The 144,179-nt window shown below is 41.7% G+C and overlaps 3 protein-coding genes and 1 non-coding gene across 6 annotated transcripts; 2 read left to right on the top strand and 2 right to left on the bottom strand.

Annotated features, from left to right (window-relative positions):
* Positions 1–6,536: 6,536 nt before the first annotated feature.
* RPLP2 (ribosomal protein lateral stalk subunit P2) lies at positions 6,537–14,562 on the bottom strand. Its single transcript, XM_075187836.1, has 5 exons — positions 14,418–14,562; positions 12,711–12,834; positions 11,030–11,078; positions 8,467–8,565; positions 6,537–6,651 (listed from the first exon to the last, which is right to left on the bottom strand). Exons 2-5 carry the CDS (start codon positions 12,831–12,833, stop codon positions 6,575–6,577), a joined length of 348 nt encoding a protein of 115 aa, XP_075043937.1. The 5' UTR covers position 12,834; positions 14,418–14,562; the 3' UTR covers positions 6,537–6,574.
* LOC142104717 (small nucleolar RNA SNORA52) lies at positions 10,456–10,593 on the bottom strand. Its single transcript, XR_012679658.1, has one exon. It is a non-coding gene; the product is annotated as a small nucleolar RNA SNORA52 (small nucleolar RNA).
* A 418-nt stretch (positions 14,563–14,980) lies between the features above and the next one.
* On the top strand, positions 14,981–51,646 carry PIDD1 (p53-induced death domain protein 1). 3 transcript variants are annotated; one of them, XM_075187833.1, is made up of 17 exons: positions 14,981–15,093; positions 19,525–19,601; positions 20,628–20,961; positions 21,850–22,263; positions 23,085–23,291; positions 23,872–23,926; positions 26,067–26,268; positions 26,506–26,640; positions 27,065–27,244; positions 27,391–27,538; positions 27,630–27,765; positions 28,320–28,470; positions 46,810–46,933; positions 47,721–47,836; positions 47,924–48,031; positions 48,136–48,341; positions 50,495–51,646. In XM_075187833.1, exons 3-17 carry the CDS (start codon positions 20,703–20,705, stop codon positions 50,736–50,738), a joined length of 2,685 nt encoding a protein of 894 aa, XP_075043934.1. In that variant the 5' UTR covers positions 14,981–15,093; positions 19,525–19,601; positions 20,628–20,702; the 3' UTR covers positions 50,739–51,646. The 3 variants fall into 3 exon arrangements, with proteins under 3 accessions (XP_075043934.1, XP_075043936.1, XP_075043935.1); XM_075187834.1 differs by lacking the exon at positions 14,981–15,093 and having other exon boundaries at positions 19,365–19,601; positions 27,068–27,244; XM_075187835.1 differs by lacking the exons at positions 14,981–15,093; positions 50,495–51,646 and having other exon boundaries at positions 19,363–19,601; positions 48,206–48,313.
* Positions 51,647–65,360: 13,714 nt separating this feature from the next.
* On the top strand, positions 65,361–117,851 carry SLC25A22 (solute carrier family 25 member 22). Its single transcript, XM_075187831.1, has 10 exons — positions 65,361–65,673; positions 83,268–83,362; positions 85,426–85,551; positions 89,373–89,428; positions 89,604–89,694; positions 101,534–101,652; positions 112,845–113,001; positions 113,497–113,651; positions 116,596–116,671; positions 117,698–117,851. Exons 2-10 carry the CDS (start codon positions 83,343–83,345, stop codon positions 117,849–117,851), a joined length of 954 nt encoding a protein of 317 aa, XP_075043932.1. The 5' UTR covers positions 65,361–65,673; positions 83,268–83,342.
* The last annotated feature ends 26,328 nt before the right edge of the window (positions 117,852–144,179 follow it).

Here is a 144,179-nt window from a genome sequence, read left to right as displayed (position 1 = left end):
ATCCAGTGTATGCTACACCTGGACTTGCTACAGAGAATCCCGCCCTGAGATCTCTGCTTTGTTAGCATGTGCTTGGGGTCTGTGTAACAAATTCATTAACTCTCCTGCTACATCTCAGAAGAGGATGGACTTCTTACCAGCTGAATATTGTACTAGACATAGGAACCAGTCTATGTGTGGTGAACCTGGCACTTTGTGTAGAGATTATTATTATTCCTCTGCCACAGTCACCATCACCACTAGAGTGTTAGGAAGCGACAGTCAGAGTCTGAGAGTTTCTCTTGCCCTTTATGGAACAAAGCATGATGTCATGTACACACTGGTTGTTACATCTGTGGAATACTTATCCGAATGTAAACAAGATCAGGATTTGCACCACTCTTATAGAAGCTTTTGTGCCACACTCCTCCAGTTAAAGTCGCAGGTGGTCACCCAAATTTCTCTACACTTGCTTTTCTGTTCTGTTATTCCTGTAACTGAATCTTCATCCTATAGAGATTCACCATGGATGACTTTAGTGTCTGCCTCTATTTAAAATCTTTTTTTTTTTAACTTTCCTTCCTGTTCCCATTGTCACTGGTCGGCTGTCAGGAGTTCTCAACATCCTGCCACAGCCCCATTCTCTGTTCATGTCTCCCCTTCTCCTGTACTCACTTTAATGGCAGATCTGTCTCTAATATACTGCCCCCCATTCACAATCTCTTCTTATCAATCTCACTTAACCTTTTTGCCATCACAGAAACGTGGCTCTTCTCCTCTGACACCACTTCTCTAGCACATCTCTCCTTCTCTCACACCCCTGGACCCAAGGACTGACAAGTTGGTGGCATGGTCATTCTACTCTCTACCTCCTCGGTTATTCCCCTTGAGCCCTCTCTCTCTACTCCTTTGAAGTCCACTCCATTCTCTCTTCTATCCAATCCATCTTTATGTTGCTGTTATCTACCGTCCCCTGGGCCACTCACCTAATTCTTTGATAACATTGCTAACTAGTTCGCCCAGTTCTTATCCTCTGATCTTCCCTTCCTCGTCCTGAGTGATTCCAACATCCTATTGATAAACTTCTCTCTCCTTTTGGCCTTTTTCACCCACTGTAACAGTCACTCCCTTTATTTCATCTTCTCCCACGCCTGTGCTCTTACTGACTTTTCCAATTTACCCTTCCCTCTCTTTGACCACATCCTCCTTTATTTCAGCCTCTCCTTGCCTCCTGCACCGCTCCTATCACCCAAATCCGCACACACAACGAGATCTTCATGTTCTTCCTCCACACTTCAACCACTCCTTTCTCTTATCAATACTCTCCCATGTGCCAATCTGACTGTCCTGCTGTATATCCGCACTCTCACATCAGCCTATGACTCAGCTGCCCCTGCCACCACTCGCAGCCTCCAGCTATCTAAACCCCAGCTGTAGCACTCTAAGCAGACCAGTTAGTTGGTAAAGTGCTCCCACCCCACCGAGCACCGCTGAAGGAAATCTCACGGGCTTCCTCTACAAATTCATTATTTCCTCTCATAGCTCCATCGTCTTTCTCACTAAACAAATCTACTTTAAGTCATTTATTTCAACCCAGTTTTTGCCACCCTTTTCACCACCAAAAGTTTACACTATTCATCAAGATATCTCCTCATACCAGGCCCCACCACCCTACCCACACCCACCCCCTCTACTCAAACACCTATTCTTTTCCCCAGTCTATGGGGTCAAGATCCACGGTCTTCTGTCATCTTCTCCTCCCTATATCTGTATCCCTAACCCTATGCTCCTTCTCTCTCAAAAGACCTGTCAGCACATTGCACACCTCTTCAACTTGTTTCTCTCCACAGGCTACTTCCCCTCATCTTCAAAAATCCATGTTTTGACCCTACTGTCCAATTTGTCTCCTCCTATTTGCCTCCTAATTACTTGAGGGAATTGTCTACAACTGCTTCACAAGCTTCCTCTCCTCTCATTCCCTCCTCGATCCACTCCAATCTGGTTTCCGTCCCCTTCAGTCCAGAGAGTGCCCTCACCAAAGTCACCAATGAACTTCTCTCTGCCAAGTCTAAGGGTCACTTTTTCTTTCTCATCCTGCTAGACCTCTCTGCCTCTTTGAACATCATGGGCCACCCTCTCATCCTGCTCAAATTTTACTCCCATGGCTTTCGTTGCAACGTTCTCTCCTGGTTCACTACTTACCTCTCCAACGGCTCCTTATTTGTTTTTACCTCAACTCTTTACCCTATTCTTGTTGGGGTCCCACATGTCTCTGCCTTCAGCCTTCCACTCATCTCACTGTACACCTGCTCACTTGGTGAAATAATCAACTCCATTGGTCTCCAGTACCACCTATATACTAAGGAATTCAAAACCATCCTCTTCTTCCCCAACCTCTGCCCTTCCCTCCTTTCTCCAGCTATGCAAAACTCTCTATCATCTCCTTTTGGATGACCTGTTACCTGAAGTTCACCATGACTAAAACTGAGCTGACCATTTTCCTTCACCCTAGAGTCACTAAAGTTCCCCATATCTCTCTCTTCAAGTTCACCCCTCTCCTGTCTCTCTTATCCGCTGCCCATTTGTCAGCCTTGACTCCACCCTCTCTTTCACTTCTCCACATCCAGTCCCTCTTCCAGGCCCATCGCTTCCACCTTTGAAACATTGCCAGGATTAGACCATTGTTCATGGCACTACCAAAACTCTTATTCACTCTCTAATTATCTCTCACCTTGGCAACTGAAACATCCTCCCTCATACCCATCTCTCCCAAATCCAGCCTTAACTCTGCAGCAAGACTGACTTTCTTCTTCCACCGCTCTGCTTCTGCCTCCCAGCTGTTGAACAACTCAACTCCACACTGCCGCTCATGTCCATTCAGGCTCTACACCAGCCTTCAATGCTCCTTAGAAACCCACCTGTTCATCAAAACCCACCAGTCTACTACTAAGCTCCACCCTTGCTGACCCAGCCTACCTATGCCCGCATTCTTACTTCGGGGTGAATTTATCAATCAGTGGTTATGTAAAACAGCTATTTTCATAACCGCCAATACCTCTTAGGGGGGGGTATTCAATTGTTCGGCTTGACGCGCTCTAAAACTATTACGTTAATATGGTAAAATTGCGCTTAAAAACCGTTCATACGGTAATTTATTCGCTGAATTTCAGCTCGCAGCTCAGGGAGCTGCGAGCTGAAATTCAGCGAGTGATTACCGTATTAACGGTAAAAGTTTTAGAGCGCAAGTTTTTCGGCCGTCAAGCCGAACAATTGAATACCCCCGTTAGTGTCAATCCCCTGCATGCTTTTTACAACACTTGTTACATACTTTGCCTATTATGCTTTTTGAATGTTCAGTACTTTGCTTGTTGGTCCCCTACATCCTTGTAATATGTTCTACTTCCCCCCCCGTTGATGCATTGTGTAAATAATAATAAAATAATAATTCAGCCTGGAATGCTCAAGTGACATAGACATCAATGGCTTCTTGTTGCTTATTAAGTCACACAACCAAGCATATTGAAAGTGCAATTCCGTCCAATTAGTAACTCAATTTTCATTTATTATAAAAAAAATTATCATTGTGCTATGTACGGAGGGGATCATGACACCAAAATAATTACATACAATGACATGAAACAGAAGGTAAAGATGGCCCCACCTAAATGACCTTATCTAAGAGATGTGGGGACACTTGAACCCCTACAGCTAGTGGAATAACAACTGTCGTTGTTGTTAGGGAAAGTGTGTGTGTGTGTGTGTGTGTGTGTGTGTGTGTGTGTGTGTGGCTATTGTCAGGCAAACACTGAACATGAACCAGCAATGTAGAAATCTTGACACATTGAGCAGCTGGCTTAACGGTCTTTCACTATTTATCTCAACCGAGTGCACCTCTACTGGTTCTAGAGGAAACTGCTGTGGTCAGGCTGCATGGACACTTGTGGTTATCTGTCAGTTTGCTGTTGTTCTTTAGTGTGATGCTTGCTGCTGGGAAAAAGAGCCAGGACAGTTTTTCCCAATGTTTGGTAGAAGCTGCTGTCACCAAATATGCAATACAGATCACCAAAGGATGATTAGAGATGGCAACGGGAATGGCAAACTGGGTGCAGCAGCTGAACGGAGATGGCATTCAGTAGAGTATTTCTAAACTAGGTCCTCAGGACCCCTAACAGTGCATGTTTTCCATATCTCCTAGCTTTAGCACAGGTGTATTCATTACTGACTGACACATTGTAACAGATCCACAGGGGGTGTAATTAATTCCCTTGTCACCTGGAAAACATGTACTGTTAAGGGTCCAGAGGACTGGGTTTGAGAAACACTGCTCTAAAGAAGCTTGTCCTTGGTGTGATGACACTTCTAATATTTCCCTAATACGAAGCATGTTACATGCTACTTGTTAGATAAACAGATTAAAATGAGAATACATTTCATTTGCTGACATAATGGACGGTTGATTTATTATTCTGCCACCCTCCTCCAGCACTTATTAATGAAGTTTTTGGTTTTTTTTGGTCGACTGGTGTTGCTTTGCCAAACTAGCCACTCCCTGCCTCCATGCCCACTGTGCATCAATGCAGTCCCTCTAGTTTTAGGCAGCTATTCACTGCCACAAGTCTCCTTCAATGGCACCTGTCACTTGCAAGAGCCATTATATTAAATGGTTACACACATTACTTGAAGGTAGAGATATGCATTCAGGACTCATTGATCAGGCAGTACTAGGTCTCTGGCATGTGGCTACAGCAAGGCGGAAGTATTATCAGCGACCAGTCCTAAAGCAACGACAGTGTGCCGGCTATTGGCGAGTGGTAAGGTTGAAATGAGGAGCAACACATCAGTAGGTGAAGCCATGAACAGCGTTCCTGTCATGAAAGATGATCAATGAGCACAAATCTCCCAGGTCACTCTTACATTCTGGTAAGAGCGTGGATATTCTTAAGAGGTTCCCCACTGCCAAAAGCAATATACAAGATTGTGTGGCCTTTGTCCTCAACGTTCCACAGTGCTGTAGGCGCTTTAGGATAGACTTGTAAAACACCCTTGAGGCGGAATGGTCACTAACAGACCTCTCTTGACATAACCTTCCAATCTTATCCAGCTACCAACCAAGATACATTCAGATCCTGGCAATCAGATTCATGGCTGGGAGGATCAATATCATAAAGACTAATATTTTTACCAAAGGACTGTCACTTCTGCAGACCTTGCAAAAATTTAGTGATGTCTAGATCCTGCTGCATGGCTTTATATGGGGAGGCTGCCGCTGTACTTTAAAGACTTGCTTCATAGAAGGAAATCTCAAAAAGGACTACAAATGCCCCTACTCTACGGACATCACAATGACCTAGTGGTTAGCACTTCTGCCTTACAGCACTGGGGTCATGAGTTACATTCCCAATCATGACTTTATCTGTGAGGAGTTTGTATGTTCTCCCTGTGTTTGCGTGGGTTTCCTCCGGGTACTCCGGTTTCCTCCCACAGTCCAAAAACATACTAGTAGGTAATTTGGCTGTATGTGCATCTGTCTATGTGTTAGGGAATTTAGACTAAGCCCCAATGGGACAGGGACTGATGTGAGTGAGTTCTCTGTACAGCGCTGCAGAATTAGTGGCGCTATATAAATAAATGGTAATAATACTACTACTCTCTGGTCACAATCAAGCAGGTATTGTTTTCTTGCATGCCAGACTGTGTATATTAAACCATGACAGACAATGGGTCTCAATAGAACAGAATTTGATTGTGTCAACCTGGGCAGTCCTCTGATCTTCTTTCATACACTCTACGATTGAACCCAGTTTGCTGCTGGAAAGGCCTGAAGAGCCTGAAATAAATCTCTTCTGAAAGATCAATCACCCCTCTGGTCATGAATCAAGGATTTCTTCATGAATATATACATTTTTTTCCTATCTATTTCCACCTATATCATTGATTTAAGTTCACTGAAACTTTTGCAGTTTATGGACAATGTATATTTCTACACAATTTCTTTGTGGACTGCAACTATGTATCTATTGTATAAAAAGCTTTCCTATTAGCGATTTATTTATTTATTTTAGACAGCCCGATTCATGTTTTGAAAGAATAGTAAATATTTTGTTCTAGCTTAAGGATGCTACAAACTGCTTTCTAAGAATGGGAGGCATAAGGGTAATACATACCATAGCAAATAAATGTGTCCATTAATGTGACAAACAACGATTTCAGTTTTGCGTGTAGCTTGGTTCTCATTGAAGTAGAGGTTCCTATACAATATGCTCCACATCTAGGCAGTATGAACCTTGTAATTTTTGTTATATAATTATATAACCCCTGAATTTATTATGCTTGGAAGGAGCGATATTAAAAAGCATGTGGTCTGTGTGTCAGACTGCTATCTTATGAATTCATCTGTACCTCACCTTTAATAAAGGAACCTCTAATTACGCAGTCTAAATGTCTCAAGTAACTAATTTCCATGACAATATGAAATCAAAGGGATCCTTCGAATAATCATCAGTATGTATTGGTTTTCATATATCATAACAAGTTTGGATTTAAGAGGAGGAACAATGTTAAATAAAGATATTTTATTATTTTTATCTGACAGGTTCTAATCAAACAGACCAAATCCCATATCCTCATCGGATTCTTCAGACTCTTCTTTCTTCTCTTCCTTCTTCTCTTCAACTGAAAGACAGGTGTTACATTAAGACCTTGGGTGACCCTCAAAGCAATCACATGTATCAAGAGTGGTATCTATACATGGCTAAGTATCACGTTGGACTCAACAGGTCTTATCAACATAAGTGGAACACTTGGATTGTGTTGCAAAAAGGAACGGAACACATATTTCAGTGGTACAGAACCATTGCCAGCTTGTTTATAGAAAAGTATAACTGACTATATAGCAGAGCCCTACCAATTACCATGGTGCTTAAAATTTAATAGTACTTTATAAATAAACTAACTAACGAGGTCTGCAGCTCACAGCGATGTAGTCTCCCCCAAAAAATTTAAACTAAACAAGAGAAAACAAAACTCTATAGTGCGCTATGCCTCAAGATGAAGACAGATATGTTAGGAATCACACCATGTAACGCAGATCCATAAAATGTACCATTTTATTAAAACAAATCTATATAGCACATAAAAAAATCTATAATACATGTATTACTATGCCTATATGCAAACTTGAAGTTTCTATCTAATCATTAGAGATATATTGTTGCTATAAGGTCCATATACATACATACAATACATTGAATATTACAGGCCTTGGACAATACGTGCTTAGTGAAAATGAAACCTTGGATAGGCAGATAGATGGTAGTCCTTGATTGGACCAGCCATTACTAACTTCAAGCCGCATCGGAACTTGAGATAACCTTCTGAAGAGTACAACCAGGACTGCAACGTGTCAAGGGAGTATTCTGTAATATCTGACAATTGCTCTAACAGCTGGCCAGATCCATACTAAGAGCATAGTAACTGGAGCTATCAAAACAGCTTGGTGGGCAGACCATTACCGATACTTGGAGCAAGCTGTGGAAGCATTTAGAGCTCTGGAAATGTTGAGACATTGGGCTATTGTGTTCTGTATTCTACAAACAGAGGTGCAGTGTCACACCTTCTTAATATGCCTATATGCGAATTTGAAGTCTAACTATTGATGAGATTTATTGCTACTATAAAGGGCAATATACTACACATATATATTACTGATTTGATTATATATGCTTTATAGATTTGTTTTATGAATGCGATAGTGTGATTTTTTTTAACGATATATAATGTAATTGAAATCTGTCTGAACCTTGACACAGAATGTTCTTTTATTCTCTTTTCTGTGATAGAGACACAAGAATAGGCTCTACCTACCACTGTGGAACTGTGAGCGCGGATAATCTGGGTTTTACTAGATGCTTTTATTATAATATTACGTAGTTCTAATACATATCACTGAATACCAGGGGAGGGTTGGCAAATTTCAACCCGGGAGGGCAAAACTCGACTCAGCAGCCTATTAGAAACATTTTAAGGGGGAAAAAATGCAGGCGGCCCTATGGGACAGGCGCCCCCCTGCCGCCAAGCCTACCCCTGTTGAATACCCTCATGCTACCAGTTGATTAGAATGGAAGCGATATCCCAGATATTACATGGGTCATCAACAAAGTGGATCCTAATGTATATAGAACGAAGATTGCTTTGAAGACTACCAAATTTAAATATTAAATGTCTCCACATAGCAAATCCCCCCTTTTTTTTAGGCGGAACAGAACTTTCAGTTCTGGAGATGCGGCTGCCCTAGCTATTCAAGTAGCTGGCATGGGAGGTGTGTACTGAATTTGACACCTGACTTGTCCAATGTCACAGTGAATACACATTTGTCATCCTGGCAGCTATGAGTCTCCCTGCCCAATAAGGTAACCTCTCCTCTGTCCTCTCTACAAGAGTCACTTATTCCTTTGTTATTTCTCATACATCTGCCTATAGATAAGATACCTTTAGCAGCAGTTCCTCCAGTTGCAGGAGCAGCTGAACTAGTGGAGACAGCAACAGCAACGGCACCTCCGGAGGGCATGCTTGCCAGCTTGGTGTTACCTGTCAAGATAAACAGATTTAGTTCTCAATACTATGACAAGAAAACACAGAAAGCTCACTACCTTCAATTTGTACACAGAATTGTGAGGCTCTGGTTCATACACCTTAAAATATATTTTATACTGATGTAGCATTTGTAACGCTCTCCTTTCTAGACCAGGAAGCATAGTGTATATGAAGGTTTGTCATATTTATGACTCCTGTTTGTTCAGTATTACAAAAACATTTTGCTGTGTGTGCCGATTGGTCTATGCAGTGCTCACCCCTATGCACATGCTTAGCACAAGTCCCTCACCTTGGACACCCCTCTGTATTGAGGGACTATTAAAGAAATGGGTCTTCCATAAAACCCCAATGTGCAGCGCTTGTTGCAGTGACATTGAGATTTTATCTGTCTCCCAAGCAGAAACATCCCTGGAGAAGTACCCACAAATCTAAATTAGAGGTTGAATTTTTAAAACATAGTGTTCAAAAGTGGACATGTCCTTTGCCATTGTACAGGAAAGTCTCTGCTTTCCTACGCTGTAAATACTCAAGGAACAGCATCTACAGCTCCCAGAACATTACTCCCCTGAGAGAGTTCTCAGAAACGCTATCAAGGGGTGAACTGGAAGATTCTGTTCCCTTGTCCTAGAAATTGGTTATAGGGGTGAACATCAAGCTGTACAAATAATAATAATCGTGGTTCACACATGCAATTAGCTCAGAACTTGAAGCAAAACTTATTATACAATGACTTGAATCAGATGAACTCCAATTACCATATTTTCAAACACATGTTGTGACAGCTTCAGCAGAGTGCCAGTACAGTATCCATTATCATTACTACTTCTGCCATATGTTATAAACCATATTGTCATACTATTAAAAAGCAGCTCTATGTTTGAGAGAAATAACCTTACATGACCACTTTATTGCAAGTGAACACTGAACCCATATTACCAAAACAAAATAAATATAGATTACAAACTTAGGAGCTTAAAGGGATTTTTTTCCAGTTCTGAAAATCTCTGCCTTCATTATCACCTGCTTCCAAATGTAGACAACACATGTACCTTTAGGCTTTTATTGATGTATAAACCAACAGCACTACAGCTTAACGCTGGAAAGAGATGTGCTCTGAACCCTTCCAAACCCGTTGGCTACAAGGAGGAAAGATTTGAATGGTCAAAAGTGGACAACATTCCAAAAGGAGATCTACTTTACTTATACTTTAAATATACTTCAAGAGCAACCTACAACATGGTATCTTTAATAGTACTAGTGATCAGCTCATTTAGAACGGCTCCATCAGCAACATTTGTAAATGACTTTGTATTAACCGCAGTAAGGACACAGTCCTCAAAAAAGGGTCACATTCACTTATGTCCTTGGATGAACAATCATGTCAATAAAAACCGCACATACCACTTATTTCCACAGAAAGCTTAAAGACATTCACCCCCTCTTGTTTCCTAGTGTCAAATGCCCAAAGGAAATGTGGTACACTGTACAACAGTGCCAATACCTCCCATAACTAAACTGAACTGTACTGTGTACACTGTACATACTAAAAACACAATGATCACCCACACAGGAACATAAAATATAAAGTGGAATGGATTGTTAGTATGGCACCTTTCCCGTAGCTGTTCCACCAACTCTGTACACCCAAAGTATTAGTCCCTCAGTGTATGTAGCATAAGAGTCCATTACATTCAAGTCATTGTGGTCATGAACACCAGCTCAACCTATGTTACATATGCATTATTTACCGGTTTCCTTCCTTCTAGCCATATGGGAAAAGCAAGCATTTGACATACAATCTTAGATAGCAAAGCTGTGCTGCTTCAATAAAAATAATGGTTGTGTTTAGTATTACTCTGAACACAGCATTACTGCAACACAGGGAGCTGTCTAGAGAAGACCGTAACATGAGCAAGAGTAACAAAACCCAGGTCATTCATTATAAGGCTTCTCTAATTTAATCTAGTCCACAAGCGAAACCTAGCAGGTACAAAACAAACCTGTAGGTATTAGGATGGACCTTTATCCATAACATGACAAGAACCCATAGATATTGGAACTTTGTGTTAAGCACAACCTGATTTAGACATTCTCCATAAGGACAGCCTAGCTGTGGTTTTCACATGCACCTTTTTGTAGCTGTAACCGTATCTGGAAGCGAATACAGCACATGGATTTGTTCGGTACCTGGTAATAATACGGGCACTGTAGTTGACATGGAAGATTAGCTGTGCATCTATAGAGAGACCCACACTTTGTGCCCCCCCATTAATCTGTTTTGTTTTCTCCCTGCAGACAGTATCATTAAGTTCATAACCGAATCCCTGAAACAAGGTGGGAGGACTCATTTGTTTCTAGTGAGGTGCCCGTATAATTAACAAGTACCTTTTTTTTGTTTACCATTTTTGCATTCATTTGTGCATCAGTTATCAGAAAGAGTTCATCTGCATCATCTTACCCTGAGCGATCACATCCTCTATTTTCTTGTCCTTCAGTTCACTGACAATCTGCAAAGCAGAGTATTAGTCATACAAGGTCAATATGACATGGCGATTCTACAAGGAAGCAATTTACAGGTCCCTATTCACCATCTGCTGTCTTAGACTTACATTCTACACAACAGACTATTGTGACACTTATGGGGTGGCTCATTCATATTATTGGAGAGCGGAATTATATTTTCTAATAATCACATTAAAGGAGAACTAAAGTAAAAAAATAACCATTGTTAACAATATTGAAGAACTTCATAAACTTTGCAGTATGGGCTCATAACAATGGGAGCGTGTAACAGCCAATGGTTATGGACACACATGTAGAAGTAGGGGATGTCAGCACAAGAGAAGGGAAACAGAAGAATAATAAGATTTACAGATGGAAGAGTATACTACGTTTTCTACTCTAGTTCAGCACAAATGTTACAGTTATGGAATCATCATTGCAGCACAGAACATTAACTTAATTCTAAGAACCTTAACTGACACCTTAAATAGCCTAGTAGAATCAGTGTTGATCTTCACAAAATTATACATTAATTCCCTATACATAGGCATGCGCAGGTATGATAGCTTGTGGAGGCATTTTGGGATGGGATGCAGAGGTAGTTTTGGGACCGTTTTTAATTATTGAAATTAAAGGTAATGCTTGACCCTTCTGAAGGTTGGAGGGTCACAAATGCAGACCTTGAAGTATGTCAGGTTGCCAATCACTAGTTTAAGTGGTACACATTATTTAGTTTTTTTCATATAAAAACATGAACTGTGTAACCCAAAATTTCCAATTGAACTTAACCAAAGGACTCCCTTTTACAGCGATTTATCAGAGGTTACCATTGACAGGCTGGTGTAGGCACTACTGCCCTCTTAATTTTCATTGAAATTTTAGGATATTTGATGGAACTGACAATTCCTGTGGATTCAGCACATGGCTGAGGGGTTTTTGTCAATTATAAAGAGAAAAGGAGGGAACATAATCATGTTGCAAAACTCAACACACATGCATTCCCTACTACTCTCTCGTTTGGACTATTGCAAACTTCCGTTACCTGGCCTACCTTCTTCTCACTTCTCCCCTCTTAAATGGGAAGTTCAATTTCAGAGTAGTCTATTTTCCAGGCAGATTTGTATATTTTGAGGACCTTCCATACAACAAACCCATAAGCTGAGATCAACTGCATTAGTTCTAGCAACAGGTGAGAACAATCAGTTTATAGGAATTTAAATAAAGAGCAAATTGCAAATCTTTGTAGTGGGGCCCTATAATAGTACAAACATTTGGAACCCCAAAATTTTTATTTAACTATTCTTTTCTCAATGTGATGCAACTAAAATAGAGACCCGAGTATTCTATTATGTCAACTAAAGAAAGCCATATCTGTCTCGGAAAAACAAACAGTCGTATGCCGCTCTGTCAATGTTTTTACTAAGTACAATTATGAAGTGAAGCATGCAACGCTGTGATATTAGTTTTCCGATTGCCTATTCCACAACCGCCTGGTCTATCTTGAGGGATTATTACAAAATATGTTTTCGTTGTCAATTTTTATTGTATGACCTGGAGGCATGTTAGCAGATTAAAACAAATTTTATGTATTTTTCAGGGGAAAAAGATACAAAAAATGTGACATCAAATGCATATACCTTATCAGCACGGTCCTTGTCCATCTCAATGCCAACACTGTCCATGATCTTCTTCAGATCTGCAGCGCTAGGGTTATCATTTCCGCCTAGAACGGCTAAGAGATATGCAGCTACGTGACGCATCCTGTACGGAAGAGAAGAGAGGACAGACATGAATAAGTATTATTAATTCGAAACTTCCAAATCCAATACCCCTAGTAATGTGGATTCATTTTCCCTACCAATATAGCTGCAATGTGATAGGGATCTAATATATATATATATATATATATATATATATATATATATACACACACATACACACAATGGGCATTTACAATTAGGCTCATACTTGTACAGCTACTGTAACATCATCATCAATTACTTATGTAGCGCCACCAATTCCGCAGTGCTGTACAGAGAACTCATTCATATCAGTCCCTGCCCCATTGGAGCTTACAGTCTGAATTCCGTAACATACACACACAGACAGACTAGGGTCAATTTGATAGCAGCCAATTAACCTACCAGTCTGTTTTTTGGAGTGTGGGATGACATCGGAGCGCCCGAGGGAAACCCACTCAAACACGGGGAAAACATACAAACTCCACACAGATAAGGCCATGGTCGGAAGTCATAATCCCAGTGCTGTGAGGCAGAAGTGCTAACCACTAAACTATCAGTTTAATCACTATGTTAATATATATATTAAACTTGAACAGACAGCTCATGTGCATCTGCATTAAAACTATACCAATTTTGGCTAAACCTCCAATTTTAACAAAGACAAACAACATCAACCAGCTTGCATACAGAGGCGTGCCACATACACGCACATTATACAGGCACAGCAAATATACTAAAAATACTCAACATCTTGTTAGCCATTGTACAGCACATATCTATAGATATGTAGAGTGTAAATAGAAAGTTTATTTGACAATACATGTACAACAAAAGCTGGTTTTAAACCACTGGTTAAGTTAGGGCTCATACATACTAGGTAAATTAAGGACTCTGCTACAACACTGGTCACAGTAAATACATTTTCCCTGGGTGCACAGAAATTTTTTTTAAAGAAAAATCAAGAAATTTTTGTAAAACTGGGGTAAGGGAAAAATGTAATATAGGCCATAGCTACAGAAGTCTTTCATTTTCTACCATATTAAAAACACTACACAGAATTTGGATTACTTTTCAGTGGGTAATAAATAGTTCCTATTTCCTAGGAACGAGTTTTAATAAATATCCCTCAATGATAGAAATAATGGCAGACTTACACCCATGGGGTGGGTGCAAATACGTTCACATGGGGATGGGATAGTCTAATTGTTTTGGTAAATGTGCATCAGCCCTTTTATGTATTATTTACACACTAGTGTTAAAAAACAATAATGTTAATTAATATATAGAGCAAATTGGTCAACCACCCAATGTAAGAGGTGTCACACGATGCCAGTGGCTCAGATTGGAGACTTAGTGGGGACAATAGTGTATAATAGGAAGGGGACGCTGTGTGTACTCAGGATCACACTTACACCACGTGTAACCATAGTGTAACATAACCACGTACTCATGTGGCGGGGGAGAATGGAGACCGGCCGGACATTAATACACGGGGAAGCTCCTATATCACAGCACTGAGCCCCGGGGCCTCCGCTATGACGCAGCGCACCTCCCCCGGCTCCCAGACATTTCCATCCGGGTATTTACCAAGCTCTAACTTACTTTATACAGTACTTTATACCGCTCCGACAGGGAGAGTTTGCTGAACGCGTGTTTCCTCTACAGAGGGCCGGTGGGAAAGGGAGAAGCGGGCGTGAGAGGGAGGAGCTATAGGGAGGAAGAGCCTCCTGGGGGTTTGCACAGCATTATGGGTTTAAGGCGCCATCTTGCTACACCTGATAGATAAGCAGCAAGGCCGGAGGCCCCGCCCAGTCTGGGCTACTGCCTGCAATTGTCTTCAAAAGGGGGGGGGGGGGGGCTTTGATAAATAGGCAGAAGACCTAAATCCTAGTCTAATGCTTAAGATCAGACATAATAGCCCTATATCTTTATCATACTTGCCTACATTGGCAAGTACTCCTCCAGGAGATCAGGAGGAGGTGGGCCCGACAGGGGGAGGAGGTGGGCCCGACAGGGGCGGGGCCCCACAGGGTACGTCATTTGGCCCTGCCTGTAAGACATCAATCGCAATTTCCAGCCAATTATAGCCGGGGGCGGGGCCATGATGACGCACAATTCGCGTCCTAAGCCCCGCCCCCACCACTTTACAATTCTGCCTATTAAGAACCTGGAGGTTGTTTTGCTCTCTTGGGAGTTAGAACTCCCAGAAATTCGTGGTCCTCCTGGACATTCCGGGAGAGTAGGCGACTATGATTCTTGATCCTCCTAAACAGTTGTGGTACGGTTCTGTGGAAATCTTGTGGCATCCTGTAAATAAAGGCTAATAATAATAACTGGCAGCCTTGAAGCCTTCACCAGGGCCCTCTTAACAACATTTTGGGCCCCCGGGCAAAGCAGTGCTCCGGGGCCCCTATATATATATATATATATATATATATAAGTGGTTATATATAGGCCCTGCAGCCCAAGGGGCCCGTCAGAGGCAGCGAAAAAAAAAAAAAAACCCTGAAAAAGAAAATACCTTGCGGTCAGCTGGCGATCCGGCTCCCTCCCTGGTCTCCTCCTCCATCGCGCTCCGCAATGGTTGTTGGGCGGGCATGATGATGTCACGCCCGACATGCACTGCAAGCGCCGCACGGAGGAGGAGACCAGGGAGGGAGCAGGATCGAAAAGATATAGCACTGCATATACAATGAAAAATTTGTAAAACTAAATCTGCTGACCCCCTTCCCAAAATGTTTTTCCAACAAACAACGTAAAATAACGCAAACATTATGGGCATAACATCCATACGAGTGAGATGCATTACTGTGACCTTCAGTAATAAAATCAATATCTAGCAGGTCTGACTGAAACTATCTTAACTATACTTTAAATTGGCTGCCTAATGGTACAGAGTTCATAGTGGGTCCAGCATCCCAGCTGATCCCTCCAACCCAGACACGAGGGCAGTTTGTGGTCTAGCTACGCGGCCAGGGCCTTGCAGAGGAGAGGCATCCTGCAGTGACTGTCTCCTCTGCTACTGCAATAATTGCATTTAGCCATGTAAGATAAAGCACAATGCAACAAGACAGGTTACCTGTGTGAATGTGGCCACAATTTTGAGCAGCTTCCAACGTTTGGGCATTTCTGTATGTGTCCTGTTTAATATTAGCAACAATTTGTTCCCTGGGGGAGACTACAAATGACCGTTATACTTACAATGGTAAGCCAGATCAGGGCCGTGACTCAGAATTACCAACAAACAGAGCTCAGGCCTTCAAGCGGACCCAAAGTCCTACCTCCCAACGATGAGGCCAGGAGCACACCGTTAACTGATATAGGACCGCAAGGATCCTTGACCACACGGAGGGCTAGTAGAAAAGATCCACCTCAGCTTTTGCACCATCACCAGGAAACCAACACAATAGCGATGGGACCAAAGGATCTCTCAATAGGTCCTGTGTATGCTTTTATTAGTTATATTACCACCATTGCTGTTTCCTGGATGCAAATTTTCATGGAACAACAAAATCAGTGTTCCATTGTGCTGCAAAGCTAATTTTTCATCAGTTTCAGTCTTGCTAATGAATGTTCTCCTGCACAGTTGGTTACCGCCATGCACATGAACACTTTGAGTGCAATTTCCTGAATAATATACTAAAAAGTAGGTAAGCCTATGGGGCTCATGGGCAACTGCCCAACGTGCCTATCTGTTAAGACAGCCCTAAGTGACCTCTTCTTTGTCAATTCATGAGTCCAATTTTGCTTGAGAGGATTCCCGTGATTTATAGTTCATGGGGTGCAATTTACAAAGAAACTTAGCTCTAGAGAAGCAATAGGCTTCTTTCCTTTAGGCATTATTAAAAAAAGAAATAATAGAATAATATCTGTTCTTGTAGAGATATCTGATTAATACAGACCGTTTTTTTAGTCATTAAAAAGAGTTGGTTTCAGTTATTGCAGCAGAATTAAAAAGGTTACAATCTGCAATGAGGAAAAATAAAAGTTGTATGGAACTTCTATTTGCATACATAAACGTATGCATTCTAATATAGAAAGATATGTTTCAGAGATAGTGACCTCTCTCCAAGGGGTATATTTACTAAACTGCGGGCTTGAAAACGTGGAGATGTTGCCTATAGCAACCAATCAGAGTCTAGCTATCATTTATTTAGTGCATTCTACAAAATGACAGCTAGAATCTGATTGGTTGCATCTCCACTTTTTCAACCCCGCCGTTTAGTAAATATACCCCCAAGAGTAAATAAAATGCAATTGGGACTGATCTTAATGTGCCTTAAGACAATTAACACCCACCATAAAATGATTGTAAGCTATAATCACCGCCAATAACACGTGCAGTCCTTCTCATTTAAATTGGGGTGAAAGTGTGAGGTCTTTAGTGACTCAACACTATTGTGATTTAGGTGATCCAATCCAGTGAACTCTTCACACAAGATCAGGATAAACATAATGATGGAGTAGTCTCTGACCACAGCAGTAATATAGAGACAGCCATCAGACCGAAAGCTGCCCTGGCCCAACCCGTGGGCTGCTGCGTTCGGGAGGAGAGGTAGTGAAATGGTCGGCTGCTCAGTATGCGGTAATAGGGAGGTGCAGAGCTGGATACATGCTATTGGGGGGCCTGGGGCACTTAAGGGGGGGGGACTATGGTCTAAAATTAAGACAGTAATTACATTATTCAGTGATAGAGTTATCTAGATATATCACAGATATTATGTTACAGGCAAAATGTTCTGTGGGCAGATGAAATGAAAGTTGAGTTGTTTGGAAGGAACAGACAACACTATGGGGTATATTTACTAAACTGCGGGTTTGAAGAAGTGGAGATGTTGCAACCAAACAGATTCTAGATATCATTTATTTAGTACATTCTACAAAATGACAGTTAGAATCTGATTGGTTGCTATAGGCAACATCTCCACTTTTTCAAATCCGCAGTTTAGTAAATATAGTCCTATGTGTGGAGGAGAAAAAAAGGCACAGCACATCTGCATCAAAACCTTATCCCAACTGTAAAGTATGGTGGAGGGATCATCATGGTTTGGGGCTGCTTTGCTGGAAAAGTGAACTCCAAAGTTTATCAAAACATTTTGCAGTAGAATGTAAGGCTAGCTGCCCAACAACTGAAGCTCAACAGAAGTTGGGTGATGCAACAGGACAACGACCCTAAACACAGAAGTAAATCAACAACTGGATGGCTTCAACTGAAGAAAATTAGACTTCTAGAGTGACATAGTCAGATTCCTGACCTCAACCCAATTGAGATGCTGTGACATGACCTGAAGAAAGTGGTTCACATCAGACATTTAAGAGTATTGCTGAGCTGAAACAGTTTTGTAAGGATTAATGGTCCAAAGTTCCTCCTGACTATCGGGTAGGACTGACCCGCTGCTATAGGAAACGTCTGGTTGAAGTTATTGCCAGGGCCGTAACGAGGGCTGTGCAAAAGAAACAACCCTAGTTAGGGGGTGTCAATTTTCCTTCTTGCCACAGGTGCTAAAATTTCTACTTACAGCTCTGGTTATTGCTGCAAAATGTAAGTCAACCAGTTATTAAATACAAGAGTTCACATATTTTTTCCACCCTGCATGTTCAATAAAGACATCAAAACGTATAATTGTTTGTGTGTTATGAGCTGAAGCAGACGGTGTTTGTTTATTCTTGTGACTTAGATGAAGATCAAATGACAAAGTAAAAATCATTCTGACACCTTAAGGCACATTATGATGGGAAATGTTTTGTATTATATATGTGCTTTTAAATAAATAAGTGCAATATAATAAAGGCAATTAGTTGGTGAATGAGCCCATAGCCTGATAAATCATATTTTTTAATAATAATTTATTTATTATTTGTGTATTTATGTAATTTCATTATAATAATAGTATATGGGTGATAATGATTTACTAATTTTTGAAAACACTAGTTTTCTCAAATAAAGGTTTCACAAAATAGTCAAATATTGTTTTATATTTGTAGTATTGGTAATATTTGGATTGTATTTGGTTATGACAAGGTACAAAACATATGCTCAGTCACACTTCCATACACACCTTTTAATAGATGTTACTGTAACCCACTGAGACCTAAGTTACACCTGCTATCACTTATTATTTTCATGACTGCAATCTCAGGGGATTTCATCAGACAATTTAGTAGTTGACTTCTAATTTAATAACAATTGGAAGAGTATCCATTATAAAAATCTGAATGACATGTAAGATGAAGAGACCTAAGTAGTATTGTTAGTTTGCAATTGAATTGTGATCAGTCAGCCAATAAAGGGTGTCACTCCAAATACAAGGTGATTTCTGTCACTTGTGCAATGATGCTGTGAACAGGTTCTATAGTCTGTATATGGCTAATTTTATGTTTCTGTCATCTGTCAGTCACATGACTGACATAGAACGGGGCTACTATAAGGTCGGGAGTACAATAGACTCCCATGTCCTACTGTGATGTGAAGAGAGCAGAAAAGGGAGGGGTGAGAGTGTGCACCCGCTCCTTTAACAAAAAAAAAAAAAAAAAAAAAAAGCCTTGCCCCCTCCTCGTCACTGAAGACTCATGTAACCAGGAAGTTTAAAAAACTGCTGCACACAGTCCTAGACAGAAGTCATCAACATTCAACATATCAGCAAGATACTTAATGCAACATTTACTTTTTAGAGTAAAAACATGTAAGCCCGGGATTATTTATTTGCAGGGGGTGAAATTCTCTCTCATTTGAGAACAAAGGAATTTTTGAGTGAACAACCTGATTATCAACACTGACATCATTTTGTAAGTATTAAAACAGTTGCTGTTAGTTTACTGCATAGGCCTTAGAATAGGTCAGTGCTGTATTAACTCTATGGGGCCTATTCATTTGCGCACTATTACTGTTAGTACGGTAAAAGTGCACAGTATTAATGTTAGTACGGTAAAAGTGCGCAGTATTACTGTTGGTACGGTAAAAGTGCACGGTATTACTGTTAGTACGGTTATTTTAATGCTGATTTTTGCTCACACCTCTCACGGCCAAAAGCCAAAATCCTGGTTAAAATTACCGTATTAAAGGTAATAGTACTAGCGTGCGTTAATCCTAGACTAACGTGGCCGAATTGAATTGGCCCCTGTATGTTATACACAAAATAAACATGCTTAAATCCTGTTATGCATGTGAGTACATAAGTGACATTTCCTGAGGGTTATGTCACACAGTAACGTTACTGTGCATGCAATAGTTTCGTATTTGCAAATCTTGGATTGTGGGTGAAATCTGCTCACTAAAATGACCAAATATTTGTCTCAATAAGACACCGTTTAGCCCCATAGCAATGCACAGCGCTGGAAAGACAAGAGCATGGTCTGCAACTGCCAGTTTCAACACCTCTGAGCTCTGCACTGCTCATTGCTGAATGACCCACATTATACCAATATTTGCTATGGACAACAAAATCATATATTTGCAGATGTTTATTGCGATGTATGTTTTGTTGTTTAATACACAATATTTGATTAAGTATTGAAAATAATGTCTCAATAAATAAATACTGCACACGGTATTAAGATGGCTTAATCTGTGTATTTGGAGTTTACATATTAAGTAATGTGCAATAGAAATATACATTTAAATATATTCTTTTAGAAAGGCAATGAACACGTATAACTGATCTATTATCTGTTAGTGTTTTTATTATAGTGTAATATTTGATTTGTATAATTCAGACCACCATAAATTGACAATCACTGATGTTGTTTGACAAATGTTAGTCTTTTGCATTTTCATTTAGTAATTTTATCTATTTTGTTCGCTTTTCTTGACAGCCTACAGTAACCGGCATCTCCTCCGTGCCGGGCGAGCCGTGACATGCCCGTGTTGCCACGCTCAGACAATGAGAGATGGAGCATCTTCTGGACTCCCAGAGGGAGGGAACCAGTGCAGAGGAACCAGCCTCTTCCACTCCATGTATCGCAGGCAACAGGCTCATCCTGGATGTTTACTTGGATGGATGCAAGAGGTTCCTGCAGGTGACAGCGGAACAGAGAAGTGACCTTGCGGAGGTGGAATTTCTCCGACTTAGCAGCAATGATGCCATGATAACGTCAGCGGTGACTTATCTGCCCATGTTCACCGGGCTCAAATCATTGGTGTTGAAAGGTAAGCATGTAAAGCATATGCATTGTTTCTAGCACAGCAAATGAGGGTTATGAGGTGTTTAATGTGCTAATTTCCAGAGTAAGGTGTTGTGGTCTAAAACTGAAGATTTTCACCATTGTCTTTTGTCATGTGGCTGCAGCAGGACAATAACTTAATAATACTATTATTATTATTATTATTATTATTATTATTATTTAACATCCATAAATAGAATTGAGCCAGGCAAAGCTTTGAAAACCACTTTCATTGTCCGCGTCAGATAAGTGCGTATTAGTGTACAGGAGACTGACAAGGGACTAGGCTTCAGGGGCCCTGGCTTATGGGACAAATTGTGCTAAAATACTGGATTTAATGTGAACATAGTAAAGTTTTGGGTGGCGTTTCAGTGTGAAGGGCAGGTGTATTCATCATCACCATTATCACCATTTATTTATATAGTGCCACAGAGAACTCATTCACATCTGTCCCTGCCCCTTTGGAGCTTAAATTACCTTATATACACACAGACAGAGAGACACTAGGCTCAATTTTGATAGCAGCCAATTAACCTACCAGTATGTTTTTGGAGTATGGGAGGAAACCGGAGCACCCGGAGGAAACCCACGCAAACAAGGAGAGAACATACAAACGCCACACAGATAAGGCCATGGTTGGGAATTGAACTCATGACCCCGTTGCTGTGAGGCAGAAGTGCTAACCACTTACCCACCGTGCTGCCCAATGTAATGCTTTTGTATTGAAGTTACATCATTCCAAGAAAGTGTGGCAGAATCTGTTCAATTGGAATCCTATTTTCTTAATTGTTTTGTGAACAAATATGTGATGTCATGAACATATTTTTATAAATAGCAAATGTTACAGCTATATCTGTTATATTGAACTTCACAGGAGGACATTTAAGGGATGAAATTGGGAGGTGTCAGAATGGTTTACTGACCACTCTACCCCCAGATATCAGCAAGGTTTCTTCTCTGCGCCACTTGGATCTCAGCTTCAATAGCTTTACGGAGCTGCCGTTTTATGTCACTTCCCTCCGTTTTCTTTCCACTCTTCACCTTGGCTACAACCAGCTCATGACACTCCCAGATGCCATCGGTGAGCTGAAAACCTTGAGAATCCTCTCACTGATGTCCAACCAGTTGACAGAGCTTCCTGCTAGTATTGGGCAGCTAAGAAACCTGGAAAAAGTGGACCTGTCTGAGAACAAGTTGGTGTCTCTCCCAGAGGAGGTTGGAAATTTGCAGCAGTGCTTTGATCTAAATTTGTCTGGGAACAACCTCACCGATCTTCCAGAGACAATGTGTGAGTAACACCATAACTGTTTTGTCATAATTTATTCCAGATGCTGAAGAATTATGCAATGCAACATTCTATTTATATAGATTTACACTATCCTCATTACTGATATAACTCCTTTTATTCTATTCTTGTGAAATGTATATTTACTCCACAGTTTCCATTGCATGCACTCTTTTTTTTTTTTATAGATATCGCTGACAATGAGAGGTCACGTTTCAAGGTTAAGATGTTTTAAAATGTTAGAACAAAATATGATTGTTTTGCTCAAGTGATTGTTTGATCTATGATCAGTATACAAGGGTATTTATGAGTTCAGGTAAAGAAATAAGACTTTATCAGATCTGGTCCTTTCGTATCGCAGGTCATAATTTGAGGATATCCCTCTTTGGAATGTGTAGGATATTATGCAGCATATTACGCAGTTTGGCATATTGAGGAGATAATGATACAGACAAATCGCACACAATGACATTACATAGAAGGGAAAGGTGACCCAGTCCAAACTCAGTCTAAGGGAGGTATTCAATTGTAAGCGAGATCGGTGAAATACTCGCGCTCAAAAAATATTACCGTTAATACGGTAATTACTCGCTGAATTTCAGCTCGCAGCTCCCTGAGCTGCGAGCTGAAATCCAGCGAGTAAATTACCGTATTAACGGTATTTACGCGCAATATTACCGTATTACCGGTAGTATTTCACCGATCTCGCTCACAATTGAATACCCCCCTAAGAGGTGTGAAGAACACTTTATTTCTCAGTGTGATGAGAATGTGAGCTGGTAAGATCGTGTAGACAGTAGATAACACTCTTCTTCTCTGTATAGGTAATCTGAAGTCGCTACAGAAGCTCTATCTCCACAGCAATTGGCTAGTCACTGTGCCAGCAGGTCTGGCAAGTCTTCCTCACCTGTCCCGCCTGGACTTACAGAACAACCGGCTACGCTCAGTGCCGATAGAAATCACACAGTGCTCCTGTGTACATCTCCAAGGAAACCCCATAGGGGAGCCTGAGCCCCCACCTCCAGATGAAGGTAAAGTAGTATGTCCACATATAGGGGTAAATGTATCAAGCTGAGAGTTTTCCAGCGGGTTTGAAAAACAATCGGATTCTAGCTATCATTTATTTAGTACATTCTACAAAATGACAGCTAGAATCTGATTGGTTGCTGTAGGCAACCTCTCCACTTTACAAACCCACTTGAAAACTCTCAGTGTGATACATTTACCCCATAGGCTATAAAAGTAGTGAAATAATAATGCCAATTTCATATGACGCTAGTTTGATATTGTCAAATTAAAAGTTTTCTACTAAGTTCACTCTAGTTTTCCAGTTCTCTTCTAAAGACACAAATCCCCTCTTGTGTTTGCCCGATCCTCTCCCTCCTTGTGTAAAAAGACCATGGGCACTCTGTGTACGTTAGTCACTTTACAGGCGTCTTAAAGTGGAACACAGAATAATCTGCCAAATCCACCCATAAATTCCAGGACTGTCACAAACTTGTTCTTGTTGAGTCCTTGTATCAAATATTTGTGTATTGATGAAATAATCATTGGATGTAGGTTTGTTTCTGTGTGTGAATCTGTTATAACTTTATCTTGTCTTTTCTGCAGACGAAAATCAGAGTATAGATATAAAAAGCATCTATGTGAAGCCCGAAGAGAAGAGGTATGTTCTTCTACTCCTCAGTGCTATTAGCTTTTTTTTTTTTTTAACAAGTATTAACATAGAAATGAGTATTGGACCTGGGTTGATTGCTAATAGCATCTGTTGCTAACATCAGTTAGACAATCATAGCACCCCTTAGATTGTACGCTCCTTTGAGCAGGGTCATCTCTCCTCCTGTCTTCACCACTTTTAACTCTGCTCTCCAGCTACCTTGCCCTCCTCCTCCCAGTTCCCTCTTGCTCCCTCCTCTCCACTCTGGGGGTTTCCCTGCCTTCCGTGCCCTCTTTGGCTCCGCCATATGCGGGACCTTCCCCTCTCCCCTCCCCCCGCCCCTCTAGCTGTGCTTTGAGATCTCGGAGTTACTGTGCGTTTTGTTTACTGTATCGTGCTGTCTCACCTTTGTATTGTAACTTTGTTTGTCCCTGTACGGCGCTACGGATACCTAGTGGCGCCCTAAAAATAAAAATTTATAATAATAATAATAATAATAATAATAGCAGTTATCCTGTTTAAAGAGAATATCACCCCTGGGTTTCTACCTTCCAATTTTCCAGTATTTCCGAATCTCTGAATGAGACTGCAACCTACCAAATATGAAGATTCCTCCCGTGGTTGAGGTTATTGCAGGTGGCTGTACCAGTGCCATGGGTATCACATGCCACCATTCTGGTAATGATTGCATATAATGGCAATGCTTTGAAGACTCACCATCTACCAGGCTCTGTCTCCATAATAAGGGGATATTAAACAAGTAGTCCTGCATACTCTTACATATAACCCACCACTGGTTGCTAGAAGGAAGCAGGTTTACACACCTGGGGGTAAATATCAGGCTGAGAGTTTTGAAAAGTGGAGATGTTGTCTATAGCAACCAATCGGATACTAGCTATCATTTTGTAGAATGCACTAAATAAACGATCGTTAGAATCTGATTGGTGATTCAAACCCACCGGAAAACTCTCAGCTTGATACATTTACCCCCTGATCTACACATATAAGTGCAATGTCTACTGCATACTGAACCTGAAGATTCTAGGGAAACTTTATTAAACATTTTAAAACAGCAAAGAACTCCTATGCAATGCACTTTTACAATGACCTAGGGATGGCCATTACCCTCTTGATCCCTTAGCTGTAGATCAAGTATTCAATTGGCCATGTTACTGTGAAAAGTAACGGTGCCTGCACATTATTATCGTTATTACGGGAGTTCTAACATTGGCTTTTTGCTTGCAGCTCCCTGAACTGAAAGCCGGGCTAAAACTACCGTAATAATGGTAATAGTTTTAGCACGGCGGTACTTCGGGTGGAATTGAATTCCCTCCATGAATGCAAAGAGTCCCTCTTGTCCTGTGTATTTTTGAATGAAGTCGAAATGGTGTTGTCCTGTGAACTTGGTCTTGCCAGTGTCTACCTAATACCATTTTTTCCTGAGTAACTCTTGTTGCAGCAAAATGTGTTATATTTTACTTTTAGGGGGGTATTCAATTGACGGCGGGATCGCCGCAAAGCCCGCACTCGAAAAATATTACCGTTAAAACGGTAATATCTCGCTGGATTTCAGCTCGCGGCTCCCTGAGAGAGTAAATTACCGTATTAACGGTATTTACGAGCAATATTACCGTATTAATGGTAATATTTGTCCAGCGCGGGATTTTCGGCGATCCCGCCGTCAATTGAATACCTCCCTTAGTGTTTCAATACTTGATAGTATGTTTATGTATGTAGATATATAAATATAATCTCACAAATGGATATGTATATTATTTTTTTCACATGTGGATATTTGTTCTGGAAGTTCTTTTCTCTATGTTTAAAATGCATAATGTGAGTCATTAAAAAATATTGTAGCTTGGATGGGCTAAATACACACAATGGGTCCCCAGCTTGACAACGCTAGTAAGGATTATTATGTAGTATTGACAATTCTGGCTGCTGTTTCTTTAGTTAAACTTTTGACCACTTGTAAAACATCATGAACGTAGACAGGGCAAAGTGAGATGGATTTCTGGACCAGATAGTAGTAGATTATTAAGCAGAAGTAAACTGCAGCTAACATTCATGAAGATTACACAACCCAAGCAATGTCTTCTGCTTTGCAAATGCCAATAATAACCATTTGTTTCTCAACTGTCCCCAGCTTTTGTGTCACATCAGAGGGATTCTGGGTATTCCTGCCACATGGCTTTCACCTTTTTTTCCCTCCTGGAGCTGTCCATTCATCCACCAAAATCCATTACCAAATCCTGCCACTAGAGCGGCAGCACGTGAGACTTGGTCACCATGACGTACTCCTCAGTAGAACGTTGGAGCTAGGACCTCATGGTCTTCACTTTCATCAGGTGAGCCAGTAACCGATACTGCCATATTAATTAATTCCTACTAATAAATCAAGGCCTAAAGGGGGTTACTGGTTTCAGATTGTTTCCAAACAGCGAGAAGTTGTGTTTGGAGGTTGTGAATAATTGAGGTGGCTTCATGCATTACTGTAATAATGGTTGGCGTTTGTGTGACTCACAATTTTGGAGCAGGTATTGTACACTTTAAACATGTGAGCTGTCTTTTCTGTTATACAACAGGATGTGGAGATCACCATTCCCTTCGCTTTCCAGAAGTCTATGCGAAAGCGTCAGGTGGTAACACGGACTTTCAGCGACGCCTCAGGAACATGGACAGATCTGAACACCACAACAAAGGAAAAGTCAGTGCATGAGGTGAGACATGTACATTGGTCTGGTCTCCCTAATGTTGATACCATTATATCACAACAGCCAATGGGGATAAGCGGGTAGTCTCATATGCTGTTTGGCACATTATGCAGCCTGATAATGACCACCATACCTCATAATTATCCTGTCAAAATTGATGGGGTCATTATCGGGTCTATTAGTAAAGGCTAAACACCATTAGCGTGTGTGTGTCCCACAAGACTCAGTGACTCCAGAAGTGATCTGGCCACTTGGCTCAAGTGCCAAAACAGCAGGGTCTCCTACAGTATAGCCACGAACATGTCTGGCTAAATTCAGCAGTGATCCCGTTGCTTAACTTTCAGCAGACGGCCTATTAGGATACAGATTATGACTCCTTTAACATATTCATAGGATTATTTACTTTAAGCTGTGTTTGCCTTTCTGAAAGCAGATGCTGGCCACTTGTCAGACTCCTCACTTCTCCTGGTTCCTTGTGGTCTCACGTCTAGTGGAAGATTGCTGTGAAGTCCCAGAAGAAGGAGAGCTCCTTTTCTCCAGTGTGGACCAGAACATTCGTGTTGAGTTTCCGGCTGGTGCAACAGTGGGGACTCGTACAATACGCATGAAGGTCAGTGACCTTAACTGACCAAACTCTTGCCCGACGTGTTCCTATAACTCTATCCTGGTCTATAGATGGTCTTCCTTAGCTGTTTTAATTCTCTTAATTCTGTCAATGTCAGTTTTATGTGAGGACAGTTCTCTCTTATCATTTAGGTTTTACCAGTCAGCACTAAATTGCTTGAGAAGATCATAGGAGACTCTGAGTCCACCGCCAGCCCCCTCCTGCGTCTCTCACAGAGTTCAACAGACAACTTCTTGAGACCTGTTAAAATCCAATTGCCCCTCCCTCCAGGGGTAACAGGTCAGACATTAGGCTGGCTGTGCTGTGTCTGTCACACGTTGGATGTTGTCTCTATGTGTGCTGACAGTAATGGGCTCTGTGCTCTTTGCAGGTGACACTTTAGATTCTTCCCAGTTGTTCCTCTTGCATGGTGACCCACAAGCACAAACCTGGACAGACATCACACATCAGGTTGTTTTGCAGATAACACATATTTATGCCCAGTTCCAGGTGGATCACTTTTCCTGGTAAGTCTCTTCTATGAATCTTTGTCCTGCTCTGTTTCTTCCTTTCTCCACTTTTCTGCTCCTTGGCATCATTTGCCACACACACAGGCCACTCAATACATTTACCTTTGCATTCTAGCTGGTCCATTGTGCAATATAACATAGCACATGCCCTTGTATTTCAAACTCCCATTGTCCCATAGATTGTTAGCTTGCGAGCAGGGTTCTCTTACCTCTCTGTCTGTATATATTACCCAGTATTGTCTTATTAATGTTTGTTCCCAATTGTAAAGCGCTACGGAATTTGCTGGCACTATATAAATAAATGTTGATGATGATGATTTGCAAAATAAGAGTAAAGTTGGCAAGTAGTGCAGTATTAGTGCTGTCTATGTAATATGGCCCTACTTGTGCATTGGGGCTCAGATTTATTGTGCAGTCTTGCATATCCCAGATGTATTTCTGACTGTAAAAAAATATTTTTTATGTAAATCTTTTGTGTTCTAACATAGGGTTTCTGTGCTGTTATACCGCTTAATTGTCCTTTTTTTTTTTTTTTTTTTTTTTATCTTAAGGTATTGGCTATGGTACACCACAAAATCCTATGTGGGTGAACTAGCCCAAAATGTATATAAGCGGCTGCGCATGTACCAGGTCAACTTTGTTGCTCTGCAGAGGAAGCGGGAGCCGGAGCAGGTACTGCTGCAGTGCATCCCCAAACACAAGGTACAATCCATCAGATTCATAGAAAGAATCGCTTTTATAACATTCCACCTAAATGTCATTTATTTATTTTTCTTAATAATACACTTGCCATTGAGGGGTGTATGCAGTAATTGCCCCTAATGTTCCTCATTGGTTTTGGTGACCTTGCCAATATTTGAGAATCCTACAGGATAGAAAAATGTAGTTAACATATTTTGAAACTGCTAATAAAACAGAAAAGGAATAAGGTTTTGAGTCCCATGAGTGTATGGACGGGAGTTGTAGAAGTTTGTATATCAGAGAGTTGCTCAGTCTTTTAAAACATTTAAAAAAACCAGTATTATTCCATAGTGATAAATCAATGGATTCCGGGCTGACATTTGTGTTTATAAAAAGTATTTTGTTCCCCGCCATCTGTATTGCAGGAAGTAGCTGGAACCTGGACCAGTCAGGTGGCAGTATTGTCATCACATGACCTCTGTTGCCAGGCTACAATGATAACAACATGTCACTTCTATTTCAAACAATGTGTTAATGATAAAATCATCTTTTCGCTAATCTTGTAAAAACCCATTCCAGATTACAGGTTGGTGACAAATCTAATGAGAAACTGTGATGACAGTACAGCCTTCAACAAGTTCAGTACTAGTTGTTGCACTGGATATAATGTGGCAGCACACGTGTTTAAAATGCTATTTCTTTTAATTATACTAAATTACATTTTGGTGTCATCAGGCGAGGGTTGAAAATGCACAACAATAGTCTTGTGATATCACCGAAAAAGTAGCTACATAATATTCCATGTACGTTAATTGTCCATAAAGTCTTGGGTTTTTTTTAAGTTTAGTTCATTGAAATATATATATATATATATATATATATATCAGTTTTTGCAAGTCAAAGCCCTTCAGTTCTTGCAAATTGTGATTCGAACTGAATTTGAGCAGGACATCCTTATTTATTTTAGAGCGTTTCAGAACCACTGAAGTGAAAATCCCGTGTTCCAGCTAAGTAATAGCCTGCATGCTAGATTGCCTGCATGCTTCTCCTGTATGAGTTTGTGGTGGTGTTAACTAGTGTTGAAATAGATAACATTGAAGAGGCAGAAAGGTATCTGGACAGTTACAGCGGATAAACCAGTTAATTTACTAATGCTTATGTGCCTGGATTAACCAGTCGGGTACGTGGCAGAAGCAAAATCATCTTAATTGTTGTTTTTTGAGACATAAGGAAGGACATGTGTTTCTTATTTTTAGCCTAAAGGACTATATAGCTATTTTCTGTTTACAGAGTATAAAGTAAAAAAAGAAAAGTTTACTATGCATAGTGAGCATCCATTTGTATGTAACTGATGCAGATATGTTTAGTGACAAGCACTGGATTGTAGGAGAGGCCTCAGGAAGTGTTGATTGAATAGCAATGAATATGTTTTCGTTTAATCTTTTTTTTTTTTTGGCCTGGTAGAGGGCTAAGAATAGCAAGGTGTACCATACATTAAATTAATCTATCTATCATGAGGTGAACATAGGAGGGCTCATTTACAAAATATAATAATGTAATGAATTGTCATATACACAAGAGAGAATAGTGATTTGACAGTTATTAGTAAAGGTAAGTCGCATATCCCATATAAAATGTAATTAAATACAAACACCTCCATGTCTGCTGTTTTCCACTTAAAAAAAAAAAAAAGAATTTGGAATCCTCTTTCCTATAGTAGTCTGAATGGAAATGTCACAGAAGTAATGTGAATAAACAGCGCAACTTGATACAATAGTCACACCCCTAATGATTTAAGTACAACTGGAGGGGTCCGTATGAAGTCGACAGAAGCGCAGAGACAGTTCTGTTGATGGTCATCCTTATCATTGTGTATTGGTGTACCTGTAAGAGATACGACTCCTGAGATAAGGAGCTGTTTTGGTTGGAGATGTTACATTTCCTTAGTGCTTTGGATGGTGAATCAGGACTTTTGGTACAGAGGAGAATAAAAGGTTCTGCATGGGAGGAAACCTCTAATGTACCATAGACCTGGGTGGTCCCTTCTTCAGGGACTATTATAGATTATTATTTTGTTACAAGAAGTTTCTCCACTAATGAAATAGTCAAGAAATACTTTTACTTTTTGTCTTTTAAGTGCTAACACCCATTGTGAAAGGGGGAATGTGAATAGAAAAGGGTCCTTTAGCCGTTATATTGGCTATAAAATATATAAGCTGCAAGTCTAAACAAACAAAAAACAATGCATCTTCTATACATTATTACGAGCCGCGGGGGTCCGTGGCTCGTTCTCCCTGCTAACATCCCAACTGCCGTGTTAACAGCCAGGACATCACTTCCTCCTTCCTCGTCCCGCTCTGTGCTACAGCGCCGCGCCCTGGCATTAGGGGACAGTCAGGTGGACATGCAAATGTTAATTAAGAAAAGTAATTAATTACCATTAGCCTCCTGTGGCTAGTCTCTCTCCCCCTCTGATTGGTCACTTTAAGTATTTAAGGCAGGGGTAGCTTAGCCTCCCTGCCGGTTATAGCGTCCTGTGTTCTGCACATTTTGCTGACCTGCTCTGTTCCTGTGTATACTTTGCTGCTTGACCTGAATCTCCGTTGTGACCCTTGGCTCTGTTTCTGGACCCTCCTTGTACTCTGCTTTAACCTTTGGCTTTGTTATTGGTAGTCCCTGCTTGCTGTCAGCACCTGACCCTTTGGCTTGTCCCCAACTACTTTGCCTGCTACAGACCCCTCTCCCCGGCCCACTTCTGACCACCTGCTCCAGTCTTAGCAACCGCCTCCTATATCAACTGCGCTGCGACCGACATAGATAAACTTTTACTATGCAAGAGCTTAAGACCTGGGAAAGGCGGCTGCTTAAGGTGAAGACCTCTTTACCATCTGTTCTAAAAGTTTATCTTGGTAGCCGCGAGCCATAACATACATAAGTAGAGTCGCTGTGTAATACACCAGTGCTGGATGCCGCGAATAGGGAGTGGGGAACATCATGGGAATAGCTAACTAACACTGTAACAGGACAGAATGAGTAGCAGGGAAATTCAGGGAGCGTGTTTCTGAAGGCTGAGGAAGAAGGTGGTAGGCTGACTGTAGGGAAGAAGACAATGATGCTGGAAAATAAAGAGGGAGGTGTGAAGTGGATAGAGAGGAGGGGGCTGGACTGACCTCAAGCAGGAATATGAGAGCACACAAGGTTTACAGTCGTTGACTAGGAAGAGCATGAGCAGAGGTGGGGAAGAGAGAGGAAAACCCCAGGCCAAGACTTATCTTGTCTCTTTCATTTGTGTTTACAATTCATTTTGTATCAATTACACATTTGCAGCTATTGCACCAGCACTTTATGCTATTGTTGTTGACATATACCGTAACTTAATTTAATCCAGTGTTGATACAATGTCTTTTGCATGTAACAGCCTACTTTCTGAATGTACACGCATGTCTCTCAAATACGGACAGATATTGAATAAGACAACTGTACTCAGTAACGAAAAATATATGTATATTCTGGCAAATTCTTTATATGCCATTATTTCACATCTCTGAGACCTAAAGAACTGTAACAATTAGGCAATGTCTTAAACCACTTTTAGTGATCACAATTCCAAAAGTAACCCTGTAATTGTTCTATTAATCACTGCATTTCAGTATTGATAGCTGTCTGAACACTTTTGTCCTTTGTTTGAAGGGACGACTAGAGACTCCTTTGTGAAAGCAGATAAAATTGAGCGGTTCATCCTTTTATTTTTAATTTATTTTTTTAGTAGATATTGTTATTAAATGGTCTGCAAAATATTGTAGTGACATGGTCAGAAACTTGGAAATTTTACAAAATAAGGCTGAGTACATGGTACAAAAAAATTCTCCTGATCTCCATATCACTAACGATTTTACCAACAACTGAAAAAAGAAAAAAAAAAGTCCCAATCAGTATGCCAATTCATGTGTACACACTATACATGTTTTAAAAGATATATACCTTCAGATCTGTGCTCTTCATCTGTCATAACCATCAGCTGAAAATATTGCTTCTCTGCACACTCTATAGAGATCTATGGACACTGCCAGTCTTGAATGCATACACACTGCAGAACTGGAACAACATTGTTCCATCGTTGAACAAGATTTTTAGTCCGGTTTAAAAATCAAATGAAAAGATACCATGTGCTTTGGAACGACCATCGTTCATTGTTGCAGCATACATATTGATGCGATATTGGGCCAAACGCTCATTTATTGTGTGATTGGCCCGATAATCGGCTGAAAACACTGTAGTGCGTACGCAGCCTAAGAGTGTAGCTCTTAAGGAAATAAGTTGTGTATTCCATCTTGTACACATGCCATATTTTATCAAGACTGGCTGACATGAGGCCGACTACGGATACTTTCAGTCCGTAGCTAGCGACATGTGGCAGCAAAGATTATATAGGTTTATTTGGATATTGGGTGGCTTTTTGTATTGAAAGGGGAATATGGAACTAGTTAGGAATGAAGGGATTGTCAACAAGGATGACTGACAAAATAAGATTTGATTTTAGATTGCAGAAATTTTGTTTAGGTCCCTTTCATCAGATATATAAACAAGAGCAGGATTCCAGCAGCTATCTCATTGAAGGAGGGAATCATATTATGAATTGTAATGTGCGTACTGTCGCTAACCAATAACGATTGTCGAACCTCGATTTGTGTTTCCAACGCACAAAGATTTATTCGCAATAAGTGGAAAAAAATATGCTCAAGCGATGTAATAGTAAATACAGCCGTTACTTAACGCAGGCGCTCTGGATCCAGTGCAGTCATTCAATCCTGAAGTCTGGGGACAAGAAGTCTGCACTCTGGATCACAAGCTGCTGCTTATATACACAATCAAGTACAGTAATACAATGAAGATGGTATGGCTTGCATCTATTGGTCCGGGTCTCAGGAATGTCCAAGGGGTCGTCAATCATTGGCTGGTTCATCCTAAGGAATCCAAAGGAGGGGGTCATCTCTGCAGGGGGTATGCTCTGATCTTCCCGCCAGAATTCCTTACTCTTAAGTAGTTCATAATTCCCTATCATTCATAACTTGCGTATGCACTCTGCGATTCCCTCGCAGAGCGCACCAAACAGTAGGATATGTAACAAGGTTCATTATGATACCACTCATGATGTTATTCCTTTAACCCGTTCCGTGTATTTCACTAATATGCATGTAACTCTGATATAACATATAAATACTACTATATTTCGACATAACTGACTATGTGTTGCAACTACCAATAATGTGTACTATTTTATAAGTATGCGTGTTTGTGCAAATGTATGGTAAAAGACCAATTACTGTTGCTGCCACGTGTAGTGGATGCGTACGCCCTTTCACGCCGTAGCGTGCCCTTGTACGTCATAGCGTACCGTACGCATCTTTTCAGACAAAGACAACCAAGTTTGCTAGACTTTAATTGAAATGACTTTATCCAATTTGCTGACTTCGACAGTTCCACCCTTTGATAGTGTAATAAACTATCACCCAATCACCGTTTCAAGTTCAGGATTATACAATACTTCTTCACAGACCATGATCTCGGTATCTGGTACCACCCTTTCAGTCTCTTTCTCAGTGTTACTCTTATGGGACCGTTTTCCACACTTCAACACAGTAGGAACACATTTGACAACTAAACCAATTGCTAAGATGACACCCAGTATAAGGAGAAGGAGCTTACCTACACTCGCAATCATTTCCTGTACCCACTCCCCCAGACCGGAGAACCATTTTGCTGGGTTCAACCATGAGAACCAACCCGCCACCTTTTCCCCGACCTCATATAACGAAAAATTATGGCTCTTTCGAAATTCCCATTTCAGCTGCAAAATTTCATCCATCTTCCGGTCTATAACCTCTTTAGGGTCTTCCGTATTATTAGTAATGTACGTGCAACATTTGACACCGAACTGGGTGGCCAGTGTCACACAGTACCCACCAGTAATAGAGGTGAGATAATTTAGTACCAGTCTATGTTGCACCAACTCCTTCTTGTACGCTTGTAGCTCCCTTCCAGTATACCTGAAAGTGTCATCATACATCTCAGTGATATTATCTATTAATTTAGCTAGGTCTTGGATATACTTAAAGTTTAATGTTCCCCGAGCGGTCCTGGTGAGATCTAGAGCAACCATAACTTGGAAACCAGCAGTTTCACTAATCAATTTTGTAGCTATGGGTTCCTCACCAGGAATCATATTTCTCTTGCCACGGTGTTCATACTGTGTGTGTATGTATGGTGGTGATGTAGTCTTGTGAATATCTACCATTTCTTCATGAGTAATAGTCATGATTTCAGGAACCAGTTTAGCTAAGAAACACAAGCCCTTGGAACTCGGAGTCACCCAGGAATAAGCTTTCCTCCCACAAACAAAATACACATCATCAGGGAGAACATAAGGAACAGTATGCCCATGAATTATATCACACAGAGTTTTGATAAAACTACCCATGCCTAGTGTCTCCATCTGCTCTAGACACGTGTCGGCATTAATGATATTTTCACATTTATCTGTAGAGACTTTTCCAATAGATACCTTCTTATGTTTGGTTATACGCCCTAACTTGTGACTTCCATCAGCATTCCTGCCTAGTAGTGACCTTGTGGGTCTCTCTCTAAAATGAGTGTGGCGAGCCATTGTCTGATCTGATAGGTCAGCCTCCCAATTCTCCAGGCGCTTTGCATGAGATATGTTTAGGCACAGCAACGATCTGCCTATGGAGTATTGTCGAAGCGTCAGACTAGGGGACCTAGTGTTATTGTACCTCCCTTCTATGGGCCTCCCACCCCTTAATTCGAGTACTTCGGATATGTTTAGCGGGAATGGCACTAGTCCTATGTTATGCTGCCCTTGAGGCACGTGAGAGCACACCCAACACTCAGTTTGGTTTAGCACCTTACCTACCAGGGAGTGATAATCCTCCAATGGATGCCCGCCTATATTCAGAGTACTGGGGGACTGGCATCGTTGGATGCATCTCTCGTCAACTAGGGAGTTGCAGAACTTGCAGATACAATACTCATCAGACAATAGCCCCTCACACTGCCTCCGAGTTCCTGAGCTAGCAGACCTTTTCATAACCCCTGGACCAAGTTTGATAATGGGCTGCTCAGGATATCCTATTAACTTTTCTTCGGCCTCCATTTCATCCGTATCACTCCCAGAACTCTCCTCCATCCTCCATTCTCCTTCACAAAAATAGAATGTCCTAGAAAAAGTAAAAACAAGGAAAATCCTGGAACAAAAGAAAAACAAAAACCGCCACTCCATCGCTGGAAAGATAGTTCTTGAGGCAACGTCTCTGGTTCAGGTGTCTTAGCTGCAGGCTTTAGGTCTCCCGGAACAGGCTCACAAGTGACAGCTCTATGTCGTCGGTCTGAGTCTTGTCTTGCACTTTCTCCGGATTATGGACTCTCCTGCAGTGGGTGGAATGGACCCAAGTGTCTCTCTCTGCAACCTTCAGTGATGTAGTACTGGTCAGCAGCACTTGGTACGGGCCTTCCCAACGGTCTGTTAAACAACCTGAACGTAAGAAATTGCGGATCATAACATAGTCTCCAGGTTCAACATCATGACAGTTCGTTTCTGGCATACCAGGTGACAGCATTTTTAGTTTTTGTTGTTGTTGTTTCAGCTGTCTACTCATTCTTATAAGATATTGTACAGTCACTTCATTATTACACTTTAAGTCGTCTTGTGGACTCACGATCAAATGAGGTTGTCGTCCGAACAGTATCTCAAAGGGGGACAGATTAAGAGGAGGTCTAGGAGTGGTTCGAATGCTGTGGAGGACCAACGGCAAAGCCTCAGGCCATGCCAACCCAGTTTCAGCCATTATCTTACCTAGTTTGTTCTTGATAGTACCGTTTACTCTCTCCACCTTACCACTGGCTTGTGGTCGGTAAGGGGTGTGAAGTCTGCTACTGATTCCAATGAGTTTACACATATTTTGGAAGATATCACCAGTAAAATGGATACCCCTATCACTTTCAATGATTCTAGGGATACCGAACCTACACACAAAGTCTTGTACGATTTTCTTTGCAGTGAACACAGCAGTATTAGTGGCTGCCGGATATGCTTCTACCCAACCGGAAAACACATCAATACACACTAACACATACTTTAGATTCCTGCACGGTGGTAATTGGATATAGTCAATTTGTATTACCTGAAAAGGTCCGTCTGTAGGAGGGATGTGGGATGGCTCAGTTGGAATAGTTTTCCCAACATTTTTCCTCAAACAAGTAAGACATGACATTGCTTTCTTACCAGCTTGAGAGGAAAATCCGGGAGCACACCAGTATGCTCTCACCAGTTTGCACATACCTTCTTTACCCAGGTGAGTCAGGCCGTGTGCTGCTTCAGCCAGGCTTGGATAGTATGTTCGGGGAGCTACAGGCTTACCTTGTCCATCCCTCCAGAGTCCTGAGGACTCTTGACCACATCCCTTCGCCTTCCAGACCGCCTTCTCCTGCAGGGAACACAAATCTTGCATTTCAATTAATTTCTGCGTGTCTAATGTCTGAAAAACCATCATAGTATCGGTCGATACAGTCATAGGTTGCCCTGCTGCCCATTTAGCAGCTTCGTCTGCCCTGTTGTTGCCCAATGACACTGGGTCTTCTTCAAAGGTATGGGCTTTGCATTTTATGACGGCTACTGTTCTGGGTAACTGTATCGCTGTCAGAAGTCCTTTTATGTGTTGTGAGTGTGCCACTGGTGTACCTGCTGCTGTCGTAAAGTTTCTAAGACGCCAAAGGGCCCCAAAATCATGCACTACCCCGAAGGCGTACCTAGAGTCAGTATATATGTTGGCTGATTTACCCTCTGCCAATTCACACGCTCTCCTTAGTGCTACTAGTTCCGCCACCTGGGCTGAGTGAGGTGGGCCAAGGGGTTCAGCTTCTACCACATCCTGATCGTCTACAACAGCGTAACCAGTACATAGCTCTCCTGTCTCTGTCTGTCTATGGCAACTTCCGTCTGTATAAAACGTAAAATCTACATTTTCTAAGGGGGTGTCACGTATGTCGGGCCTTGCAGTAAAGGTCTGATTCAGGTGTTCCATACAGTCATGCGTGTCAGTATTCTTGCCTAACTCATCATCAACCAGGGTCTCCTCACCTCCCACCCTTTGTGTCTCTTGAGACACATACGGAAGGTATGTAGCTGGATTTAGGGTGCTACATCGTTTGATGGTGATGTTTGAGGGTGCCATCAGGGCTAGTTCCCACTTTGTGAATCTAGCTGAAGAAACATGCCTGGTTTGGGCTGAATTTAACAGAGCTGATACAGCATGGGGTGTATAGATGGTTGAATTATGTCCTAATACTACATCCTCGCTCTTACTTACTAGAAGGGCCGTTGCTGCTACACTTCTGAGACATGTTGGGAATGATCTTGCCACATTGTCTAATTGTGCACTGTAGTATGCTACCGGTCTGCTAGCGTCACCATGTTTCTGTGCGAGGACACCTGCTGCACAGCCATCAGCTTCTGTACAATATAGCTCAAAAGGCTTTTCATAATCAGGTATTCCCAATGCAGGTGCTCTTGTCAGACTATCTTTAAGGTTAAAGAACGCTTGCTCTGACTCTTCTGTGTGTACGACACGTTCTGGTTTTGAGGAAGAGACTAGCTCCTGCAATGGTAATGCCAGAATAGAAAAACCTGGGATCCATGACCTACAGTATCCACACATCCCCAAGAAAGTACGAATCTGCTTCTGGCTCTGTGGCAGGGTCATGTGTTGTATGGCCTCAATTCTGTCAGTTGTCAGGTGTCTTAGCCCCTTAGTGAGGCAGTGTCCTAAGTATTTGACCTTAGTCTGACATGGCTGTACTTTATCCTTTGCCACCTTGTGCCCTGTTTGTGAAAGATGAAGCAACAACAATTTAGTATCATGTAAACATGACATAAAAGAATCAGAGCACAACAAGAAATCGTCCACATATTGAATTAGAACAGACCCATTGTGGGGTTGAAAGGATTGCAAACAGTCATGTAAGGCTTGGGAGAAAATACTGGGGCTGTCAATGAACCCCTGGGGTAGTCTGGTCCATGTGTATTGCACTCCCCTGTAGGAGAATGCAAAAAGGTATTGGCAGTCAGGATGAAGAGGGACTGAAAAGAAAGCAGAACATAGATCAATGACAGTAAAATGACTGGCAGACGGTGGAATCTGCATGAGGATGACAGCTGGATTCGGCACTACGGGGAATTGGCTCTCAACAACTTTGTTAATTCCCCTTAAGTCCTGGACTAATCTATAGCCCCTCCCCCCATTCTTCTTCACAGGGAAAATGGGACTATTTGCTGTACTGGCTGTACGAATTAAAATCCCTTGTTGTAACAGCCTCTCAATAACAGGATATACCCCTAGTTCCACCTCCGGTTTTAATGGATACTGTGGGATTTTTGGAGCTATCCTACCACTTTTTAGATTGACCATGACAGGGGCTACGTTTGCCATCAGTCCAGTGTCCTGTCCATCTCTGGTCCATAGGGAACCTGGTATTTCCAGCAACATCCCCTTTACTTGAGATGGACTTTGTTCTATAACAGGAGAGTGTAACATTAACCTTTGAGGGGTGTCCAATATGTCCTGTACCTCATGTGCAACCTTCTCGGGTATATCTAGGAACACACCATCTGAAGTACAGTATATGACACATCCCATTTTACATAACAAGTCTCTCCCTAGCAAGTTAGTAGGAGCCGCTGCAGCCAAGAGAAACGAATGCTTAGTATGCAGAGGCCCGATAGTAACTTCGGCGGGTTTAGTTAGAGGATAATGTAACACTTTTCCCGTCACCCCCATAGCTGGAATAGTTTTGCTGGTCACCTGTAGATTGAAAGGAGAGGTTATCACAGATCGGGCCGCCCCTGTATCTACAAGAAAAGTTTGTTTCCTGCCAGCTATGTCAACTATCATTGTTGGTTCTTCACTCTGACTCTCAGTTAACCTCACTGGCTGTAGACTACAGGTATGACCTGACCCCTAGCGCTGACTATTGATTTCCCGCGCAGCATTTGCTGCCATAATATGCGCGGGTAGATGTGAGTCTTCTAGTCTATGTGAATCCTTTCTTGGAGGATATCTATGTGACCCACCCCTATGTGTATTGAGTCTTTCTTTATTACACTCTCTAGCGTAATGTCCTTCCTCGTTACAGTTGAAACACCTGATCACTTTAGGTTTCCTGTTATATGGGTTGTATGCTGGTGGTCGTGTGTGCACCCCTTCTAGAGCCTGTATACTTACCGTCATTAACCTATCACTTTTCTCTTCCCTTTTCCTAAAAAGGTTCTTGTCATGCTCCACAGCAGACTCCCTAAGGAAGTCTACTGTGACGCCTCTCCAATTAGGTAATGTGGTTTGTACTCTCGTCTTTAAATTTTCCCTAAGGCCATCCATCAGTACCCCTACAGCTACCTCTCTGTGATGTGGGTCCTCACTTATGTTGGATATCCCAGTAAATCGTGCGATCGCTGTTATAGCTCTAGCAAAGTAATCTGAGGCAGTTTCACTATCCTTTTGTTTAATGGTGAAAATCTTACTCCAATTTACTACTACTGGAAAACAGATGGCTAAGTGTTTGACAATTTGTTCTATATTCCGTTGGTTAATCTCATCAGTCAAGGTGTCATCTTCCTCCAACAAACAATCTCCAATAAATTTTTGTATGTTAGTATTGGGAGGAAGACACGCCCTCAACACTACCCGCCAATCCTTACTGGTTGGTTCGTGAGCATTCCCTAAGTCTTTAACAAATTTCTGACATTTAGCTAACTCTTTTCTAGGATCTGGGAATTCAGTCATAATGGAACGTAATTCTGATCTAGTCCAGGGACAATGCATTGTAACATTTCTTAAAGGAACTACACCATCCTTATCCGGTTTCCCATTGGGAACTGATATTGTGCGGACCGGGAACACACCCTCTGGTACACTAACTTCAGGGGATGCTACAGGATTTACAGGCCCTAGATTTAGAACACTTTCACTCCTAGTGATCACGCTACTCTCACCTATCTCAGCCATTTTCTCATACTTGCGCTGAGCCTCTAGTACATTAACAGCATGGGCAATGGCCGAAATCACAGTGGGTTCATCTTCATTTTCAGATACACTTGATTGAAACTGATTTAAAACAGGGTACAACTTAGTAATTTTTCTATTTTCAGTTTTAACAACGGCTGTACTTACCCCTCCCGCCACATAAGGTGGCGGGGGCGCGCTTGCGCTGAGTTCGCCACGCTTCTCAACGGTTACATCCGCCTTGCGCGCGCTTTTCGCCACGCCTATTTCCGGTTTGCATTCGCTGCTCTGCCACGTGTTACCTTCCATTTGCCACAATTTTAAACAATCATTATGTCTATTTCTCTTTTTCGTTGACTTGATCAACCATATTTTATCTTTTACAGTATTCAGTACCTCTGCATTAAAACTCCCTATTGTTGGGAAAGGCCTATCACAAGCTTTGGTCATCCCGACCCACGTGTCACAATACACAGTTGCATATGCACCATACTTCTTACACATGAGAAACCTCGCTGAACCAATAGGGCCTTCCTTAGGCAGTACACTGACCATCTCTAGCGTATGCTTAGCACCCATGTTGAACAATATACCTTCTACCCGGAACACAGACACACCGCAATGCTCTGTTCCTTCCGGCCAAATGTGAAATACAGACACACCGCAATGCTCTGTTCTTTCCACCTAATAATTTCAACTCTGTTGCTATACTCACCGCTAGAGATCTATAATCCTCGGTGAACGTATTTCCTTTAGCCGCGTTCACTCGCTTTTCTCGCCCCTGGCGAGGATCCCTAATACAGAAATATCACTGTGGGCCCCAAGGGCTATCAGCTCCTCGATACCCTGGCTAAACCACAAAATCTGCTGAGTTTATTATCGCTGGGAGCGCAAAGTCGATACAATCAACTTGCCTTTCCAGTATAATTCCTCCTAGCTGCTTCACCAATTCGCACTAACGGTGCGACCGGATCGCACTGCCTACCAATACTAATTATTAGCAAACCTTGCGATCTATTGGTAGCGCTTTGCGAAAACCCAGTTTTCGCATTCGGTATACCTGCCCTGTATACCGTCCTTCAGTTGGGCAATCCGCCTCGTCAGACAGCAACTGAGCACCTCAACAATAAAACAGTGTATCTACGTTACAACATCACACACTATACACCTTTTCTGCGCAGAAAATCAAAAGTTCCCAACAATAGTAATAATGTCTCAGAGGCTTTCACAAGTAATTATACTATGCATGTATAATAACTATCAACACGATTGTTTAACCACGTGGCAAGTTTACCGGAAGTTCGCGTACGCACAGCAGGAAGTACACATACGCTAAACAATGCAATACAGTTAAAACGCACAATGACAGAAAAAAGAAACAGTTTTCTCTTTTGTCCCTAGGTTCTAGTTAGCGTGCCCTAGATAATGCAAAACGGACATTCGGTTTCGCAACACAGAGTAAAATTCAGGTTTTGAACACCATGCGTTCTTACCCGTTTATGACGCGTCTCCACCCTTTGTTGAGGAACCGAAATCCGTTGGTCTTGCGTATCATCGGCAACGAAACCTCCAAAGCTCACGAGCCCCCAAATTGTAATGTGCGTACTGTCGCTAACCAATAACGATTGTCGAACCTCGATTTGTGTTTCCAACGCACAAAGATTTATTCGCAATAAGTGGAAAAAAATATGCTCAAGCGATGTAATAGTAAATACAGCCGTTACTTAACGCAGGCGCTCTGGATCCAGTGCAGTCATTCAATCCTGAAGTCTGGGGACAAGAAGTCTGCACTCTGGATCACAAGCTGCTGCTTATATACACAATCAAGTACAGTAATACAATGAAGATGGTATGGCTTGCATCTATTGGTCCGGGTCTCAGGAATGTCCAAGGGGTCGTCAATCATTGGCTGGTTCATCCTAAGGAATCCAAAGGAGGGGGTCATCTCTGCAGGGGGTATGCTCTGATCTTCCCGCCAGAATTCCTTACTCTTAAGTAGTTCATAATTCCCTATCATTCATAACTTGCGTATGCACTCTGCGATTCCCTCGCAGAGCGCACCAAACAGTAGGATATGTAACAAGGTTCATTATGATACCACTCATGATGTTATTCCTTTAACCCGTTCCGTGTATTTCACTAATATGCATGTAACTCTGATATAACATATAAATACTACTATATTTCGACATAACTGACTATGTGTTGCAACTACCAATAATGTGTACTATTTTATAAGTATGCGTGTTTGTGCAAATGTATGGTAAAAGACCAATTACTGTTGCTGCCACGTGTAGTGGATGCGTACGCCCTTTCACGCCGTAGCGTGCCCTTGTACGTCATAGCGTACCGTACGCATCTTTTCAGACAAAGACAACCAAGTTTGCTAGACTTTAATTGAAATGACTTTATCCAATTTGCTGACTTCGACAGAATTCTAGACAGTACATAGCACCAGCGATAAGATAAAATATATATATTTTTTTTATGCTTGCCAAGTTGTCGATTCCTCCATCCCCATATTTCTTCATGACGGTCTCTGTCTGGGAAGGGCATTTGTTAGTACTGAATTTGCGTAGATATTGGAGATTAAGACATGTCTATGACATATAGCTTTAAATGTGGGTTTAAAGACAAACTAGCAATGGTGGGGAGCGCAAATTGGAACGCAATGCCTAACTTGTCAAGAATGTAAAAAATATTTTGGTTCTTTTTTTTATAGGACATCAGTGGTAAATAGACTATTTTGACAATCTACTTAGCTCTAACAGCTAAATTCAACTCCATCTACTTTAACTTTTATTTTTTAGTAATTTAAGACTGAATTAAACAAAAGGTATCAGAATTCCAGTAAAGTACAACAGTCTAAAATTAGCACAATTATGATGAAGTGATCTAAAGTCACGTGTCAGGAGCAAGCAAAGTACTTAGCGAATGTAACACAGGATTTTTTTTTATGTATACTAATTGGGAAACAGCACGAGGAACATTCCAAAATGCTTCTAACATGTTTTTATGAAACGGCACTAAGAGATATATGTGTATTTTTTCTAGTTTTCACACTATCCAAAATGTAGAGCATCCATATCTAGTACTTGATTATATTTTCTCATTCTCTATGATTAAGAGGTTTTCGTATGTGTCACTAATGAATGACTCTCATATCCTATCTGTTTTTTTTCGATTGTTTAGTAACACACGTTTGTCAGTACAGCAAGTGTTTGTTATGGAACATACTCTGTGTTGTGAAGAGTAAATGCACTGAGCAAATGTACTAACTTCGTAGTTTGGGGTGTTTCTCCTTTACATCTAATATGCAACTAATATATCAGCCATGCCAAACTGTGTTGTTTTTAAGCATGACTATGACTGAATGATTTGCCTGATCCATCTGGCTATCCCTAGCAAGCACCAGCTTCAAAACCTGGAAGAGTATCATAGAGTCCCAGATCTGATGCACAGCTAAATACCAGGCACAGATAATATACATACCTAGGGCCTGATTCATTAAGGAAAGGAAAGCAAAAATTAGTAAGTTTCCTCCTGAACAAACCATGTTACAATACAAGGGGTGCAAATTAGTTTTTTATTTTGCACATAAGTTAAATACTGGCTGTTTATTCATGTAGCGCACACATACTTGATGGCTTTATGCTTACATTGAAATTTAAAGTTGATCTAGGACATGCCCTATCCCAACTATAAATCTGTCCCCACATTTGAAATTTATCTCCCCACAGGGCTGCCAAGAAGAATTCAGGGCCCGGGTACAACAAATTCATGGGGCCCCCCCTCATAGTCAAATAAGCCCCAAAAATTTTTTGCGCCGCCTTACGGCGGCGCAAGAAAATTTAGGTGTATGGTCATGCATTCAGGGGCGTAGCTAGCCAAACGGCGGTGCAAAAATTTTGGGAGGTGTGGTCATGCATTTTGGGGCGTGGCAAACGTGCCATTGGGGCGTGGCTAACATAAAAACCACTAGGCTCTCAATTCGCCGGAGCGTCACATATGTTCAAGCACTCCTGACTTTCAGGACATCTACCACCACAGTGTAGTATACAAACAATGCAGTGTGTACACAAACAGTTCAGTCTTGGCCTACACCTTACATTGGGCACAACATTCACCAAAAATTGGTATTGTCCCTACTAGAATCACAACATTTCACATACTGTCCTGCTCTCTCCTACCTGTTCTTCTCACTTTCTCCACCTGTGGCTGCATGTTTCTTTAGTTGCGGCTTGTCTGGATCCTGGAATGCTGGGGGCCCTATTTGGAAAAAAATAGCTACATTTAGATAATTCCAAACAACCCTGGCGTTAAATCAATACCATCCACGATTAATAATTAGGCCTTCCTCCAGCTCCAATATTACAATAATGTGCCCCTTCATCATCGCCATGCCTTATGATCACACTGTGCCCTCCATGCTGTTTTTGCCCCCTTCATCTGGCTCCCCTTCATCAGACTATACTATGCTGCTCCCCCCCTTTTTCAATCCCACTGTGCCATGCCTCCCCCCCCTTTGTAACCCCACTGTGCCATGCTGCCCACCATTTTTTAACCCCACTGTGCCATGCTGACCCCTGTTTATTAACCCCACTGTGCCATACTGCCCCGTTTTTTAACCCATCTGTGCCCCTCTCATTTTTTCACCCCCTCTGTCATGCTGCCCCCCCCCCCCGTTTTTAACCCCTCTGACATGCTGCTTTCCCATTTTTTAACCCCTCTGTGCTCCCCCTCAATTTTTAACCCCTCTGACATGCTGCTTTCCCATTTTTTAACCCCTCTGTGCCCCCACTCATTTTTTAACCCCTCTGACATGCTGCTTCCCCGTTTTTTAACCCCTCTGTGCTCCCCCTCATTTTTTAACCCCTCTGACATGCTGCTTCCCCGTTTTTTAACCCCTCTGTGCTCCCCCTCATTTTTTAACCCCTCTGACATGCTGCTTTCCCATTTTTTAACCCCTCTGTGCTCCCCCTCATTTTTTAACCCCTCTGACATGCTGCTTCCCCGTTTTTAACCCCTTTGACATGCTGCTTTCCCGTTTTTTAACCCCTCTGTGCTCCCCCTAATTTTTTAACCCCTCTGACATGCTGCTTCCCCGTTTTTAACCCCTCTGACATGCTGCTTCCCCGTTTTTAACCCCTTTGACATGCTGCTTTCCCGTTTTTAACCCCTTTGACATGCTGCTTTCCCGTTTTTTAACCCCTCTGTGCTCCCCCTTATTTTTTAACCCCTCTGTCATGCTGCCCCCCCGTTTTTTAACCCCTTTGTGCCCCCCTCGTTTTCCTCCCTTCACTTACCTTTTCTCCTCTCTTGGTCTTCTCTGCTGCTCTGTGCTCCATTGCTCCAGACTGACTGAATGCTGGGCATGACATGATGACATCACACCCAGCATTCAGACAGTCTGAATAGAGCACAGAGCAGCAGAGAGGAGGGATGCCGGCTCCGCGATCAGGTGAGTATGTTTTGTTTTTTTTTTAAACTAGCCTGCTCCCCCCACCAACGACCGAGCCCCCCCCCCCCCCCCCTGCCAAAAAAAAAAAAAAAAGAAAAGGAAAAAAAACGTTTTGAAAAAAAATATTTGAAAATTTAAAAAAATCAACAGCGCAAGGGCCCGGGCCGGGCCCCCTGACATGCCGGGCCCGGGTAATTAGTACCCGCTCCCCCCCCCTCTCGGCGGCCCTGTCTCCCCATCCAGTGCTACATGGTTTTGCCCAGGTGCAAAGTTACTCCTTATTTCTTGCTTTAATGAATCAGGCCCCCAGTGTCCAGATACTTAGCTGAATGCCTGAATATTTTATGTCATTAAAGCACTCTAAGGGGTATATTTACTAAGCTGCGGGTTTGAAAAAGTGGGGATGTTGCCTATAGCAACCAATCAGATTCTAGCTTTCATCTATTTAGTACTTTCTACAAAATGACAGCTAGAATGTGATTGGTTGCTATAGGCAACATCCCCACTTTTTCAAACCCGCAGCTTAGTAAATCTAGCCCTAAGTTTGCATTCCACACATGAGTGTCGGGATCACTTTTAAGAAGTCTTGTTGGGTATACATGTGATACATGACTCACAAATTTGGAGCCGCTTTACAAATCGGTTGATGCATGTGGATGGAAGGAAAAAGGTTGGTATCTATGGAAGCATGACATTTACAGAAACGACCAAACAGAAAATTTAGCAATGCCCACAACATATTTCAGGTTGAGTTTTATGATTGTTCTCATTAAAATGCTGTTTGCCGCTTCGCAGAGCTCTGTAACATGATTTGTCCTCCACCTCCAGGTGGACTCTACAGTGAAAAGGTTGCAAGACAGATATAAGGGTCCGGAGCCATCTGACCTTGTTGAACTTGTAGAGGGGGAGCAGTTCTTTGCGGCCTTTGAGCAAGGACTACAGCTGCATTCCGGTATAATGTCTTCAGCGTTTTACTACCAGATTCTTCTTTGTTGTCTCACCAAAAGAAATTTCTGTTTTAATTACCGTTCTCTGGTTTATTGTTCAGCAGAACAATGAGTAGTGATAGAGAGACTTTCAGGCAATGCTCCCTGGAGGAAATACTCAAATAAGCCTCTCCAAAATAAGGAACTTCTGGGAGGCTCTACTGTCATGGTATGCCCCACCCAGTGGGCTTCTGGAGCACGACACTGATCATCCACCTGCATCTTCCAGAAGTCCCTTCTCCCATTGGAGAGATAGGTTTATACTTTATATCGCACATCGCTCAGTTAGTACACATTAGTTGTATCCTGTGTAGCATCACCTTGCAGACAGGTCTGTGACAATCTCACTGCCGCACCTGATTGTACAGCTTTACCACTGTGTCTGGCTGGTAACACTTGTATCCATCTCAGCACCTGCGCTGTGAAGACCCCTCTAGTGGTTATGGGCAAATTAAAAACTGGAGGGGTCCTCAGCCCTCCTGAATACATGGGCGTACGAGAAGTGGACACTGGTGTACAAAAAGCTTCTGCAAAGTCATGATAAAATTGAGCTCCAGACCAACTCATAAAAAAAACAATAGATAACTTTACACTTGTTCTCCTCCAGCAGAAATGTTAATGGTTATACTCCGAGCTTCTCCAAACACCTCCTGCACATTACTTTAGCAGATGTCAATGCTGTACTTTATCACTTTATGCTAAGATATCTATAAGCAGTTACTCAAAGCTATTAATTCTATAATTTTTCCCTAGAGCGTCCTGATTGTGTGGATGGCAGAATATGTTTTAATTTCTTCTCGCGTATGAAAAATATAAAGGAGGTTTATGTGACCTCTACTGAAAGGACGGAGAAGGATGTTAAGGGGCAGGTGAGCTGCCCTGTCTGGTGTACAGTTACACTATGGCAGTATTAGCTGTGGTAGCGCACACTTATACATATCTAATTGCTGTTCTAGGTGTCTTTTTATCGTGGACCAGTAACAGAAGCTCTTCCTGAGGAAGCCACTAAACACAGAAAGGGCCGAAATTCTGACTGGATGGCAACACTGCCAATCAAATTACCTGTAAGAGGATATTTTCTATTGGCTGTCTGAACAATTCTTTTTTTTTTTTTTTTTTTTTTATTATGTACTAATTGTAAGACAATTTGTTTCCTATATGTATATAGAAATCTAAAGGGCTGGATGGAGTATCTGAGAGGCAAAGGAATGGTCACTCACTGCGCCCTTTGAATTTAGGTAATGCTGAGATGGGTTATCTGACAGAAACCAACCTGCGCAATATCGCCGGACGAATTGGATCAGATTGGATGGACATTGGCCTTAACCTGGGTCTGACCTATGCAGAGCTACAGCGCATTCGTTTTAATAACAGGTGAGAGATTGTCAATTAAGCAGCACAGGTAGATATTATTTCTTCTCTCAAACCAGTCACTGTGCAACCTGTACTTGGAGATAAATAATTTCTGCAAATTCCGTTTGACTGTATTAACTAATTAACAATAGCCTTACCCAGGGCCTGATTAAGGGTTCTGGCCGCCTTAGGCTAATATGGCCACAGCTCCCCCCCCCCCCACACCGAATATATATAGGTATATAGGAACACTCCTGAATATGAATGTTTAGGTGTATTCTCCAGCATTCAAATTTAGACAGATTGTGCCATTGTCTCTTACCGGTTCTTGCTCTTCTCTCTTGCAACTTTGTTATCCTCTCACTGGCTTCTAGTTGGCGTCTTGTTTTGAAAATGCAAAAATTTATTATAATGCAAAATGTTAACAAACCCGGAATGATTAGGCCCTTTAGTTAAAACAAAACACTCCATTATGGCCAGATAGAAGTACCCCATTGTACAGGCATATATAAGCAACATCTGAATATTTGTGGTCAATCAAATACAAACCTCTACCAGCCCCATCTCACTAATATTTAGTATTCTAGTGATTGCTGAGACCACAGAGAGCATCCATGTAACCGCCACACAATCATGAGATTAAGCCCCCCAAAGCTGCTCTATTTTTTAAATACCCCCTGCAGCCATTTTCCTTAACCCCGCTGCAGCCATTTTCTTTAACCTCCCCCTGCAGCCATTTTCCTTACCTCCCACCCTGCATCCATCCCCCCTGCAGCTATTTTCCTTACCTCCACTCTGTAGCTATTTCCCCCCCCCGTCACATCAAAACTCCCCCAGTCACATATATCAGCCCCCTTCTCTGCCCTCCTTCATACATATCAACCTCTCTCCCTCCCTATAGATTTTCATGGCAGCCCCCCCACCTCCCACCCTATAGATTTGCATGACAGTCCCCCCTCTCTCTACCTATACATATGCATGGCAGTCCCCCCCTTTCCCTCCCTATAGATATGCATGGCAGTCCCCCCCCCCCCCCCCCCTCTCCCTCCCTATAGATATACATGGCAGTCGTCGCCCCCCCCCCCCTCTCCCTCCCTATAGATATACATGGCAGTCGTCGCCCCCCCCCTCTCCCTCCCTATAGATATACATGGCAGTCCCCCCCCCCCCCTCCCTCCCTATAGACATACATGACAGTCGTCCCCCCCTCTCCCTCCCTATAGATATACATGGCAGTCCCCTTCCCCCTCTCCCTCCCTATAGATATACATGGCAGCCCCCCCCCTCCATATACAAAGAATTTTAAAAAAAAATACCCGCAGCGTTTCACCCCCCAGGACCCAGCGCTGATCAGCCCCTAGCGTTTCCATTGGCTCTGACCATTTATATTGGTAGTGCCCAATCATACTTTTCTTACATTGACATATGGAGCAGAGCTTAACAGGACTAATGGCGCAATAGAACAAGTGTCTAAACGTGCAGATCACACGGCCGTGTACTGACTGAACCACATCTAGATAGTAATGCTATGCAGTAGGCAGGGTCTATGGAACTGGATCATCATCCACACTTCAGGAGGCAGCTGGTCACCTATCAGTTCTATTAAGCTTTGCACCATCTAAATGTTAGAGAATATTCATTATATATTGCCCAAGCTATTAAAATCAAATCCGTTGATTTAAACTGTGTACATTGTCTGATTTTATTCTATGAACTTTAGGGACATGATATTCCAACTGCAGTACAATAAAACTGTGCTTAAGAAAGTCCTTGGGCCTGATTCATTAAGGAACTTAAATTAAGAAGTTTCTTATTTAAGTCTCCTGGACAAAACCATGTTACAATTGAAGGGGTGCAAACTAGTTTTCTGTTTTGCACATAAGTTAAATACTGACTGTTTTTTCATGCAGCACATAAATACTTGATAGCTTATTTGTACACTGAAATTTAAAGTTGATATTTGTGTGCTACATGAAAAAACAGTCAGTATTTAACTTATGTACAAAACAGAAAACCCATTTGCACCCCTTGCTTTGTAACATGGTTTTGTCCAGGAGACTTAAATAAGAAACTTCTTAATTTAAGTTCCTTAATGAATCAGGCCCCTTGTCTTCATTGTGACCATAACATACTAATTCCACTGCACTGACAATGATTATTCTCTGCCAACCCAGCAATGACCTGGATCAGCTCACCAAGGACATGGTGTTTTCCTGGGGCCAGAAGAACTCTACTCAGCCGGACTGTGTACAGAAGCTGGTGGAGGCCATGCGGAACAGCGGAAGAAATGATATAGCAGATGAAATAGAAGACGTCATTACTTTAGGAAAAGAAAAGTACACACAGTCCATCCGAAGATTAGGCCTGGACCAAGGCAACAGCAGTGAAGACTCTGCCATTGCTATGAGCCAGTCGTGAGAACAGAATACACACACAATGCTACATGAGAGATGTCCGACACAAGACCAAATGTTTATGGATTTGGCTTGCAAAAGAATGATCGTGCGCCATAGAGATCACAAGGCTGTGTTTGAGCTGGAGTTTATGAACTACACAAGGTTTTATCCACATTTTAAAGTAATATCTCATAGAGTAAAAAAACATTTGCTTTGTTTTGTGAGCAAAAATCGTGACTGTCTTCAAAAGTACTATCAGTCTATAAAGCTGAGTACAGAACCCCTTTTAATGTGATAGTGTGAACTCATGGCAAGCAATGAAACCTTTACCTTCAAGCTACCCCCACAAACACATCTTACATTAGGCCATACAATCTGAATTGTACAGAAATATTTATGTGGGGAATGCATGCAATGGAGAATACCCCCCAGCAGGAGATTTCAGCAGGACAGCAGGAGTTTAGGGCTCTGTCCTGCGGGTGAGAATGTTGGGGGAAGGGAGGTATGTAATGGGCAGGCTAGTGCTTTACAGCGCTAGGCAGGACTATAGGCGTGTGGTCACACCCCCGTCACTCAGTGGCCACGCCCCTCTGCCTGGAACAAATGTGATTGTACTTGATTCATACCTCCCAAGTAGATTGTATATAATTCAATTGGATGGGTAGAACTCTTTATTTATGTAGCCAAATTGTGTGTTATGTTATTGTACAGTTATTCATGTTATGAATAACTGATTCATGTTATAACTGGAACATATTATTTGTGGGCTAATTTTTTCTTTCTTTTTTTTTGCAATACCATCAATTTGTAAGTAATCTGCAGGGAAATTGGTATTTGCACGTACATATATAGATGAAATCGCAGGTGATTTCTCAGATGCTTGGACTAGATGGGCTTTGTCCAGGAATAAAATTTTTGTTTTGCACTCTCGACCCTTGTAAAGCCATATCATTATAGTTTTACTGACTACTAAGTGGAAAATAATTACACATTTGTGTTTTCTCCTTGCATAAAGATGTGCAATAGAATCACACAGTGCGTTTTGTGAATACGCTCTCATCTAATGAAAGGCTATCTATTATAACAATGAAAATAAATTATGAGATCAGTTCTGCAGTATAAAACGTTTTCAGAGTTGGCAGAGAAGTGCCCAACGATTGTTGTGCCAGGGGTAATGCCCCTGTCATCCCTTGCCAAGCCTGGACAATCTCTGGCTCTAAAGGTGTTGGAAAACTACAAGTCCCAGCATACCCTGCCGGCTAATAGCTGGCAGAGCATGCTGGAGCTTGTAGTTTCCCAACACCTGGAGAGCCACAGATTGTCCATGCCTGGCAAGGGATGAAAGGGGCACACAATCGCCACCTGCAACACGGACATAGCCAATGTCCCATTGCTCATGATTAATATAGACCATAAATGAAGCTAAATAAGCTGTATTTTAGGAGAAAGCCACATATTTATTTTATTGTGAAGTGGTACTAAAGTAGTAGAGATTGGACTTTGATCCTATGGTTTCAAGAGTGTTCTGAATGGTCAGATGTAGTGGCATATTTTGCCACAAGATGGCACTAGTTTCCAACATCTAGGCGTGCAGTGCAGTTATTATAGTGCTTATAGCAGTGGATCCCAAACTTTCTCAGTTCGAGGCACCCTTAGGGTCTCCATAATTTTTTCAAGGTCTCCGAAGTCAAATTAATTACCAAGTAGTCCCCTGGTTTTCTTACACAGCTTACCTCTAGACAGTTTGGAGACCGCTGGCTTATAGCTATACTCACTGAGCAATTAGAAGAGATCTTTAAAACTGCAGTGCCATTAAAAAAAATGTGTTTTTACTTAAATCACTCTGCTTACCTAAACTAAAGATTAAGCATCTGCACAGGAAACTTATATTTAGGGCTAGATTTACTAAACTGCAGGTTTGAAGAAGTGGAGATGTTGCCTATAGCAACCAATGAGATTCTAGCTTTCATTTTGTAGAATGCACTAAATAAATGATAGCTAGAATATGATTGGTTGCTATAGGCAACATCTCCACTTTTTTAAACCCGCCGTTTAGTAAATATATCCCTTAGTCTTTCTAATCATTCACATTATGCCATTTCTTGGCTGGTGCTCTCCCAGAACTTCATAAACATCAACTCTGGTTACCTGTAATAAGACTGGTTCATAGTGGGGCGTACACCAGTTTGGGCGTATCTTGCGTGAATGCCACATGCACAGAAAGTGGGCGAACCATTATGCTCAAGTTTATCACAAAAAATAGAAAGCAGCAAGCAGTGAAAGAGTAAAATTAAAAATTCCCTTTAATACAGAAGTTATCTTTTAAAGGTACAATGCTGAAAGACATACAGAATTTACTGAAAATATGGTAGAATTGATAATTAAATAAAATGGCTCCAACTGTCCACAATTTTTTTTAATTTAAAATACATTTAAAAAACCGCTCTTATCCACATTTCATCATGCTAAGAACATATCTGCAAATTTAAATAGGTAGCTGTTGTATACAAAACAAAGGGCATTCAATTTTGCATTAAAACAACTTGTGATTTCACTGCTTTTTTGATTTCAAGTGCTGTTTTTGTTTAAAGTGTGGAGTTGGTTCCATTAAGGATTGCTGTGCTGTGCTGAGAGAGTGATATAGTTTGGGGAATTATTCTGTGTGTTTATTGAACGGGATTCGTTTTTCTGTGTGTTTATTAAGTGGTTTTTTTTTTTTTTTTTTTCCCTTCTCTCTGTTAGAGCTAGTGGGTGTGGTTTAATTGCATAGTTGATACAGCTGGTTAGTGCAAGCTCTATTTAACAGGAGGTAGCAAGCGATTTCATTGAGCTTGTGATTTCACTGCTTTTTTGATTTCAAGTGCTGTTTTTGTTTAAAGTGTGGAGTTGGTTCCATTAAGGAGTTGAATCCAGGAAGGGGTTTAATCTGGTAAGTGGCTAGGAAAGGCTAGTACTAAAGTTCACTGTAGGCTATAAGAAGTTAGGTTAGCCATAATAAGATGAGTAGTAGCAGGCTTGATGATCTCACTCAATGCATATCTTGTCATATGTATGCACACTTGGAGCAAGTGTTCCAAGGTTTATACCTCTGTGAGAAATGTGAGCAATTGGTCTCTTTGGAAGCCCAGGTAACTGATCTAAAGCAGACCATTGCAACATTGAGAGACATTGCCAACCTGGAGCAGAGTTTACAGCTCACCGTTGATGCGTTATCTGAGCAGGGTGGAGCAGAGACAGAGGAGGATGCACAGGTAGGCAGCTGGGTAACAGTTACTAGGGGTAGCAGAGGGAGGAAGAGGCAGGCCAGTTCTGAGCTAGGCAATCCCAGCAGATTTGCCAGATTGGATGAAGATACTGTGGAAGGCAGTTCAGAATTGGTAGAGTTGGATGACACTGCTTCCTCTAGCAACCAGGGGAATGGTCTCTCCAGCACAGAGGGGACCAAAGTTACTCAGGGACCCAGGCAGATTGTGGTGGTAGGGGATTCAATTATTAGGAAGGTAGATAGGGCAATCTGTTACCGGGAACGTGCATGCCGAACAGTGTGTTGTCTCCCGGGTGCTCGGGCTCGGCATATTGCGGATCGGGTGGACAGATTGTTGGGAGGGGCTGGGAATGACCCAGCGGTTTTGGTGCATGTTGGCACCAATGACTGAGTTAGAGGAAGAAGGGGTGTCCTAAAGAATGATTTCAGGGACATAGGTCGCAAACTTAAGGCAAGGACATCCAAGGTAGTATTTTCGGAAATACTACCTGTGCCACGCGCTAGTCCAGGGAGGCAGCGGGAGATTAGGGAGGTTAATGCGTGGCTAAAAGATTGGTGTAGGAAGGAGGGTTTTGGATTCTTAGAGCACTGGGCTGATTTCTCGGTCAGTTGCCATCTTTATTGTCGTGATGGATTGCACCTGAATGAGGAGGGGGCTGCAGTGCTAGGGGAGAGGATGGTTAGAAGGTTGGAGGAGATTTTAAACTAGGCTCCGGGGGGAGGGGCAAGCAAGTATTTATGGGATAGACATTGAGAGTAGTAAGGAGGAATTTAACAAGAGTAAAGGGGGTGGAGAGGGGGGAAAGGGAAGCATAGCCAATAAGGAGCGGCCGTTTTTAAAGCAAAAAGAAATACCTAAGGGAGGCAATAGACTTAAGTGTATGCTTGCAAATGCAAGAAGCCTGACAGGTAAAATGGGGGAGTTAGAACTAGTAGCAATGAATGAGCAGTATGATATTATAGGTATTACTGAGACCTGGTGGGATGATACACATGACTGGGCAGTCAACTTGGAAGGCTATTCTCTCTTCAGGAGGGATAGGGTAAATAAAAGGGGAGGAGGAGTATGTCTTTATATTAAGCCAGATTTAAAACCAAGTATTCAGGAAGTTATATACGAGAATATTGGTGATAATATAGAGGCATTGTGGGTGGAAATATCCAGCGGAGGAAAAAGTTCAGGGAAGTTTCTGATAGGGATATGCTATAAACCGCCAGATATTAGTACGATTGAGGAAGCCCAACTTCTACAGCAAATTGAAAAGGCTACACAACTAGGTCAAATTTTAATTATGGGGGATTTTAATTATCCGGACATTGATTGGAGTACTGAGACCTGCGGTACAGCTAGGGGAAATAGGTTTCTGAGCACGCTAAAAGACCATTACATGTCCCAATTAGTTGAGGAACCAACTAGGAACCGGACTATACTGGACCTAGTAATAACAAACAATGTAGACGTAATATCAAATATTCAAGTAAAGGAGCACTTGGGAAACAGTGATCATAATATGGTCTCATTTGAAATTAGTTTCCAGAAACAACAGTATAAGGGATCAACTAGGACTTTAAACTTTAAAAAGGCAAATTTTAATATGCTAAAGGAGTCTATAAAGAGCATAGACTGGGACAAAGCCTTTGAAGGAAAAAATACGGAAGAAATGTGGGCTGTCTTTAAAATGTTGTTGGAAACATACACGTATAAGTTCATTCCTATGGGAAATAAATGTAAAAGAATTAAGTCTAAACCAATGTGGCTAAATAAAAAGGTAAGGGAAGAAATGCAAAGGAAGAAGCGTGCATTTAAATTGTTTAAGTCTGAAGGGTCAGAGGAGTCCTTCCATAGGTACAAGGAATGTAATAAAACATGCAAAAAGGAAATTAGATTGGCTAAATTAGAAAATGAAAGGCACGTTGCAAAAGAAAGTAAGACAAACCCCAAAAAGTTTTTTAAGTATATAAATGGCAAAAGGATTAAAAAAGATAATATAGGACCACTAAGAAGTGAGATGGGTGAATTGATAAATGATACTAAGGAAAAAGCAGAGATATTAAACACGTTCTTTTCTTCAGTATTTACTAGAGAGGAACAAATGGCAGGAGTAATACATAAAAATGGAAATGAAACCATGCCATTAATTAATACTTGGTTGTCAGAGGAAGAAGTCCAAAGGCGACTGAAGAATATTAAGATAAATAAAGCTCCAGGTCCAGATGGCATACACCCAAGGGTCCTTATGGAATTAAACTCGGAAATAGCTAGACCGCTATTCTTAATTTTCAGAGATTCAATCTCATCAGGCTCAGTACCAAGGGATTGGCGAATAGCAGATGTGGTGCCGTTGTTTAAAAAGGGGACGAGATCACAACCAGAGAATTATAGACCTGTAAGCCTGACATCAATAGTGGGGAAACTACTGGAAGGTATTTTAAGGGACAGTATTCAGCATTACTTGGTACGCAATAAAATTATTAGTGGGAATCAACATGGATTTGTGAGGGATAGGTCATGTCAAACTAATCTAATTAGTTTCTACGAGGAAGTTAGTGGGAACTTAGACATGGGCAGGACAGTAGATGTGGTCTACTTAGATTTTGCAAAGGCCTTTGATACAGTGCCACACAAGAGGTTGGTTTACAAAATAAGGGAACTGGGTCTAGAAATCAAAATTTGTACTTGGATCGAAAACTGGTTAGAGAATAGGGAACAGAGAGTTGTGATAAATGGAACATTTTCTAATTGGTCAAAGGTCTTAAGTGGAGTTCCTCAAGGTTCCGTGCTGGGACCACTCCTTTTTAATATATTTATTAATGACCTTGGTGATGGTTTAGAGAGTAAAGTTTCTATTTTTGCAGATGACACTAAACTCTGTAAGGTAATAAAATCAGAGCAAGATGTAGCTTCTCTACAGAGGGACTTAAATAAACTGGAGGATTGGGCGGCTAAATGGAATATGAGGTTTAACACAGATAAATGTAAGGTTATGCATTCAGGGATCAAAAACAAGAACGCAATCTATAAATTAAATGGAATTAATTTGGGAGAATCTATAATGGAAAAGGATTTGGGAGTGCTCGTAGACAGTAGACTTAGCAATAGTGCTCAATGTCAAGCAGCAGCTGCAAGGGCAAACAAAGTATTGGCATGCATAAAAAGGGGCATAGATGCAAGGGAAGACAGTGTAATTTTGCCACTGTATAAATCATTGGTAAGACCTCATCTTGAATATGCAGTACAGTTCTGGGCACCACTCTATAAAAAAGATAATTTGGAACTAGAAAGGGTTCAGAGAAGGGCGACAAAATTGATAAAGGGTATGGAGTCATTTTCACAACCAGCAAAGGAAGGGGTTCTTTACAGTAAGGGCCGTCAAGATATGGAATTCATTGCCAGGGAAGGTTGTAATGGCAGATTCAATAGATATGTTTAAGAAAGGGTTAGACAAATTTTTAGCGGAAAGGTGTATCCAGGGATACGACCGTTAATTTAAAATAAAGGATAGTAGTGGATATAGGGTAAAAATTGGATTGCAATATTGAGTCTGGGGGGATTTTCAAAATTGAAACAGATGGGCGGTTGCCTACTCTGGATTAATTTCAAATATAAGTGCAGGATCGCAGGAGATCCAAAATAGGTTGAACTTGATGGACTGGTGTCTTTTTTCAACCTCATCAACTATGTTACTATGTTACTATGTTAACTTCAAAATGAATAATATACCACTATGTAAATATACATGTAAATATAGATGCTTTATAGCCTGATATAGTTGTGATATTAACTGTTAGTAGCCGGTCATCTGAATACTAAACATGTCTCTCACAACCATGTAGCGTGTTTCATGTGAGACAATTAAGTATCAAAGAAAACCGTAACATAACGTAAAGTGTCTTAGGATCATATAATTATCTGAGTCTCACAAATTGAAAAATAGTAACGGGAAAAAAAGTGGAAGAGTGGTCAGCTCACCTTCTCCTCTACAGTTCTGTCTATCCAGGAGCTCTAGGGATCTATATATCAATGGCCGCATTTCCCCCCATTAATTATAATTACTTAATTTATAAAATATTATTATAAAATATATAATAATTTAATTTATATAATTTAATAATTGCAGCAACAAGAGATGATGTTACGCAGTCATTTAGTATAAAATCTTCCCAGGAAAGCACATCCTATAAGAAGCTGTCCCAGCGATGACTTGGGATGTAACCCCGGAGTCTTTAATGCGCATGCGCGACCTTAGGTTGCTTTTGCGCAGAGCCATTCTCGCTAGTTAACGGAGGGGAGAGCGTCTGCCGGAGAGGGTTCCGAAGATCCATCTACTGCGATGCTGTCCCCATAAGGCAGAATGGCTAACGCCAGAAATTGGCCCAGAACGCAGTGCCCATTGAGAATTATGGGGACTGCGGTTAAATGCGATACTTAGCCTAATGCAGGCAATATCTCCTGCGTTAGACTTTTGTTAAAAAATATGCCTAAACCATGCGGAAAAAGCTGTTTCTGCATGGTTAAAGGTTTAATAAATTGGCTACTTAGATTCAGCAGCAAAACTGGATGTAGATGCCTGCTAGGAACGTCTCATCCCCTGTATGTATTTGCAAGTCGCACCGCTCTGGAATTCTCAGATTTTTTTTATAGACAAATAAGGATCTGACGCATTTCATCACAATGCTGACTTTCTCAAAGTTGTCATGCGGTAGCTTATAAACCCTGCTTATGGTAGGTTAATTGGCTGCTATCAAAATTGACCCTAGTCTCTCCCTCTCTGTCTGTCTGTGTGTGAGTCTGTGTCTATATTAGGGAATTTAGACTGTAAGCTCCAATGGGGCAGGGACTGATGTGAATGAGTTCTCTGTACAGCGCTGCGGAATTAGCTATATAAATAAATGATGATGATTCCTAGAAACCACCAATCAGAGTTCCTTTCTGCATTCACTAATAATATCAATTAGGCTCTCTTTTACTTAGATTCATCTAAAATAAAAATGCTATAACATGTTGTTTTATATGAAGGAGACAGATTCTTATAACATTTAATTTAATTCTACAATAGAAGAAAATAGAGCAGTTACAGAAGAAAGTTACAATAGATAGTCTCAAAAAATCCTAACAATTTTAAAAAGAATAATATATTTCCTTTTCATCATATTCATGAAATAGCTTGAATCTTTCATTGATCTTTACCTAAATAAAGTATCTATCACCAATGTCCTTAGATTCCTTAGATTTAATAATATATATATATATATATATATATATATATATATATATATATATATATATTTTATTACTTAAATAAGAGAAAAAAATGGTATATTTATTTTTCTAAAAAACCTACTCTATCATGGAATAGGACCTTCAGTTGATGTTCCGCCAGCTTTAGTCCACTAAGCTACAGAGTCACAGATAAATGTATATACAAAGTAAAAGTACAACTTCATAGTAAACTAAAGGTTTATTTAGATAACTTTGATTAAATTGGTTACCACCATAAAGAACCCTACAACATATCAATCTATAACTATATAAAATATATATAAAAACATGGGGCATATTCAATTAGCTTTGCGGTCCGGCGATTACGTGCGGCTGCGCTTGTAAAGTTACAATACAGTACAGCAACTTCGCAGATTTCCATTTGCAACCCTATGAGGTGTGTAAGCTATACATTTGGATTTACTGCACCTATAATTTCCTTGGGGTTTTTCAAAAGTACGTTGCTTATCTCAAGGTTCACTCGATACTTTCATAAAACTCAGAGCCAACCTGTTTTTAAGATTTCTATTCTTTTGAAAATTATATTGGGTCTCTCAGTAATTGAGGGACCCAAAATATGGTCTTGTTTTGGTAAGTGATCATTTTGCTTATGAGTTTTTTAATTTGGTATTATATTTCGACACCAATTTAGCTTCTTCTATTTTACTTTGTTGACCCTCTTGTCTCATTTTAGGTATTAACAGGGAATCTGTTTAAGGAATAAGCATATTTAAATGATTCTTCAACAAGAGGAGGAGGATACCCTATATCTATAAAATTGTTCATCATCTCAAAATCTTATTGTTGAAACAAATCATCTAAGGAACAATTCCTTTATGGGTGATTCATGTGTCCTTTGGGGATATTAAGCAGCCATGGCTTATAATGGCTGCTAGAAAAACACAAATCATTATTTGAATCCACAGGTCTTTGATAATAGTCTTCAATCGTACATGTGCCTTAAGCTGAGAAGGTCAAATCCCCAAAATTCACTGATGTATCACTGTGAGTGAAAGTGAAGGACAGTTCGTGGATGTTGGGTTCTCAAAATAAAATGAAAGAATGAGCAGTGTCAATACCCCTTTCCCAAATAAAACACATTTATATCTCTGTAATGGCCATAGAACATAAATTTCGCCCTATATGGGCCAATCCAGATGTATTTTTGTTCGACGTGACCCATGTAGATGCTAGCAAAATTAGAGGCAAACTTGAATCTGCAAAAAGTACCGGGAATTAAATAAAATAATGGTGATTTAACATAAAAGTGATGGAAAATAAAATTAGTTGAGTTGTCTGTCTGAGAACCCCACTACAGAACTAAGAGATCCTTTAAACAGCCTCTACCCCTGCTAAATGAGGGATATTACAGTAGAGGGCAAATACATCCAAAGTTAGGAAATATAAGATGGTTTCCATGTAATATTCTTTACACAATTTAGAATATGGTTAGTGTCCTTGATGTGGGACCTTAAGCTAGGTACACACTACAGGGTTTTTGTCCAATAATCGGCTCAACCAGCCGGCATACGACCACTCATTCAAAAGTCGGGTCAGTGTGTGCAGTGACACGATGGTCGAAAGTCTGCCCAAATGGACAATTGTCGCCTCATTTGGTTGGTCGTACTGTTAAATATTTTTGTTCCAATCTCATTTCCGTTGTGTAGTGTGTATAAACTTCCAACCGATGTGTACGAAATTGCAATCATTGCTCACGACAACATGGCTGTAAAAAGTCGCTAAAGGGACGTCCGCTCTTCCTTTTATCTTCTAAAACAAGGCTAGTGTGTATGCAGTCCATGGACCGAGCGATCGGACCATCGATCGCATGTAAACTCGATCGGCATAAAAAGTTGGTGGAAATTTCTGTAATGTGCACCTAGGTTTAGAAAGACAATGTGACCTTAAAGAAAAAAAATCAACGTATTGTGAAGTTTGTAGTAAGGGACCCAATACCAGAAACAATGGGTCGCCCTGGGGTGAAGTGAGAAATTTGTGGATTTTGTGTATGTATATCCTCCAATCAGGGCTGGATTAAGGGAAGGGCTAAGGGTACTGTGAGGCCCCCCTCATGACCCCCCCCCCTCTCCCTGTAGTGCTTTCCGAGATCTTTCACGATATCTCCTCAGTAAGGAAATTACTGCACGCCGCCCAAGTACTACACTGACTGCAGGCAGCTAACAGCATATTATTTGCTGTTAGCTGCCTGCCATTCTCCTTGAACAGATGACTTAAAGGATTTAATAAAGAATTTAGTTTTTACAGCACACTTGAAGCTTTTGAGAGTACAATTTAACCTGGCATTGGATATTGTTCCACAGCTGGGGAGCAACCTGGGCAAAGTCCTGGAGGCAGGACTGGGAAGAGGTAATCCGTGAAGTAGTGAGGCAACGGTAATTGGCAGAGAGGAGGGGGTGATAAGGAGTGTGGGTAGAGATGAGGTTGGAGATGTAGTGAGGGGGACGATTGATTGAGAGCTTCATAGGTGAGGGTGAGGAGTTTAAATTTAATTCTGTAAGCCACAGGGAGCCAACGTAGGTGGGAAAGATAAATAAGGTGGGCAGCAGCATTGAGGATAGACTTAAGAGGGGCATGGTGGGAGTTGGGTAGTCCAGAGAGAAGAATCTTGGATAGGTGGAAGTAACAGAATTTTTGACAGGGAAAGAATGTGAGGTTCGGACTTGAGGGACAGAAAGGAGGGTAGTGTTATTAACAGAAAGAGAGGTGTGAGGGAGCCCTGGAATGGGGAATATGATTAGTTCAATCTTGGAAATATTGAGTTTAAGAAAAACGCTGGGACATCCAAGATAAGATGGTCAACAGACAGCAGGAGACATGAGACATAGGGGGATGAAAGACAGATTTGGATAAAATTAGCATAGAGTTGGTACTAGAGGCCAAGGGGAGCAGATAAGGTCACTAAATGAGGCGGTGTAGAGGGAGAAGGGCAGGGGGCCAACAGATAAAGGAAGACAGGCTTGAGGAACTCCAACAGATAAGGGAAGACAGGCTTGGGGAACTCCAACAGATAAGGGGGTGACGTGGAGTCAAGTGTAGAGACTAAAAAGGAGTGGTTGGTGAGGTAAGAGGAAAAGCAGGAGAGGACAGTGTTACAGAGGCCTATAGATTTGAGTGTTTTCAAAAGCAGGGAGTGGTCAACAGTATCGAAGGCAGCAGAGTGGTCGAGAAGGATAAGAATGGAAAAGTGTCCTTTAGATTGAGAGAAGAGAAGGTCAATAGTGACCTTAGTGGGGGCAGTTTCGGTGGAGTGGAGAGAGCAAAAACTAGACTGGAATGGGTCAAGGAGTGAGTGAGAAGAGAGAAAGGAGGTGAGATGGTTGTAGACAACCAGTTTGAGACGCTTGGAGACAAAAGGAAGGTGGGCGATAATTATACAGAGAAGCAGGCTTCAAGAGGGAGGAAGTGAAGGAGGTGGAAGGGGATGGGTTCAGGTGGGTAGGTGGAGATAGGTGAGGAGGAATGAAGGGTGTAGACTTTATTTGCAGATACTGGAGTGAAGTAGGGTGGACTAGGAAGTGGGGGTAACAGTGGGGAGCAGGGGAAGGAGATAGCGTTCATAGAGGAGGGTGGCAGGGGGGACAAAGTGGGTAGGGAGGGGGAGAGGGTGGGGCAAGAAGGGACTGATGGGAGATGTTATGAAGATTTTGGAGGTGAAGTCGATAGCAGAGATCGATGATTGGAGTGGGGGAGGGGAGAGGAGGGATTTGAAACTGGAAAAAGGTGACGGGTTGGAGTATTAGGAAGAAATGAGAGCCTAAAGTAGGATTGTTCAGATAGTGATAGGGCAGAACTTTAAATGGTGATTCTGAACTTGAAGTGAAGGAAGTCAGCATAACTGACTGTATAACCTACTCCAGAACAGTTCTGCACTACAGGAGCATTTTTGAAGATAGCTGGTAAGTTTGGAGTGTACGGTTGGGGCTGGGAACGATGAAGTATGATGGTGACAGAAACAAGTGCAGTGGTAAGGTGTGATTATAGAAGGAGACAGCCTCATAGGGACAAGAAAGAGTGGTGATGGGGGAGAGGAGTGAGTCCAGGGTGGAGGAGAACATGGTAGGATCAATGGTGTCAAGGTTATGCCTGGATTAAACAGTCCCCTTAACTTTGTTTAAAACACAATCAGAGCAGCCGGACTCCAGAGGGTGTTGTACCCAGCCCTATGCTGTCTCCAGAGGGTGGTGTACCCAGCCCTGTGCTGTCTCCAGAGGGTGGTGTACACAGCCCTGAGCTGTCTCCAGAGGGTGCTGTACCCAGCCCTGAGCTGTCTCCAGAGGGTGCTGTACCCAGCCCTGTGCTGTCTCCAGAGGGTGCTGTACCGAGCCCTGTGCTGTCTTCAGGGAGTGGTGTACCTAGCCCTATGCTGTCTCCAGAGGGAGGTGTACTCAGCCCTGTGCTGTCTAAAGAGGATGGTGTACTCCAATCCTGTGCTGCATCCAGAGGGTCATGTACACAGGCCTATGCTGTCTCCAGAGGGTGGTGTACCCAGCTCTGTGTTGTCTCCAGAGGGTGGTGTACCCATATCCTGTGCTGTCTCCAGAGGGTGGTGTACCCAGCTCTGCGCTGTCTTCAGAGGGTGGCGTAACCAAACCTGTGCCATCTCAAAACGGTTGCTTCTCCGTTCTCTGCTGTCTAAAGAGGGTTGCATGCCCAGCTCTTTGCTAACTCAAGTATGTTTCATACTCTCCTCAGTCATAATCTGTTTCCAGAGGATCACATACCCAGCCCTGTGTTGTCTCCAGGAGTTCTTGTATCCAGCCCTGTGCTGTCTCCAGAGGGTCACTTATCCAGCCCTTTGCTGTCTTCGGGAAGTCATGTCTCCAGCCCTGTCGCTACCTTGGCAGATGTCTATGCTGATGCCCAACCACCTATGGATCTTCCACAGGGACTCACTGGGCTGTGATGGCTCCAAGGCTTTCAAGGCTATGGTGGCTCTCTGTTTACCTATAGTTAATCTTCACTGTACATCATGTCACCAGTTGACCCAGAAGTCCTGGCTACCCATTGGGTAATGTCTCTTACTTGAATATATTCTTTACAAAGTCCACCATCTCAGCTGTTTTGCCATGCCAACCATTTCTGGTTCTCATTGGCTATGAATGATCACATCAGATCAGTTTCCCATAATCCTCAATCCACAGGACAACACACACCAGAAAGAATAATGCAAGAAGCACAAGACAGAGAGGAAGCGGCACCGTTTTATACTTGTATAATAATAACAATATGTTGAAATTAAATTTTCATTCTGGCTGCAATATTTCTACATTTTTCAAAACTGCCTGAGAGGTTTAACACTTAAATGTTTAGTGAATCACAAAAAAATAGAACTTAAAAAAACCCCACTTGATTGATAACAGATGTAAACTTACAGCACTGTTAGTAAGTCAGCGCCTATAAGCGTTACTTCTGTATTATAGCTATACTATGATAAGTTATACAGGGAGATGCAGGACCATGTGGTGTCAGCAGAGGGTGTCCCTAGTCTATGTCAGCATCTGTGATCCTGGCACTCTCTTTAAAGCGTCTGCAATTTAGGCCGTTTATTGGGTCAAATATCACTTTCCAGCTCAGCCGATAAGAACAAGTGGCAGATTGTCTGAGGTTGCAGATTTTCACTGTCTAAAAATTAACTTGAACTGCTGACTTCCTGCAAATTATTACACTTCCCCCTTTAACTCTGTACATTAACCCATCAATGCACTTAGTTGCAGTAGTTCAGAGAGACATTGGGCCTGATTCATTAAGGATCTTAACTTGAGAAACTTCTTATTTTCAGTCTCCTGGACAAAACCATGTTACAATGCTAAGGGGTGCAAATTAGTATTCTGTTTTGCACATAACTTAAATACTGACTGTTTTTTCATGCAGCACACAAATACTTGATAGCTTATTTGTACACTGAAATCTAAAGTTGATATTTGTGTGCTACATGAAAAAACAGTCAGTATTTAACGTATGTGCAAAACAGAAAACTCATTTGCACCCCTTGCATTGTAACATGGTTTTGTCCAGGAGACTGAAATAAGAAGTTTCTCAAGTTAAGATCCTTAATGAATCAGGCCCATTATTCTACATTACACACACTTCCTTCCTAGATCTTCCCTTCACTCCACCTTTTCTGTATCTCCCTGTAAGAGCGCACAATTCTTCCTTCTGTCTACACGACCACTCTCCTCTCCAATGAATGATACTCTCCTCTCCGTCACATCCCCTCCTCCCTCTCTCTCTCTCTCTCTCTCACTAGGGGCAGGTTCCTTATTTCACACACATCTCCCTCCTCTCTGTATCTCTCTCCTCCTCCATCCCTCTGTCTCCCTTCTACAGACCTCTCGCCTCATCTACATCAGGGAGTGGATTCCAGCTACATCTCACTGACAAGAACCTGTGCCCGGCAGTGTCACACAGCAGGTAAGATGTCACAGGAAGCTGCAGTCAGAGGGGGGCTGGTTATAGGAACTAGGTCTGCTGCTCGCAGAGCCTCTTGCTGCAGCTGCGTTATTAATTCATGTGCACTATTTAAATCCCTTTAACCCCCTTCATTATGGTCTGTCCAGCGATGTAGGGCTAGAAGTGCTCGGGCAATATTCTATTTAGGCTCATTCCATTTGTATTACTTAAACCTTAGCACTGCCACTGTGGCACACATCATACTGTAGTATTACTGTTTAGCTGTCAGGGACTTAACACTTGCGATCTGTGGACCATTAAGACTTGGAACTAAATGAGCCCTTTGATCTACATAGTTGTGCATTGATGTATTTTATTTAAATTTCAATTATGCTTCCCATGCACAGAATTATGTGTGTCTGCTCCTTTAAAGCCGGTATCATTCCAATATAGCTGTCTGATGAGCAACGTATTTCACCTGTCAATCTCCAGCAGTTCATTAATTTCATTCAAAACCATACTTTATATTCTGCTCCCCAAGGAAGGTGCTGGTGTCTGAGCCCTGGTCCGGTAAAACATTTAACCAGTGCCATGCTGTAAGGATTATTGCTACAGATTCTTTTATTAGAGGAACAGAACGATCAATCTGCAGGGTATCATACAATTTGCAGAGAACTTTGTAAGAATACCTCTATCACTGCCTGTGAGTGACAGCATGATTGCCAACCATCTGTACATTTAATGACAGCCGAGCAAGTAACTAATTAGTCACCTTCCTGTCTCACAAAATGAAGAAAAAGAGATAAGGAAGAAATACTACACTCTCCTTATGCCATTAAATGACACATTTACCAGTAGTATAGGGCCTGAATTAAGGCATGAATCCCATTTTTTCATTCATGACGCTATTTGTCCTCTAGATGCTATTACTTTCACCTTGTTATACATTTTAGATTTAAGTAATGTGTCAGTAAAACATCTCAGTAAAATGTTCTAACATTTATAGTAAATAATATTTTCAAAAGTTGTCCCCTTGCTTTACACCTGTCAATGTGCCTTTCTATTCTTTCTGCATCTGCCTTGTGTACGTGCCCACAATGCTTATTGTGGGTTGATGATATAAACAACTTGGGGCGGATGCTGAATTTGAATGCAAAAATGCAGACGCAAAATGCGTTCACAAAAAACGCAATTGCACAAAATTTAGGTGTATGACAAGAAGCTTAACGTGCACCACTAGGGTTATGTGTCAGATACACTTACATACAATTTTTTAAACTTTGGTTTTTCTAGTAGTATAAGAATTCGCTATTGGGTTGGAATAAAATAAAAATAAAAACTATTGGATACAGTAAATATAAATCCTCTTTCCATATACAAGTAAAAAAAAATTAATTCCCGCTAAAATACAATCAGAAAACCATTTTAACATATGCACGATCAATGAAGAAAGCACTTATCAGTTTTAGAGGTGAGTCCGCAATCAGCCAATCAGAAGCGACTAGCTAGTGATAGTAACCGCTATTGATAGGGCTACAGACAGGCATATAGTTGTCTAGATATGTTTGCAATCATGCGATCACACCCTTACTGTACACGGCCTAGTAGACCGCCCCTTTCCTCCCCTGTCCCGCCTCCACAGTCACAAGCAGGCACAAGTCACAAATGCTTGTAAATTTGCATATGTCTTGTTTTGTGGGCAGGCGCAGTACAAATTTGCAGATCTAACACTAAGCTAATTGACGTATTTCAATCTCAGCGTCCGACCCCTTGTGTCATTGAAGTAGAACAACCTACTGATATTGTAATGTGTAGCTAAAAAGTCGCAAGTGCACAGTGAGCATGAGTTTAGATATTGAAACTTCTGAATATATATATATATATATAAAGTATATCTTACTGTACATAGACACCTCAGGATTTATTCATTTATAAGACATAAGAGCTCTCTAATTAAAGAGCTTTAGAATTATCTTCTGATGCAGGGAATAAAGCAATACCATAGAAGTTGCCGCAAAATAGAATTTTAATACACAAATGTACTTAATCAGAGTGACACAGGAGTCACAGTGCAGTACTTGCAGACATTATATAAAGGGATTTCACAGAGTACTTTAAACCTTGCACAAGGATTACGGTCTTGTTGACCTGGTTTTACAACTGTGGTCTTTTACATGACAGTAACCTATGTATAGTGTGTGACTGCAACCCGCACTTACCATTCACAATTATCCATGGACTTATAATATATGGCAGTTTATATACACAGTCTCTCATCTAGATTGAATGGGAGGAATTGAAGGAAAGCTTTTATAATATTGTCTATATGGGAGCAGTTTGCTAAGCAACACAGTGTTGAGGTATGGTCAGGGCCATCTTAACAACATTATGGGCCCCTGGGCAAAGCAGTGCACCGGGGCCCCTAGATATAGATATAGATATATAGATGTATACAGATACAGATACAGATATAGATATAGATATATAGATGTATACAGATACAGATACAGATACAGATATAGATATAGATATAGATATATAGAGATAGAGATAGATAGATGTACTTGCTCAGTGACCCTTGTAGGTTTTTTTTGCAGGTTTTTTTCTTGCAGGATTATTTATTCTCATTAAGAGCCGTGCCTATGGGGCCCCCTTGCCCGTGGGGCCCCCGGGCAGCTGCCCATCGTGCCCAATGGAAAAGATGGCCCTGGGTATGGTTCTTAACACGGGTTAATATCCTATAGAGAGCGGGTACATGGCTGTTGCATTGTTCCTTGAGATCTTTGATCATGCCGCTGACATGTATGGCTGTATATAGAGGTATGTGGAAGCTAGTCTGCGTCTGATGCTTTAGAGGATATATATATATATATATATATATATATATATATATATATATATATATATATATATAACCACCCATATGGCGGTATGCCATACCGTCACAACTCCTATTGCCTTCAAACTATAAAATTCCATTCACTTACATTTCCATTCCATTTTTCAAACAGTCACTTCTAAATTTCCACTTGTGTATATATATCTGTGCAAAGAAAAAAAGGACATACAGGGGGATACTCAATTGATGGTGGGATCGCCGCAAAGCCCGCACTCGAAAAATATTACCGTTAATACGGTAATATTGCGCGTATATACCGTTAATACGGCTCAGGGAGCTGCGAGCTGAAATCCAGCGAGATATTAACGGTAATATTTTTCGAGCGCTGGCTTTGCAGCGATCCCACCATCAATTGAATACCCCCCCACAGTGCTTCCTAGTGCCATACTTATGGCTTTTGACCTTATGTTAAATAAAAAAATTGCATACCGCAAATATGATCTAAAACTGCCCATCTATATATTATGATGCCTACATGTGAATACTTCACATGTGGATGTCACTCTTCTGTCTTCCGGATGTGGTACGTTATTGCAACAAAGAAAATAGCGACAACACTTAAAGCGACGTGAACACCCCAGTTTCTTCTAATGTAGACATGTAGAAAATAGAGACTAACTGAAAAATTTACAGAGAACATAAGCATATAATAAAATAACAGTGAAACGTCCACCACAAAATAAAGTCTTTTCATGTGATGGAGACTCCAAATTAACACTCCCGTGTTATGACAATTTATCCATGACACACATATAAATTGCCTACGTACCAACAAACGTAAATCAAAGCGCATATCTCCTCAATGGATAGGTTTCTTTACCTCCCGCTCTCTTTTGGTATAGTCCATATCCCGCATTGTGAACTTTCCACACTCCCATTTGCCGTATTCACTAGGGTCCCCATATGAACATAACAGCCCCACAATGCACTACACTCGCCACACTCGACCTGTTTGAAACAAGTGTAGTGGATGCTGGTGCTCCTTCCTTGTGAGCTATCTGTCCAGGTTATTGGGAGTTTCATGGGGGAGGGCTTGACACCTGCTTGGCTTGATTTAAGCAGGCTGCGCAGGAATTGGATAGGCTATCAAGTGTCCGCTTCAGATTAATACAACAGTATGAGCCATTATGAACCTGACCCTATTTTTGATGGAAGTAACATGCTGACATAAGAAGTCACTATGAAAAACAGAGAAGTGATTCTAAATGTGCATTACAGAAAACTCTTGAGGATCCTCCCAAACTTAATGTACAGTGTTACGTTTTCACAGTAAACTTTAGTCTCAGGTAATCTCCATGTAACTGTCTGTGGTTTAGTCGCTGACTAATCTCACAAGTAAAGCGGGATAGAAGAGGATGGCATAGACACAACACTAGGGAGAAGTGTGGGAGGTATATAAGAAATAATCCTTCTATACTTCTCAGTAGGGGTAACAGTCCTTTATTCTCCTTTAGCTATTGAACCAATGTAACTGACTAATAATACATACGTGGAGATATTTCTCATGTATATGGGAGAGTAGACTTGTTATAAGAATACCAGTGGCCCCAAGTTTTGTGAAAGGATTCTTGTCCCGCTTCTCTAGTCCTGTTTTATTGAGTCCAGGACTACGTTTCATTGGACGTTACCATCACTCTCACTCACCTTATCATAGGCAAACCGAGGGGGGGGGGGGTTTCTAGTGCCTGGAAACCCCTCTCCAAGCCTGGGGCACTGTATAATTGAGGTGGGTGGACCTTGCCCCTGCTTCACATGGCTCTGCTCGAAAAGAGAGAGCTGCGTGCACCTAACAGTGGTGCACGCAGCATTGGCCCTGTATATTATGGGGATAGGGAGAGCAGCCAAGCAGTCTCTAAAATTATAGCCACGCCCCCATGCATGCTGGTCATGCCCACTGGCACATGGTGAGGAAACCCCCCTCTGCAAATCCTGCGTTTGCCCCTGCATATATAACTTTACCTGTATTACCGAGTTATCTATGTATTATTTGGTTTATTAGTAGATGTCTGGTTTTATTTTTCCTGTAGTTTACATTGTGTTATGGATCTTTGCTGTCAGTTTACTGTATACTAATGTAAAGGTCATGTACGGCGCAGTGGACCATTTGTGGTACTTTCCATAGACGCCACATTCTGTTGATGACAGGTAAGGCTGGTTGTGCTGATTTTTTTTCCAGTCTTTAGCTATTTGTAGTTTGGGTGCATTGTAGTTTGTCTGAGGATTTATTGATTCAACCAACTGGTTTGCACAGTAATATTTCAAAGGGTCATGAGTCAGTTTTATATTAGTAATTTTGTAATTAAGGCTAATAAATCATTCCAAAATGTAGATATTTGTGAGCAATCCCACCAGATGTGTAGAAATGTCCTCTCTGCCCGCAGTGTCTCCAGTATAAGTGGGGATAAATAATGTGTCATTTAGAGAGGACCATTTACCATCTAGTGTAGATATTATAGTTTTATTAATGCAGGATTTGGCTATGTGTGGATGGACGAGCGACCATCCTTCCTGATCTAGGGAGTTCCCAAGTCCTGCTCCCAAGTTGCTTTAAATGATTCCACAGACTGGGGATTAGGCATACTTGCCAACTTTTCATTGTTGGCTTCAGAGAGATCCCAGGGGAGGTGGGTGTGTGGGGGCGGGGCTTGACTAATTGCATCATTTTGGCCCTGCCCCTAAACGATTGTCACAATTTTGGCCAATTACAGCAAGGGGTGGGGCTAAGATGATGCGATATTTGCATCATTAAGCCCCACCACCACTACTTATCTATTGCGGGGGCGGGAATCTGGAGGATGCCCTGCTCTCCCGGGAAGGGGGGGGGGGGGAGCACGGGAGGTCTCCCTGAAATCCAGGAGTCTCCCGGACATTCTGGGAGAGTAGGCACCTATGCGTTAACGAAAAGCAGCTGCTAATGAATCTCTAGAGACTGAAGTGTCTTCTTCTACATTTCTGTCTCCATTACTGAAGTCATGTTGTCTTACCTGTCAGTCTTTGATTAAATCTTGGTCTCCATGAAAATGGCCACCTCCATAGGCATCAATACATGGGCATAGGACACCATTTCTGAACTGTGTCATCATGCTACAGATGGCGAAGCCAACCACGTCTTGTACTGGGTCAGCATCAGGGAGAATGCCAGATTATTCAGGGAGTGCGGGAGATCACCCCTATTTCAGGGAGTCTCCCTGACATTCAGGGAGAGTTGGCAAGTATGGGTTTAGGGGAGCAAATTGTCTCTATAAATGTGAAATCGTGCCAGGTCTCTCCAGGCTATAGGTGCAGGTTCTTTAAATTTGAGTTTACTTCCTTAGCCTAGTTGAACTAATCTGGGATTGAATACAATATTGTGCTTATCACATAAATCAGAAAAGGAACAGAGATTTAACCTTGCCCCAGTCAGCACCTGTTTAAGTAGTGTAGGGCTCTTTAAATTTTCATCTGCATTAGAAAGCAGAGAGATTTGTTGGCTTTGCTGGTAGAACTTTTCGTTTGTTTTTCCTTTTCAGCTCCAGAGAAGCCTCCAGAGACTTGTACGCACCTGAGCTGCCTCAGTAATGAGGTCCAAGGAGGAAACCTGATCTATTACTCAATATGCGCATATTATATTACCATTTGTACAAGATGTACACCTCTCCCATGCCTTAAGTGAGAACCTGCTTGGAAGATTTAAAAACAAAAGTGTATTTATTTAACATACATTTATTACATTAATATTTTATATTGTTTGATTAAAAATAAACCAGAAAAGTATAGTCATATGAGCCAATCCTCGGATCTAATTGTGATTTACCTTTTATGACTCGTTTTAAACTGTTTAATGCATGATGTATGCAAGTTGGAATGTTAACACATATTGAAAGGCAAGCACAATAGTTTTTAATTCTATATTTGTTTCTTGCCTTTGGAAAACATGCATAAAATTGTACTGGATTAAAGGTTAGCACCCAAAAATAAATTTTTAAAAAATGAAAAATGTAAGCACATATTAGTTTTGAAATATGCCCATATTCATAGCACTCCTCCCCTTTACCTGTTCATGTTGTTGGTTACAGCTCTGTGTGCACATAGTGGTGAGCTGACAGCTCTGTTGCTATGCTCGCCTGTTCATAGCAAGCGTACTAGTAGTGTGCTCTACAGTGTAACCACAATGCACTATTGGCATTGTAATCGTATTTGTCTTTTCTACTTGAAGATTAAATTTGTCATTTTGTAATGAAATGCCTGCAGCAATGTAATTTTGAATCAAATGAAAAATAACATACAGCTAGACAATCTGAAAAAACATGTATATTGGTTATTAAAAAACATCAAAACAGTAGCTTTGAAACAATATTTGGATTGATAAAATGTATTCGACAGTTGACGTACCCTCTTTAGAAATAAATAGAGCTATATATGTCTCCCCAAATCATGTAATATTTAATCAGAACGTTAACATGGAATGTTCTTTAGAATTGTTGGAATAACCCATACATTTTTTAACACAGTGTGAAATACTGATTTTTATTTTTCTACGATAAAGAAACCATACTTGCCTACTTTCAGGTAGGTAGGCGACATCCGCAAGAAGGGCGTGACTAGAGCCCCACCCCCAGGAGTAAAATGATGTTTTGTCGCGGGGGGGTGGGAGGGGTTCAAAATTACGCGATTCACAGAGAATCGCGTCATTTTGCTACGGGAATTTCGGGATGCTGGAGAAATGCCAGCTCTCCTGGGAGTCCGGGAGACCGACCTGAATTTCGGGAGTCTCCTGGACTTTCCGGGAGAGAATTGGCAAGTATGTAAGAAACATTATTTTTATGTGACGTTTTAAAAAAGCCAGTAATGTATTCTATGATCTTTTGTTTTGTCTTATGCTGTAGCAGAGATTAGCAAGGATTGTTTCCCCTTAGTGTAATGTTGCCATACGCCTTTCCAAGGTTGGCAGGAGAAGCTGTGGTACAGGCTTGTCAGGTCTTGCCACCTACAGCTTCCAAAACTACACTGTAATCTTATCTCAGTTTGTTAAGCCTGCAATTGTAGTTTTCCTTTGCAGACTCAGTTGTATGTAGAATAGAAGGGGAGGGATCACTGGTCCCTGCATTTTATACAAATCGATTAGTGTTGCCTAGCAGGGGAGACCTAACCTGAGCTCTCCCCTCCTTCTCCGTGAGCTCCCCTCCTCTTAGGGATCACCACGCAATCTTCTGGCACCACTACATTCCCTGCACAACTTTTCATTTGATTGCTATGAGCAGTGATCACAATGCAAGGAATTTGCTGTTTGTCTAGTGATGATGCCAATTGTCTAAATTTGTCCTTTAAGGCCTGGGCCCCGTTTCAACCTCTGACTGCGGCAATTCTGGCGCTGAACCCAACATAGCTCTGTTATCTTGTCTTTCCTTGAATATCAGGACCACTCTGGTGACCCATATAGTCACTCAGGAATTAGACACTGCCACATTTCTATGGAGGGTTTCCCACATTTTTAGTCAGTGACTTTAATAATAACCATGGAAACAGTGATTGCATTTCACAGATTGTTTCCATGGTTACAGATGTTGCTGCGAAGAGATGTCGGATATTAAAAACATGTCTGCCACCTGGCAGACATGGCGAAGCCTTCCCAAAGCTGATTCTGGGTAGAGGTCTGAAGTATCTGGAGTTCTTCCAGTAAGTTGTGGAACCCAGGTTGTTGATTTTAAGTAGTCAAAATCATTTTTTAAATTATTTATGTGTGCAGTTACAATCCTTAGGAATCCATTGATTACTTGGCTTCATTTACATTTCGGTCATGCACACATCCGTATTGAACTACATGCTCTGAAGAAATGTTTCTTGTTAAAAACGGGTCTAGGTACGCTCTGCTCTGACAGACGCTGCAGGATACATATACTACATATGTGAAATATAAAGTCCCAGCAGAGTGCACAGATTAAAAAAAATATTATTAAATACATTAACACCTGTTAATAATATAATTTAATTTAATAATATAGTCGTAAATTAAACATAAAAAGGGGGGTTTGCACTTTATTCCCTCATGAAATACATTGAACATGATGTTATTTATGTCTACTGTACATAAAATGCAGTTTTACCGTTGCTATTGATTGCAGACACATGTCCTAGTTTGTACACGTGGGCGTCATCACTTTCACTCGGCCCTGTAGCACCTGTTGCAAATTATATGACTGAAAAACAGAGCTTGAATGGAATGTTGCTACGTGTGCTCAACCTTGACACGCCCTTACTGTACATTGTCTACGTGCGTAAGCCCCCCCTGTTCTGCCCATGAAATCGTAGGCTGCGGGAAGTGTCCTTTGTGTTCGAAGATGAATTGCATGCAGTTACGTTCACTGGCGTATAGTCCGTTTCTGAGCGCGCTCAGTGTAATTTAACACAAGATACGGCACTTAATGAATGAGGCCCTACGGTTTTCTCCTCAGAACATTTTGCCTTATGATACTTTGCAATAATATTGAAAACTGTTGTAGGTTATTGCCCACACCTGCCTGGACTGGTGGTCAGTGGTCTAACACACACACTGCTGGCTGCAGTGCTCACATAGTGCCTGTTCTAATAGGAGAAACAATGGTTTATTCTATTATAATAGGACTCCGAGAGCCGGGTGGAGCACCCGGGAAATAGGTGCTGGGGAGAACAAAGCCCTATATTTATATTTTGGATTACTTTTTCAACAAGAATAGAAGAATAAGAATCTTAAACAAATAGGCGCACTGCCTCATAAATGAGATACATATTACAATTATCCATCAGCATTTAATGTTACAAGTACTGCATCCACCTATCCACATTGTTTTATTTTTTTAGACATCTGGAGCTGAGGAAATCCCACTGTGCTGTTCATGACCCATATTTATGACACTGGAATCGCTGATGTCACTAGCTCACCCCTCCCCACCTGTGTGTGTGTTTTATGCTTCATCCCGGATCCAATGCTCCAATCACAGAGCAGATTACTGCCTTGCAGACACTTCTAACTGATGGGATGTGTATTTATATCCTCCCTGAGGGAACAGAGGTGTCAGAGAGAGAGACAATTTGTAGTCAGTCTGTTACCAACCTCTCGTCTTGATGTGAAGTTATACATCTATGCTGCTGCACAGACTGATGCATTCATAAGTAATACAGGCCAGTGAGGAACATGCTTTATAGTAATAGTCTTTATGTCTGTGCTATAAAACTTCCAGTCCTCTGTAGAAGCCAACAAACACCCTCTGAGGATAAGTTTTGCATAGTATACAATAGGCAGACAATGTTCAATCTTGTTACTTAACATGTGTTACAGTTTCCTCAACATTCTGTATCTCATTAACCTATTCATTGCTAATTACCTTTTCACAGATATTGACTTTCCTGAGAAAAATGAGGATGCTCCTGGGTACCGGTAGTCAAGAGAGTCAGTTTCCATAGCAACTATTGCCAACACTGAGTCTAGACTGTGCAGGGGGGGTGGGTTGGTTGGAAAAACACTGACCAGCAATGTATTGAGCATCAGGCTATATAAACAGTAAGCTGCTTGAAGTAAAAGGTGTCTTAGGTCCCTGCTTTAGCTGGGATGGGTCTAAAACAGGCCTGTCCAACCCTGCGGCCCTCCAGGTGTTGTGAAACTACAAGTCCCAGCATGCCCTTCCAGCTATCAACTGGTCATCCACTGGCAGAGCATGCTGGGGCTTGTAGTTTCACAACACCTGGAGGGCCGCAGGTTGGACAGGCCTGGTCTAAAAGTTTATTTTGCTTTGTAAATTTGATGCAATTTTTAGCATCTGTTAAACTTTAAAATGCACTAACATTACATTATAAAGTCAAAGGTTATAGTCATTTGTTCATGTACAAAATAATCCCCTTTTTATGTCCCAATCATCAATTACTGCCATGTTTCCTTTTAACGGTAACAAGATAATGTTAGTTTTGGCTGTGCTCTATCTGGTGGTGTGAGGGCTCATGCAGACGAGAACCAATGTGTTATCTGTGGTAATCCGGCTTAATAAATCGCATTGTATGCGGACGCAGGTCTATGCAGTTTTGGGCCATTTTTCATTAGGTAGATGGATGATAAAGCAGGTTACTAGATAGAAAACTGGCTGCCGTATACAGCAAGATGAAATGCACCAGGTCAAGTCACTGTACAATGATCCATTGTTTAAACACATAACACAGGATATATCTGATGTACAGATTTGCATAATTACTCTTACTGCTAGTAGTGGAAGGGGCTATTTACCATAACATGTTCCCCTATATGATAAGGAAGAATAAATCAATTTGGACTAATGGATGGTCAGAAAAAAAAACTAAATTGCACAACTACAGAGGGCTTATCCTCCGTCCAGCGATGTATTTGCCAGTTTTTTACAGAGTACACATCTGTTCCAATGGGTGTTTCCGGGACACATCCTGTTTGCACAGACACTGTGTGTAAATGCACGTTGTGTTTTCTGCTGAAAGAAATTAAATACTATAATTGGGGAAGGAAAGCTACGGCCTCTTCTCAGCTTATGTTGACTAATATCTACAACACTGTCACAACATGCTGGGTGTTCTAATGCAGCCAATGTTGGAGAGTCACAGTTTGCCAAAGTTCACTGTTTTATAAACAAAGTCACCTTTTTAATAGTCAGCCATGACAGTGAATGAAAACATATTAGAGGACTAAAAGATCTGCTCTGCGGCTCAGTATGTTCCTTAGTAACAATAGCAGTGATTTTCACATGGGGTTAGCATGAAATTGTGTCCTAAGTGACAATCTAATCTCGGGCATGGGTTATGTGGGGCTGATGGGGTTAAATACTAGCGGAGTGACAATACTTCCCTACAGAGCTTTATCAATGTTACTCCTTGCCCACAAATCACACCCATTTAGGAATGCTATCAGCCAATCCGAAAACTGACTTCCTATCCTCCCTACTCCCTCCCTGACATTGAAGGGGCCAATAATGTTACAGGCCAGATTCTTATGTGTTTTAGGAATGAAGCTTGCAGACAAAGCATCCTTCTTATCTCATGAAAGTGCACTTGAAACAAAATGTTAAACATTACAGTGTGAATGTTGGATATTGTTGCACAAGCAAAGCAGCTACTGCTGGTTTGCTGTGAAATGAGATCTGAGCCTGCATTTATACAGTAGGGTGCTCCAGAAGCAGAGGCAGACGTGTAGATCAGGGCTTTGAAATCCTACAGTACATATCCTACATATCTTGTAGGCGTCCAGTATTCAGCTAACAGCCAAACCGAGAAAACACAACTTTACATTTGGCTTCAAACACTGTAATGCAGTAAATCTGATAAAAATACAAAGTGTGGATATAATCATATTGAAGTAAAAAAAAGGCAATGCCATATAGGAGTTAATTCTCATTATAGAGTTACTTACCTCTCACTGTAGCAAAAAAAACTGACAAGTGTTGGCCAGCGTTTGTCTACTACAGTGTTGGCTAACCTGTGACACTCCAGGTGTTGTGAAACTACAAGTCCCAGCATGCTTTGCTAATATATAGCAGCTTATTGCTGGAAGGGTATGCTGGGACTTGTAGTTTCATAAACACTTGAAGTGTCACAGGTTAGCCAACATTGGTCCACTATATCCCTGCACAACTTCTTGATTTACTAACACTAATGCTTCATTCTTCTTTTACCAAATACATTGATTTTACCTCTTCTCCTTACACCCTACCTTCTCTCATTCTGCTGTGGCTTTAAATTCTCAGTATCCTACTTACACAGAATCTGTACTATTGTAACATGTATGTGCAAACAGCAGGAGCAGATATTACTTATCACACTTCTACTCACTCTACACTGTGACACAAAACAATTTGTGTGCTTAATATACACGTGACAAGAGTTATAATCCAACCCTTTCAAAGATCAGATTTTAAAGTAAGTACATTAAAGAGACTCCATCATGAAAAACAAATGCTATAATTTTAAATACAGAAAAGTTTATTGTACATATTTGAATTTTTACATTCATTGCACGGCAGTGATTTATGTTTTGTTCTTTAACGCTTCGCGTTCCATTTCAGTACGTCTGACATGTATCAATGTAGTTGAAAGATCATCTCAATGGACTCTATGGGGACAATTCAAATCAACATAAGGTCCTGTAAGAGCCTTGTGAGATGTGCGGCTGGGCAGAATACCAGTTATTACAGTGGAGAAATCTCCTCTCATCTTTGCATGCACCTCTATGGGACCTTGCGCTGAACTGAATTCCCCACTATAAGTCCGGTTAGGGAGCATTTACATATGTATTTGGAAAGCTGTTTTGTGTCACAGATGCACCATAAAAGAACGCAGGCTGGACATATTTGTAAGTGCATCCAAACGCTTATAAAGTGCATACAAAAACGTCAAAGATGGATCAGGCAACATTTGTGCTGGAGCAGCAGTCTTCTTTATGCACTGAATAAAGACAGCTAAAGCAAAGCCTACTTCTTTAAAAGAAGACTAAGGGCTAGATTAGCTAAACTGCGGGTTTGGAAAAGTGGAGATGTTGCCTATAGCAACCAATCAGATTCTAGCTTTCATTTTGTAGACTGCAGTAAATAAATGACAGCTAGAATCTGATTGGTTGCTATAGGCAACATCTCCACTTTTCCAAACCCGCAGTTTAGTAAATATACCCCCTAAATGTCTCTACTGCTTTCCACTCTATGCAGTTGGCCAGTCATCCCTAAGTCTCCATCTGTCTTCTTCATTCAGTCCCCCTTTTATCAGTCAGCCAGTCCCCATTCTCTGCCCATCGTTCTCCTGATTGTTGTGGTCTATACTCCCAGTTACCTGCCCACTCCTAACATCTTAGTGACCGGCTTCTCCATTACAGCTCAGTACCATGCCAAACCCGTTGAGAGTGCATATTTCCAAGAGAGGGCTCCTGTGTTGCTGTGCAACAAAACCAGTCTATGCTCAGCTATGAACTGAAATGGCTGAAGAGCCAGGAACCAACGGGTTACCTTCTCGTTTGACTCATGGCTGGTTTGCATCAAGTGTGGTGGAGCATGATTGGTGACCAGCGTGAATTCCTGACAAAACAAACAGTATTGTACAGCTTCGGCGGCCCACTTTATGGCCATACATTCCTTTTCTATAGTAGCATAATGAATTTTCCATATAAGGAGCTTGTGGCTCAAATAGAGTAACAGATTCTCAACGCTGTTGTATACTTGGGACAGCGCGGCACAAAGACCAACATTGGGCCCATCAGTTCGGTGGAGAAATGTAGGATAAAAATCTGGGAGTAGTAGAGTGCAAGTTCAAGTCCCAGAAAAGCAGTGCCAGATGTGCCCAGACCAATTGGTCTGGATTATTCTTTCTGAGAAGCTCCTTTAGGGGCACGGTTCTAGTGGCAAAGTGGCGAAAGCACCCATAGGCCCAAACAAGTGTTCGGTTTTTCTTATGGGCCAAGGCCATTGTTTTATGGCCTCCACTGTACATTTGAGGCTTTATCTGACCGTGACCCACCACATACCCTAAATACTTGGTTTCCATCTTAACAATAGCACACTTTGCAGGGTTTAGTGTAAGAATTGCTAAAGGTAAGGACTGTAATATGGCCTCTACTCTAGAATGATGGGACTCCCAGTCAATGAAATATATTACCACTTCACCAACGTATGTGGGTGCATGATCAGCATAGTGCTTCAGTATACAATTCATTCACATCAGGACTTTCACCGGCTCGTTTTACTCCATACTGGTCCTGACAGTCACCATCAGATCTCCACATGTGATCCCGACTAGCACTAGATTGTGCTTCTTCTTGCCAAGGCGTAATGAAGTTTATATGATAAATTTGTTCAGTTTTTCCCATAGGATTAAACAACCTCATAGTACCCTTGCTGGTCTGCTAGGAGTTTACTATTTTGTGTGGGAAGTAGGACCAACATCATTCTATTGAAATGATGTGGATACTGCCTTTGTCTTTACACTCACTGACGTTTTAAGTGTTGTTTGAAAATAATTAAGCTACTTTTGCTTTTCTCTCTTAATCAAACATGCCTTCTATGGGGTTTGTTGCTCCCAAACCCCCGTAGAGGTTTGAGGGATCTTCTGTATAGCAAATCACAGGTATGGAAGAAGTGTATCCCATTCTCACTTCTCATGAGCTAGAATGTTTCAGAGTGCAATTATAATGTTCTATGAGCCCATCGTTTTGTGGGTGATAGACTAAGGTGATGTTTTTCATGAGTTGGGAAACAAGGTCCCCAACAAGATCTCTCAGTGTATCTCTAAGTGTGTAGACATAAGGACTAACTCTTTGACAACCCATTCTGGAGGTCATATTCCTTAAGGCCACTGCCTCTGAGTGGCATAGTGCAACATGAATAGAATATATTATTGGCTGCTTCATGACTTCTCTAATGGTTCATGGCTGTGCTTTCAATGGTAACTAGCAAAGTAAAAGAGAATGTGAGGTGAACAGGATGACAGTTTGGGTCAAGTTCTGTTGCCATTTGAGCAGGTCCTGCAGAAGTGTAAAATCACTGCATATATCTCCAGACATAAGAACTTGTAATTAATAATTAATGTTTTATCTTATCCGAGTTGACCACACACAAACATAGCCATGTGCCATTTTTAACACCATGGGGGTGGATACTAAGGGCTGCTCTGCCTTTTCCCCCTTTATTGTAGCTACTGTTCCAGTCTGCTTACACCCGACTTAGTTCTAGGACCAGGTTGTCAAGTTTCTCTTAATACCAGTCTGCTGAGAGCTTGGACTAGCAGGTAAGGGTACATACCTCGGCATTTTTTGGGTTGCTCAGAACTTTTCCACTGAGGCGATAAACTCATTGTAGACTTGGGGATCACTCTGTTCTATTCAACGCTGAAGAGCTGGTTCTGGTCCCAGAGAAATGAGATGACAAGAATTTGGATCATCTGTCTAGGGGTGTTTGTGTTTGGTCAAAGCCATCATAGAGCTGGGTTCAGACTGCTTCCTCACATATTGCCAAGTGTAGAATTGATGAGCTCTTCCAGCGGGAGAAACTCCATTTTGCTCCCTTTACTTTTGCTAAGTCAGCGGCTTCAGCTTCGCCAAGTTCAACACAAGCTGATTGAATGAGCAGATTGGATGCTCACAATTAAGTGATCCGCATTTACCAACATAATCTGTTCGATTTCAATTGGATTGTTAATGGATATTGCAGTTGGGTTTGGGTCGCACGCTGTGATGTGGGGTGAACTGCCCAACAACAAATGTGTTACCACAGCATATATGACCAGAAATACACCCTACCTCATCCACATCTCTCTAAAACATTAAAATCTCTAGCTTCAAATGTTACATAATGGAATATAATGACACTAAACCCTTAGATAAACTCCCAGTATGATTATTTTCATCACCTCGCATCATTTTTTCTCCTCACAGTAAATGTTTGATATGTGTTGGACAAGGAAAGCATAGGCACTCGGGAATGATGCAGATGGAGCACTACCTCCGTTTACATTGCGTATCTTGAGTGAAATGCCCTAGAAAGTGCTGCAGGCATATGTACCTATGCAGATTTAAGTGATCCTGGCACTTCGCCTGCTGGCTCCTGGCGAAGTGAGGCGGGGGAGGGAAGGATTCTAATGTAGGCCTAGTAGAGTCAAGGTGTGTCCATGCAGTTTAGGAACGCATGCTGATCGGACATAGATGCATATACACCTGTCCATTTTGTATTATTTGAGGATGGTCAATGACAGGTGAAAATAGAAAATATTGATGATATTCTCCAGCAATATTGAAAGGTTAGTGATTGGCTGTTTGCGAATGCTCTGCTGACGCGGATAGCTGCTTTCTTCATTACGCCTTTTCTATGTGCGTTGAGCCTGTGTGTTTGAGGTTTTATGGATGCACAATAATGAATACATATTTTGCAACCAAAACAAATGTTTATAAAAGTATGTGTCGTATGCCTGCCGTAGACCAGACTCGCATGCTGCTGGTGCAGAACTGTATGTATCTTACAGCTTTGTATATGTATCTGCCCGGAATTCCAGTTTTTTTAGTGAACGCAGTTTGTGTCTCTGATCTTGGGCGCTAGTGCGGCCAACTCTGCCCTCAGTCTATACTATATCCAACCTTGGTTGCATTTTTAGGAAGCTCACAACCAGATAACCCGCAGCAACCACTTAAAAAACCAGTGTGAACAGGACCTTTTGGACATTTGCCCCCCAAAAATAGTAAAACAGAGTCTGTGTTTGAAATTGTAGCTAAATTAAATAGATAATACCCTACTAATGGTTGTACAGACAAGCACTTGTTGCCTTCCAAGGATCATGACATGAGTAGATTGTCAGTAATACACATCAGGCTAGTGATCTATAGAACTCTACGCATTGCACGTGTGATCCTACGGACAGTAATTAAATACATGGCACAAAAGCTGTTAAATATCAATTACGCCCATTATTGATTGATCAGCTTGTAATATATGGGTAACGTGTAACCCTCTCTTGTACAAATCACAATTGTCCCTGTTGCATTATATATAGTGTATCATCTCAGATTGTTGCACATTTTCACACTGGATCTCCAGAGTTAGACAATCCCTTTAGAGCTGAATGTGTTAAGTACACAGGAAAGTCCCATATATGGTGATAAAAGAGGGGTTTTGTAGCATAAAGCTCTCGAGCAAAGTCTTGAGGTAAGATGTGCTGTAGATAGTGGGATTAACAAAGTGTTCAGATATATATCATGTCTTTGTTTCGTCTTTCATAGGAGCTGACAGACTCGATCAATCTCCACTACAAGAGGAAGGAGCTCCATCTTTTACCTGGGTTACGTTGTAATTAAATGGCTGATAAACAAATCAGGTAAAATACACATCAGTAAGTGTGTGATACAGGGGTATTATGTGTGCTGCAGTGATTGAGGTTCTGTCCTTGTGTGGGATGGACATTCTCAGTACAGTAATTATTTCTTTCATACCTGGAAATGTGCCACATCTCATGATTCATGTATCAGACTGTGCAATGGTATAATATTGCAATATTTCCACTCCTGAGATTTTCCACAGTTTATTTTGGATTAATTGCAATCACTTTTGTTAGACAGAGAATGGTTCAAGGTTCATAGTTCATTGTTCTGCCTCCTGTGATATCATCTATATCTATACACTGTAGCAATCTTCTCCAGAGAAAAGGTGACAAACATTACTCAATCACTGCATGTCACATACACGTTTTATTCACACTTAGTTAATAGACTGAAGGGCTCTGGTAGCCCCACATACCAGTCACTACTACTAGAAGCAGGGCTTATCGATACACCTGCAAAGGAGCAGGAGATATTGTGGATCAAATAGTAATGATGGTCAAACACGCTGATAATGTAGCCAGTATTGAGCAACCGGCCCAATATCGCAGTGCAGACCATGAATACGCCCATAATGCCCAATAATAATATGAAATTTATCAGATCATTTTTGGCCATGTTGTTAAATGGGGTCAGTAGATCATCATCATAGCAGCTATTTATATAGCGCCACTAATTCCGCAGCGCTGTACAGAAAGAACTCACTCACATCAGTCCCTGCCCCATTGGAGCTTACAGTCTAAATTCCCTAACGCACACAGACAGAGAGAGACTATGGTCAATTTAATAGTTTAATCTTTTTGGAGAGTGGAAAGAAATCCATGCAAACATGGGGCAGGGACACAGATAAGGCCATGGTGGGGATTCGAACTCATGACCCCAGTGCTGTGAGGCAGAAGTGCTAACCACTAAGCCACCGTAGATGACCATATGTCGTCATCTGTGACTGATAGTAAAAACGGTGCCCCACTGTGTATGAGCTGGCCCCTGTGACTTCCACAGTGATAAGTATATATGCATTGCTGGGTCCTCACCCCCCCCCCCCCCCCCCCCCGAAAAAAAAAATTGTTTATATTGGTGACTGGTAATTATGACACTGACTGCGGCTCAGAGCACACCCTGAGCAACAGAACTTCTCATGTGTTCCCTGCTTAAGGAGAAATTGTTTGCTATCCCCAGTGTAAATAAACCTCAGAATGTTATGGTGCATATTGTGGTATGTATTGTATATGTATAGCGGCAGTGGGCTGGTATGCAGTGATCTGCCATACTGCCACTTCTCCTACTGCTTTGATTGCAAAACTATAAAATTCCACTGACTTACATTTTCCTATCGCCACTTATAAATGTCAATTTCGACCACAGTGTAGGGTTGTAGTAAAGGTTTGGATTGGAGCAGTGGTGTGTGTATCTTCACCTATACCTGATAGCAGGGCCGGCTTCAGAAAAAATCAGGCCCAGTACGGGCCCCCCCCATGAGCGGGCCCCCCCCCCCCTCCACCATGAGCACCCCCCCCCCCCCCATGAGCAACACATACTTACCTGGGGCCCGCCGCTGTTCTCCGCTATTCTGTCTTCAGCCTGGCACCAGGATCTGATCACAGGGGTGGAGGAATCATTCCCCCGCGATCATGTGATCGCAGGGGGAATGGTGAGCCCGGGCCCGGTACAACAGTACCCCCTGTACCCCCCTGATGGCGGCCCTGCCTGATAGTGTGCACCATCCTTGGTCATCCTCCTGTACGTAGCAAAATGATTGGCTGGTATGTAGGGAATCTTACTCAGTTACTTCCCCTGGCAGTACTGACAGAACCTTCATATATTGTACACCACACCCAATGTCTCAGACCCTAGAGACTTAGCGGTTCCTCCTATCAATCTTGCTAGAACTCTGTTATATGGAAGAGCAAGAGCGACATCAATAGCTGAAACATTAACATGCCAGGGTATTAGGGATCTTTGTACCACATCATAGCGTTGTTTTGTCACATTATCAGTATCTAGTGTGTGGTAGCCTAGATGTCAGGTGTCATTGTTTAACATCACTGTTTTCTGTCCGCAGTTTGCCTGCCAAGCTTTTAAATGGAGGAATAGCTGGATTAATTGGAGTTACCTGCGTCTTTCCCATTGACTTGGCCAAGACCCGACTACAAAACCAGCAAAATGGTCAAAGAATGTACAAGAGCATGTAAGTGGGAGAGTTGATTGTTTTATGTTAAGAAATGGCAACAGAAAATTGCATTGTGCAGTCAGTTCATGCTGACTCTGTTCACAACCTTATTAATATCATCAAACTCAGATACAGTAAAATTAATTAAATGAAGTGTCACTTATTTTAACTTTCCACTCCTGCATTTTAAGCAGTCAGAGTACTCCTAAAGGTACTCTCCTTCCTTTTTCCTGGACGGGTATTGTCTAGGCCAATAGAATGTGACTGCTGAAAAATACTGTCCAACTTTTCCAACATGACTGCATGACTCTACAGACTAAAATATGTTATTCGGTAATTTGTAACCAGAATTAGGTTATAACGTTATGACAGCAAATAGCTCTGCTCATATTCCTGGTAAACAAATATTGATCTTCCTTGAAATGAAGATATGGGGGAAGGAGAGTTATAATGTTACTTTACCTCTCGGAGCCACCGACCTCTATTATGTCCTTGTAGCTGTGAAGGAGAAGTCATATGATGCTGAAACCACACAAAGCAAACATCAGATGCTGATCTTGCAGAGAAAGATGATAACAAAGCAGAAAATTAGGCCAAATTACACTTCTCCTGGTTTACTAGGAGCAAAAACCAGGACAGAAACTAAATTCCAGAGAAATAAATTTGACATTTACATTCATGGTTGTCGGTTATTTTGCATCACATTAATAAAAGCAATTAAGCTTTATTCATGTTAGTTTAGTAGCACACATTTAAAATATATACAAATGTTGGGGGTGCGTGAGCTGGGCTACAAAGTCGTGGCATGTAGTGTTAGTGTCAGTATAAAGGTCTTTCTCTTGGGAACCAATTATATCATCACCATCCTTCTCGGTCCCCATGAGAACCTATGGTGCATGCCTTACTTTTCCTGTCTTTTTCCCCCGAAGCAGTGCTCCTTCTATGTCCTTATCGAATATATATATAGTATCCAGGTTTATCATTGTATTCCCACATAGCTTTTTAGACTGCTGATTATTTAAGACTCCTATGTGAGCCTCTTGTGTAGCCGTTCATTCTTTGCGGAGAAAGGCATCACATAATGTGCTTGAACATATCTCTTTCTCCAACCAGAGGTCAAGTCTCTCTACATGAGTTACAACTTTCGGGACCTGGTTTGTCTGCTAAAAGCTTCCCTTATGTAGATTTGCTGATTGTACTTTCATGCTTGATATTTTCCTTTTTTTTTTTTATTTCTATCTTTTTGTCCTCCTCTTCCTTTTTTGCTCTTGAGGATAGTTTGGCATTTGCCGCTGCCTGTTTGTGACCCTTTAACAAGACGTGTAATCTGTCAGTTGTGAAAAACGAGTCTTCTGTCAGGATGTTGGCCTCGTGTTCTTCTTTCTGATTAACCTTATTGCCTCCGAGTCCTGCATGTACCACCATAACCTAGATTATTCTTTGGCTTTCTGTTATTTTCTAAGATGTTAAATTGCTTTTGATAAAAGGTGACTCCTCCTCTCTCCCATAATTCCCCATTCTGTGCTTCTTCTAGCATTATTTAACCTGCTTCCATATTATGTCTTATTCAGTCTGAGATGATGTCAGGGGGTTTAATACCCCAAATAAACACAAAATAGCTTTTATCAATTACAAAAAACTTGGTGCAGGAATCTCATTTCTCGCAGTACAGCTTAACAAAAATTTATGGTAAACAAAAATTTTCTTTACCACAACTGATTCAAAATACAGGGGTGTTGCGATTTTTCTTAGCAATAATATCATCTGTAGGCCCCGGCAGTAGGTACATAATCATAATGAGCTGTCTGAAAGGTATGGTTAATTGTTTTTGTAGTTGAGGACAGACACAATTTCTTACAAAGGTATTTCCTTACCTCAATTTTTATTTGGCCTTGCACTCTGAGACCATTGCTCAGGCAGCCCTCTTTCTTCCTCCTCCCTCTGTTTATATAAGACCTTGCATATTGAAACAACTTAAGAATACACAGTTTATACATTCCTGGTGACAGTGTATTTCAGGCCCTAAGGAATCAACTTATTTTTCTAGTGTACACAAGTTATGTTAGTTTACACTACATCTCTGTTGACTTGATTCTGAGCCTGATATGTTAGGCTCTTGCCCAGAAGGCAGCAATGATTCTCTTCTCTTCCACCTTGAAATCGTGAATAAGAGATATCGGATGTTTAAGGAGTATTTTCTTCAGAATGATATCCCTGAAGTCCCAGACAGCTTCGTAGGCTGCCGCCAAAGTGGTTGTCAGAGGCACCTTGACCAACTCCAGTGGCAAACAATAATATACAATTGGCACAGGTGAACATGGCTAGGGAGAACTGTAATGACGACACAAACACACTGTAGATCCCTGTGGCTACAGGAAAGAGACTATCCTGTGGGTTCCCCCTTCATCAGCAGGCCTAAAAAATGACCATGCTGAACATTGTCCCACTTTTCTGTCAATTCTAATACAGCTAAGGGGAGGGGAACACTGCCCCATTGAAGCTTACAGTCTAAATTCCCTAACATACACACACACAGACAGACAGAGAGAGACTAGGGTAAATTTTGACAGCCAATTAACCTACTAGTATGTTTTTGGAGTGTGGGAGGAAACCAGAGCACCCGGAGCAAGCCCACGCATACACGGGGAGAACATACAAACTCCACACAGATAAGGCCATGGATCGGGAATTGAACTCATGACCCCAGTGCTGTGAGGCAGAAGTGCTAACCACTAAGCCACCGTGCTGCCCACATTTCAGCCCCTCTAAATAAATCAATAATAAACAAATGTATCACAGGCACAAGTTTTTTGTGTTCCAAAACGGAAATATAATCTGTATTATTATCCACATAGATCTGTCCTTCAATGCTAAATGTGAACTTTTGTGACACAGTAATTTCTGTTAGCAAGAAAGCAATACCGATACGCAGAGTGTGCGAATACAGCATTTATATAACAATAAATCATTAAAAAAAATATATATACAATAAGTATCAAAGGACCACAAAGGCTCTGGTGCAGAGGAGAAGTTAAACTGAACAGACCAGACCTTTAACACTGTTTTATATGTATTGCTCAGTCCCATATATAATGTTTCAATTTGCAAGGCACAGACACACAGTAACTGATATCAATCAGCAGTTCAAAGGTCAGTGGTACTCAAGACTTTGGCCTATGGCCGCTTATCTAGCAGAGCTGAAGATATGCCGAGGAGTTCTGGGATGTGATTGAGACTCAGTAAATCGTTTCCGTGACAGGATGGACCCTCAGATAGCTCTCTTTATATAATTGATCTCTCATGTAAATTTATTGTACAAGTTCGTTCTTCAGTGAAATGAACCATAGACTCTTAGTGAATGAGGACAGAAATAAGAAAGTAGACACTGAATTTGACCAGATTATGCTTAATGAAAAGTTAATTCATGTTATCCCAGATTCCTTGCGGGCAGTTTGGGACCAATGGATTACACTCCAGTCCAAGAGCCAGAGTGATAAGCTCATAGGTTCGAATAAAGTGATATCACATCAATGTGATGGAAAAGGGGACACCAGTTCAACGAGGGAGCCTATGACAGGGTCGGGTTGAGAGGGGGAGTCAACTATTACACGAGGTTGGGTCGTTATTGTCCTAACGTTCTGGAGAATTTCTATTAACCGTGCTTGTGTTATTTTAGTTGCTATTGGTCCCTATTTGCATTGATTCCCCTCTTTCCAATTCCCAAAAAGTCTTCCTACTACTTTTTCCTGCCCCCATCCCTATTCTTATTGTATTTTGGAAAAAACTGAGAAACAAAATATTTACAAATAAAACAAAAATTTGGTATTGTTTACTTACAGGTCCGACTGCCTTGTTAAGATTATCCGTTCAGAAGGATATTTCGGCATGTACAGAGGTGGGCTTCTATGTACACATACCCATGTTTGTAACATTGTATGTATCTGATCTCCACAATTATTGACTTTACAGTTTTTTTTCAAGTGTACAATTCACACATTAAGCAGTTTCTTGGTATAGAAGATTCTTCAGCATTTCCTTTCAGGGATTACATTTTTCTTATCTCTCTGCAGGTGCGGCTGTTAATTTAACCCTTGTTACACCGGAGAAAGCTATTAAGTTAGCAGCTAATGATTTCTTCAGGCATGCTCTCTCCAAAGATGGGTGAGTGGGTAACCTGTCCTCCAACAACTGTATTTTAACAGTACAACCTGCGTAAACGCCTAATTGCAATGTAGCTATTAACATACAGATCATCAAATACAACTCTGCACCTCTAATCTTAAAGCAATGGATGGGGGGAGACAGTTGTTACACAATGGTCAGCCCCCGTTTCTATCCACATGTTCTAATCCCCATTCTGCTTGCCTCTTAATTACAGTAACTTAGATTTAAGTTGGTAGAATGTGCCTAGTTAAGTCTACACTGGGTCATGTTGGAAGGTATGAAGTATGGACAAAGATTGACAGATTAAAGTAATTTCCTCTCTTTATACCTACAAGAAGAAAGAAAAAATACTGCAGAAAATAATTAAAGTGCAACGAGGGAAAGAGAGAGCGACAGAAGGAGAGAAATTGACATCGGTTGTGACAAATGTTGAATAAAGTTGCTAGGAAGGGAGAGAATAGTTAATTGTACAGTAAAGGAGGAGGAAGAAGGCAAATGTTCAGAGTGAGATGCAGGAGGGAGTAGGGTACATAAGGTGGAGAGGACAGATGTCCAAAATAAGGTGCATGGGGGGACGGGAGATGACACATGTTCAGAGCACAGAAAAGGACATATGTTACAAGAACAGTAAAGGTTGAGAGGATACATATTCAGTGCATGTGGGTGGGTAAGGAGTCACGTGCACTTTATGCAGGGGTGCAAAACATACAGCGTGTAAGTCAATGTTGGCCCCATATAACAAGTTTTCTGGCTCACCGGACAAAACTAAGAATACATACAGGTTATCCCACTAGGTCACCTGCGCCATCTACTCAGCTGGGATCAGTCATACCTATGAGCAGTCATAGGGGCTGATTTATAATAAGGGGCAAATCCAGCTATTGGGTGCAAAACTTGCAACTGGAAAAACCATTTTGTGCTGCAGGGGGGAAAGTGTAAAATCACAACCTGGTCTACAGTTTGAGGGGGACGCGGACTAGTCCAAATCTAAAACACAAAGGTAAAGAGAGTGCTGACTGGTATGTGCAACATGATTTGCTTGCCCCACAGTGAGGAACATCTCTACCTCACACCAACATCCTTATCCTCTTATAACACACGTAACGCAACAAAATCTTGGACTCTTATGTGAAAGGGGCAAGAACTTTGACAACTGTATATTGTGCAGAGCATGTTTCTTTATGGATGGTTTGTGTCCCTTAAAGCAAGCAGAAGTCATCAGCCATAACAGCGCTCACACATCTGAATTGTATCCCATCAGTGTAAGGTGAAGGACAAGTGAAGAAATTGTAACGTACAGGAAGAGGAGAGAGGACACATCTTCAGAGAAACGTGCAGGGCAGAGGGAGTCAGTGTTTTCTCTGTGCTTATCAAGCTAGCAGCCAAAACGTGCACATCTGGGATAGTGCATCAGGACAGACAGAGGGGGAGGTGAACAGATTAACTGCATTCCGAAAATAATAAGGAAAAGTGTACAGAAAAAAATACAGTAACATCAATGATCCTGCTACTGTAGCATTCAGTATGTAGTGCTTGTGTGGGACTCCCTGCATGGTTGTGAGCGAGTCTGCCACCTGATGTTCACTTTTAGTATTGTAGTCTTTCAACTGCGATGTTTTAACTCCTATGTGACTGGCTACTTGTAGTATCATTAAACTAAACATAACACTAGTCTAATAAATCAGTCAAGTAATGGAAAGTTAGCATAAGCAACAAATCACATATTGATTTAAAAAGTATATCAAATGCAAAATTGTTGTTAGCCCTGATCTGCCCATTGCACTGTGGAGGGCTGTTGGTTGCTTATAGTCACTGGAGCCATTAAATTATTGGCCAGAAGGTTTTACTTTTTAATTGGCATTTACTTTAGTCATGGAACAGGCCTTCTGACAAATAGCAAAGATTGCTATGCATGCAGCTAATGAATACAGTTCATGTCCTCCCAAAATGAATATAGATTTAAAGGAGCATGGCCACACCAATACAAACTATATACAAAACTGTAATGATGATTTTTTTTTGCAATATATCGGGTATAATCAATAAACAGCAAAAGTGGCTTCAAAACGTGCATTGAGGTTGGGTACACAGGGCAGACTCTCTGTGTTGGCAGTGTGAAAAAGTATATATGAATCTACGCCAGCAATCTGTGTCTCAGCATTGCTGTAACAATGTGGCACATTCAGGCAGGTAGCCAAGTTTGGCCCTTCTCCAGCCACTAAGAGTTCTCTAGGCACAATAATGAACAACAAAGCTACAGCTTGTCCTTTGATCTCTCCCCTGTTTCACTCCAGCAATACAGGCTTTGTCCGTCACTAGTATGCTCCTGACACAGTTCCTCTGAAGCGTTAGAGAATACGTGGTACAGTGTCCAGCCCTCACTACCTGAAGGTGCTGCTGTATATGGCCGAAGGCCTCCAGTCCCCACTGTCATCTTCTTCCTACTTGTTCTCTGAGGAGTCCCTAAAACAATAGGACTTCCAATTATAGATGCGCTTGTCCTGTATGACCAGCGGTGCCTGGTCATACAGCGCTCACCTTGGGAGCTCGCTCCGTACGTGTTGCTCCAAGGCTGTCCCAGGCTGAAGGGAGCAAGCTGGCCGATCCCCAGAGGTATATATAGGTACCTGCCAAATGCCCCAGTTTAGGTGGGGCAGTCCCTATTTCAGGGGCTGTCCTGCTATCCTGGCAGTTAGCACTTTGATCCCGGCTGTTGTTATATTGTGAGGTATTGTTATCGTTTTATTTATAAAGCACTTACATATTAGGCAGGGCTGTGCATTGAGTGGATCGTGACATGACACAAAGAAATTACTTACAGTGACGTAAAACAAGGTAAATATGGCTCTGTCCACATGAGCTTATCATCTAAGAGATGTCACCACATGTTACGTGATGTAACATACAGGATACATGAGGTATGACCCATTCGCGGCTGCTCAGCACTGCCGACAGGTGTTATGGGCACCGCCCACTTGTGCATGGCAGTACGTGTGAGTCTTTAGGGTAGGGTGGTTAATGATGGTAGGCATACCTCAGGGGTGTGTGGCCATGCCCCATTGTGACTGATTGGATTACTTCACAGAGATATGTATATGTCTGTCTCCCATCCATCCAAGCAGCTAGTGTTGTTGGAAAATACAGCTTCAACAGCCAAGAGTGGGGACCGCCTCAGGTCCCAGGAATATGTCTATCTAATTTCTTCCATTGTATAAGGTACACAGAGGGCAGCGGGTGTTACATATCCTAGTAATTTTGGGAGAGTATTGTTTGATATTGGCCATATTATAAAAGTCCTCTTTGTATTTTTCTTGCAGTGATTACATCAGGTGACAGCACTATACGTCTTGGGAGTATAATTTGGACACTGGGTAGTCCATAAATAGTAATTATTCTGCTGTCTGTGCTCACTGCACCATAACAACATTATGTGGAAATTAGGGGTGCGTATGTACAACTCTTACATACCAATCAACGTTCCAATCAAATATCTTGCAGTACAGTGCTGATTTCTGGGTGAAAGCAGATTGATCATAACAATTGTGGGCAGATGGGGGCATGACATAAAGGACCTGAAATGACACTTACTCTTACAGAGCACTGAAAGTGGGGATATTACTGCCCATATCCAGAGCCGTACACATCTCGAGATGCGTCCATCTCTCCGTCAGCAGCATGTGTGCCTGGTTTATGATATGTCATCCTCATCAGCACGTACGTGCACCTGCCCTATAGCCGGTGGAAAACATACGGCTCCTAACAGCTCTGCAGGTCTGCATGAGCCGCAGCTGCGCGATCACACCTTTGCTGTACCCGGCCTTCACGCCCCTACCCTCACCCATCCCACCTCTGCAGTAGCAGGCAGCATAAGTGCCAGAAACACACATAGACACAATGCTGCACCCACTTTTTGAACATTTCACGCAAGATACGCTATACAGGAGTACGTCTCACTCTGAATCATTCCCAAAGTGTCCCAATTTCTTTTTTTAAACTCTTTATTTTCAGCAATGACAAAAATACAATACTGAACATAGAAAGTATAATGGATCATTGTAAATGAAACAAAAACAACCACTTGAGTTGAGTACAGCAAACAAAACATGTTCCTTATCTTGTAATCAGAAATAGGGACCACAACAGTGAGCCAAAAGAGAAAATAAGGAATTATCTAAAATGGAACAATTTTTTTTTTTCATATGTTCACGATTGATGCTGGTGGTTATCTACATTATTTTTTATTTTATAACTTATGAAGGGAGAAGGAGAAAAATAAAGTAAGGAAGTAAGGGGGAGGACGGGGGGGGGGGGGGGAGAAGGTGAAGAGAAAGACACGAAGGTGAAAGGTAGAGAGAAGGACCCAATGTGGCCCCAGGAGGGGGGAGCGACCAGCACAAACCAACGACCCCCTGAGGACACACCAAGCCCATCGATACCCTCCCAGGTGTCTCGCATCCAAATCCACATGGAAGTTTGTTTACATTCATACCAGAAAAAGTGAGGTAAAATAAAGTGAAAAAAAAAAAGGGAAAAAGTGTATGAACACTCAAAGAATTAGCAAATGTTGCAGCTTACTGGGTAGCAGGCACTGGGGCCTAATGGAAAGAATATCAAGGGACCCACACTGTGAAAGTATGGGATTTTGTCGCGAAGAAAACTGGTGATATACTCCATTGAGGCAATATACCAGACCCGAGAGATTATGCGCTGGAGAACCGGGGACAGGGAGACTTCCCCTCTTTAGCTATTAGGAGACGTGTCGCTGCACAAATATGTTGCACCAACTTATAGCTGTGTTTAGTAAGGGATTTAACCGGAGAGCATAAAAGCATAACCATCGGGTCTGGAGACACCTCAACCTTCAAAATCCTAGTAATAAAAGCAGAAACCTGAGACCATAAATTAGAGATGCTAGGACATGTTCACCATATGTGATAGAAGGATCCCACACCCCCACAGCCCCTCAAGCACAGATCCGACGTACCTGGGTAGATTTTATGCAATCTCGTGGGGACCATATACCAACTTGTATATACTTTGTAAGTATTTTCTCTAATCTAAGTGTTGATGGAGACCTTGGAGATCCTGAATCTAAGCTGGGACCATCCCTCCTGATCCAGGGTTATACGAGTGTCAAGCTCCCAAGCGGACACAAATGGTTCATTGAAGTCCGATTCTGGGTTAAGAAAGACATGATAAACCAAAGATATCAATCCTAGGGCTTCAATTCGGTCCATACAACGCCTCTCAAAAGGTGTGGGCTTACGTAATTTAGATGCTCTGCATTGGGCTTGTATAAAGCCTCTGATTTGAATGTAAGCAACGTACAGGAAAGGAGGAAGAACAGTTTCCTCTTTTAGTTCCAGGAAAGTCTGAGGAGCAAATTCTCCTAATATGTGGATAAATTGAGTGATACCAACTTTCTGCCATGGTGATGAGTATGAATTAAAGTTCCCTAACGGGAAGTCAGGGTGGCGCCACAAATGAGTGAGAGGGGAGGGGAATGAGGTGAGCTTCCATCTTTTATGCAATTTGTCCCAAATGTCAAGTGTGAATTGTATAGTGGGGTGAGAATAGACTGCAGCTGGCTTTCGATTACGGCTGGGCCAGGGGAGGGAGTTCAGCATGTGAGCTGGTGTGAGTGCATTCTCTAGGTCAACCCATCTCTTAACACCCGGGAACGACTGCCAAGAAATAATATGGCTGAGATTGACCGCATGATAATAACGGTCAAAGAGTGGAAGACCATATCCCCCTGAGTGGGTGGACTTAGCTAAGCAAGAATGCTTAAGCCTAGACTTCTTCCCCTGCCATATGAATCTACCGCTAATTAGTTGCAAGCTCGCTAAAAATAAACCTGGGTCTGTAACAAGTATAAAAATAGGGGCAAAACGTTCATCTTTATGACACTAATCCTACTAAACCAGGAGATAAAAAGCGAATCCCATCTATGTAGATCTTTTTTTATTGAGTCAAGAAGAGGGATGTAATTAGCGTGGAACAGCTGTTTATACTCCTTTGTGATCTGAACCCCTAAATAACGTAACGCTTTTGGAATCCACTGGAAACCAAACGAAGATTCTAATATACTTTTAACTCCACTAGAGACTTGAAGCGATAGGGCCTCCGATTTAAAGTTATTTATTTTGTAGTCCTACAAGAAACCGTACTCCATTAGCTCTTTAAGCAAGTTTGGAAGCAAAATTAGTGGGTTGGAGAGCGTTAATAGAACATCATCAGCAAATAACGATATTTTGAAATGACAGACCTATCCGAATCCCTCATATATCCGGGTTTTGTCTGATAGCTGCGGCCAATGGCTCAATACACAGGGCGTCTAACAACAGAGACAGAGGGCACCCTTGTCTTGTACCATTATCCAGAGAAGAAGCGGGGGACAGTAAACCATTCGTCAGCACTGATGAAGAGGGACGGTGGTATTAGGCCTGAATGGCCGACAGGAACGTCCCGTTCAGACCGTAGTGACTGAGGGTATAAAACATGAAAGGCCATGAAAGCCTGTTGAAGGCTTTTTTGACGTCTAAAGCCAGGACAACAGACGGAATTTTATTTTGGTTAACATGGGCGATCATCTCTATAGTATGTCTGGTGTTGTCCAAAGCTTGGCTAGAAGGAACAAAGCCTACTTGGTGAGGGAAGACCAGGGTTGACATGTAAGTATTTAAAAGGGTTGCCAAGACTTTGGCAAAGAGTTTTACATCGGCATTAATTAATGAGATGGGGCGGTAACTAGTACAGCATGTTGGATCTTTATTTGGCTTAGGAATAACCACTATAGTGAAACGAGTGGAGTCGTCATGGTATTTACCTCCCTGCAAAATGTTATTAAACAGATGGGTCAAGTGAGGCACCAGCTCTTTAGAAAATGTTTTATAGTGCAACATCAAAAAGCCGTCATGGCCGGGGGCCTTAGAGTTCTTCTGTGATTTCAAGGTGGATGTTACTACTTCGTCAGTGATATCTTGATTCAGAATTGAGACCTGGTGAGGGGACAATGTGGGCAACGAACACTTATCGAAGTATGAATTGATGTCCTGAGAGGAGGCTACAGAGGCACTTTGGTCTTTATGGAGGTTATATAAGTTCTCGTAGTAGTTATAAAAGGTGTCATTAATGACCCTGGGGTCATAGGACATGTTCCCTTTTCTATTTTTTAATTGCAGCGATTGTTTGGGAGGCCCGTTTTGTTCTTAATCTTTTGTCCAGAAGCGTATCGGCCTTGTCTCCCTTCTCAAAGAAGGTTTGTTTAAGCCACCGAAGTTGGCGTTCGGTCCTTTCGGCAAGGATCGATTGAATTTCTCCTCTAATCAGAGTCCCAGTTTTTAAAATCTACAACATTAAGAGATATGTTTTTGCACAGGCTTTCTCAGATATACTGTAGTTTTAGTAAAAAACATTTAGGATAGATACACATGGGTAATTGCTTGTCCCTGAGGTATGTTCAGAACACTTAAGCTGAAGTCACAACCAGCAGCATGCCTAGTTATCAAGAGTTATGGAAATTGCCCGTGTGTGCTGACTTTGTACTCCCCATATATTTCCTATATATATTAGATAAACCCTCTGTTTTTATAGCCTTTCAAACTGCAACGACCACAGCTCGGGTTGAATATCCCATGGGAGCATATCCGGCTCCATGAGTATGCGTCCAAACTGAAGTGATTAAACAATGTAAGTGTGCAGAAACCTGGACAAATCTGTTGTCCAACACAACTAATGCTTCATTTTTATCACGGAAAAGTTAGCAAAGGTTTTCAGTTTTGATACAGAAAGTTCTATGTCATCTTCTAGCTACCAATAAAATAGTAGTATTATTGTCTAATCAGAATAAAGTAAATTTTAGAACACATTACAGTAAATGTTTTGTGTCAACAGAGAAAACATGCCATTTGAGGATATTTTCCAGTCAGTATGGTAACAGGGCTTGGAGGGGAGGGTCATTTCTTCAAATTCACCATTTTCAACACTGATAAACCAATTCATTTCTGTTGTATTTTTAGTTGTTATAATTTTGGTTAAAAAAACCCCTTCAAAATAATGCAATTTTTCCATCATGTATCGAAAAGAGACTTATGCCCATATATCTATAGATATAGTTATGTCAGGTGAGGGTCCCAAATAAAATATTAAATGTCAGGACCCCAGATAATTATTAAACTGATAAATAGGAAGGTACATGACTAGAATGTCTACTGACTATAGAATGTCTGCTGAACCTAAATACCTCCACTGAGCTAATTGACCAAATGTTTTTACCTGAGGGAAAGTCCCTCAGGTAAAAACATTTGGTCAATTAGCTCAGTGGAGGTATTTAGGTTCAGCAGACTTCTATCAGGAAGCTAATTTAACATATGCAGATCACAGCCATGCCTTGCCTTGTTCCTGCGTGTCATTTCTTACTTACAGTAGACTTCCTTTCAATAGGTATTGTAAAAACAAAGTACCCCCTAGGTGAGAACCTTGTAGGCCAATGCAAAAGAGGAAGGCTACCTAAGCAGGTATATAGAAATATTAACTTCAAAGAACATACCTTCATATTACATATTTTGGAAAATCAATGTGCCACTCCGTACTCCGGGACAAGAAACGCAAAAGGGTTGTGAAGTATAGATACCAACTGTTCACGGAAATCGCAGCAGTCTCATGTCTTTTGGAATGATATTTGATATTGTTGTAATTACATTTGGTATGTAAATGTACAGGAGGTTCTGACTGGTTTATTGACGGGGGAGTTATGTCTCTGGAATAAGTCTGAGAAAAGTTAAGAAAGGTCAAAACTTTTGGAACCATAATTGACATCCAGGGGACATTTCCTCCCCCACCCCACATTAGCATGTATTCTGTTCCTCTGAATGCCATCCCATTTTAGTTTGCTCAAAAAGCCTGTGTGTGAAGGGGCAGATTGTCAGCTCTTGGGGTCTAAATCTACTTAAAGGACTGTCCATCTCATTCTGTCTGCCCCAGGCATACAGATTATCATACGTAAGTTTATTCTCTGTGATTTCATCTCATTTATTTTTATAACTGTTATGCATGAATTATTTGTGCGTCAATTGTTATCTGTTTGTTTTTATATCCAAATGCCCTGTACTTTTGTAAATTAAATCTAAATTTTAATAAGTTTTGTCCTTGATACCCTAACGAATCCATTAGCCTTTTATGAAGAATATTGATTGACCATGTTAACCCTTTGAATGCTGGTGTGTGAATTGTTAATGCATGACTAACAAGCCTAGTGTGTGCCTGTGTGTACATTTGTGTAACAGTCTTGTGGTGTTAACCCTTTGATTGCTGGTGTGTGCATTGCTAACCAGTGTGGGGCAGTATATTGGGTATGATAAATTATACTTTTGATGTTCTGTATGGCGCACAATTGATTTACACATAAGAAGAACAGAGAAGAAGATATTCTATATCATTCAATTATTATTAAATCAGCATATAAATTATGTTATTTTTGGTCAAACCATCATTAACAGAAATGTATGTGTTTACAAATGCAATGCTGAATTTTCTGCAAAATGATGGAATAAAGTTATGCAAACAAAAATGACCTATTTTAAGAACTTGTCTCCCTAATAAATTACATTGATCACTTTGGAAAAATACACTCCATAGTTATAACTATTCAGAAGCAATATATGTCCTATTGATTTCTCTGCTTTACAAGACCAATTAGACAGCAAACCACAGAATTGTTGCACAGATTGGGCAGCCACCTGCTGCAAACCAGCTAATACTTATGAGCTGTTCCATTAATCAAACAAGCTGAGAATAGATTCTGGCCCGCTTCCTTGTTGAACAACTCACATAATATCACAATGACTCACCCTACAAAGTACAACACATTCTGTAATCATACCATCCTCGTTACATATATTTATGATGGCACTTCTGCCTCACAGTACTGGGGTCATGAGTTCAATTCCCGACCACGGCCTTATCTGTGTGGAGTTTGTATGTTCTCCCCGTGTTTGCGTGGGTTTCCTCCCACACACCAAAAACATACTGGTAGGTTAATTGGCTGCTATCAAAATTGACCCTAGTCTCTCTCTGTCTCTGTCTGTGTGTCTATATTAGGGAATTTAGACTGTAAGCTCCAATGGGGCAGGGACTGATGTGAGTGAGTTCTATGTACAGCACTGCGGAATCAGTGGCGCTATATAAATAGATGATGATGATGATGATGATGATTTATCCCTCTAGCGACTATAAGATAGATATTTTTTATAGCAGCTGAGATGGCGATAACAGAGCAAGTATTTTGGAAGTACTTATGAAATAGGCTTAACTATTCAAGGGCATTTCGAACGTTATAGCCGCCGAATATTACCAGTGATAGCGGTGCTATTGCCGGCAGTATGTATAGGGCAAGCAATAAAATGCTGTATCACCCTTTGATAAATCGGTACCTCAGTCTCCTCCAATGTCCAGATCTTCTTTCTGTACAAGCAGCATATTCTGTTCAATCAGACCCATTTCAAACTTCATAATCAATTGTTTAATTCAGCCAGGTTACTACAAGTGAAAGATATACAGTAAGGCATATATTTGTGTGAAATGGAAGATGTTAGAAGGTAAGATACCACACCTCCCCGCATTTGTGATTTTGGTATTGGGACAGTGGGCGTGGCCATGGCGACTGTTGCCAACTATGATGTAGATATCCTCCTACAGCACCTTCTATCTAGTACAGAATGCTCTGCTCTATTATATATATATATATATCAGTTATCTGTGCTGAGTTAACTACTTGATTCACAGGGTGTTTTTAGAACATCTGCAAATATAGCTACAATAATAAATTAAATGCATTTAAACACAAGTAAAACATATATCATGTTTCATATGTGTTTTGCTTCCAGTTTAACATGCATTTTAGTTATGATTGTATAGTCAATGCTTTGACATGATGCAAATGCACAGATATGCAACAAATAAGTTTGTGAACAGCACCAGAAATGGTATGGTCATACTTGGAACAATGATTTTTAGTGTCGCATCCAATTATATACATTTAAAAACCCACGTAAAACACACAGTACAGTGGGTATGTGCCCTTAGGCAGACTGATGCCGAGTGGATCAATGGACTGCACTGTCATGTCAATTGCTAATGTGCTCAAATTGGCTGCCTCCACTGTGCTCAGGGGAAAGGTGTACCTTGAAAGCCTGTTTTCATATTTCTAGTAAAATAATATATGACTTCTATTATATGAGCATGTGATAATACTGTATGCATTCCTCAACCAAAAATTATCACCTAAACTATAGGAATGAATTATCAAATCAAATTGCTATTAAAATGGTGGATACTGCTCTGTATGTTTTAATCATTATTATTATTATTATTATTAGAATTTTTATTATTAATGTTGATTTTGTAAGGTGCCACAGTGTTTCCAGAGTGGTTAAAACGGACATACAAGGTAGAATAATAAATGCAGTCATAAAAACAAGGGATATTGGGCCCTGTTCATGAGATAGATTACATTCGTAGTGGAAATAAGCTGAAATAAGAGGAGCAAGTATGGCTCAGAGTGGACTCATGATACTTTTGGGTTTACTAAACTGCGGGTTTGAAAAAGTGGAGATGTTGCCTATAACAACCAATCAGATTCTAGTTGTCATTTATTTAGTACATTCTACAAAATGACAGCTAGAATCTGATTGGTTGCTATAGGCAACATCTCCACTTTTTCAAACCCGCAGTTTAGTAAATATACCCCTTGATATTGAAGTAATATTTTACATGAGAGAGATTAGAAAGGTGTTTATATAGAATGTAATGGTCGTTCTGCCTTTTCCCTTTACAGGAAGAAGCTGACACTGATTAAAGAGATGCTGGCTGGTTGTGGTGCTGGAACATGTCAAGTCATTGTCACCACCCCTATGGAGATGCTGAAAATCCAGCTGCAGGATGCTGGAAGGCTGGGTAATACAGAACAATAAGTGATGTAAAATGTATAGTAAATTACAGGGTGACAGACTGACGGGGCTTAGAGACTAGTGTCCAACTGGAATAATAAATCCCTGAGCAACTCCTTCTCTAAGCAGCTGCTCTGCTTCCTTATTAAAATAACCCTCAAGCCTCCAGTCTCTGAAACCCAGTAGTCGATCTTATATCTAAAATTACGCTTATTCGGATGGTTTTAGACTCTATGGTGATGCTACTATGCTACCGTGTGAAGCAGCTCCCTAAGTCCACCGATAAATTGATGCAGCTGTCTGCTTCCAAATAGCTAAAGACTGAAATCTCCCGTGGTCCCCTAGCCTCTCCACTGTAACTTCCCGGGTCTGGTATATTGCCTTATTAGAATATGTCACCTGTTTGCTTCACGACCGGGTTGACCATTTACATAAGGTATGGGAACCCTGATATACATACCATCAATCTGCCATCCCAGGGTCTCGGAAGTCCTAGGTTTACCTCCCCATCACTTTCAAGTCCCTCACCCCCCTCTCATCCATTCTGTGCGGGCCGGCAGGACCCCCCCTCCCTCTTACCTTTTAGGGTCCTTATTTTTTTTTAATTATGTTTAAAATAAACTTTGTATTGGTTTATATATGTTAGCACTTTATGGAGACCCTATAGTGAGGCAAAGCTCTAATGGACCTCTCCTGCATACGGACATTGTTAGATCCAGTGTTACGCACTCAGGACTCTGTATTCACCTGGAATGGTTTGTGCTAGCGATCAAAGGAGTCTGAACCAAATCGATCAGTTTTCGCCCCTTCAGGGGAAGCCTAGGCTGTCAGTGACAGAGAGTGTCAGGGAGCAATGATGACAGCACACAGGAGAACATCATTGTCATTACCTGCTAACATTAATGTCAAACATTAGGGTCGTAGTCACACTTACCATGACCGCTGCATTCATCTCACGGATATCCAGGTCTCTCCTGGTCACCTGCTTAAGTCTTGAGCACCACTTCTTCATTTGTAAACAAATACCTACTGTTTTGTCCTGCTGCATGGACGTGGCCATCCTGGATTCAGTCAGGTGACCTTTCCAGCTCAACCAGATTTCAGCAGCTGTGATCTGTGCAACCAATAGGTATTACGTACACCCTATTAAGACCTGCTCCTGAGATCTGCTCTTTGCCAGAGCAACACACTTTCTCTTCTTAGGATAGTTCTTGGCTCAAGACTCAAGTTGTTTCCAGCACTGTTCCTGCACACCCTGCAGTTCCAAAGTAATCATCTCTCTGCAAGTATCCTGAATTCCCAAAGTGCATATTTTTCTGCAAGTACCCTGCATTTACAAACTGCTCATCTTCCTGCAGAAATTCTGCATTCATCAAGAGTGCTTACTTCAGCAAGAACTTTGCATTATCCAGTGCTTATTCTGCAGTACCTGGGGTTTTAACGGTATCGCCAGTTTTGTAGCTGGGGCTGGTTCTGAGTCTCTCTAGGGCTTATTTTAAGTTCTGTGTATCTGTGTGTGGGTTCCAGGTCTGCGGCTGCCTCACAGTCCTGAGTTCTCCATTCCGTGTCACCGTTCTGAGTTCCCGTCTCCAGTTCCAGCTCATTCTGTTCTGAGTTTCTGTGTATCACACATTCTGAGTTCCTAATAGTGGGTTCCAGTTCCATGTGCCTGATTACAGGTGCCGGGGTTGAGTTCCCATGAACTGTTCCAAAGTGGTGCTACTGCGGATTCCAGTTCCGTACACTGGTGCAGACTCCGGTCCTAGACTCCTATCCTGCTAGTGCTACTCAGTGTACTCCACATAAACAGAAGGTTTATCAACGCCTGCAGTTTCTGTCATACTCCTACTTCAGTATGACCCAAAGGTCCCGAATCGGATCAAGAAAAACAGGCAACCGTGACAATAAATATATATTGGGTTACATGTAACACCCCCTTGTGTATTAAGCGTTGTGAGGGTATATATATATATTGAACCACGCAGATGCTTCTCACCTTGGTACTTGGTTTTCAGTGCCTCCACCCGAATCTCTGCTTTCTCTTCTGGGGGGTGTTCAAAAGATACACCAGGGGGAGATTCGGGAAACCCCCTGCCCAGTATTAACACTCTGTGACAAAATGTGTGCTGCAAAAGCCAGCCAGGCACATTTATTTAAATGGAAATCCTAAATGCAGCTTTGTAATTTTATAGAAAAATATACTTTGATATAATTTGAAATAATAGTGCAAACAATACAATACAGTAATAAAACAAGTGTGGATGAAAGTGGCGCACCACTTCTTACTATGCACACCAAGTTAACACAAAAACTCGCAATAAATCAATAACAGCATACAATATAATATAATATATAACAATATAACCATTAACTGTCACAGCTTTATACACATGAAAAAATATATCAGATATCTTACTTGCTCCTGATACTGTGAATATCTTGCAGGGTGAATTTATATATTTTCCCTTATAGCCCTACAATGTACTGCCAAACACACACAGCAGTATTCAAACACACCACACAAATAGAGCAGTGCACTGCAAGTTGGGGCCCTTCTGTATGTATGCAGCATGGCATGGAAACATCATGTGTCCAGTTTGCAGATTTTGGAGATCTTTAAATCACTTGCAGTGAGGTACAGCAGTCACAGTATGCAGACCCTCCTCTAGCAACAACTGTAAAATCCTTTCTAATTTGTATCCTGGGACTTGTAGTTCCACAAATGCTGATTAGACACACACTTGGTGCATATTTACCTGCCCACCCATCTATCCCTAACTCTTCAGCCCTTGTGGCCAGATATAGTCCAAACCCCACTTGAACAACAACAGATAGATAAAAATAACCAGTAACTTATCTGCACCAGTGTGTCACAGGTCTGAACTTGATTATCCCCAAAATGGCTGACTTGTAAAATGTCCTTCTTCAGAGATGCATGCAAACCTCCTCCTACAGCTTCAAACTGTGGCTTCCAGCAGGTTCTGTTCAGAACTGCACCGAGCTTTGATATCTCTGCAGACTGCTCTCTCTGCTCAGATCACTCATCCAGTGCCCTTCTGCCTAGGGTCACCTATCTGAACTGGTCACACAGCTCAGTCTCTCCCAGGATGCTCCTCTCTCCCTCTCTCTCTCCGCCCTCTGGTTTCTCAGTCTTCTTAGGCTCCGCCCCCTCTTCATAACAGCATTCTGGGAGATGTAGTTCCTTCTCCTTGACTGGTAAATAGCTATATGCATCTCTTTTCTTACTGATGCAATTGTGATTATTAGCCCCTGGGTGCTCAAGTCCAACTGCAGCATCCCCAGGGGTTACACACTCCCCCTGTGGGGCAAGTCCACAATGAACAAATGATGAGGCTTGTCCCACATCCTGCAAATTTAAAGGGGTTAAGACATCCTGTCTAAATACACTTTCACATCCATACACAACAGGCCCTGGCATAACAGATATGGGAGTCAGATATGGCCACTGATAGACCCAGCTAGGATGAATCACCTTAGGAATCTCAGTCATATGACCTAGACTATCATAAGTCAACATCATTGGGGCTCTAGGGGTCCTTTTAGGCCGACCCTGGACTGGTGGGTTCCCTTCCTCTCCCCCCAACACCCTGTTGGGGCGTTCAGTGCATCCTCCATCTGGATCCACGACGTCCCCATCCATGTCAACTTCCTGGTTAGAGCCTTCCTCTACTGAACACTGAGAATCCAACCGTCCAGCTACTCTTGGGTTGACACTTTCATCTGAAATGGCAGGCATAGTTCTCCTTTCTTCTACTTGTGGAGGTCTTACAGCGGCCCCCTCGGTAGACCTAGTGAGCCTTCTGGTATCTTGTCTCCAATCTATTTCTCCCAATTTACCTGGAGCATCATACCCCCAATCATCTCCATCATCTTCTTCTGTGGTCGGTTCTCTGATTCGCCGTGATCTTCTGGGTGTGGACACTTTTGGCTCATCTGTTTCAGGCTCCTCCCAAAACCGGACACCATCTCTGATGGGAAGCAAATGTTGTCGATGGTATGTCTTTATAGGGCCTGTTAGCCCCTCGGGCCTAATTCGATAGGCTGGGATGTCTGGCAATTTTGCAACCACAACATGAGGATCCTTTCGCCAACGATTGGCTAACTTGTGTTTCCCCGGGAGGCCCAAGTGTCTAAGTAAAACCCTGTCACCTGGCTCCAGAATATGCTCCTTGACCTGTAGATCATAACGACCCTTGTTTCGTTGTCCAGCTTTTGATGCAGCTGCTTCCGCTAGTCTGTAGGCCTCCTTTAGTTCTTGTTTCAGCTGCTCCACATATTTCAAATGGGGCTTTTCTTGGGGATCAGCAGTGTCCATTCCAAAACAGATATCGATTGGTAATCTAGCCTCCCTTCCAAACATTAAGAGATATGGGGAGTACCCCGTGGACTCGTTTTTCGTGCAATTGTAGGCGTGGACCAAATGGCTGATGTGCCTACTCCAATGTGCCTTTTTTTTAGTGTCCAAAGTGCCCATCATGCTGAGAAGGGTCCGATTAAATCTCTCCGGCTGCGGATCTCCTTGGGGATGGAAAGGAGTAGTCCTGGACTTCTTTATCCCGCAGACCTCGCACAGTTCTTTTATTAGCTTGCTCTCAAAATCCCGACCCTGATCTGAATGAATGCGGGCAGGCAGTCCATAGTGGACAAAGAACTCTTCCCATAGGATTTTTGCCACGGTCACAGCTCTCTGGTCTTTTGTCTGGTAGGCTTGAGCATAACGGGTGTAATGATCTGTCACCACTAGAATGTTACACTTGTTGCTTTCATCCGGTTCCACTGATAGAAAGTCAATACAGACTAACTCTAAAGGCCCATTGCTGGATATATTCTTTAAGGGGGCAGCCTTTTCTGGGAGGGATTTTCGAAGTATGCATGTCCCACAAGATTTACAATAACTCTCAATGTCTATCTCCATTTTCGGCCAGTAGAATCTATCTGAAATTAAACTCATGGTCTTCTCTATTCCCAGGTGGCCGTGTTTATCATGCAACGCACGGAGAACCATGGGACGGTGCTTCTTTGGCAATACTAGCTGTTTCCTCTCTCTGCCATCTTTGCGGCTGGTTTCTCTATACAGTAGCCCCTGCTTCACCACCAATGACTCTCTCTGTCTGCTTAGCAAAATAGCTTCCTCCGTTTTCAAACTACTCGGGTGGATTCTTTGTCTGTGTTTAACAGACCACCTAACTGCTGCTATAGAGGAGTCATTCTGCTGATCTTCTTTGACTTGGCTTGAACTCAACTTCTGAAGATCACTGAGCTCCATTTGACTCAGCCAGCAATATTGTCTTGGTAGTGCATCTGTCGTTGCCCCTAGAGCTGTTAAGCATTCTTTGACTGGAGGCACGACCACACGTCCCTCGTGACACATCCCCTTCACCTCTGGAGCTGGCAACTCTATCCATTCTTCTTCCTGAGATTCCACAAACCTTCCCGGTAATCTTGACAAAGCATCGGCATCTACATTTCTTCTCCCAGGCCTGTACTTTATTGTGAAATTGTAAATGGCCAGCGCCGCCAACCATCTGTGCCCAGTTGCATCTAGCTTTGCTGTGGTCTGCACATATGTGAGGGGATTGTTGTCTGTATGCACTTCGAATGGTACTCCATACAAGTAGTCGTGAAGTTTGTCAACAACTGCCCACTTAAGGGCCAGGAACTCCAACTTATGCACCGGGTAGTTCCGTTCACTGGGTGAGAGACCTCGACTGATGTAATAGACTGGTCTTAACCTTCCTTCTTGCACTTGGTATAGCACTCCCCCAAGTCCCTCAAAGGAGGCATCTACATGCAGAATGTATGGTAACTCTGGATCGGCATATGCCAGAACAGGCGCTTGAATCAGGCAGGTTTTCAATCCTTCAAAAGCTTGTTCGCAAGCCTCACTCCACCTTTCCCCGAACGCATCATTTACCCGGAACAATGGTTTCTCTTTCCGATGGGAACCTCTTGGAGCAGGATAACCTCGAGTTAGATCTGTAAGAGGCTTGACAAGTTTACTGTAGTTTGGGACAAACCTTCTGTAATAGCCACAGAACCCCAAAAAAGACCTTAATTCCTTCAGTATTGTTGGTCGAGGCCATTCTTTCACCGCTTCTATCTTCGCTGAATCTGTAGAAATTCCTTCCCGATCCACAACATATCCCACATACTTGACCTGGGTTTTACAGAAGCTACACTTGTCAAGGGACAACTTCAACCCTTTCTTTATTAAGCGATCCAATACCTTGAGGAGTCTTTCGTTGTGCTCATTCAATGTTTGGCCAAATACTATCAAATCATCCAAGTATACCAGCACTTCCCTGAAATTCATGTCACCCACAACATCATCCATGCATCGTTGGAAAGTGGCTGGAGCCCCTGATAATCCTTGTGGCAATCTTTTGAACTGAAAGAATCCAACCGGGCAGATGAAGGCGGTTTTCTCAGCATCCTTCTGACTCATCAATATCTGATAGTACCCGCTGCGTAGATCTAGCACAGAAAACCACTTGCTTCCCTGAAGACAATCAAGGGCTTTGTCTATCCTAGGGACAGTGTACTGATCAGGAATCGTGCGCTTGTTTCATGTCCGGTAGTCCACGCACATCCGTATTTTTCCCGTCTTCTTTCTAGCCACCACAATAGGAGAAGCATAGGGACTCTCAGATCTCTCAATCACATCATTCTCTAGCATCTCCCTTAAATGTTCCCGAATATCATCCAAATCAGCAGGGGCTAGGCGTCTTGACCGTTCTCGGAAAGGTCTGTCGTCCGTTAGCCTTATGTGGTGCTCCACTCCTGTCGCTAGACCTAAATCCCAGTCCCCCGAAGAGAAGGCAGCCTCTCTTTGTAGCATTTGCATAACTAGCCAGTGTCGGTCTTCTTGACTAGCATCACTACCATTAAAGCATTGATCAAAACTTCCTATTTGTAATGTGGTTTCTTTCTGAGATTTTTTTTCCTCTTTCTTCTTATAAGCAGCAAGGCACATAGGATGAATCTTAAGTGTTTTACTATAACTTGCTCCTCCCACCTCTTGGCACCAGTTGGCCAGTATCTCGAACAAATGGGAGTTAGTTCCAGTAATCACTGAGACATCTCGAGGTTCTCCTTCGGCCTCAGGACAGACAAGTGCAAGCACGTTCACCTCTTCTTCTATTCCAGCTACTTCCCGTGGGAACTTCAAAGGTACAGTGATGTACCCAAGGTAGGGATAATTCTTGTCACTCAGACCCCAGATGGTCAGTCCACACAATGGCTTTATGGGCAAGTCAGATAGATTATCTCGGTACCACTTCTCGAACACAATGGACACCTGTGAACCACTATCTAGCAAGGCCATACAAGGTCTCCCATTTAGACATGCCGGCACGTGAGGAGAGGGTCCCAGCAATCCTTTGGGCAAAAGACCCCATTCCAGGTGAGAGTTCCCCACAGTGTTAATGTCAGCTTTCTTTAGAGGGCCAGTGTGGGGGTTCCTGGTCCTCCCTTTCAGTTTTCCGAAAGCTTCCTATCCCGGTGGGATGGTGAGGGTGACCACCTTCCTCCCTTCCTCTGAGGACATTGTCTAGCGAGATGCCCAACTTCTCCACAAGTGAAACAATTGTTCTGTTTCCGAGTAGTGTTAGCTTCGAGAACTTGCCGGGGGTGGATGTTCGGGTGCAGTTGCTCGGTAGTGTGGTATTTCAGCATCTGTGCTTGAATCTGCTTCTGCATCTCCAACAACTGAGCAATCTGCTCACCTTGTTTCTCCACAATCTTCATTAACTCAGTGCTGGGAAGGTCAGCCTCGGGCTTTGACTGTACGACCTTGACTTTCTTGGTCACCCTCTCTCGGGATTTAACTATAGCTTCCTCTTGTTTAACATCTTGTATCAACTGAAGAAAAGTAGGTGATGGTTGTCCCAGTTGAGCATTTCTTATCTTCATCGCTACTGGGTCATGGGACAGAGCACCCCGTAACAACTGTTGCATACGCCTGTCGTCTACTTCTGCTAGGGGTATTCCTTTCTTTGACACAATAAGGTGGATCAGCTTGTCCAGCCGATAGATATAATTGGACAATGTCTCCCCTGACTCCTGATAGGTGTGGCGTAGCTGATAGAGCAGATCTGTTGCATCCTCTGCCATTCCATATTCCTGATCTAGAGTCGCTAAGTAGTGTCGTGCAGTGGCTTGGGGGTCACTTCTCCGTACAGCTTGGATTAGTTCTCCAGCGGGACCTCGCAGACTTTCAACGATCCGCTGTCTCTTATAGGGTTCGGAGCAATGCCATTCCTCCAGGTATTGGGAAGCCATCTCTTTCCATGCCTCGTAAGTTTCTTCCCCAGTAGGGACTGGTTTTATTCCTGAGAAGAGCCGGAGCCTTCTGTAGCCCCCTTCATGCTGTGACTTTCCTAACTGGTCTACCAGTTTCTGTACAGCAGTGAGGAACAGTTCGCTTTGATCCTCATCAGTTTTCCTAGTACTGGAGAGTGACTGAGAATTCTCTTCCCTGGCCTGAGGGAATACTTGTCGGTTAATATCTCCATCTGGAAGTTCAGCATTAAGAGGTGCTGCGACTAGCTGTTTTGGCTTTAACGGTATCACAATATGCCATTGTTGTTTTTGTGGCCCAGAAACGAGGGAGGGAAGAAAATCTTTATCCAATTCTGCTTGCGTCTCACAGAGGATCAGACTGGTCTTATGCTGGTCTCTACCTTTCCATCCAAGGATTTTAGGATGTTCTACCCCATAAATCCTGTGGAGCACATGCAGGACTTCCTCATCTGTCACTCCCTGAGAGTCACCATAGATCCCTAAACATCGAGTTGGGGCCACAGTCTGTTGTTCACACCACAGAAACACTTCTTCTCTTATACTATCCATGACGTCTGTGCTGATGGGTTTCACTGAGTGTGTCTTCAGTATCTCAGCAGTGCCTCCACTGTAACACCCCCTTGTGTATTAAGCGTTGTGAGGGTATATATATATATTGAACCACGCAGATGCTTCTCACCTTGGTACTTGGTTTTCAGTGCCTCCACCCGAATCTCTGCTTTCTCTTCTGGGGGGTGTTCAAAAGATACACCAGGGGGAGATTCGGGAAACCCCCTGCCCAGTATTAACACTCTGTGACAAAATGTGTGCTGCAAAAGCCAGCCAGGCACATTTATTTAAATGGAAATCCTAAATGCAGCTTTGTAATTTTATAGAAAAATATACTTTGATATAATTTGAAATAATAGTGCAAACAATACAATACAGTAATAAAACAAGTGTGGATGAAAGTGGCGCACCACTTCTTACTATGCACACCAAGTTAACACAAAAACTCGCAATAAATCAATAACAGCATACAATATAATATAATATATAACAATATAACCATTAACTGTCACAGCTTTATACACATGAAAATATATATCAGATATCTTACTTGCTCCTGATACTGTGAATATCTTGCAGGGTGAATTTATATATTTTCCCTTATAGCCCTACAATGTACTGCCAAACACACACAGCAGTATTCAAACACACCACACAAATAGAGCAGTGCACTGCAAGTTGGGGCCCTTCTGTATGTATGCAGCATGGCATGGAAACATCATGTGTCCAGTTTGCAGATTTTGGAGATCTTTAAATCACTTGCAGTGAGGTACAGCAGTCACAGTATGCAGACCCTCCTCTAGCAACAACTGTAAAATCCTTTCTAATTTGTATCCTGGGACTTGTAGTTCCACAAATGCTGATTAGACACACACTTGGTGCATATTTACCTGCCCACCCATCTATCCCTAACTCTTCAGCCCTTGTGGCCAGATATAGTCCAAACCCCACTTGAACAACAACAGATAGATAAAAATAACCAGTAACTTATCTGCACCAGTGTGTCACAGGTCTGAACTTGATTATCCCCAAAATGGCTGACTTGTAAAATGTCCTTCTTCAGAGATGCATGCAAACCTCCTCCTACAGCTTCAAACTGTGGCTTCCAGCAGGTTCTGTTCAGAACTGCACCGAGCTTTGATATCTCTGCAGACTGCTCTCTCTGCTCAGATCACTCATCCAGTGCCCTTCTGCCTAGGGTCACCTATCTGAACTGGTCACACAGCTCAGTCTCTCCCAGGATGCTCCTCTCTCCCTCTCTCTCTCCGCCCTCTGGTTTCTCAGTCTTCTTAGGCTCCGCCCCCTCTTCATAACAGCATTCTGGGAGATGTAGTTCCTTCTCCTTGACTGGTAAATAGCTATATGCATCTCTTTTCTTACTGATGCAATTGTGATTATTAGCCCCTGGGTGCTCAAGTCCAACTGCAGCATCCCCAGGGGTTACATACAGATAGAGCGTCTACCACAACATAATTTACTATGGCCAGTCTGTTATTAAAACTTGGATGGTCAAACTAAGAGGGCCTTAAATGAGCATTCCCCCATCATCTGCATTGAGAGAAGCGCTGAAGACTTTGAGTCTTCACAAAAAGGAATCTGAAGTGCACAGCTGGCCATAGTAGGTCAAATGCTTAATTTCGCCTCATTCCATTACACTGCTACTTTGACAATAGAGATCTGAAAGTGCTGCACAGGTAATACTGGAGTTACGTTGTTAAAATGAAGCAGAGGCTCGGTGGGTATGGGCTCAAGAGTATGTTCTACTGCAGCCAAGTCTGCACAACAGGTCCTCTTGGTTGGGACTGATGTCTTCATGGGTCCTCCACTGGTGCAGATGACATGGGCTCCAGGGGAGGGATGCCAATATACAGGTACGTGGGAGGGGAATTCATTTTTAACATGGCTTATCTAGAAGTGGATATGCCTTCCTTAGCTATTTCTAACCTATCTAATTGTGTTGCGGAGATTTCAGCCACTATGTACCAAGTGACTCTGAAAAGATCTTCAGTAGAACTTTGCAGTTTCCACTACAACTGTTAATATTCTACAGACTGTGTCAATACTGTTGAAGTAATGTAAAACCCTTTGAGATAGGCTGATAAGTTTAAATGTGGTTTTCCAACAATGAGAACAATTTCAACCATAAAGCAACAGACAAAATATCAATGCCAATCAAGATCTACCGGGGAATATGTATTAAAAAATACGTTTTATTTGGATCTGAAACTCATATTTTAACATATACAATACCATTAAATGCTGCTATACATAGATGGTCATTTATACAAGAGTTGATTAATTGTTTGTTTTTAACGTCTATTTTGTTAGCTGCCCAGAGAAAGCTAATGGCGGGCCAGGCAGGAGTGAACAGTGCCATAGCCGAGTCCAATCCAACACGACCCACAGCCATAGCGATTTCACGGGAACTGCTGAGGAGCAAAGGCATAGCCGGACTATACAAAGGCCTGGGAGCCACTCTGCTAAGGTTACTACAACCTGCTTCCAGTTTTACTGTATACGTGTTCAAGAATATATTGTATTCTTAGTGATATGATCAATGAAAAATGCTGGAATTGTTTGTGTCCTCTGTACTGTAACCACAGCATAATGCAAGACAAGGATCGGCCTCAAACTAATGGCAACATTACTTTTGGATACTTAATACACTTAGTGATGGATAGATAAAATAGCAGCACACTATATATGGACTAGAGAGAACACTGTGGAGCTGTCTGCCAAAATAGAATACCTAGCCTGGGGCTGGCATTATGCATAGTATAATTCTGCCAGTCTGCCAACCCTCTCTCACACCTTCCTCTCTGCCAGCATCCGTCACTTGCTACAAAGGCTTCTGACTCCACAATAGCTTAACCTAATAAACACAAGTTACAGATGTGGAAGAAACAACTTTAGTCTCATGATTTTCTTATTTTCCCTTAGACTTAATCCTTATGTGACTTTATCAACATTTGTTTTACAGGGATGTTCCTTTTTCCATTATATATTTTCCTCTCTTCGCCAACTTGAACAAACTTGGACAAAAGACGCCGGATGAAAAGTCTCCGTTCTTTGTGTCATTCCTTGCGGGCTGTGCGGCAGGGAGCACCGCTGCTGTTGCTGTTAATCCCTGTGATGGTAAATGTTGCAAGGAGGAACATGTAAACAATATAGAAAGCATGTTATATAGCAGACACACAAATAGTTTTTTTTACACCACATTCATGTCCAAATAGAATATGAATAGTGTCTATGTAGCACAGGATTTGTTTATCTAGAGCAGCGCTTCACAACCTTTTCTCACTCTCGGCACACATAAGCCCTTCCCAGAGTTCCGCGGCACACCGAAGGCAAAAATATACAAAAGAAAAGCAAGAATTACCGCTTGCGGGAACATCACACGTACACAATACATTCATAAGTGCCCCCACCGTAATATAATAATTAATAATAATGAACTCTTTATTTCACTAAAATATTTTACAAAGAAAACATATGGAACAAATGGTGAAATTATTTCCGTAAGGCAAGGTCTTCCAGTTAACCATAGTATGACGAATGTACTGCCATAAATCTTGTGCTTTTTCTCCTGCTGGAGGTAGTGCGCCGCGGCACACTTAGCAACATCTTGTGGCACACCGCTGTGCCGCGGCACACTTAGCAACATCTTGTGGCACACTGCTGTGCCGCGGCACACTTAGCAACATCTTGTGGCACACCGCTGTGCCGCGGCACACTTAGCAACATCTTGTGGCACACCGCTGTGCCGCGGCGCACTTGGCAACATCTTGTGGCACACCGCTGTGCCGCGGCACACTTAGCAACATCTTGTGGCACACCGCTGTGCCGCGGCACACTTAGCAACATCTTGTGGCACACCGCTGTGCCGCGGCGCACTTGGCAACATCTTGTGGCACACCGCTGTGCCGCGGCACACTTAGCAACATCTTGTGGCACACCGCTGTGCCGCGGCGCACTTGGCAACATCTTGTGGCACACCGCTGTGCCGCGGCACACTTGGCAACATCTTGTGGCACACCGCTGTGCCGCGGCACACTTAGCAACATCTTGTGGCACACCGCTGTGCCGCGGCGCACTTGGCAACATCTTGTGGCACACCGCTGTGCCGCGGCGCACTTGGCAACATCTTGTGGCACACCGCTGTGCCGCGGCACACTTGGCAACATCTTGTGGCACACCGCTGTGCCGCGGCGCACTTGGCAACATCTTGTGGCACACCGCTGTGCCGCGGCGCACTTAGCAACATCTTGTGGCACACCGCTGTGCCGCGGCGCACTTAGCAACATCTTGTGGCACACCGCTGTGCCGCGGCGCACTTAGCAACATCTTGTGGCACACCGCTGTGCCGCGGCGCACTTGGCAACATCTTGTGGCACACCGCTGTGCCGCGGCACACTTAGCAACATCTTGTGGCACACCGCTGTGCCGCGGCACACTTAGCAACATCTTGTGGCACACCGCTGTGCCGCGGCGCACTTGGCAACATCTTGTGGCACACTGCTGTGCCGCGGCGCACTTGGCAACATCTTGTGGCACACCGCTGTGCCGCGGCACACTTGGCAACATCTTGTGGCACACCGCTGTGCCGCGGCACACTTAGCAACATCTTGTGGCACACCGCTGTGCCGCGGCACACTTAGCAACATCTTGTGGCACACCGCTGTGCCGCGGCACACTTAGCAACATCTTGTGGCACACCGCTGTGCCGCGGCGCACTTGGCAACATCTTGTGGCACACCGCTGTGCCGCGGCGCACTTGGCAACATCTTGTGGCACACCGCTGTGCCGCGGCACACTTAGCAACATCTTGTGGCACACCGCTGTGCCGCGGCGCACTAGTTAAAGAGCACTGAACTAAAGTATAAGTATGTAATGCATCATCTGTAGCTTTTTATAAAATTGATTGAAAGTTTTATTTTCATCCTATGCGTCTTTTATTTTCTATACAATACAGTTGTCCATAGACGCGCAGATCTATCCATAAAACCCGAGCGCCTATTAGGTGTCATTAATGCATTTGAAATTCATTTACACGTTTTTGTCTAATCAGGATCCACAAGGAATTATATTGTCTTTCACAAGTATCAAGTTCAGTTATTAACATTATCTCATCTGGTGGTAGTCATTTCCTCGGCACTGAGAATGTCGACACACTTTAGAACGACGATAAAATACATAAGAGCAGCAATCTGAACAGCTCCACTTACCATATTACAGACAACCCCTATTTCCGTCACGTTTAATGACCGTGACTTGTAGAAATATGTACAGTTAAAAATGACGTCACTTGTAATGGTCAAACTAAATAACGGCCGTTTTAAAGCGGCAATGGCCGGACCTGGCGCCTGTATAATGTAATTCAGTGAGCGGGTCCGCCCATTGCCACTTTAAAGGCGCCATTTTCACTTTAATCATTACAAGTGACGTCATTTCTAACTGTCTATATTTCTACAAGTCGCATTTTACAGCTGACGGTCATTAAACGTGTTAGAAATAGGGGCTGTCTGTTATTTGGTAAGTGGAGGTTGTCAGATTGTCGCTCTTATACTCCTCAGTATTTTATCGTTATTCTAAAGTGTGTCTGCATTCTCAGTGCCGAAAAATCATACTACACCCATCCCGTTGCCCAGAACTGCCAAAACATTGCATTTTGCAGTACTCATCCTTTTATAAGGTATTTATTGAAAAACAAAGCAACAATCGCAGTCTTGACTAGGTAAAATGTAGTTGTGTGCTAATTGTCTTTGTACGCCTCGCTCCCTTGAAATGTATTCTTATTATATCTGCTATGTTATCGCTGCATAGAAAGCCACAAGCATTAAGAAAGGTGGCTGCATAAAGATGACAGATAAAAATAACTCTAAAAATAAAATATTCTGGAACAAATAACTGAAATAACTTATGGGTAGTTATCAATATAGTATTAAAAAAAAGACATTTACTTCATGGTGATGGGCTCAGTTTAAGGGGTACTGGTTAGGGTAATCCTTTTATATATTCTACTATAATGATTAAAAAAAATCTGTATATAAAAGATGTTTCTCTTATTTCTGTCTTGCAGTGATTAAAACAAGATTGCAGTCATTACAGCGAGGTATAAATGAAGATACATACTCAGGAATCACAGACTGTGCCAGGTAAATAAACAAGTCAACTGGTTTAAAAATTCCATTTTCTGAAATTAAATCCGAGTGGTGGGGTTCTCTTCCCTAGGATGTTTCTTCTGTGCTTGGAGGGGGGGGATGGTCCCATGATGAAATAGGGCCTTCACAAAGGAGAACCCATGGTGCGCAGCTAGCACAATGGTGGGTGGTGGGTTTAACTCTGCGCTTCTTTGCAGCACGCTGTAAACATCAATACCCCTTTGTGAAAGCTGGTTTCATCAGGGGTCCCCTCAAGCACAGGGAGGAGACCAACGGGTAGCATCCCTCTACATTATTGATGTACACAGGTGTAATCATAATCATCATTTATTTATATAGTGCCACTAATTCCGCAGCGCTGTACAGAGAACTCACTCACATCAGTCCCTGCCCCATTGGGGCTTACAGTCTAAATTCACTAACACACACACACACGTCAATTTGTTAGCAGCCAATTAACCTACCAGTATGTTTTTGGAGTGCGGGAGGAAACAGGAGCACAGGGAGGAGACCAACGGGTAGCATCCCTCTACAGTATTGATGTACACAGGTGTAATCATAATCATCATTTATTTATATAGTGCCACTAATTCTGCAGCGCTGTACAGAGAACTCATTCACATCAGTCCCTGCCCCATTGGGGCTTACAGTCTAAATTCACCAATATGCACACACACACACACGTCAATTTGTTAGCAGCCAATTAACCTACCAGTATATTTTTGGAGTGCGGGAGGAAACAGGAGCACCCGGAGGAAACCCACGCAAACACGGGAAGAACATACAAACTCCACACAGATAAGGCCATGGTCGGGAATTGAACTCATGACCTCATGCTTTCAAGGTTTACCAGGATAAACCTAGTTGACGCTGTTGTGACTGTTCTGAATTCATTCATGCTTAGCTAACATGACACCTCCCATCAACGCCTAAATAGCACCTGTCATCTACATTCAATTGTCTGTATATCTATTTCTTACTTTACCATTTACTTTTACATTTACTGTCTTTTAATTACAGGAAGCTGTGGAAGACTGAGGGTCCCGCTGCTTTCCTGAAGGGTGCTTACTGCCGAGCCCTGGTCATTGCTCCACTCTTTGGCATTGCACAAGTTGTGTATTTTATAGGAATTGGTGAATTCCTTCTGGGCTTGTTACCCTCCAAACGCAATTAATGACAACCACCAAATTTCACCTCTTTCTTGGGACATCCTAAATTTGGCTCTTCTTGACACACTTATCCCTTGTGTGGACTCTTCCTGCCACTGCCTGTTTACTGGTCGTGGGTTTACAAGCTGGAAAACCTTCTTGCACCAGTGCTGTTTTATGGTCCAAAAGTGTTATGGTCATCAGCCGAACATTTCTATAAGTTAGGTAGCTTTCCTTACTTGCAGACAGGAAACAGTCACAATCTAAATGGGCAAGAAAGCTACAGTACATAAGAATCCGCTTGGGGCAAATGTAACTCAGTTTGCTAGAGCAGGTTATTTTTTAAGCTGATAAATGTTTCAGATATTACAATTGCATCATTAATGTTTGCCCTGCTGCCTGGACCTGTAACACACTGTAATTTGATGGCCATTTCCACATTTTAAGACTTTTATATTTTAGAATGTTTATTTATTTGAGTTTTAAGATGTGTGTAGAATTTCTGCATTTACGTGCAGATTTCAATTAATTGCGAAAGACTGAATATGATTTTATGTGTTAGGCTCACTATAATTACCAGATTACTCTGAATATACTTGCTTTTAAACACCTTTAAAAGATTTACTAAACCATCTAGAAAGGAAAAAGTGGAGGTGTTGCCCATAGCAACCAGTCAGATTCTAGATTCATTTTTCTGGTACATTCTAGAAAACAATAGCTAGAGTCTGATTAGTTGCTATGGGCAACACCTCCACTTTTTATTTTTAGATGGTTTAGTAAATCTACCCCTATGTCTACTCAGACCAAAGTGAGATAATGATATTTAAATGTTTGATTCTTTTTAAATTAATTTGGCCTCTAGCAAAATATGGGAGGACATGTGTTGCAGGTGTTAGCTTAGCAAAATCCTGCAAATGACTAAATCCCTGACACTGTTTCTGTTTTTTAACATTCCAATAAGAATTTGCTTGATCAAAAATTAACTTTGTTTTATTTAAGTGATTGGTTTACATAATAATCCCTAAACATTGGGTATGATTGGTGCGGTGGAACATTTTGCCAGGACTTTCTAAATTTATATTTTCCTTCTGGGTGTTTCTGTGTATACATGCGTACTGTAGACAGTATGTGTATATTCCTTCATTTGGGAAAGTAGGCATCAAATCTTAGTTATCCATCCTTTTTTTGCTGTGAAATCCACTCTGATAAACAGCCATGCATTGGGATCTGAATTATGTCCGCATAGCAGTCAGCTCAGTCTGTGTTGTGGGTGATTTGAGCACTCACAATGTTTGTATTTGCAATTATTTTTAAAAGCTGGCTCCTATGCATGGACTGTTTTCTGGTGTTTCAAACAGAGCCGAATCTGGAACACTCGTCTTAATGAGCACAGAATAGAATCAAAAGTGCATTTATTATTAAATGCATTGTAATGCAGAATTAGATTTAATTTTTTCAAAACAACTGAGAAAATGAAACTTAATTTATTTATAAAGTATTGCTTAATTCAGGCTATACCTTTTATACCACGCCCCCCGAGAACACCGATAGGAGAATATAATATCTTTATGTGTACATAAATGCTGAATGTGTAGTTTTATTAAGGGGTTTCAGTGGCCCTTCTCAAAATCTCAACAGCTTTGCCTCACAGAAAAAATGTTTTATATTGGAAATGTATTATCACTATGCAATTCTCTAATTATTGGACCAGGAGATACGACCCACTTTAAAACCATACTTAATGAAACCTGGTTGGTCTAAATTTTACTTTCAGGTGTATATAGTCATACCTGTTGGTTTGAATGCAGGGGTGTTTCCTAAAATGACGGACCCACAGCCTACAACATTGTAATACTGCTACATTGTAGCTACTGTATACATTATTCTGTAACATATTTTAGCTAAGGGTGTAGGCTCCACAGTTCAATCATATAAATTACAGCTCCAAAAGGAGTTTCACATTGAGAGATGGGCTAAACATATAGGGGCATATTTATTAACAGGGTTTTGTCCCATTAATTCTCATCTGCCATCGCTATGATGACAGATGATTTTTTTGGCCCCATTTAATAAAACAATTATCCCAAGACAACACATCCGATAGGAGGCTGTCACAGTGATGATTTCACTTACCTTTAAGCTCCCTTGGTCTCCAGTCACTATGGCATCATTAGGTCATACATGCGTTGAGACATACTTGTGATAGTAACTGGAGGGGAGAGTAGGTAAGCTAAAGTGAGGGATCCGAAGATTACTCTACCGAAATGCTCTTCCCAAAGGCTCCAATGGCTAACGCCATCTTCACATGGCATTAGCTATTGCTGACAAGTTCCGAAACGGCAACGTTTTCACATCCTGTCAAATGACAACAAAAAAACAGTCTCCATTCTATGGCTAAAACCCAAAAACTGAAGTTTTTGGGGATTTTGTGGTAAAACTACATTCATAAATGGGCCCCTTATACTATATCCAGCCTTTTTTTTTTAACGTTTTAGATACTCTCCTAATAAGAGACATAACCTAAGTTTATTCAATAACATGGTGTATTCTATACAACCATTCTCATCTTGTTTTTATTCTATTTAATCGCCCTAGTTGGATAACGGTTAACATTTTTCTGGAAACTTCTATGATCTGACAAAAATCGATATGCAGTCAACCAGAGTGCCAATAATCCAGCCAATTATCTTGTTACAGCAAACTCATCAGTCAAGGTGTAATGTAAAAACAGGCCACACTGTTCTTCATTTTGCATCGTGGGGAATGACATTCCAATACGTCATTTTAGTGCTGGCTTTAATTTATAGTTGAATGCAGATAATTATGCTGAGATAAAAAAAAACTAAAACCTCTATGTCTTCTACATTCTTTGGAACTATGAAAACTGAACAAAACTTTGCATTCAGTCTTGGCAACACCACATATTCCTATTACACCAATTTCATAAATGCTTCTCCTCACCTGTTGGATTTGTCCAATATCTGTCGTTAAATACTAGGGACTTGTATATAAATTCTACATTTGTAAATGTAACCACCAGTTAAATCTGTCCTACAAAGGGGCAAAACCACTTTTTGAATTATGAATTATATTTTGGTTGCGGCCATTCATGGAGACAAATACCAGCCTCCCTATCTGTTAGTTTCTACATTGTTATGTTTTATATTCCTGGCCATGTGGCACCACTAATTGTAGTGACATGTTGGTGCTAAAGGTCGAAAATAGGGTCGAAAGTGATCAATTCTGTTTATCAGAAAGTGCTTGGATCACCAATTGGAAGACGATCATTGCTTGTTTGAGCCTTATGATTTTAAACCCATTGTGCAACAGAGAGTAATTGTATGTGGTGCCTTTTTGCCCACTAAGCACTATAATTACATATGATAGCTGCCGGTCGCTGTATAATGGCCGGGAACCATAGCAAGTGGATCCTGATCATTAGATCATTGGGTCGCTCATGCACTGTGTTTAGAATAGAACACTGTTTATATGAAGTGATATCCTCCTTTCTACCTCCCCAAGGAATGTCAATCATGCCATCACCAGGGTTTCATAAAGAAGGGAGAGCTCTTGTATCTCATCACACCCAGAAAGATTTTTTTACACCTCTACTTTTAGAGCATGTATTAACATGCTTTAACATGAGCTTTGATGTTGGTGATATCGAAGCTATGTTCTGCATAAGAGAAAAGGTTTAAAAAAAAAACCTGTAAAAAAATTGGAAATAAGAGTAAAACCCACACAATTTATATATAATATTTATTATGACACTTATTAGTCAGCATAATCTGTAATAAAGTACACATATTAGGTACAGGTATAAATAGTACAAGTTAGCTTTGAAGCCATGGTTAAGTGCATTTTCCCTATTTTTGCTCATTTTTGCCTATAATATCCAAACAAAAAATATAGTTATCCCAATATGCTATCCAAAAGGAAGTGTGATATATCCCACAAAAAAATAAATCTAAAAACCCAATTGGGTGGACTAGAAAATAAAATTATTCTCGGTGAAAGTGACTTAATCAGAAAATGTGAACATTAGTCTGGTCATGTGGGCTGACGCCCATGTGATCCTGAAGGTGTTAAATGCACTATTCACTTAGTTTATTTCTGTGAATGTTCTATGGAATTGCAGACTTGCGTTGTTACTTGCAGTTTGTTGTCTTTTGCGTGAATCAGTAGATTGTTTTGTCTATCAGTAGTGACTATTACTTGGCTACTTCCAATGCACCTGATGTACAGTTGTAGCACACTTATTGCTAGGTTTCTTTCATTTGCACCAATGTATTTAGTGGTTTTTTACACTGGCAATCTAGTGATGTCACTAGACAATGGTATTGCTCTTGGTGGGATCCTGAATCCAATGCATTCCAATGCATTTAGCAATCATAGGGTTCTCTAGATTGGCTTCCTGTGTTTTTTTTTTTTTTTTTATTCGTATTACCCTGTATAAATATGGTGACCTTTTTGTTTACTTTTTTGACTGTTCCATTTTTCTTTGTTCTTGTCATCCATAATTTCGTGAAAAGTATTGTACTTAACCGGACAATGAAATGTCATTGAAATGCTGCTTTAAAAACAGAAATGTTATTTTAAAATGTTTTACAAAAAATAGTCATTTGGTTTGATGTATTGTACAATAAATCTAAATGACAATGTTGTTTTATCAACTTGCACTATATTATTTGTGTCTACACTTATAGATTTTAGAGATTATATGTATGCTTGTATATGTATGCTTATGCTTATTTCTGATAGTATGTGCAGTTCAACTGGGGCTGGCTGGCAAATTTTAGCCCGGGGGCTGAGACTTGGCTCAGCAAGCTATTAGGAACATTTCAAAGGAAAAAATGTTCCTGCTAGCGGTGCGGCTTGGAGCCGGGCACCCCCTTTCATATTTGGTGGGACTGCCCAGTTCTGGCATCCTTCTGGAGCCAAGTCTGACATTTTTTAACAGAAATCCTAGGGGTCCGGTTCAATGATTTAGACAACTTGACCTTTACATGGCTATGGATGATCTCTGAACTCAGTGAATCGTTTTGGGCTTGAAATCCAAAGTCATGTGGCTCCAGTGGTTGGAAATTCAAGGAGACGCCATCCTACAGGTTTGCCATGACACGTACTTAATTTTGGCTCATTGTCCATGGTCATTCTGACTGGGCTCAGTGGGCGGGATGGCAACTCTCCCGAAACAGCCATGCCCCTCTTCACGAACAGGGAGCATCTAGCTACTCCCGGGAAGCCCTGAAGACCCCTCATGCCCCTTCCCTTCTCTTCCTTCCAACTCTCTCCTCTCTTTCTCTAACGCTCTGTTCTTATTATTCCACTCATACAGGAAATATTGTGAGGCTGATTCCTAAACCTTTTTGTCACTGATTGTCTTAATGTTCTCATTACATTTGCTTGTTGTCTCCTCAATAAAGAAAGGTTACAAAAAAAGTAAAAGTTAAATGCTTTATGTGACTATTCCTGAGATAGTGATAGGAGGTCCACGTCAATACTTGCTTTACATGGGAAAGCTTTGCCAGAGAACCTTGGCGACGGCTGCCGGTGTTAGTCTTTACTGCCTTGGGGGCTTTGTTAAATAGCGAGAAGCCCTCTGCTTTTCGACAGATCTGGGGCTTTTTTTCCGTATAACAAACAGACTCCTAATTTTTGTGTTCGGAATACACCCAAGTTTGGAAAACACAGTTAGGAAAGTGAAAGGCCGTCTGAGTGAAAGGTCACCTGGATGGACAGGTAGCATGGTTGTCTGTTTATCATCATTTATTTATATAGCGCCATTAATTCCGCAGCGCTGTATAGAGAACTCGCTCGCATCAGTCCCTGCCCCATTGGGGCTTACAGTCTAAATTCCCTAACATGCACATACACAGACAGACGCACAACCAGACAGACAGACTAGGGTCAGTTTAGTTAGCAGCCAATTAACCTACCAGAATGTTTTTGGAGTGTGGGAGGAGACCAGAGCACCCGGAGGAAACCCACGCAAACACGTGGAGAACATACAAACTCCACACAGATAGGGCCATGGTCGTGAATTGAACTCATGACCCCAGTGCTGTGAGGCAGAAGTGCTAACCACTGAGCTGCCGTGTTTAGGTGACACTTTTTCATTACCACACCTCATATTCTTAGCTGTTTGCACTTCAATCATGTCAAGTAACTGAAGCTTCAAGATTTTGCCAGAACTATGGTTTTTCTCCCTCTGAATCTCCATTCTGCTACTCCAAACCCACACCCAACGCGTTTCTTCTCCCAATCCTTTGGTAGTTTCATCAGAGGAATCAAGCAGGTGTAGGGCATATGTTCAATCTGATTTCAGGAACAAAGCGAGGCCTTCTTAACCAGTTTTTAATTATCAAACGAGTAAAAGAGACTAAAATGCTCTTACCAAATAGTTATGTATGTTCACAGGTGGCAATCTGAGGGAGAAATTAAACTGAAATTGAGCAAAATCATCCAAATCTCAGTCGGGGGACCATAAGGCAAAGATGTAATAAAATGTGTAACTTAAATATAGGGCTTGTGGCCGGGTCCCGAGTACCGGCCACTGCACGTGTGGTGGCCATCTTGAAGTTAACTTCGGCGCTGGGGGGGTTAATACTCCGGGCCAGAGCGGTTAAATCACCAGTGCTAGGCGCCGCGTGACTGTTATTAATGCAAATGCCTGTTTTTAAATAAAAAGGTATTTTTATGTGTACACTGGAGATTTATTAACAACAGTATGAACAATTTTTGAGATGTTTCAAAAAATGAAATGGCTTTTTGAGAAAATCAAAATTTTGATTTTGAATATTTTACATTTTTACTTTTGATTGGAGCATAATGCTATTCGATATCATATGAAAGCCCATAAAAAGAGGGTTACAATGAGACATTGCCCAACTCTCTAGCTCAATCAGGTGAGCTACAAATGCAATTAAAAAAAAACAGTTAAAAAAGTGCAGCTTTAAAGGCATACAACTTCCAAACCAGTGCACATATCAGCCTAAGATGTGGGGGTACTCTTTACACCCATGGCAGCATTTAGTATACCAAATGTAATTGAAATGAGAGAATGTAAGGTAGAATTTTTTCAAAAATTGTGTTGACTTGATGTGGAACGACTCTGCCCCGGGATCTGGCTGCTCTTCCCTGGTACTATTTTTGGCCAGTGGTGGAAGCCATACCTCGGTACAGGGTCCTTGGAAGTAGTTCTAGGCAGGATATTTAATAGATACATTTCTCGCCTCAGACAGACTGGCGCCAGGGAGAAGAGTGGGCTGAGCCCCCCTCTACCTGGCAGCTCATGGACGGGGGGGGGGGGGGGGGAAGTACACTCCCCCCTGCCACCAGCTTCTGTGTAAAATGGTGTTAACCTCTCTGGGCTGATTCATGTGCAACCCGCATGAATTAGTCCAGATTGGTTAAAGGGACAGGAGGATGGATTACTTCCTGCCAAGCGAAGTCTCAAGAACTGTATGAAAAGAGCACTGGTTTACATTGATATGTATTAATGTTCCATCTGACTTTCTGATCACTGGTACCTTAAACCAGTGTGAACTGTCCTTATTAGGACACTTGAGCTAATAAACATGATTTGTTTCAAGATCCTGGTTTGACAACTTCTTCTCTGCTGTAATTCCTGTGACCTGCAGATTAGACGCAAATCGAATCCGTTTCCGGCTGTTCTGAGGTTTGGAACCAGCTTTCCATTCCCAACGCTTTGTCCACAACCTGCAGCTCTGGCCAGTGAGATAGGCCATGGGTACCATCCACAGCAACCCTGATCTGGAGGCAAGAGGTCAGGGGTACCAGCCCAGGTGTACCAGCAAGGGGGTACAATAGCAGCAACAGTTATCCAGAAGGACGCGGTTCTGGATGCTGCTAAGGAGTCCAGTGGTGGCAGTATCTTAAGCCATTCCTACTGCGGGTAGAGGACGAATTTGGGATAACGAAAAAGGGATGGTGGTAAGGCAAGCACAACCGGTCCTCAGCAACATAACAGACAGGATGGCATATGCAGTCCATCCTGTCACAGGGGTTTACTATTGTCATTCAGGAATTTATTTCTTACATTCTGAAGGATGAAATAACCTTTTACAGATAATTATCATAAATATATATACATTTTATACTGATCCTCTGGTGAAGTCCCCCCTCTGAAGTGTTTCACTTACCTTTCTTCTGTCCTACAACATCAAAAATCCTGATGTCTAAATGCTGATGGATAAAAGAGGGTCTAGGGCTGTGGCAAATAATAATGGTAATTAGAGGTAATCAAGGTGAGTGTCCATATATCTAGGAAAATAAGAGGGTGGAAAAGAAAATATGTTCCACCTAGTGGAAGAAGGACTGTATACTACCCCTACCATGTCAAATGATGTAATGAAGAGTATATATACATACATACATATATATACACAAGTTAACCCGTGCATGATACTCATGCATTCTAGTCAAATCAAGCTACTTAAGGTGTTAAAAAGGTTCTTGTCATGCATTTGGGCCATAGCCCAGGCCTCAACCACCAACCACTCCCCACTGTCACCCCCGGCAACCACCAATCACTCCCCACTGTCACCCCCGGAAACCACCAACCACTCCCAACTGTCACTTCTCCTTCAAGAAATATATATATATTTTTTTAAAATCTTTATAAACACTTTTAATAATAAAATTAAAAACATCTTAGTATACCAAATTTCAGCCCTTTCTGAATTTTTTTTTCCACACACACTAAGAATTTAGTAGGTCAGTGTATAAGTAGGTCACCGCCCAGCAGGTGGCGCTGCAGCTTGGTTTTATTTTTTCTACACACACACAGACAGACTAACACACGCCACTAGACATTTATATTATAGATATAAAGTAATTTTATCGCTTACCAATAAACATTGTCCAATGCGATTTGTGTGGTTCTAACGCACAATGTATTTAATGGCAAAATATAGCAGGATTTTACAGCAAGCCATTGTTACACATTACAGATGTTTAAAATAAAGCAGGAAAGTATAAAAACACAGACTACATTACATCTTCCTTTATAGAGTTCAATGAATGCAGCCATGCTCTCACGTTGCCAGGATGAAAGACAGGTAGAACAAAAGCCAGGATGCTTGTATATACTGTACAGATAACACTTAGTGAGGTCTTCATTGGTCCAGGGTTAATGATATTCCAGTTCCTTGCAAGTTATGGGTCAGTTCATTTGATCCTTACAAAGGGTGAGGGGAAACTTCCCCCACCATTGTTCATATGTTTTGACTCTGAATGACCAGTTCAAACTGACCCAAACAAAAGTACTTTTGAGTATTAATCTCCTATTGCTTGTATCTTGCGATCGCTATTCCGTCCACACCGGGTTAATGCTGGTGAAATAAGCTTTAATATGAGACCAAACTCTTTATGGTTTAGGTGTTTTAAAAGGTAAATACCTTTACTACAGTATTATATATGCATAAATAAACAATCTAATACATTTTACTAATAAATGAATATGGATTGGAACCTTCATAAATATGAACTATATATAAGTGAATGTGTAAGTGCGAGTGTGTGAGTGCGTTATTTATTGTGCGATTGCACCATGACACGTTGAGTACTGATTGCAAACGCACGGTAAAACAATATTAAGCTATATACTTTCTTTCATTGCCAATAGCAATTATAGCACTTTCAAAAAATGTTTAACAAAGTCGTACCAACAGATGGGACATACATCACACAAAGGATACAAGATACAACCCTGGGGTGCCAATCCAGGTTGGCCCTTATGTTGCAGAGGTTTCTCTCCTGATACCAAAGGTGCTCTGCTTTTGGCTGACACACATTCACCATGTAAGAAAATATATAACTCAGGTGCTATTAAACTAGAGAATTGATTAAAAAATACACACCCAGCTGCTAGCCAAAAGATTCTGCAATCTCTGAAAATGGGCACAATTAAACAAAATGAATGTGTATGTATAAAAAAGTTATTTATATAAAGATCAAAATAAAGCTAATGATTGATTCAGATGTTTTAGTATATCCGGGTTAGCTTGGAATAATGTTCTGTTCTGATGAAGTTGTTCTAACAAGTCATGCGTATCAATATATAAGCACTGACCGGTGGTAGTCATATTTCTGACGGAAGAAATACCGACACTTATCATGCCGACAGCCTTAATGTCGGTATGTAAATTTGGCTGACACAGATAAAATACTGACATTGTGATCAGGGCCTGTACTAGCATGTTCGGCGCCCCCGTCCCCCCCTGCAAAAAAAATATTTTGCGCCCTCCTCGTTTATAAATTATTTGTTCATTCAATAATGCTTTTCCTTTTAATACAAATCATATAATACACTTTAGTAAAGAGAGTACAACAAATAAATACATTAAACAGCAATCATGAATTGCTATATGAATAATATAAATTAAGAATATGTATTCTGTGTAATAAGATTCAAAATGTTTGGCAAATTTGTTTGGTTGTGCCCCCTCCTTCATCACCCTGCCCCCTTTTCATCACACTGTGCACCCTCTTCATTACACTGTGCCCCCTTTTGATCCCACTGTTCCCCTTCATCATCACATTGTGCACCTTTATCACACTGTGCCCTCTCCTCCATCTCACTGTACCCTCTCCTCATACCACTGCTGCCTCCCTCCTTCATCAACGTTGTTGTCCCCCTCCTTTTTACACATTACTATCCCCCTCCTTGAACATTACTGTCCCCTCCCTTTTTACACATACTGTCCCCCTACTTCTTGAACATTACCGTCCCCCTCCTTTTCCCACATACTGTCCCCCCTCCTTTCCCCCCACATACTGTCCCCCTCCTATTTCCATATACTGTCCCCCTCCTTCTTGAACATTACTGCCCCCTTCCTTTTTCCCCACATGCTGTCCCCTTCTTTTTTCCACATTACTGTCCCCCTCATTTTTCCACATTACTGTCCCCCTCCTTTTTCCATATTACTGTCCCCCTCCTTTTTCCTCACATTACTGTCCCCCTCCTTTTTCCTCACATTACTGTCCCCCTCCTTTTTCCTCACATTACTGTCCCCCTCCTTTTTCCACATACTGTCCCCCTCCTTTTTCCCCACATTACTGTCCCCCTCCTTTTTCCTCACATTACTGTCCTCCTCCTTTTTCCCCACATTACTGTCCCCCTCCTTTTTCCTCACATTACTGTCCCCCTCCTTTTTCCATATTACTGTCCCCCTCCTTTTTCCTCACATTACTGTCCCCCTCCTTTTTCCTCACATTACTGTCCTCCTCCTTTTTCCCCACATTACTGTCCTCCTCCTTTTTCCCCACATTACTGTCCCCCTCCTTTTTCCCCACATTACTGTCCCCCTCCTTTTTCCCCACATTACTGTCCTCCTCCTTTTTCCCCACATTACTGTCCTCCTCCTTTTTCCCCACATTACTGTCCTCCTCCTTCTTGAACATTACTGCCCCCTTCCTTTTTCCCCACATGCTGTCCCCTTCTTTTTTCCACATACTGTCCCCCTCTTTTTTCCCCACATTACTGTCCTCCTCCTTTTTCGCCACATTACTGCCACCCTCTTTTTTCCCCACATTACTGTCCCCCTCCTTTTTCCATATTACTGTCCCCCTCCTTTTTCCTCACATTACTGTCCCCCTCCTTTTTCCCCACATTACTGTCCTCCTCCTTTTTCCCCACATTACTGTCCTCCTTCTTGAACATTACTGCCCCCTTCCTTTTTCCCCACATGCTGTCCCCTTCTTTTTTCCACATACTGTCCCCCTCTTTTTTCCCCACATTACTGTCCTCCTCCTTTTTCGCCACATTACTGCCACCCTCTTTTTTCCCCACATTACTGTCCCCCTCCTTTTTCCATATTACTGTCCCCCTCCTTTTTCCTCACATTACTGTCCCCCTCCTTTTTCCCCACATTACTGTCCTCCTCCTTTTTCCCCACATTACTGTCCTCCTCCTTTTTCCCCACATTACTGTCCTCCTCCTTCTTGAACATTACTGCCCCCTTCCTTTTTCCCCACATTACTGTCCCCCTCCTTTTTCCCCACATTACTGTCCCCCTCCTTTTTCCCCACATTACTGTCCTCCTCCTTTTTCCTCACATTACTGCCCCCTTCCTTTTTCCCCACATTACTGTCCTCCTCCTTTTTCCCCACATTACTGTCCCCCTCCTTTTTCCCCACATTACTGTCCTCCTCCTTTTTCCTCACATTACTGCCCCCTTCCTTTTTCCCCACATTACTGTCCTCCTCCTTTTTCCCCACATTACTGTCCTCCTCCTTTTTCCCCACATTACTGTCCCCTTCCTTTTTCCCCACATTACTGTCCTCCTCCTTTTTCCTCACATTACTGCCCCCTTCCTTTTTCCCCACATTACTGTCCCCCTCCTTTTCCCCCACATTACTGTCCTCCTCCTTTTTCCCCACATTACTGTCCTCCTCCTTCTTGAACATTACTGCCCCCTTCCTTTTTCCCCACATGCTGTCCCCCTCCTTTTTCCCCACATTACTGTCCCCCTCCTTTTTCCCCACATTACTGTCCTCCTCCTTTTTCCCCACATTACTGTCCCCCTCCTTTTTCCCCACATTACTGTCCTCCTCCTTTTTCCTCACATTACTGCCCCCTTCCTTTTTCCCCACATTACTGTCCCCCTCCTTTTTCGCCACATTACTGCCACCCTCCTTTTTCCCCACATTACTGTCCCCCTCCTTTTTCCCCACATTACTGTCCTCCTCCTTTTTCGCCACATTACTGCCACCCTCCTTTTTCCCCACATTACTGTCCTCCTCCTTTTTCCCCACATTACTGTCCTCCTCCTTCTTGAACATTACTGCCCCCTTCCTTTTTCCCCACATGCTGTCCCCTTCTTTTTTCCACATACTGTCCCCCTCTTTTTTCCCCACATTACTGTCCTCCTCCTTTTTCGCCACATTACTGCCACCCTCTTTTTTCCCCACATTACTGTCCCCCTCCTTTTTCCATATTACTGTCCCCCTCCTTTTTCCTCACATTACTGTCCCCCTCCTTTTTCCCCACATTACTGTCCTCCTCCTTTTTCCCCACATTACTGTCCTCCTTCTTGAACATTACTGCCCCCTTCCTTTTTCCCCACATGCTGTCCCCTTCTTTTTTCCACATACTGTCCCCCTCTTTTTTCCCCACATTACTGTCCTCCTCCTTTTTCGCCACATTACTGCCACCCTCTTTTTTCCCCACATTACTGTCCCCCTCCTTTTTCCATATTACTGTCCCCCTCCTTTTTCCTCACATTACTGTCCCCCTCCTTTTTCCCCACATTACTGTCCTCCTCCTTTTTCCCCACATTACTGTCCTCCTCCTTTTTCCCCACATTACTGTCCTCCTCCTTCTTGAACATTACTGCCCCCTTCCTTTTTCCCCACATTACTGTCCCCCTCCTTTTTCCCCACATTACTGTCCCCCTCCTTTTTCCCCACATTACTGTCCTCCTCCTTTTTCCTCACATTACTGCCCCCTTCCTTTTTCCCCACATTACTGTCCTCCTCCTTTTTCCCCACATTACTGTCCTCCTCCTTTTTCCCCACATTACTGTCCTCCTCCTTCTTGAACATTACTGCCCCCTTCCTTTTTCCCCACATTACTGTCCCCCTCCTTTTTCCCCACATTACTGTCCCCCTCCTTTTTCCCCACATTACTGTCCTCCTCCTTTTTCCTCACATTACTGCCCCCTTCCTTTTTCCCCACATTACTGTCCTCCTCCTTTTTCCCCACATTACTGTCCCCCTCCTTTTTCCCCACATTACTGTCCTCCTCCTTTTTCCTCACATTACTGCCCCCTTCCTTTTTCCCCACATTACTGTCCTCCTCCTTTTTCCCCACATTACTGTCCCCCTCCTTTTTCCCCACATTACTGTCCTCCTCCTTTTTCCCCACATTACTGTCCTCCTCCTTTTTCCCCACATTACTGTCCTCCTCCTTCTTGAACATTACTGCCCCCTTCCTTTTTCCCCACATTACTGTCCCCCTCCTTTTTCCCCACATTACTGTCCCCCTCCTTTTTCCCCACATTACTGTCCTCCTCCTTTTTCCCCACATTACTGTCCCCCTCCTTTTTCCCCACATTACTGTCCCCCTCCTTTTTCCCCACATTACTGTCCCCCTCCTTTTTCCCCACATTACTGTCCCCCTCCTTTTTCCCCACATTACTGTCCCCCTCCTTTTTCCCCACATTACTGTCCCCCTCCTTTTTCCCCACATTACTGTCCCCCTCCTTTTTCCCCACATTACTGTCCTCCTCCTTTTTCCTCACATTACTGCCCCCTTCCTTTTTCCCCACATTACTGTCCTCCTCCTTTTTCCTCACATTACTGCCCCCTTCCTTTTTCCCCACATTACTGTCCTCCTCCTTTTTCCCCACATTACTGTCCTCCTCCTTTTTCCTCACATTACTGCCCCCTTCCTTTTTCCCCACATTACTGTCCCCCTCCTTTTTCCCCACATTACTGTCCCCTTCCTTTTTCCCCACATTACTGTCCTCCTCCTTTTTCCTCACATTACTGCCCCCTTCCTTTTTCCCCACATTACTGTCCCCCTCCTTTTTCCCCACATTACTGTCCCCTTCCTTTTTCCCCACATTACTGTCCTCCTCCTTTTTCCCCACATTACTGTCCCCTTCCTTTTTCCCCACATTACTGTCCGCCTCCTTTTTCCTCACATTACTGCCCCCTTCCTTTTTCCCCACATTACTGTCCCCCTCCTTTTTCCCCACATTACTGTCCCCTTCCTTTTTCCCCACATTACTGTCCCCCTCCTTTTTCCCCACATTACTGTCCTCCTCCTTTTTCCTCACATTACTGCCCCCTTCCTTTTTCCCCACATTACTGTCCTCCTCCTTTTTCCCCACATTACTGTCCTCCTCCTTTTTCCTCACATTACTGCCCCCTTCCTTTTTCCCCACATTACTGTCCCCCTCCTTTTTCCCCACATTACTGTCCCCTTCCTTTTTCCCCACATTACTGTCCTCCTCCTTTTTCCCCACATTACTGTCCCCTTCCTTTTTCCCCACATTACTGTCCTCCTCCTTTTTCCTCACATTACTGTCCCCCTCCTTTTTCCCCACATTACTGTCCCCTTCCTTTTTCCCCACATTACTGTCCTCCTCCTTTTTCCCCACATTACTGTCCCCTTCCTTTTTCCCCACATTACTGTCCTCCTCCTTTTTCCTCACATTACTGCCCCCTTCCTTTTTCCCCACATTACTGTCCCCCTCCTTTTTCCCCACATTACTGTCCCCCTCCTTTTTCCCCACATTACTGTCCTCCTCCTTTTTCCCCACATTACTGTCCCCCTCCTTTTTCCCCACATTACTGTCCCCCTCCTTTTTCCCCACATTACTGTCCTCCTCCTTTTTCCCCACATTACTGTCCTCCTCCTTTTTCCCCACATTACTGTCCCCCTCCTTTTTCCCCACATTACTGTCCTCCTCCTTTTTCCCCACATTACTGTCCCCCTCCTTTTTCCCCACATTACTGTCCCCCTCCTTTTTCCCCACATTACTGTCCTCCTCCTTTTTCCCCACATTACTGTCCTCCTCCTTTTTCCCCACATTACTGTCCCCCTCCTTTTTCCCCACATTACTGTCCTCCTCCTTTTTCCCCACATTACTGTCCCCCTCCTTTTTCCCCACATTACTGTCCCCCTCCTTTTTCCCCACATTACTGCCACCCTCCTTTTTCCCCACATTACTGTCCTCCTCCTTTTTCCCCACATTACTGTCCCCCTCCTTTTTCCCCACATTACTGTCCCCCTCCTTTTTCCCCACATTACTGCCACCCTCCTTTTTCCCCACATTACTGTCCTCCTCCTTTTTCCCCACATTACTGTCCTCCTCCTTCTTGAACATTACTGCCCCCTTCCTTTTTCCCCACATGCTGTCCCCTTCTTTTTCGCCACATTACTGCCACCCTCTTTTTTCCCCACATTACTGTCCCCCTCCTTTTTCCCCACATACTGTCCCCCTCCGTTATTTACTTACCTTTCTATGACCTTCTTTCCTTCTCTTCTCCTCTTCTTTTCTTCTCATTGGCTCGGTGCGCTGCTCCACTAAGTGCTGCTCTTCACTGCCAGTGTCTGGAAGTGATGACCTCACGCCCAACACTGTCACTGAGAAGGGAGCAGAGGGGAGGGGGAGGAAGGCACTGGCGGTGTAAATGATTATATTTAGTTCACACCTAATTTTCAGAATAAATAATGTTTCTCAATATAATATGGCACTTCTAACATAACTATTGCATCTTGTTTCAACTTATATTCTATTTGTCTCCATAATGACAAGGTAAATAGCCAATAGTTATGTTTTCTAATATGATTATAACACTATGGGGCATATTCAATTCTCGGCGGAAACGCAGACAATCTCGCGGTCCGCGCACGATTAACGTTATTATGGTAATCGTGCGCGGAAAAACCGTTAATACAGTAATTTACTCGCTAGATTTCAGCTCGCAGCTCTCTGAGCCGCAAGCTGAAATCCAGCTAACTATTACCGTATTAAAAAACGTATTAACCGGAAAAAAAACATTTGAATATGCCCCTATAAATCCAAAATAGAGGTTAAAGTGTTATAGTTTTAAAAAAATCGGATAGTCATATAGCATCCAATTAATGACAATCATATTATTTATATATATATATATATATATATATATATATATATATATATATATAGTACCCTGGCAGCCATGGGTATGCTGGTGCTTGAAGTACTACAAGCACCAGCATGCCCAGACTGTTCATGGCAGCCCAGGCTTGCTGTGACCTGCATTTTTTTTGCAGACCCCAACTCCCTAGAGAATCCAGTTCCGTACTTACTGACCAGCCTGGGGCTGGTTGGCATCAAGGCAGGGTGACCCCCTACTGTGTGTTCACGTGTTATGGTGCCACCAGCCCTGGCTAGCTAAACCTAGGCCTGGCTGGAGGAAAATCGGGGGGGACGGACCCCATGCTGTTTGTCCCCCTGATTTTCCTCCGACCAGCACTAGGCTGACAACACTAGGGTTATCATTAACCATTTATTATCCCACACACACCACCCAGGGGTGTGGGAAGGCCGTAACCAGGGCTGTGCGATAGGGGCGACCGCCCAGGGAGCAACACTGAAGGTGGGCGCAGTTTATGAATATATTCGGTTCATTTGGTTAAAATTGAGAGCTAGGGGAGCAGCATTTTTGTTTCTCGCTCCAGGCGCTAAAATCTTAAGTTACGGCTCTGTATTTCCATTTTCTTACGTTGTACGTTTAGACAACAAGGCACGTAGGAGCCAATAGTATAGATTTAAACATGAGCGCCCAGAAAGGCTGCCCTGTTGGAGGAACTATCGACAGAAGTGTTGGACAGTTGGTTGTGACTTGTGAGTATGTACACGCTTCCAAATTTGCCCGACATCGTTCTATCGTTGGCCGTGATTTTTTTGGAAAAATTTAGACCACCAAATCAAACGATGAAATGCGTTTTCATACGGTAAAACATGACCGTGGGAGTGTACACACTCTTGCAATATCTAAAGAAACGGACGTGAATAATCCGATCTTCACGATAATTGCATAGGTGTGTACCAAGCTCAAACCTATATTCAGATAGGCAGGTTTTTGTTTTATAGCATTTTGCCATCTATTCACTTAAGATGACTGGTACACCTAAAATGAATGTATGTACATATTATAAGGTAGGTGTCAGTTACTCTTAAAATGGATATCTGTAAGTAACATAACAATATAAATGCTTTTGAGATATATATAACTTTGCTTTATGTCTGTTTTCTTAGTTCATCTACTTATTTTAATACACTGAAAGGCATTTCTTACTTTAATGTACAATAACACACAATTTAATGAAAATTGTATTTAATATGTTTAAGTGGCTTTTTTGCACAGTCAGCCCTGCACCATGCATCTTCCATAACACACTTTTACGCAAACGCCGTACGCTGACGTCACACACTTGTACATTAATGCGATCACGCACCAGGCGTTGCTGACACGTTGGCGCTAGTAGGGTATATTACTAAGCAACCGTTACCATGGATACCATGACGTAAAACGACATCACTAATCCTGAGTCATGGTTTGCTTCCCCTTGCAAATTGACAAGGTCACGTCCATTTTCATGGAAAAGGGTGCACGTATCACCTCAAAAAAAAAGTACCCACTCGTAATTTTATTCTGCCTTATAACCTGTATACTGTATTTCTACCTGAAACTTACTTTTGCCTTTCTGACTTCTTCAGAGTAAGGGAAATGTGATCGCTCCCTCCCGCGGCTTCTTTCTAATGGTACGTTCCAAACGTACTCTCTTCCTGGTACATGATTGGACAATCCCTCCTCTCTACCCCCCCGCTCTTCCCTGCAGTAGGGAGTGAAGCATTGTGGGAAACTCCCAGGTTGGTCCCTGCAGAGCATCCTCTGAGCTGCAAAGCGGGGGAAGCAGAAAGGTATTGCATGTATTTATATCATATTTAATAAAAGCATATAATACACTATTAATCATTAGTAACATTAAATTTATTATATGCAATGGAGCATTTCACACATACATTTTATATACCTTATACATTTATAATTTGTCAATTTATATCATTATTTCATAATACTATTCTAGGATACATGAGAAATATACATTGTCTGTTAGGTTTGTGCAAAGCTGTTGTGGAATTAAAAGTACCACTAAATACTGACAGGACATGTTGGGACTTGTAGTTCCACAACAACCAGAGAGCCACACATTGACTGCCTCTGTTCTGTATTAATTGCTTGTCACCATAGTTGCTAAATATTTCCTATGTTTATCCCAACTTGTAAAACATTATGTGCACAATGCTTAAAAATTATTAATTTAATTTACATTGGGTAGAATAAGCAACATTTTTACTGTAAAAGAAAAGGAATTTAAAGTATTATAAATAGGTTTTATCTTTTCTGATACGAATATATTGAGAAGGATTAATTTGCATTAAACTATAAATTAAATGTGATATAACATATGATTGAGCAGTTCACAGTTCATGTGCAAAATAAAATTACAATCTTGTAAACAACACTTATTAAGATTTCCATCCTATATTTTTTCCAAAACAAGGCCACATATTAATATAAAGGGATACCTAGTCCTGAGAGTGTTAGCTAACTTGTGAAAGCATTCATGATAGGGGGAAGGACACTGGCAGAGGTGACTTTGTGGTAGCTGCGGTTTACAGATGGCTGCATAATAACACAGACCCTGCATGTGCTGGAAGATTTGCAACATCGCGTTTTTGATATGCAGGAGCTATTGGCATCTCTGGGACTAATGGCTTCTTTCCTATTATTCTCAGACAAAGCAATATGAGTTGGATTTCAATATGCTTGGTCATGTTGTTGTGACTGTAAACTAGGAAGGAGGGAAGAAAAGCAGGTTTTGTACCGCAGCTGTGAAATTACAGCCTCTAGCAGTTGTCCTCTAAATTATAATCTAGACACTAGAAAAACACATCATTAGTAATATCTAGCATGAATATGTCTCTCTCATTTCATGCAGCATAATTATATAAGTATATGTTCTATAGTTATTTATATTAACTTATTTATGAAGTCAGGGTTTCATATTCTGGTTGCACTTACAGTAAAATGTCTTCCATGAGTTTAGGCCAATATTTTGTGGGCAGGGCAGAGATGGCTTTTTCCTGGGCCTTCTACAGAGATTTCATGGTCCAGATTTTCAGCTAATGTAGATTTTTTTCTGTAACTATAGTTAATAATTAGGGGCCTGATTCATTAAGGATCTTAATTGAAGAGGTATCTTATTTCAGTCTCCTGGACAAAACCATGTTACATTGCAAGGGGTGCAAACTAGTGTTCTGTTTTGCACATAAGTTAAATACTGACTTTTTTCATGTAGCACACAAATACTTGATAGCTTATTTGTACACTGAAATTTAAAATTGATATTTGTGTGCTACATGAAAAAACAGTCAGTATTTAACTTATGTGCAAAACAGAACACTAGTTTGCACCCCTTGCATTGTGACATGGTTTTGTCCAGGAGACTGAAATAAGATACCTCTTCATTTAAGATCCTTAATGAATCAGGCCCTAGATTTTTCAGTGCTAGGGTTTATATATTGAACTAATACTTTACTGAAGAATGTTGGGGACCTCCAGCATGTTTCCTGTCCTCAGTAGTCCCATGCATGAAGTGTAGTATCTATAAATGTGGTGTACCTCTGTCAGTCTGTTTTATTTGATTGTTTTTTAACTATGCCATATATGTTGTATCACTATCTTTTTTTACCATATTTTTAAATACTATTTTGCTTTAGAACCGTGGTAAATTTTAGCAAAACTTATATGGCTTTGTATTGCCATCCCCACATAATATTAGCAAATGATCAGAAGGCACAAGACTTAAGTTTGCTAATGCCAAAATGTCTTCCAAGCTTCACCAAGTTTGTTAATTCCTATTAGCGACATTAAGCACAATTATATATTAATAGATACAGTAAAAGCACTTGATGAGCCCTGAGAAAGCTCCAAGTCAGAGAAGAGACGTCATGGGACTTTGGTTAAAGTGCCACATAAAACTCATTGATTGAAATGGCATCCGGATGTCTGGGGAACAATAGGATGATACAATTTATCATATAAAAAATTAAAATTGTCATAGTTTATATTTAACACACAGTGAATTGGAGAAAGATGATCAGGAGATGGTGAAACCGATAGCTAATAGAATTTCTCTGCGCTTTTACATATTAGATAACAATAATAACATTTGTTGAAATAAGTCAAATATCACACATCAGATTCTTAAAACAAAGCAATACAGATAAAATGTATATAACAAATAAAGTCTCACTACAAGTCAGTTAAACTATGTTAGGAATTCATAGTAATAATATAAATATTATCATTATAATTAACACTTGTTTTTAATATAACTCCTTATGTATATAGATGATGATGATATAACAATGACAACCTATTACATAGCCCTTTACGCAGAATGTTTATTCATTCACATCAGTCCTTGCTCCAGTGGAGCTTACAATCTAATTCACCTACCACAGGCAAAAACATGCAAACTATTCAACATTGTTCCCAGTCCAAATCGGGACAAAGTGTGTGTGCCACAGTGAAGAGGTGTTGCACACACAAAAAGGTGGCATGTTCACACAAAGTTGGGAGTGTGGTCATGCCACACAGGGGTGTGCCACATCCCTCGAGGACCTGCCTAGCGCTCCCAAAGCACTAAGCCACCCCCAGCTCCGCTCTTCTCCCATTAAAAGACCTTTGAGTTGCCACATGCAGCAGTAGCACCTGCTCACTATGACGAGTGAGGACATACTCCCCAATTTTCCAGAAGTTGGAATAAAGCTGTACACAGGCAGGACGTTGTATCAGTCCCTTCAAATCGTGACATTTGGGAGTTATCCATGCGCTAGTGCTAATGTAGAGAGAATCCAACTATTCTACCAGTATGCTCTTGAATTGTGAGAGGAAACTGGAGCACCCAGAGGAAACACACATGGACACAAGGAGAACATACAAACTCCCCAGACTGTGCCACAAATTGATTTAGAGTTGGATGCGAATACATATGACATAGTTTTTTCCCCTCTGCACTGTGCATGCGCACAACTTGTTTTTTCAGCCACATGTATCTGACATTTGTAGTCCCTTTGCACTTCAAGAAGCGGAACAGGGTAGTCATGTGCAAATGGAGTACTGTAAGAGTGTGGACACGCTCTTTGGCATGCATCAGTATGTTGGGGTACATCTATCTTTAAATTCATTACTTACAAAGTTTAAAGTCTGCACCCACACAAAATTGTTCTCTTATTCGGTCCATAGGTCATAATGGATCTCTATTATAGATCTATAGGTTCAGCTTTCTGGCTCTCAGTAGCAGAGAATGGATGAGTTTCCAACAAGAAGAACTCTCTATTAGATATATGTAAAGAAAAGGTTAGTTTAAAAAGGAGTTGTTTAAAAGTAGACAACCCTGCACAAACGTCAGTATACAATGCTATATTGTACATAAGTGGTACATTTTGAAGGTGACTTTAAACATAGAATGCTCTTAGTCCAACTCAATAGGTCATTCAAGGATTACAGTCTACCACCAAAAAGGAAAGTTTTTTGCTAGGTGGATAAATAGTTTAAAACTATTTAATTTTTAAATAATTATAAACAATGTCACCAATTTCATAATAGATTATTTATCCATACATATTAACCCAGATACAGTATGTCCTTCATTTATAGACTTTATACAAATGCACATTCAATGTTCTACCTCGCCAAACTCAGAAGCTGTTCGCATACCGAGTTAAACTTGAAAAAACTGTTCCTCAACCACCTGCCCTCTTCTCTATATTGTTTTTTTCTTATGATTTATTATTGAATATGAAGTCATTCACATCAGTCCCTGCCACATTGGTGCTTACAGTCTAAATTCCCTATCACACACACACGCACTAGCAGCCCGTTAACCTGCCAGTATGTTTTTGGACTGTGTGGGAGAAACTGGAGCACCTGGAGGAAAACCACGTTAACACAGGGAGAACATACAAACTCCACACAGATAGAGCCCTGGTCAAATTTAAACATATGCCCAGTTATTATCATAGTGCCTGTTCTCCAAGCTGGGGGGTACCTTTTTATGAAAATAATTTATTTTCCAACAAAACAGTTCCTTAAGTTTCATATATGTATATATTTGTGCCTTGAGCCTCATGTATGTATGGATAATTTTCTTCTTCTTTATAGACATTGTTAAACACAGTGGTCCGAATGAAATTACAGACATAATCTGCTATTACAGTCCTAAATTTTTACCTATCAAAGACTAAAGAGAATTTTTTATCAGCCACGGTAGAAGCAACAAGAATTAAAAATGGAGGCCAAGCCGCGATCTACCAGCATTAAGAAGACTGACAAAGGCAGTCCCGCTACAGGTGCGGATAAGAAAGAAGGGTCCATCAAAGAGCAATCTAATCCCACATCTAAGAAGACAACGACAGGAGACACTGCACCAGTCAACCACGATATTTCTAAACCTACGGTACCCGAGTCACAGGGGCCACCAGCTCCGTCGGAGAACAAAACCAATGAGGAGGAGCATGATGTTTCCGGAGCTGCAGAGGGTTCAGGATACGAGGGCCTGAAGCCATTACTAGTGGCTGCAGGAGTGGCAGTTGCTGCCATTGCTGTTATTGTGGGCGTTGTGTTCTTGGCCCGAAAAAAATGAACTGTTGATTGTATGTAGGGAAAGATGTATAGAGCAATTTGAGCAGGGGCTAATATGTACAGATTCTTCAGAGAATGTTGCATGCTGCAGATTTGTCCCATACTCATCACATGCAGTCACACAGATATCAGGAAAATGGGGGCCTACTATTATATTTTAGAAGTTTCAAAATGGCTACCTGGCTTAAATCATTAAGCAAACAATGCTCTCTGTGAACAGGATTCTGTTCTGGTATGCATAGTTTCTTACATCTGACACTTCCTTATCTCCTTTTCTTCCACTGACTTTTCTTTATTCTTTTTTCAAAGCTGATTTTATGCATACACCTACCATACCCACAAGCTTGAAGGAACCCTCCCCCATTTTCCTTTTTAAAGTTTTCAGACACTCTCCTTCTTTTGTAGGTACACTGTACATTACAGTCGCCTACACTATTCTCTCTTTGCTGTCCTGCCTTTATTTCTGATTTTTGTTATATTATAAAGCATATTTTCATTCATACACCTTAACGATTGGCAACCATTAGTATGCAGCTTTAATTAAACGACATCTCCGTGATGCTTAGCTAGCCACTGCTATTACTTGATCTACTAAACCACATCACTTGTCTGTCTTTTTACAATCTTTGGACTTCTGTTTATATGTGTTGTCTATCCCTGTTTTCCTTCATCCTCCAATGTTCAACAATTTTAATTTACCATTTAAAATTCATGTACTGACTTCAATCAACAATACAAATTTATATTACAGCATCATGGCATATCATTTTGTGGCTGTGGTTATAGAAATCACAATGATTGTTATTGCTCTTCTGAAGAAGGAGGAAGTGACATGAAATGACCTGTAAATTGAGATTTTATGATTATTCATTTAAACGCATTAGACATTAAGATGGATTTGTGCTTTAGCTATTATTAGTAAAGCATCTATTACATTTCCATTCCCTCTTGTACTTGACTGTATCACTAATTCATGACCATTTTCCATAACCGAAAGCTGTCTCCGTTTCTAGAACCCAGTGTTTTATTTGCAACTTCACATATATTCATGATATTCAGTATGTATAAAGGCATAATGGGGGACATTTATGAAGAGTGGTGCACAGGATACAAATCAAAGTAACCAAACAGGTTCTGACATTTTTTTTAGCTGTCTTTAGAACATGAAATAACATTTCTGATTGGTTGCTCTGTTATATGCTGGCCATACATGGGCTGATCCTTATAGTCAAGGGCAGTGGATGGCCAAGCTGGAGAATATCCAGCCTTTTGGCTATCAAGCCTGGCTACCAGGTTAGCTTCTGATCTCATTTTCCTACTCTGTGTTTGTTCTGTGGCCATCAGCCCAATATGGGCTTTGATATTACAGCATGTATGGTCAGCTTTCCAACAATTTTTTCCCTGGGCTTCCAAAAGTCTAATACAGCATATAACAAGATATTACAGTCTCCTGCTAGCAATCTGTCGCTGAACTACAATTCCAAGCATGCACTGCAAGCCAATGTCTTTGCTTTATAGAAATAGCTTTGCCATTTCATTGCAGAAACCGTTTAAATTTGCATCAGCAATTAGTTTATTGTGTTACAAACTCAGAATTTCTCCTTGAGACATGTTTTGCACAGGAAAAATCATGGTACATGCATTGTAGCGGAATCATTAAACCAATAGAATTTCAAGTAATTAAAAGTGTACCAGTCACCTTCACTCAATCAGGCTCACTTACAATCTGCCAAATTGCAAATCTGCCAAACAAATTCTATTTTTTGACATCAAGCATTTTACATAAATGCACCTGATTTAATGGAAATTTGCATGGATATGTGGGTCAAAGTTTCGCCATGTGCAAATATTTGTGCTTGCTAAGTACAGATTAGGTTCACAAGTACACCTTGATGTGCACGGAAGTGGAAAAATTCAATATTGTTTGCAGGATGAGATTATTATTACAAAATATGAAGAAGGCACATGTACTCAGACATTCTTAATTTTACTGGTGGGCACAAAGCATTTTTCTCCCTGCAAATGGATCTGCTGTTTCACCTGTTCAGAAGTAGTTGCAGTAAAAACCTTCAACACAAACAAAAGGGACACGTGTAATAACGACAAAAAATAGACCAAACTGTATTTTATTAGAATAGAGTAAACATGTAAATGGATGAAGTGGGTGGTAGTGATGTGGATGTTGAACTTTACATTGACGTTTTTACTGTTCACTCAATATATATTTTCTGGAGCTGCCATCTATAAATCTGCAAATGTAGGTGAACCGCCCTTTGCATTTTTTACAGTTCGTAAAATGATCCTAATTAAAGGCAGCCATTTTGTGAGCTGAGTCAACATTCATGAGAATGAAGGCAGTCATTAACTAGGACCTAGTGATATTACTTGGAGCCACAGTTATGTCACTAATTCTTAGTGAATTGGTCGGTCGCATTCTCACGAGCCATGTAGGCAACAGGTACACTTTAATTAAATATTTTATATAAGTGACATAATGAATGTTTATACATTTAGCTCCTGACCACCTTAAAAATTCTGCCCCTATTTTTTTTTTTTATACAATTGAAGCGTATGTATGCAATAAAGCAGTTAGAATAGAAAAATGCAAACAGACTAAGGCTCGTATTTTTAATGCAGTCTCTGCTATAAAACAAAATCCCACACACGTGTTGTGGTTTGTGAGGAGAGACTGATGGGCCTTTTTCTTTATGTAATTAGCTTATCGCGTCAAAAGCAGAATGGAGACACAAAGCTTTCGCTCATAATTGCAAACCGTCACCCATTTTAGATACTCCCTTGCTGATAGCAACCATCGAGTGTTTGTTTCATAACATGGTTTGCAAGAGAGATAAATTATCACAGATGTATTTTTTTAAACCATGTAGGTACATAGTACTCTGAAAACTGGAAGGTTTCTGGCCCTAAAGTGCACCCATGACCGTTACACAGTAGAAACAGCCATTTTGTGGGCTGAACCATACCGACTAAGAGGGGGCAGCCTAGGGCTTAAGTAGTGCCAGACACCCCCTGGGGACATGGCACTCCCCAGCGTGACTTCCTGCCCTGATAGCCAAACTTTGTGTTTCATGCTTCAGTGATGTCAGTACTAGTACCTT

The sequence above is a fragment of the Mixophyes fleayi genome, chromosome 10, assembly GCF_038048845.1.
Source record: "Mixophyes fleayi isolate aMixFle1 chromosome 10, aMixFle1.hap1, whole genome shotgun sequence".
Classification (NCBI taxonomy): Eukaryota; Metazoa; Chordata; class Amphibia; order Anura; family Limnodynastidae; genus Mixophyes; species Mixophyes fleayi.
This window is presented reverse-complemented; position numbering and strand designations above follow the sequence as displayed.

What these genes read in the sequence shown, in the direction of transcription:
- PIDD1 (XM_075187833.1), top strand. Translation starts at nt 20,703, where the DNA reads ATGGAGCATCTTCTGGACTCCCAGAGGGAGGGAACCAGTGCAGAGGAA. An exon ending in GTGAAGCCCGAAGAGAAGAG is followed by an intron (nt 23,927 to 26,066) that starts GTATGTTCTTCT and finishes AACTGTCCCCAG; the next exon opens with CTTTTGTGTCACATCAGAGG. An exon ending in AGAAGGATGTTAAGGGGCAG is followed by an intron (nt 47,837 to 47,923) that starts GTGAGCTGCCCT and finishes TTGCTGTTCTAG; the next exon opens with GTGTCTTTTTATCGTGGACC.
- SLC25A22 (XM_075187831.1), top strand. Translation starts at nt 83,343, where the DNA reads ATGGCTGATAAACAAATCAG. An exon ending in CATGCTCTCTCCAAAGATGG is followed by an intron (nt 89,695 to 101,533) that starts GTGAGTGGGTAA and finishes TTCCCTTTACAG; the next exon opens with GAAGAAGCTGACACTGATTA. An exon ending in GCAGGATGCTGGAAGGCTGG is followed by an intron (nt 101,653 to 112,844) that starts GTAATACAGAAC and finishes CTATTTTGTTAG; the next exon opens with CTGCCCAGAGAAAGCTAATG.
- RPLP2 (XM_075187836.1), bottom strand. Translation starts at nt 12,833, where the DNA reads ATGCGTCACGTAGCTGCATATCTCTTAGCCGTTCTAGGCGGAAATGAT. An exon ending in ACAAGGACCGTGCTGATAAG is followed by an intron (nt 11,079 to 12,710) that starts GTATATGCATTT and finishes TCTGCTTTGCAG; the next exon opens with ATTGTCAGTGAACTGAAGGA. An exon ending in TGGAGGAACTGCTGCTAAAG is followed by an intron (nt 6,652 to 8,466) that starts GTATCTTATCTA and finishes CCTGTCTTTCAG; the next exon opens with TTGAAGAGAAGAAGGAAGAG.